Source organism: Vipera berus (assembly GCF_964194415.1).
Source record: "Vipera berus genome assembly, chromosome: 6".
NCBI classification, from domain to species: Eukaryota; Metazoa; Chordata; class Lepidosauria; order Squamata; family Viperidae; genus Vipera; species Vipera berus.
Genome location: NC_138208.1, coordinates 58,535,828 through 58,680,006, shown reverse-complemented (window position 1 = coordinate 58,680,006; position 144,179 = coordinate 58,535,828). Strand labels below are relative to the sequence as shown.

The 144,179-nt window shown below is 40.1% G+C and overlaps 4 protein-coding genes across 9 annotated transcripts; 2 read left to right on the top strand and 2 right to left on the bottom strand.

Moving 5' to 3' along the window:
• Positions 1-41,628: 41,628 nt before the first annotated feature.
• FAM234B (family with sequence similarity 234 member B) lies at positions 41,629-71,457 on the bottom strand. Its single transcript, XM_081330429.1, has 13 exons — positions 71,139-71,457; positions 62,035-62,427; positions 59,913-60,011; positions 58,202-58,390; positions 55,668-55,798; positions 55,101-55,248; positions 53,119-53,260; positions 50,702-50,845; positions 48,521-48,602; positions 47,813-47,968; positions 45,449-45,551; positions 44,624-44,847; positions 41,629-43,498 (listed from the first exon to the last, which is right to left on the bottom strand). Exons 1-13 carry the CDS (start codon positions 71,173-71,175, stop codon positions 43,493-43,495), a joined length of 1,854 nt encoding a protein of 617 aa, XP_081186555.1. The 5' UTR covers positions 71,176-71,457; the 3' UTR covers positions 41,629-43,492.
• Positions 71,458-81,026: 9,569 nt separating this feature from the next.
• Positions 81,027-96,651, bottom strand: LOC308669636 (uncharacterized protein). Of its 6 annotated transcripts, none has more exons than XR_014026808.1 (5): positions 96,309-96,651; positions 85,865-86,515; positions 83,455-83,532; positions 81,488-81,547; positions 81,027-81,384 (listed from the first exon to the last, which is right to left on the bottom strand). XR_014026808.1 is itself a non-coding variant. In XM_081330450.1 (5 exons), exons 1-5 carry the CDS (start codon positions 96,317-96,319, stop codon positions 81,367-81,369), a joined length of 276 nt encoding a protein of 91 aa, XP_081186576.1. In that variant the 5' UTR covers positions 96,320-96,641; the 3' UTR covers positions 81,027-81,366. The 6 variants fall into 6 exon arrangements, 2 of the variants coding, with proteins under 2 accessions (XP_081186576.1, XP_081186575.1); XR_014026809.1 differs by having other exon boundaries at positions 81,488-81,838; positions 85,865-85,973; XR_014026810.1 differs by having other exon boundaries at positions 85,865-86,020; positions 96,309-96,641.
• LOC308669633 (uncharacterized protein) lies at positions 81,429-100,849 on the top strand. Its single transcript, XM_081330446.1, has 4 exons — positions 81,429-81,560; positions 94,466-94,595; positions 96,853-96,982; positions 100,246-100,849. The coding sequence occupies exons 2-4, from the start codon at positions 94,469-94,471 to the stop codon at positions 100,460-100,462; spliced, it is 474 nt and encodes a 157-aa protein (XP_081186572.1). The 5' UTR covers positions 81,429-81,560; positions 94,466-94,468; the 3' UTR covers positions 100,463-100,849.
• A 3,831-nt stretch (positions 100,850-104,680) lies between these two features.
• On the top strand, positions 104,681-112,593 carry HEBP1 (heme binding protein 1). The gene is made up of 4 exons (XM_081330444.1): positions 104,681-104,822; positions 108,632-108,770; positions 108,905-109,085; positions 112,069-112,593. The coding sequence occupies exons 1-4, from the start codon at positions 104,745-104,747 to the stop codon at positions 112,238-112,240; spliced, it is 570 nt and encodes a 189-aa protein (XP_081186570.1). The 5' UTR covers positions 104,681-104,744; the 3' UTR covers positions 112,241-112,593.
• The last annotated feature ends 31,586 nt before the right edge of the window (positions 112,594-144,179 follow it).

Sequence of the window (144,179 nt, the reverse complement as noted above, 5' to 3'; positions counted from 1 at the left end):
TCAGCGGACCCGGAAGAGAAAAGGAGTAGGGGGGGGAGAGCAGAGGATATAAAAGGAGGGGGAAGGGGGAGAGCAGAGGATATAAAAGGAGGGGGAAGGGGGAGAGCAGAGGATATAAAAGGAGGGGGAAGGAGGAGAGCAGAGGATATAAAAGGAGGTGGGGGAGAGAAAAGAGACTATAAAAGGAGGAGTAAAAGCAGTACTTTTTTCCTTTTTTACGGTTTGCAAGATTTTATTAGATTATAGAATAAAATATAAAAATACAAAAGCAAATAGTAGGACACAGTGGGGAGGAAAAAGAGAAAGAAAAGGGAGGGGCAGAAGGGAAAAAGACAAGACAAGACATTGACTTCCGACTTCCTCTGTTGCAGTAGAATGAAGCATTAACATCCAACCTCAACTTTTTACTTTTCCATAATAGTATAAACTAGCCATTTCTATAACAACAAATCAATCTAATCAGTGCTGTGTGCCTTGAATGCCTCAGATGTGAATCAAAGTTATAGCGCGAAAGAAAACAACTTCAATATGGGATAATTTTTTGCTTTCTTGCTTTGCTCATTTTCCAGTCAAATGATTGAATTGGCAGGATTTTTGTTGAAAAGGAACTATAGTGCCTGAAAAGTAACTAAATCATCAATTTTCAAACTGGAAATTGTTGGGAAGGAAAGAGAAAGGACAGGTGAAAAAGGAGAGGAGAGGAGAAAGTGAAGGATTTGCCCAGAGCAATGATAATCCAAAGGTAAAAAGGCATTCCTCACATCAGTAAATTTCACCAAGAAGAAATGTAACTTTTTTTTTTCATTTCATTCATTAAGTGGTTGGAAATGTAATGCATTTTCCATTGCTAAGCCTTCTGAGTTATCCTATTACTCTTTCATCATTTTCTTAAAAAAATAACCATAAAGGAAAAATCCATTACCTCACATATGTGACTTGATTAAATAAATACATTAAACAGAAAACAACAGAATGGTTGCAAAGTGTCTTTTTGCACAGTTGTACTAGAAGCCATTTGCCTAAAAATACCCAAAGATCAAGGTATTTCTTCTGCTGTGTGGTCTGAATACCATTTGGGGGTGGAAGTAGTGAAATCTACTATATCAACCATCAGTATTCTCGGGTCTGACATTAAATTCCTATAATTCTCAGTTGCCAATATTGTTGGCTGGGTTAACCGTGAATTCTGAGGTACCCAATGGAATGGAAAGGCCAAGTATAAATTGGACAAACAAATAAATAAGTCAACACATTTTAGTGTATTCTATTGACTAAGTCTGCCATACATTCTTTGGAATAAAGGCCTATTAAAATAAAGGGTTTGGGACAAATGATTTCCATATCATATCACACAGGTAGATACTGCTAGAGACATACAGGAGTGTCCCATATCACATTTAGACAAATACTAGTTATATGAGACTGAAACTCCACCCTTCTTGAGACTGCACCCATTGCCTGCAGCTTACTGTACCTTGCCAGCATGGGTATGATAAATTGTAAACTAGTAATTTATATTTCTGCACTTTTGTTGCAAGTTATCTGAACTTTAAACAAGAAAAGTATTCTTACAGATAAACTTGGGTGGAAGAACCAAAGTTCCTTTGCTTGGTGGAGATAAGATTATCTTGGTTTCCATTTTCAAACAAAAGCTGTAATCTGCAAGAGTCAAGTTAAATTTCAGTGCTTGAGAAATGTACTTGGCATAAATATTTCTTGTAAATCTTTTCAATGTCAGAGAAAATCAATAAAATCAGGATAGACAGAGACCCTCAAGCAATCACATGAATAACTGTTAAGAAATAAACCATAGAAAACTTCAGGATGGCAAGATCAGGATGGTAGAGTGGGGTCTAAAAACCTTTGCACCTGTGGTATTCCCAGATTGAATCTGGGAGCCATTCAAGGAAGGGAAGGTTACCTTATTATTTTCATTTTCATGTTGTGAGTAGCCCAGAACTGATTGGAGTCAGACGGTGTCTTAAGTTGAATAAATAAATAAATAAATACATCTTCAGATGAAAATGAATGATAAATACCAAGCAGGCCTCCCTCTAATTTTGAACAGAAATCCAGTTGGGGTTGGGAGAAACACTAAAACCTGATATGAAGTGGACCTTCATGTCACTTATGTATTTTTTTTAAAAAAATATGCAATTTCTCTTTTCATGACTGCCACTGCCCTTATTCCCGACACAAGGAAGTAAGTGTAACTCTGTGAGCTTACTATTTTATATGATAAGAATATTGACTTTGTAATTCACTGAACTGGTAGAGGACAGGAAGGCCTGGAGGAACATTGTCCATAGGGTCGCGATGGGTCGGACACGACTTTGCAGCTAACAACAACAATTCACTGTACTGGAACAAAAGTGCTTCACAAAACTAATGCCTTGATGCTATAATAGGGTTGTCTGAGAAAGAGGAGGACAAGAAAGTCTATGGCAAATACATGGACCTGTTTTGAGATTCTGCCTGGAGTTGAGGGTGCCATACTGTACCACTAAAATGAATTCTATATTCTGGTGTTTAAGGAATATGAATTACAATTATGTTGACTGGTTTGGAACTTTGCATTAAAAAAACTTTTGGAAGTTACTTATGGAAAGATAGGAAGGCAGTGTTGTGATGCTGGTACAGAACAGGCAGTTTTCTTAAGAGTAAGGAAAATACCTTAGAAATAGTCCCCTCAGAACATAAGAAAACAGTATCCAAGATTGAAAGCCTGTTCATTTAGTCAGCAGTGCCCACACTGCGCTATAATGCAGAGTCTTCGAAAAGGCCATATGACCTTCTGAGGCTATCACTATTTTTGTAATATTTTATTAATTTTCTAATTTTACATTTAAGTATTTAAAAAGCAACGTGGCAGCTGGGTTAATCAATAATTCAATAACATACAAAAATCTTTAGTACAAATCTCAGACTACCACTTCAAATATTTCCTGTCCTTTTCCCTTAATATCTGCTGTCTCATATTTAAACTAATACAATTCTTATTATATCTATTAAGTAAGGATAGCGTTGTTACATTTATCAATAAATGTTTAACTTATACTTACCCTAGTTACTTTAACATCCAATACAGTCAATGTCCTGTAGTTAGTTTTTCCCAATTTTTAGTTTCCCATCAATATTTATATTTAATGTTTGATATTTATAATTTCCAAATTTTTGGTAACCAAAGTTTCCTTTATCACAATTCTTAACAAGTCTATTATTCAAAATACACATCTTATCTATTTGAGTATATTCTATTTCCCACCATCTTATACCATCTAACTAATAATACAATATAACATTTCTTATTTTCAACTAGTTTCCAAATGTCTTAAATTTAATGACAAAAATTTCCCCTATTTCAACATCAAATATTTCCTCTCTTTTTCTCTTGGTATCTACTATCTCATATTTCAGCTAATACAGTTCTTATTATCTCAATTAAATAAAAACATATTTATTACATTTATCAATAAATTTTTAGCTTATTACATATCTTAATTACTTTTACATTCAATCTTTATAAACAATCAATATCCTATTTATTTGTTTTCCCCAATTTTTAATTTCCCATCAATATTCATATTCAACTTTTAGTATTTATACTTCCAAGTTTTAAATGACCAAAGTTTTCTTTATCTCAATTCATAACAAAATCTGGTATTCAAAGTACACATCTTGTCTATTTAAGTATATTCTATTTTAATTAGTAATATAAAATCCTCGCTGATAAATCAAAACCCCAATTTTCTTCAGCCTTATTCTAGCTTTTTTCCTTTGCCATCTCACCCTCCATGTTAATGCTTTTAGGTCATCAAATAGATCTCCCTCTGTTATTATATATATTATTTGAAATAAAAGAGACCATCCAGTTACCATTTTTTGGAAGGGCTAATAAGTCGTCTCTCTATTATTCCAGTTCCCCATAATTGTCCTGATATGTTTATCTTCCCTTTGGTTTGTTCTTCTTCTTGCTCCTCAAGTTTCTTCTGGTTTATATAGAAAGTCTTTTCCATTTTCAATGTTGTCAGTCCCTTTTCTGGACTTTCCATTGACTGTATTTGTTGGTCAGTTGAATCTCTGTCATAGTATTTAATTGTTCCACTTCTTCTGTTATGTTTTGTGTAGTTGATTCTTTAGTTGTAGTCAAAATTTGAGTTCATATACCTAGGCTGACATCTTGTTCTTTTCTGTAGTATCTTATTTCATCACAAGCTGAAAGAATGGTTTCATGTATTGCTTTTAACATAAGGAGAATCTGTTCCTGAATTTCATCCATATTCTCTTAGTAGTGTTTTAAATTAAGAGCTTTAAAGTCAGAGAATAAAAATAATTTTATAACTGAGTATAGAACACAGCTGAGCTTCTCACAGCTAATAATTGTCAAGGTTGAAAAAGTTTTATCTGTAGTCTGGGCTTCCAACAAAGTCTCCTTTAGACAATAACGATTTGTAATATCAAACCTAGCCACAGGATGTCACCAATGCCATTTAAGGTTTTTTAAGTCCAAAATTTTTATAATCTTTTTTCCAATTTTATTTTGTTTTTGTAAATAAAAACCAAGATCTTCAATAAGGATAAGAAATCTTTTGGTCCCCAAATTCTAGAAGCATATAAATCCAGTTACATTAAGGTTATTCTTTCAGTGTTTTAACTCCCCTGGATAGTCAGTCATCGCTATTCTTAGAGGGTGGGATAAAAGTTCCCTTCCCTCTCTCCTCATAGGGGGGAAGATACTTTGGGCAGATTTTGCAGGAGAAAAAGATTTGGGGGGGATTAAAGAGAGGTTCAGATCTCACCCAGTCTCGTCCGCACTGCTTTGGAGTGCCTGGTGGTAAGTTTGACTTCTGTTGTCTGCAGCCTAGTGACGAGTCATATTTCTATGGCCGGTCTTTCATCTGCCGGTTTGGAGGGCTGCCCCAGATCGAGCAGAAGGGCTACCACCCTCCCATGATAAAATGGTGATCCCCTCCTTGCTGGTTGCCCCTACAGGACAACTTTTGGCCCTTTCCAGGGTCCCCCAGCAGTGTAAAATTGAATGCTGAAGACAAAGCTCGCCTTCCAGCAGCCACGGTGGCCGCAATGGCAAACCGGAAGTCTGGGGCTATCACTTATTATTCACAATGTCACAATAATAGCTGAATCAAGATTGTGAACATCCAGTGGAACTCTAGTTATATTGTTGTGCATGTGCACTTGAAAGAATGTTTTACAAAATCTTATATCTGAACTTTTTAAAAAAGCCTTTCTCAGTCTTTTTATATAGAGAAGACTGAAATTCTCAACTTGGAAAGTGAATGAATTTCTTTTCTTAAATCTAAAATAGACAAAAGAGTTATTGTTTGACTAGTTGGAATGAGATCCACCTTTTCCATTTCCTTTTCTGTTGTCCCAATTCCTCATAAGCCTAGAGGGAGAATATAACAGAATAACAGAGTAACAGAGTTGGAAGGGACCTTGTAGGTCTTCTAACCCAACCCCTTGCTTAAGCAGGCTACCCTATAACATTTTACACAAATGACTGTCCAGTCTCTTCTTAAAAGCCTTCAGTGATGGAGCACCCCAAGTTCTGAAGGCAAGCCATTCCACTGGTTGGTTGTTCTCACTGTTAGGAAATTTCTCCTTAGTTCTAGGTTGTTTCTCTCCTTTGTTAGCTTCCATCCATTGCTTCTTGTTTTGCCTGCTGGTGATTTGGAAAATAGGTTTATTTATTAATAACACATCTGCTAGGATGTTAAAACTTGTACTGTTATTAGAACTTCTTGGGACTTGCTCTTTCTATCTGCCTTTATGCATTAATTTGTTCTTTGCTTCCAGTTTATTCCCACCACACTCCTGAGTAGGAATAGAAATTACTGTCGTTATTTCACTGTTCATTCTCTTTGATTTTTATTTTTTTTTCCCTAGAGGATATCTGTGGAGGCTCAGAGAAGAAGATGCAAAAGACAAGAAGAGGGAGCTTCTGAGGTAAAAAAAAAAAAAGGTCCTCTCCTTAAACAGGCTTGGCAGTGTCCAGTGTTGCCAGTCCTTGCCTCCTACTTTAATCTTCATCTGTTTTATGATGTAAAAGCTATGTTATGTCATTCAAAGATGCACTATTTTTCAGTCTTCCTTTTGAATGCCTACTCTTATAAAGTCTTTCCTATTGTTAGAAATCCTGGTGCTGTTTTCACTTCAGATTTCAATAGCTTATGTTGAGCGACCTTCAACTTCAGCATTCACTACTTTGCACTTTCCACACCACGTAAAGAAAGAGTTGTATGTTCCTCTGAGGATTACATGCATGATTGCCACTTCATGGCTGCTATTAATCTACTTTGGCATTCCTCACTTGCTCCAGGGGTCACCAGGGTGTGTTTCTGTTGAGACTAATAAAGAGGAAACTCTGGGTAGGGCAGAGGTAAATACCTGGCTCCTTGCACAAGAGAATAATATATTTTAGCAACTTTAATCCTGCTTTGGATCTTCCTACCTGCTACGTTCAGAATGAAAGAACAATCCTAACTGTTCCATAGATAAATGGTGGCATAGTAAATTCCAGGGTTTCTGTTCTAGATTTAAATCTATGGAATGTATCATATTTTAATACTTTAGCTTGATGCTCACCAATGGAAATGATTCCCTTAGTTAACAGGTACAACTTTGTGCTGTTTTAAGAGGATAATGGAATACTTGGCTGTGAATCAAGGGCAGCTATATCATCAAGAAACAATGTAATGCAGATGCATTAGAAATATTCTGAATAGTTGCCATGTTCTATCTCCCATATTTTTATTTTTATTTTTATTTTTATTCCATTTATATCCCGCCCTTCTCCGAAGACTCAGAGCGGCTTACAAGCTTAGCAGTAGCCTTCATTCTATGTATATGCCTGCTTATTAGGGCTTTCACACACACCCCAAGTGGCATTATTACAAAGTCAGCTTAATTGCCCCCAACAATCTGGGTCCTCATTTTACCTACCTTGGAAGGATGGAAGGCTGAGTCCAGGCAGCTGGTGTTACTTAAGGAGGCATTAGCCCACTGCTCCACCAAGGCTCTCTAAGTAGAAAAGAGAGGGCAATAGCTTCACGCTTGAATGAAGTACAATTCTGATATTTTGTTTTGAGATGTACTTAGTACTTAGAATAACAGAGTTGGAAGGGACCATGGAGGTCTTCTAGTCCAACCTCCTGCTCAGGGAGGAAACCCTAAACCAGGGCTTTTCAACCTTTCTCATAGTATTTAATTGTTCCACTTCTTCTGTTATGTTTTGTTAGTTGATTCTTTAGTTGTAGTCAAAAATTGAGTTCATATACCTAGGCTGACATCTTGTTCTTTACTGTACTGTAGTATCTTATTTCATAACAAGCTGAAAGAATGGTTTCATGTATTGCTTTTAACATAAGGAGAATCTGTTCCTGATTTTCATCCATATTCTCTTAGTAGTGTGTTAAATTAAGAGCTTTAAAGTCAGAGAATAAAAATAATTTTATAACTGAGTATAGAACAGGGCTTTTCAACCTTTTCACCCATTGTACCACTTTTAGGATACACCATCACTTTTTTCCTTTTTTTTTTTTTGGTCATCTGAGTACCACTAGTTGCCTAGCAAGGAGTCAAAAACTTGATGACCAAAAAAAAAAGGAAACAAGTGATGGTGTACAGGTAGTCCTCGACTTACAACAGTTCGATTAGTGACTGTTTGAAGTTACAATGCCACTGAAAAAAGTGCCCCATAAGCCACAGCCGAGTAAGACAACTACCTGCCCGCCCGGCGGCGCTCTTCCTCCTGTCTGAGGTTTTCATTGTTGTGAACATTTCTGTTGAGGATTGGTAGCAGGGGTGGGGGGGGTGTTTGGTTTTTATTTCCCCCCCCAACATCTCTGCTGGGTGGTTGCAGCAGGTTTTGGTCATTTCACATGACTGTGGGACACTGTGACTATCATAAATATGAATCAGTTGCCAAGCATCTGAATGTAAATCAGAAGACCCTGGAGATGCTGCAACATTCCAGCTGATCGCCACTTCTTTTGGGTTCAGCAGAAGCACCAGGATCAGTGCTGAGCTCCAACTGGAGCCTGGTGCTGATCCTGGCACTTCTGCTGAGCCCTGACAACCCTGCAGCTCCAGCCATCTCTTCGCTCAAGCTTGTGCAGTACTGCCACCGGTTCAGCTCATTCCCCTCCCCCACTACCACTTTTCTAGGATGGTCGCCTACCACCTGCTAGGTGCCAATGTACCACTGGTGGTATCCGTACCACTGGTTGAAAAGCCCTGCCCTAAAGCATTTGAGAGAAATGGTCATCCAAGCTCATCTTAAAAACTTCCAGTGTTGGAGCATTCACAGCTTCTGGAGGCAAGTTGTTCTACTAGATCTAACTGCCAGGAAAATTCTCCTTAGTTCTAGGTTGCTTCTCTCTTTGATTAGTTTCCATCCATTGCTTCTTATTCTGCCTTCAGGTGCTTTGGAGTATAGCTTGAATCCCTCTTCTTTGTGGCAACCCCTGAGAATTGGAACACTGCTCTCATGTCACTCCTAGTCCTTCTTTTCCTTAAACTAGACATACCCAATTCCAGCAACCATTCTTTATATGTTTTAGCCTCCAGTCCCCTAATCATCTTTGTTGCTCTTCTCTGTACTCTTTCTAGAGTCTCAGCATCTGTCTTACATTGTGGTGACCAAAACTGAATACACTATTCCAAGTGTGGCCTTACCAAGGCATTCTAAAGTGATATTAACACTTCACATGATCTTAATATGCAAACTTACTCTCCAGAGCCAATCTTAGTACACTGTTTAAATAACTTTAGCACAGGCTTCAAATTTCTGCAAACAATTTTTGCAGATGTGCAATTGGGATATATGTGCCAAAGTAGGAAACTATCATTCACAAATTATTTTAGTCGTTCAGGTGGGTGGACTTTCATCCCTCAGCACTGACCATATTAAGACTGAGAATTAAGAATTAAATCATTATATTTTTAATATTTTATATTGTTGCTTTTTACTTGGTTGTAAGCCACTTAGGATTGCCTCTTGGAAAGATAGCCAGCATATAAATTTAATCAATTGATTAATCTCCATGTCTATTTGGATAATGATTGGAAGAACAATCTAGACCAGGGGTATCAAACTGCCAGCCCACAGGCCGGATGTGTCATGTCGAAAGCGCACCCACCCCAGCTCCAGCAATGGGGAAAAAGTTGCAATACATTGTGACATGTCACATGACGTGGTGAGTTTGATACCCCTGATCTAGACCATGTCATGTGAATATTTGATATTAATTGTGAACAATTTCTCTATAAAGTCAGCAACTGTGACACTTTTAAGGACACTACTATTAATTTTGGAAACTTCAAAGTCAAACTGAAAACTTGAGAACCTCATATGATTTTAAGCCAAGAAGTGTCTATTGGATTCTCAGCCACTATGCCCTTGTTTTCCTTCCAATGTACTTCTAAGAATACTCTCTTTGCAAATGATATGAATGTATAAAACTACTAGTTCCCCAATTCCTTCAGCCTTTGGAGCTCTTGAGAATGTACTCTACTAATCATAATGATAAGTAAAATATTGTGCTAATGAGCTGTTTGTCAGAAAGGGTGCATTCCATGTCAGGTCTTTACTGTCCTGTTCAGGAATATCTAATACAAGTAGTCCTCAGCTTACAACAGTTCATTTAATGACCATTCAAAGTTACAATGGCACTGGGAAACGTGACTTATAACCATTTTTCACATGATCATTGCAGCATCCTCATGGTCACATGACCAAAATTCAGACGCTTGGCAACTGACTTATATTTATGACAGTTGCAGTATCCCAGGGACATATTATCCCCTTCTGTGTCCTCTTACCAAGCAAAGTCAATGGGGAAGCCAGATTCACTTAACAACTGTGTTACTAAGTTAATAACTGCAGTGATTCATTTTATAACTGTAGCAAGAAAGGTTGTAAATTGTGGTAAAATTCACTTAACAAATGTCTCATTTAGCAACAGAGATTTGGACTACCTGTATTACCTCTTATTTGCCATATACGTTTTATTACCTTTGTTTAGCACCTGGCTGTGATTGCTAAATTTGGGGTTTCTAGCAGTGATCAAAGTAGATCTCACCCTTTCATTCCTCATAGAAAATGTAGACATTAAGATATGGAACATCTCCAAGATTTTGTCCTTCATCTTTACAAAAATGCAGCCTTTGCTCCTGGAGGACATGGGAACTTCAGGGAGCTAAAGAAACAGTTTCAGCTGGCGTGGAAGAAATTAAAGGAAGAATTTTCTGCCATTGTAAAGAGTTCTCCTTTGTGGCCCATTTTAGTAATACTGAATACAGGGAGAAGTGTTTGCAATTGCTTTTTAGGCAAATATGAACTATGCACAATAATTCCCAGAAGTCTGTTCCCTTTTTCTCTGGTGCTCCTAACTCAAAAATGACATGGGCCTGGAACAGCAAAGAAAGAAGGCATTTCCTTTTGGAAACTTTCTTGTGGCAAGGAAATGCAAAGAAATAATAACTGCATCAGGAACATTGTGTTACATGGCAAGCTTGGAGTTTGACATAGATACAAAGAAAGAACCATTGATTAATGTGCACAGAGACATGTGAGTGCATGGGAATCTCTTCAAATTGGATATGTTAGTTCAAGGTAAGAGGGGTAGAGAGCACTTGAAATGAAGTGGCAATTATCACATGATGTGGTGAAGAGATATCAGTGCAGTTTCAGATTGCAGCTTGAGAAAAAGTGCTTTTTTCAGGTTTACAAATCAGCTCAGAGGGCTGGCTTGTTTTAACAAATGAAGCCATGAAATCTGATGAATACAAGCTTGGTTGCAAATATTCCTGCTTTCTTAGACGATTGTTCTCAAAGACCTAAGCAGAAATCTATTTTCAGGCTACTCAGCTGCAGCCATCGTGGTAATAGTGTGCTTTGTTATTTCCCTACTTTTCACAACTAAATTTGTGCTCTGTGAGAACATGGCAGTGATTTAGTGTTAGAAAAAACACATCATTTCATATCATGATCTGTTAATGGTACCCCAGTTCTAGGAGAACAGAGGGGGGCAGGCCTCACAGAAAATGTTTTTCACTTTATGAAACTCTTTCCCTCTGGAAGTTAGGCTGTCACCCTCATTGTTACTCTTCCCAAAGTCCTTCACTCTGTCTTGGAACAACTTGGCCCATCTTGCCTGCTGGCTGCACATGGCAGGGCAGGAAAAGGCTGTACATAGCCATGTTCATGGGTGGAATTCCTCAGATTGCCAGAATCTGATCACTGCAGGGGGAGGAACAGCTAGCAATCATTATTATCTTCAGAATGTAAAAGAAGCCAAGGGTTCATCTTTTCCAGTATCCTGCTTCCCACAGCAGCCAGTCAGTTGCTTTAGGGACTCTCACACCACAAACAAGTCAAAAGTTTAATACCTCCTCCCACACATAATCGATAGCAACAGATACTCATGCTTCCTTTAAGCTGGAGATACTTCATACACATTATGATTAGTAGCCATTGGTCCGCTAGCCAAATGTAATTTCTGATGCTCTGATGTTGTCATAATTTTCAAACCAAGTGCCCTTAAAGCGTGCCAGGGTCCTTCTTTTGCCAATAATAGAAACCCTGAGACACCTGTCATCTCAGAAGCATGATAGCTTATGGTCTCCTAATGACTAGAATCATGGAATCCATTAAGAAAGCAAGAAAAAATGACTTTCTGAAGTGAAGCTGACATTTTAAAGCCCTTTTTCATTTCCAAACATGAGGAAATAGTTGGAAAGAAATAGGAGAAAATGAAATCATTTTCTCTAGATATAAGCATACAACTATGTGAGTCTTTGCTTTAGAGCAGGGCTTTTCAACCTTTTCACCCATTGTACCACTTTTAGGATATGGCAACATCCGAGTACCACCAGTCGCCTAGCAAGGTGTCAAGGTTTTCATTGTTATGAGCATTTCTGTTGAGGATTGGCAGCGGAGGTGGGGTGAAGGCTGTTTGGTTTTTATTCCCCCCGTCTGCTGGGTGGTTGCAGCAGGTTTTGGGCACATCACATGACCCTGGGACACTGTGACCACCATAAATATGAATCAGTTGCCAAGCATGTGAATGTAAATCACAAGACCCTGGAGATGCTGCAACATTCCAGCTGATCAGCACTTCTTCTGGCCTCAGCAGAAGTGCCAGGATCAGCGCTGAGCTCCAGCTGGAGACTGGCACTGATCCTGGCACTTTGACTGAGCCCTGACAGCCCCGAAGAAGCACTGATCCTGGCGCTTCTGCTGAGCCCTGACAGCCCTGCAGCTCCAGACATCTCTCGTTCAGGCTTGTGCAGTGCTGCCACCGCTTCAGCTCATTCCCCTCCCCCGCTACCACTTTTCTAGGATGGTCACGTACCACCTGCCAGGTGCCAATGTACCACAGGTGGTACCCATACCACTGGTTGAAAAGCCCTGCTTTAGAGGAAATAGCATGTTTCAGTTATCCCCAATAGTATTACTGAGTGCATGAAACAGGACCTTGATCATGTAAATAAAATTCAGCTTTGCCGCTATTGCTACCAATGTATTCTGTAGTGCTTGACCAATGTCTATATGGTGCTGTGAAGTGCCCACTGGATTTATATTGTCAGTAACTTGCTGTAAAAAGCTAAAAAAGAGAACATAGAACATAGAATAACAGGGTTGGAAGGGATCTTGGAAGTCTTCTAGTCCAACCCCTTGTTTAAGCAGGAGACCCTGTATCATTTGGGATAAATGGTTATCCAATCTCTTCTTGAAAACTTCCAGTGAGGTAGCACCCAAAACCTCTGGAGGCAAGTCGTTCACTAATTATTTTTTCTACCTGACTGGAAATTTCTCCTTAACTCTAGGTTGGATCTCTCTTTGATGATCTTCCACCCATTACATCTTGTCTTGCCCTCCGGTGCTTTGGATAATAGGCTGACACCCCTCTTCTATATGATAGCCCCTTAATTATTGGAGGATTGCTATCCTGTCACCCCAGTTATTCCTTTTGTTAGACTAGGCATATCTAGTTCTTGCAACTGTTCATCATACAGTTTAGTCTCCAGACCCTTTATCATCTTTGTTATTCTTTATTGCACTCTTTTTAGAGTCTCAGCATCTTTTTGTATCATAAATAAGAGGAACAGAAGCAACACTCACTATTTGCAAAAGGTGACAAATGTACTTCAAACTGCTGAAGGTAGAACTAGATAAGGGTGACTTTGCCATTAACACATCAGATTTCTCAACAACAGGTAAGATCAGCTGAGAAGGCTAGCAATTATTGGAGTTGTATTAGACAAGCAGGAAGATTTTTTTCCCCTTCCTCACAGGTCATTGACAAGCACAACCAAAACCATCTCTAAGCTATACCTCAGTTTGAATCCTATAAAGGAAAGATTGGAGACTTGAACAAAAATTGTCCAGGTAGGCTGAACCTAAAGATGGCCTTCATGGCAAATAATCAATTTATAGAACTGCCACCTAGTTTCTGGTCATCTAAGTATTGAATGATATTCCGCAGTTTCTTCAACACTTGCATCTATCTGATAAGCCAGGTTTCACCCATAGAGTTTTTGGTTTTTCTCCACTATTTAAAGGGATAATACTCTTTTAGGGGGGGAAAGGAGTATAAAAACCTATCGAGATCTAGAAGAGTTCACTCTTGAACTTGGCTCTTTATGTTGAGCTGCCACAATTAATAGGTATTACTTCATATTCTGTGCTTCTTGGCTTTGTACTGTGCCATTCAAAATAAGCCATGATGACAACAAAATAATGACATATTGCCATGATATCATCATGCTTATTATACTATTGATTACTTACATCATGTCTGTCCAAACATATACAATTTATAAATAAATCTGATATAACTGTGTATATTGCATGGTGCCTACTGCATGATGTCTAGTACTTTGCAGAGATATTTAATTGGCCGTGGGAAACAAGATTCATTGCAAGTGAGATTTCATTTTATTAAAAAAAAAGTATTCAAAACAATTCCTTTTTTTCTCTTGCTGATCCTTGGTTATCCAAAGAGCCATCAAAGAAACAAAATGGGAGGGTGCATAAGCAGTTGACAGTTCTGTTCTGAACATATATGAGGCAAGGGTGGATCCTGCTGCTATTATCCCACTCTTTGCTCTTCAATGACTTATGTAGTATTTTCTTTTACATTATTAGTAAGTTTACAATCCATAGATACATGGACAAAGTTTTTATTTCTTTATTTTTATTAGAATTTTAGGCCACCTGATTCCCAAATGATTTTCAACTGGTTACAATTAAAAACCAACATATAAAAGAATACAACCAACCAGAAGAGAAGTGAATCAAAACAAAATTAAACAGACCAGATCAAAACAAAACAAAAAAGGGGCTATACAATCACTCTATCCCCTTGCCAAAGGGACAGAAATCCTGCAGCTTCTCCTTGTTTCCTCCCTTCCTTGCTATACTTACATCCCACTTTCATTCTCAACATTCTCATTAATAACAAGGAGTCTTATATTTTACTTCCAGCCCATCTAAGAGGGCACCAGATTTCATGGTCTGTGGTTCATTTCATCAGAAAGGTCTGATGGAGTCCAGTTTACTAAAATTTATACTACTGTGTCATAAAATGGTTCACTTTTAAGGGTACTACAAGACTCTATACATTGTGTCTTTGGTGTCTATTGCAACCTCCTAGCACTGTTGACCAGCTAAAAAGTGAGGACATGCATAATGAGCTGGATATACCTCCCAGCTCTCCCCACCCCTATGGATACAGTAAATGCATACTGTCCCTCAAGCGCCTGATTTATACCATCACAGAGATTTAATCTTTACAGAGCCACATTGTGTTGCATCACAGCTATCCCTCTTTAATATATTTCCTGACAGTCCCTTCTCAAAATATCTTGCTGCCACAGTTGCAATGCAAACCTCCATGAGGGAGAAATCGGGTTTTATCCTCTCTTAGCTGAAGATTTGTCTTCGTTTACTTAAGCAAATGAAACCAGAGTGTTTCATGGAAGATCTCTCAGGTCCATTGATATGGGCAGAAAAAAAGCAGAAAGTTTTAGGTGCAATTTTTTGCCAATATGATTCACCAACTCATTCTTATACTGTTCAACCATCATATTCTTAATTGTGTTGTGGAGAAAATGTCCACTTTAAATAAGGAATGAAAGCATTTAAACTCAGAAGCAACAAAATACTGTATCTTTTATTGGGACACACAATTTCAGTGATCACTCGGCTCCTGGACAAAAGAATGCTAAAGACCTCAGAATTAAGTAAGGTTGTGGATTATATACCCCGGAAATATTACATGGGAATGATACAGAAAGCATTGTAAATCCTACTGTGACATGTACAACCCAGAATGTAATGCCTGATGATACTGTAGGATTATTTTACTAGGCTAACCCCGCACCTCTACATTCCTCTCTGCTAACAGGACTCTGACCTACCCTAATGATAGATAGTGACACCATGTACCATAAACTATGGTATTTATTGTACCCAGTGGTGGGATTCAAATATGTGAACAACCAGTTCTCTGTGTGGATGCTGCTTCTGGAAGTCCATTCTGGACCTGGGCAACAAAAAAATAGCTACCGGTTCTGCCGAAGTGGTGCGAACTGGCTGAATCCCACCACTGATTGTACCCCTATACTGCCTCCCTTTACACCAAAGAAAAGGCAACAGTCTGGTTTCTGTAATCTGTCTCTTTTCTCTCCAGGCTCATCAGTTGGCCTGCTCCTTTGGATGTCTGCGCCTTTCCTCATTCTTTTCTCAGGCATTAGTCATCATTCATGATAACTTCCATAACTGTTACTGTTATAGACAGAGCTTTTCTTTGCAGCATCAAATATCTCTTTCAGAAGGCCAACAAGCATCAAGTATGCTGTATGTGCCTAAATTCATAGAAGCCCTGCCAAAAATTAAGTGGCAGGAATCATGTTTACGCTTCATAAAATAGATCAAAATGCACCCCTCTGCTTGAAACTGTGTAGGGTAGGTTAGGAGAACCATAAGTAATCATCTGGCAATTCTTAAAAACTACACACTTCTCTTCTTCCCTCACCCAAAATAACCACGGACGTTATATCCACACATGTCTGTTATCCAGAATTTTGAGGTCTGACTAAAGTCTTCTAATAACCCAGGAAATTAGCATCACTGTTATCTTTTCAATGTCTGTTGAGATTCAGACCTTCTATAGCAGGGGTGTCAAACTGCCGCCCTACAGGCTGGACTCATTATGCAAAAGCCGCGCCCACCCCATTACCGGCAATGCCAAAACCATCCCGATACATTGCACAAGGTCACATGATGTCGCGAGTTTGACATGTCTGTTCTATAGTATAAAGCAGCAGTCTTCAAACTTGTGGACACACTGGCACACTGGCTTAGGAATTCTGGGAGTTGAAGTCCACAACTCATAAAAGGGCCAAGTTTGAAGACCCTTGGTATAAAGCTTAATCCCAAACAAGTACGGGAGGAACTGTGTCCTCAAATTGATGCTTATTTTGAGTTATTTCCTTAGAAATTTACTGCCACCTAATGGCTAAAAAGGGGGAAAACCTGTTTCACTGATTTCCACATCATACAACCCTAGAAAAACAGAGAAAATGAACAAGCACCCATTTTGTTTCACCATATAAATAAATGCTCTATCAGATAAATCTTGAAAGAATAAGGGGCATTTTGAAAGCCAATAAAATTGTTCACAGAGTGAATCATACTCTAGCAGTTCGAAAGCATGTAAAAATGCAAGTAGAAAAATAGGGACCACTACGGTGGGAAGGTAACAGCATTCTGTGCGCCTTTGGTGTCTACTCATGCCGGCCACATGACCACGGAGATGTCCTCGGACAAGCGCTGGCTCTTCGGTTTTGAAATGGAGATGAGCACCGGCCCCTAGAGTTGGAAACGACTAGCACACACGTGCGGGGGAACCTTTACCTTTACCTTTAGAGAAAAATATTGAAATGTCTCTTTACTAAAGGCACAAGAACAGGCACAGCAAGTTATTTCTCTTGCCAATTAGCAATGTAATTCAGAAAATGTTTCTGAGTGTACTTTCTTAATTATTTTTTGAGAAATAGAAAATAGATAAGCAAATAAAAGAGTAATGCAGATATTAGTAAACAAGGGATTTTAAAATGTCAAGATGGTTATAGATTTCTGATATACCAATAATTAAGTATGATGAATGAGTTAATACATTTCTTTTAATGATTAAAAGCACTATTAAATGTTAAAGATAAATATGAAGAACCATGATTAATACATTATAAATTACAAAGTAAAATTATAAGCTACAATAGATTGCTTCGACTGAGATTCTGTTCTATTTTGAATAGCCCATATCATCTCTATACAAAGAATTTCAAATTTTGTACAAATCCATGAAATAAGCGATAGTCTAAAAATGGTTCCAATTTGAATTACTTTTTACGTCAAATTTAGTTTTAAGATACCAAATTGTTTTGGACATTGAAGCATTTGATTCCACTGTTTCTGAGATATCCATGGTCTCATATAAATAAGAAGCCACTTCATGGACAATGAATAAAACTTATTTATAATCACAAAGATTAAAAAAGAAGGCATAGATCATAATGCTTCTTAAATTAAAGTGGTGTTAAATATTGAAATGAGGAGAACATATGATCAAAATTCCTCAACCAGAATTTAAGTATGTTGTATGATTCTGTACATGCCAGTTGGATCACAGCATTCTGTAGAGCAGAGCTTTGGAAATCTGATTGTTTCTTGGAAATAATGTCCAATGTATCAGAAAGGCAACAATAATAAGCTGTAGTTCCTCAGTTTGAGGCTTCTGAGGGAAAGCTCTCAATCTGTCAATTGTAACACAATTTCTAAGCATCTTTTATTGTGCCATTTATATCCCACCTTGGCTTTTGGGAAGTCTCTTCTTTTTACTACAATAGCAACAACTCCAAGTGGAAGACTAAGTTGTGTTGAATAACTTCACCAGGTGAGTTCTTTGGCCAAGAAAGGATTTGAGCATTGGTCATTCTTAATGATTGCAACATATTTTACCGTGCTTCTTCGAGTAAGATTCAAGGTGCTGGTGATGACCTATAAAGCCCTAAATGGCATGGGCCTGGATTATCTTAGGGAGCACCTGCTGCCAGCATCAACTTCCCATCATCCTGTGCGCTCCCATAGAGAGGGCCTCCTTAGGGTGCCACCGGTCAGGGAGTGCCGGCAGGTGATCCCCAGAGGGAGGGCGTTCTCTGTGGGCGCGCCTGCCCTATGGAAGATCTGCCTGTGGAACTCCAGACCGCCCCCAAACTTCGTTCATTTCACCGGGACCTGAAAACCTGGTTCTTTGATTTATCTGGCCTGGACTGAGGGGTTTTAAGTTTTTAAACTTTGTTTTAATTTGTTGGGCTATTAATTAATTTAATTCATTTTAATTCTATTTTTACTTCAACTTTTATATTGTCTTTTAAATTTTGCCCTGTAAACTGCCCTGAGTCCTTCGGGAATAGGGCGGTATATAAAACTAAATAAATAAATAAATAAATAAATAAATAAATAAATAAATAAATAAATAAATAAATAAATAAATAAATAAATAAATGAGATATTCTCAAAAGGAACTATGATGGCCCAAGAATGCCAGTCACAGGAATAATCTTTCTGCAATTATCAATGTTTACAGAAAAATGCTCATTTTTATTTTAGCAATGGCTTACTATGATATCCTCCAATAATCATGGGAATTATAATTTGATGAATATTTATCCTGAAAGACTCTGGCATTCTCTCAAACCTTTTATTCCATAAAACCTCTTAAGAGCTACAGCTCCTAGACATTCTTTGGGAGAATATCTATTAAATGATTTTAACTCTGTGGGAACCTTAGAATCTGATTTGTCTCTTTGCTCAGACTAAAAGGTACCAATAAATGCACTCAAAACATTTAATAGTAGATAGAATGAATGTCATCATAATTCTGTTATGGTGAGAAATAATGTTATCTCATTTTTTATTACTGAGACATTAAGCACCATAGATCAACTCTAAACTGCAGTTTGTCATCCTTAAGAGGATTTAATTTGAACTGTCTGGATAGCCAACAATTACTATCAGCATTGTCCAGTCTGTGTGAACTTTATATACTCTACATGTACTGGATTTCAGTATCTGTAGCCTGGTCAGTATGGTCATAGTCCTTGATAACTGAAGGTTATATAGTCTAAAACAACCAAAAGAACACATTCACAATGAATGTTACTGAAATACAAGTCCAAGGAAATAGGAGTCTATTCTTGGTAAATTTCTGATTTAGACCCTATCTTCTGATTGTTCTTAAGCTATATCTTGCCCAGTGTGATGATGTGTGGGAATGACCTTAAGAGACAGGAGGAAGATCCATAGCCTATCTGATAAGAGGCAACTTAGTCCATGGACAGAGGAAAACTATGGGAAGCATTTTGGAATGGGACCCTCCCATTCTGTTTACCTTAAAATAAAGTTAGTGCTGATGCTCCCTGTTTTATTTCTTCTGGACTACCACAAAGAGCTAATGCATGTCACGTAAAATAATGAGCTTAGTAACACACCTATTTTTACCAAATAAAACTGCTAGACTATATTCTCTAGACAACCAGAATTGGCACCCCAGAATTGAAACTTTATCAGAACTGAGGCCAGAGATGTCCTCATTTTTTTCCAATAATTCCTTTGTCCCAATTATTCCTGAAACAGCTCCAGTTTGCTCCTGAGCATCAGCACTGATCCACCATTGCCACTTCCACTCCCCATCATCCTTTTGCAAGAATTACAAGAGGCACACACTTGGATTTTTTGGAGCAGACATGGAGCAGTGCCAGGACTTAAGAACCCCCAAAATCTGGAACAGAGAAAAGGTGAGGAGATGCTGATGATGGCAAATCAAGAGATTCAAGATTAGACAAGAGCACCTTGATCTGGCTTGATCATCCTGGATGATGCTCCGGAATGGGCTAAGATTGTTGATTCTGTGAATGCAAAAAGCATTGAAAGGGATCTTTGGCACCTTGAATCCCACACAGCCTAGTTAAGCAGTGTTTGACAAAAGCCACCAGTATCTACACAACATGGGGACAAGTGTGACACCACCCCACCTACCTCCAAAAGCTTCCAATCCACAGTTTTAGAACCTCTGGTCTAAGGAAAGAAAATGGGGAAAGGAAGGAACATTACATTCACTGAAGTCTATTAATTTGAGTTCAAATAAGTTTCTTTTGCCATGTGTAATGGGAAGCATATGACCCATTTCCCTACAACTGATTTCTTTGTTAACAACAATCATTTTACTCCCTACCCCCCACTCAAAAAAGAAGGAAAAACGTTTATTTCAAGAAAGGTATTTTTCTGTTAATAGCAGCCTGATGTATGTCAGTACAACCAAAGCAAACTTGTCTGATAAGGGAAGGCTAATTAAGTCTTTATCCTCCCTGTACTTTTAAGTTCCTGAGATCAAAAGTTCTTTTCAGCTAGCTAGATAACATCTTTCTGGTTTATCTAACATACTACATTGGAAGATGGTTTGACTGACAAATGAGCTAGCAAAATTGTTTGTTACAGTCCTCCTTCATTGCTGCATTCACCAGGTGGCTTAAGTAAGCCACAGATGCCCTCGTTGGGCTCTTATGTCCCACATTAAACACAGCACAGACATTCACCAGTAACTTTTTTCCCATCGTGCTGGTACTTTATCTCATCTCCTGCCTTTCCTTGAGGCAGCTTAGCATCAACTTATTGTTTCAGACTTACAAGTAATGCTTTCCTTTTCTTCTGTTACAGCGTGGATGTGTTATAGCATGTTTCTCCCAGCACTTGTTCAAGATTTGTTTCTTCCAGCAAAAAGCTTTGAGTGGCTGGGCGGGGGTGGGGGGTAGGGGGGTGTAGGGGGGTTTCTCTCTTTTCTTCTTCTTTTAATACCTCTGAGGATTCGTGCAAGAGCACTATAGCTATCACCCTGAATGGACACCAGTCTCATTCAGCTGCACTTTGATTGACATGAAAAGCAACATGGTTGCTAACAGCTTGATGTGCACCATTTTTCCCATTCCATTGTGGCTTTGGTTATATGATCTGCAATTGTGAGGACTGCTATATTAACATCTGCACCAATTACAATTACATAAATCTGGAATTACACCACATGGTCATCCAACAGCTACTTCCAGATGTCATTGGCTACAAGAGAAGAACAAAATACCTTACAACTCATCCTTAATTTATGATCACAACTGAGCCCCAAATTTCCATTGCTAAGCAAGACAGTTTTAAGTGAGTGTTGCCCCATTTTATGACCTTTCCTGCCACAATTGTTAAGTGAATCCCTGCAGTTGTTATGTTAGTAACACAACTGATAATTGAGTCTGGCTTCCCCATTGACTTTGCCAGTCAGAAGGTTGCAAAAGGTGATCACATGACCTAGGGACACTGCATCTGTCATAAATACATCCCAGGTGCTAAATATTCAAATTTTGATCACGTGACCGTGGGGGTGCTGCAATGGTTGTAAGTGTGAAAAATGTTCATAAGTCACTTTTTTCAGTGCAATTATAACTTGTAATTCAAATGGCCTATAAACCAGGGCTTTTCAACCAGTGATACGGGTACCACCTGTGGTACATTGGCACCTAGCAGGTGGTACGCAATCATCCTAGAAAAGTGGTAGCGGGGGAGGGGAATGAGCTGAACCTGTGGCAGCACTGCACAAGCCTGAGTGAGAGATGGCTGGAGCTGCAGGGCTGTCAGGGCTCAGCGGAAGTGCCAGGATCAGCGCCAGGCTCCAGTTGGAGCTCAGCACTGATCCTGGTGCTTCTGCTGAGCCCAAAAGAAGTGGTGATCAGCTGGAATGTTGCAGCATCTCCAAGGCCTTCTGATTTACATTCAGATGCTTGGCAACTGATTCATATTTATGACAGTCACAGTGTCCCAGGGTCATGTGAAGTGACCAAAACCTGCTGCAACCACCCAGCAGAGGGGGGGAAATAAAAACCAAACACCACCCCACCCCACCCCTGCTACCAATCCTCAACAGAAATGCTCACAACAATCAAAACCTCAGACAGGAGGAAGAGCACCGCCGGGCGGGCAGGCAGGTGTCTTGCTCTGCTGTGGCTTAGGGGGCACTTTTTTCAGTGGCATTGTAACTTCAAACAGTCACTAAGCGAACTGTTGTAAGTCGAGGACTACCTGTACTTCATCACTTTTTTCCTTTTTTTTTTTTGGTCATCAAGTTTTTGACTCCTTGCTAGGCGACTGGTGATACTCGGATGTTGCCATATCCTAAAAGTGGTACAGTGGGTGAAAAGGTTGAAAAGCCCTGCTCTAAACAAATGGTTGTAAGTTGAGGAGTACCTGTGGTCACTTCCTGCCAGACCAGCTTTCCTTTGCAATGCCACACAGGAAAGGAAGTTGCTCATTTTCGTTCACTCCTTTCTGCCTCCTGAAGCCTCCTTGTTCTGCTTACTTCTCAGCCAAGCTATTTTTCAACATGTTTAACAGATGCAGAGGAAGAGGAGTTGTGAGGGGCGTAGGGAGAGTTCCTGCTACTTCAGTACCTGGCCCTATTTAATGCCTCCTATCTGTGAGGCAACTGATGGATGGCTAAATCCAACATCCTGCCCATCCCAAGTTAGGGAGATTACTTTCTCGTTGGTAAGCAATCCCTTGTGTTGACATGGGCTATAATAGCTAAGTAAGGATCACACCAATTGCTGTCCTCACTGCTACAGTAGACTAAAACTTGGCAATGGAAGCAACATTCAGTCCTGCTCAAGAGCCTGTTAACTTGGCCACAATGAAGAGTCCATAGGTACTAAGTGCCAGATATTCTGGTAAGAAGCAAAGCTGCCAGATGTACCAGCCACACTCTGATGTCTGATTATGGAAGTCGAAATACATATGGAAAACACTATGTTGGGAACCTTCATACATTTGATATGCTTTGTCAGTTTATTTTAGATAGTCTTATATTTTTCCAGCAAATATAAATTACATGAAGTAGTAAAAACAAAATTTTGCAGCATGGAAAATACAGGATCTAACGGCTCATTCAGTTCAATTGAAACAGCTCCAGGAGTTATGTCCTGCTGCCATTAATTTCTCATAACCTGCATAAGCAAAAGTAGCAAGATTTTATTTTGTATTAATTCATTTTAAAATTCATTTCTAAATTGAGAATCATATTTAGCAAAAAGTGGAAAATCTGTCATTTTAGGCATAATTTTGAATGAATTCATTGGAGCATCTCAATAAATAATGATTAAGCTATGAAAAAAATCAAATATCTAAAGATTTGGAAACCACTGGCTTTCCTCTAAAGTTAAAGCTCTGAGTTAAACGCAAGAAATTTTTTAAAAACTGGATTCCACTTTAAAACTTGGAATTTCACATGATGCTGATCAGGGCTTTTTTTGTCATAGAACGCTCAGAATGGAGTTCCGGCACCTTTTTTGGATGGAACGTTGTAGGGTAGGCAAGGTGGGCTGTATGACATGTGTGAGTTCCGGCACCTTTTTCTTTTACAAAAAAAGCACTGATGCTGATAAATATGCATGGACCTGACTTTTCTTTCTTAATATAATTTAATCTGCATTGTTATGTTTCATCGATTTCATGCAATGTATTATATTAATATAAGTTTATTTTACTATACATTAATTTATTACTTAGAATTAAAATGTCACTTATAAGAGTCAGTAATACAATATGTATGATAAAAACATAGTCGTGTTTTAAAAAACTAAAACTCAATTTAATGTTTCTTCACACAAGAGAATACTGGTCTTTCCAGACACAGGGCTGCCTCTGCAATGGGAATCTCCCAATTAATTAAATCTTTGAGTGCTTCTAAATAGAAAGCTCTTAATATTACCCATCCAAAGGGATTGCGTTTCTTTACTGTTTTTCCTTCTTGGTGTTTTTGTTGAAAAAAATGACAGGTAATAGTTTTATTGTTGGATAAAACAGGGAGAATGAAATTACCTGAAACTTTTTTAAGATTCTTGAAACAAAGGAGGATGATTGTGCAAGAAAAGTAAAATCACTTTTCATGGCAGAATCTAATCTAATAATCTCTTATACAGCTATCATTTCAGAAATGTGTTTGAATCAACCAGAGAAATAATGTTTAACTGTCCCTCTTGATTCTGCACTTTGAATTTCGGGTTTTTAGTTCCTACTGAGTTATTTCCAAATTCAAAATCTCTAAAGTGGATGATGGCTCTCACAATCTGTAAAACCTAATTGTATTTTCCATTTAAAAAGGTAATTTCAAGCTAGAAATGCACAACTCAAGGTAATCACCTAAGCAGAATTAAAGAGTCAAAAATTACAGCCCAGGTGAAATTATTTTGCACTCAGGCCAAAAAGAGAAGGGGAAAATCCATCATTTATAGTCTATTGCTGGTTTGGGGGTTGGGCCTGTTTAGTATGCTGGTGGATGTTCTTTCTTCTAGATGTCAATAAATAAAAGGATTGGAGGGACAGAGAACTTCCTCTAAGGTATATTTAAGATATATTTAACCAAAGAGAGCCGTAGAAAAACCAAAGGATGGGGGCAACAGAGTAGTATTCTGAACTAACTTGTTTCCTCCCTTTTTCAAAGCTACTGAAGAATCCCCCTTGAGAAATTTTATCTACAGTACATCTGTGTGGAAAGCTGTATTGAAGCTGTGAAGAGTTGTGGCATCTTTGAGAGACACTAGTGGAGATCTGCTTTATTTCATGACTTGTGCCTTGGTTGCCTAGGACGAGAAATATTTCTTTAAGCCATTGCATTGTAGAGTTATCAGACCTGTAACTCCTACATTATTCTAGATCAGATTCTATGAGTTGGCCACCTCCTCCCAGCCCATACAGCAAATGAAATGATTGAGGGACCATTAGAGGGTCTCTCACGATTTGCAATGCCAGTTTCTAATTAAAAGCCCTCTCCCTCTCCTAGACTGAGAAAGTAATTGTGTAGTGCCAAAACATTTAGGAAATTGGGAATAATTGTTCAAAATGTAAAGCTTGGAGAATCAAAGAATTAGCTGTAGTAACAGCCACCTAAGCAGACATTTTAGATGCGATTAAAGGCAATGCAAACTCTGCTATTTGGTGTTACAGATACTTATACTGTAGTACTGTAAATATTTTTTTAGTATTATTTTCATTAATATCAAAAACTTCCAAGTTCAAATATTTATCTATTTAAGATCATGAGAACAGAAAGATCCCCATATGACTAGCAGACATGAAGTTTTAAAGTTCATAAGATATCACTATGCTTAAAAATATTTTTTTAAAAAAAAAAGTAGCCTTGGGATGTTAACCTTTTACTTTGCAATTTCATGCCCTATTTCTCATGTTAAAAAAATATCACAGTATATCCATTCTTTGCATTATTGTACATGAAAAGAGATAGTGTTTTGGATCTATATATACATATGTCAAGGGACCACTTTGGAAAGGATAAATTTCATAAACTGCAAAGCAACATAAGATGAAACTAAATGGAATTGGGTGAGGCAAGGTGTAGTCATCTGAAAAGAACTGGGGATTTTTGCCAAAAGAAAATTGAGAAAATCAAATAACATGAAGGTATTTGGGTGAAGCATAAACAGGTCGAACTGTATAAACCTGTTCCCTACAAACCCAATTTCCTAGATGCTTTAAAATTCTAGAATGACATACTAAGAAAATTCTATACTGGAGTGTCATGAACCAAAAACATTCAAAGAAAAAAATGATATGAGCAATTTTCCCCCCTTAAGTAAAATATGGAAAGAAATGTTAGGCCTACCTGAGAGAAAGATTTTCTAAACCAGGAGTGTAAGGGGTTTTCCCCCCCCCCTCCCTCCGTCCTTCATTCTCTTGTCAAAATAGATTGTGAGGAAAGATTAACCAAACAAGTCTAGGTGGGAATAATAATAACAACAACAACGGTAGTACCAATAGTAATAGGTGCCTTGGATGCAATCCCAAAACAACTGGAGCACCAGTTGAACACCATTGGCATTGACAAATTCACCATTAGTCAGTTGCAAAAAGCGGCCTTTCTAGGAACTGCTTCCATCCTGCGACGATATCTGTAATACCATCAAACATCCACATTTGCCTATCCCAGGTCCTTCGTAAAGACTCGATAGACAAAACTGCCAAATCCAGTCTGAATATCTGGCTGACTGTGGATGATCAATAATAATGATGATGATAATAAGTTGGAAGGGACCTTGGAGGTCATCTAGGCCAACCCCCTGCTCAGGCAGAAAACCTATACCATTTCAGACAAATGGATGTCCAATCTCTTCTTAAAAACTTCCAGTGTTGGAGCATTCACAGCTTCTGAAGAAAGGTTGTTCCACTGATTAATTGTTCTAACTGTCAAAAAATTTCTCCTTAGTTCTAGGCTGCTTCTCTCTTTGGTTAGTTTCCATCCATTGCTTCTTGTCCTGCCTTCAGGTGCTTTGGAGATTAGCTTGACTCCCTCTTCTTTGTGGCAACCCCTGAGATATTGGAACACTAATATCATGTCACCCCTCGTCCTTCTCTTCATTAAACTAGACATACCCAATTCCAGCAACTGTTCCTTACACGTTTTAGCCTCCAGTCCCCCAATCATCCTTATTGCTCTTCTCTGTACTCTTTCTAGAGTCTTGGCATCTTTTTTTTTACATCATGGTGACCAAAACTGGATGCAGTATTCCAAGCGTGGCCTTACCAAGGTATAATAAAGTGGTATTAACGTGATCTTGATTCTATCCCTCTGTTAATGCAGCCTAGCACTGTGTTCGCTTTTTTGGCAGCTGCAGCACACTGCTGGCTCATATTTAAGTGATTGTCCACTATGATGCCAAGATTTCTCTCACAGTTATTATTACTGAGCCAGGTACCATCGATACTGTACTTGTGCATCTAGTTTTTCTTGCCTAAATGTAGAATCTTTTTCACTGCTGAAATTCATTTTGTTAGTGCCCAATGTTCAAGTCTGTCAAGATCCTCCTGTATCTTAAGCCTATCTTCTGGAGTGTTGGCTATTCCTGCCAGCTTGGTGTTGTCCACAGATTTGATGAGCTCCCCATCTATCCCCTCATCCAAATCATTGATGAAGATGTGAAGCACTGGGCCCAGAACAGAGCTCTGGGGCACCCCACTACACACTTCCCTCCATGTAGTTGCAGTTCCATTGAGGACCATACGCAGGGTACGGCCAGTCAGCCAGCTACAAATACATCTGGTGGTGATGCTGTCTAACCCACATTTTTCTATCTTATCAAGTAGTAGATTGTGGTCTACTTTATCAAATGCCTTACTGAAGTCGAAGTAAATTATATCCACAGCATTCCTCTGATCCACTAATTTTGTCACCTGGTCAAAGAACACAATAAGATTTGTCTGGCATGATCTACTTTTGACAAACCCATGTTGGCTTTTGATAATTACTTTGTTTTCCTTTAGGAGGTGTTCACAGATTTGCTGCTTGATTATTTTTCCAGAATCTTCCCAGGTATTGAGGTCAGGCTGATAGGTTTGTAGTTTCCTGGATCCATTTTTATACAGCACCTATCACCATATACCAAACCCTATTGTTTCACCTTGTTTTCAGTGAAAGTACAGGAAGTTGGCCTGGGGAATCTTTCAACTTTAATTCTTCTACCTCTGAAAACAATTGTTAAAGGTGGGAGAAGTCAGTTCTAGGTTACTGTTTACATGTCTAAACTGGGCCACTCTGTGGAAAGGATGGCTTTTGATCTAAAAATTATATTCTGGAATGCATCTTTTCAAGTCCTTTTCTTATCTATCTCCAGCTGAGAAGCTGCAAAGAGCAGCTGTTGTCCTGCCAGGTTCTCAGAGAATGCAGCCACAATATTAGTAATATATCCTGATCCCCTTTAACAGGAAACATAAGGTGCTAGGATGCTAGGATTATCTACTCAAACCATTCTATCTTTTCTAGCATATCTGCTATAACCTATGGAGAAAATGAAATGAACAGAAATTATTTTTAAGCTTGGCAGAATATAGATGTTTACACAGAATATACGTGCATGTTTGCTTACAAATAGAAAAATGTAGATCACTGTAGAAATGTTTATACCTAAGTAGAAGGTTGACTTATAAAGTTGACAGAGCTTATGGAAATAGCAAATAGTTTGGTCAGGGGAAAAAATAAAGATGTTTTTAAAAAGCCGGAAACCCTAAATGGAATTTTTGTTGAAAGAAGAAAAGCTCCGAACTTATGATTTGTAGACTGAGGATTTAAAAGGGCCAAGGTAAAAGGGGAAATAATAAGATGGCAATTACTTGATAGAAAGAAGGGCGGAAGTTTTAATTCTGTGTTTTCTTTATTTTCTCAGTTCTTTTTTTCTAGATTCTTTTCTCTCTTTTTTCTTTTAATTTTTTATTGTGCTGAAAAATTCTAATAAAAACATTTTTGAAAAAACCAATGTTAAAAACTTTAAAATGTAGTATACCTACTTCTACATTGGCCAGGAGGCTTGGCACTTGTAACCTAACTTATTGCATGAGAACTGACATTTTCTTCCTGTTCTTTTAGGGACATTTGATCATTATGCTTTCTTCTACTCTAGATGAGAAATGTCATAGCCTCATTGAACATCCATCTCAGAGAGAGAGAGAGAGAGAGAGAGAGAGAGAGAGAGAGAGAGAGAGAGAGAGAGAGAGAGAGAGAGAGAGAGAGAGAGAGAGAGAGAGAGAGAGAGAGAGAGAGAGAGAGAAACATAAACATGTTGGACCTTTTCTCAATGCTGAGTTGAAATACTATCTACTATCCTTTGAGTTGGCAGAAAAATATCCTGGCATGAAATCTGTGGTCCCCATTGCCAATTCCTAACTTGCCTCTAGAGCCTCTGTTCTGGCTGGCAGCCACATGATGCAGGAATGATGGAGTGTCTGCAGGGTGTGTTAAACAAAGCCTTTGGTTGATCCCTTCTGGCTTTGCTACCCCTCCATGCTTCTCAACATTACCAACTGATAGGAAACATCTGCCATACAATAACACATGTGAAATCTGATTTCTTTGTACAATTTTACTGTGGTACCTTTTAAATCTTACTGCCTTTTAAATCTTACTGCAAACAAATCTGTTTAAGATGTTTGCTATAAAGGACCCACTGGCTGACAGTTAAAAGAATTGGAACAAATAGACTTTTCAGTCTCTCTGATGAATGCAAAAATTCTGGCAGATTGACTTGAATGATCTCCTTTGGTTGGTATTAATTATTGCTCATTTAGAGAGAGGCGTTGAACCCATAATAAATTGTCCCCTTCTCTCTCCCCCATTCCTCTCCTTGGTTTTAATTAACTAAAAAAGCCAAGTACTTAGGGAGTTGTGGAGGTTTGGCATTTTGAAAGCCTGGCATCTCTGCTAGTTCCCTGATCAGTTGTTCAGAGGCTTGTTGAGATTTAGGATTTTATAAAAATAGCACTCTCCTGAAAGCAGAAAAATGGGCCTTTTTCAAAAACTAAAAACTCCGTGGAATATCTGCACAGAATTGTAAAAAAAAAGTTAAAATGTCAGCCAGGATAATGAGATTAAAGCTCTGTCTATTTTTATGTATTGTATGTATGACACGCATTAAAATGAATAGAGCTTTGACCACTCCATCATGGCCACCATGTTGTCTTTATTGGCCACATAATCTGCACACTTCAGGCCCTTCAACTTTTTCTGTGATTGGGAGTCATGCATGCACCACCTCAAAGCATCCATAGGCCCTGGGCTAAGTCTGCCCCTACAGTCTTCTGACTTATCAACAATAGCATCAGCAATGTATGATTTGAAATATCATAAAAGTGTCCCTGGATGCTGTTACCTTAAGAAGAAAACAGTACAACAGAGCAGATAAGAATGATTTAAAGCTATCTTATACACAGGCTGAAGGGAACATCACTGAGACATGACAATGAAGTTTGTTCATACTGAGGTTAGATTAAATGGAGAATAGCCATTACTGATTTTAGAACAAGCAATCTTTGGGGATACGTGCAATTCTGCAGCAACATGGTGTATTATTTGGTCTTTTTCTATTGGAGATCTTCTAGTGATGTAGTATGCTGGATTACATTTTTATTATGGTATTTTGGGTTTCTTCTGTTCTCACTTTTAACAATTGCAAGTATCCTGTGCTAACTTAGTTTCAAATATACAACACTATATACATACATACATACATACATACATACATACACATACATGCATACATACATACACACACACACATACGGCTGAACATAAAACTTACAAGTCTGAAAATACAAGCCCTTTTGCCAAGGTCTTTCTCACATACCATTACAAAAAGTTACCCAGCCTTGTTTTGAACATCATAAAATGTACAAGCAGTGTCTGAGTAAGGAAATTTATTTATTTATTTATTTTATTGCATTTATATACCGCCCTTTCCCTGAGGACTCAGGGCGGTTTACAGGGAGTTAAAAATCAAACATACAAAAGTTAAAAACCAAGTTAAAAATATTAAATCAACCCTGTACTATTTAAAAACCCCAATTAAAATAATTTTCTCCTCAGCCTGGGCCCGAGAGCTCAAAGAGCCAGGTCTTCAGGCCCCGGCGGAATGATCGGAGGTCGGGGGCAGTCCTCAGCTCCACCGGCAGCTGGTTCCAGAGGGCAGGCGCTCCCACTGAGAAGGCCCTATCCCTGGGTGTCACCCGCCAGCAATCTCTTACCGGCGGAACCCTGAGCAGACCCTCCCTGTGGGAGCGCACTGGGCGAAGGGCGTTTGAAGCCGGCAGCAGGTGTTCCCTCAAATACCCCGGACCCAGGCCATGTAGGGCTTTATAGGTAATAACCAGCACCTTGAATTTCACCCGGAGGGCAACCGGAAGCCAATGCAGCTCGCGGAGTAGAGGTGTTACATGGGAGTATCGGGAAACCCCCATTACAACTCGCGCGGCCGCATTCTGCACCAGTTGAAGCCTCCGACTGGTCTTCAAGGGCAGCCCCATGTAGAGAGCGTTACAGTAGTCCAAACGGGAGGTCACAAGCGCATGAGTAACTGTACGTAGGGCGTCTCGGTCCAGATAGGGACGCAACTGGCGCACCAGGCGAACCTGTGCAAAAGCCCCCCTGGTCACAGCTCCTATGTGATCTTCAAAATTGAGCCGTGAATCCAGGAGGACGCCCAAGTTGCGAGCCCTATCAACGGGGGGTAACACCTCACCCCCCATCGTTAGAGGTGGAATAACTTGGTTAACCCGAGATGCCGATATGCACAGCCACTCAGTCTTGGCGGGATTGAGACGAAGCCTGTTTCTCCCCATCCAGACCTGAACCGCCTCCAGGCACCGGGACATCACGGAGAGGGCATCACTGGGTGGAAAGAAAAAGTTGGGTATCATCAGTTGGTGATACCCCACCCCGAAACCACAAATGATCTCGCCCAGCGGCTTCATATAGATGTTGAACAGGAGAGGCGAGAGAACCGACCCCTGAGGAACTCCACAAATGAGAGGCCTCGGGGCGGATCTCTGCCCTCCTGTCAACACCGACTGCGAGCGGCCCTGAAGGTAGGAGGAGAACCACCGTAGAACGGTGCCTCCCACTCCCAACCCCCTGAGACGCCGCAGCAGGATACCATGGTCGATGGTATCGAAAGCCGCTGAGAGATCTAATAGGACCAGGACAGAGGAGCAACCCCTGTCCCTTGCCCTCCAGAGATCATTCACCAGCGCGACCAATGCCGTCTCCGTGCTGTGTCCGGGCCTGAAACCCGATTGGTATGGGTCCAGATAATCAGTTTCCTCCAGGAACAGAGGGAGCTGATGCGCCACCACACTCTCAACAACCTTCGCCAAAAAGTGAAGGTTGGAGACTGGACGATAGTTGTTTAAAACAGCCGGGTCCAAAGCAGGCTTCTTGAGAAGGGGTCTCACCACCGCCTCCTTCAAGGCGGCAGGGAAGACACCCTCCTTCAAAGAAGCAGTTATTACTGCATGGAACCAGCCTCGTGTTCCCTCCCGAGCCGCATAAGCTAGCCAGGAGGGGCACGGATCCAACAAACAGGTGGTGGTGCTCAGTCTCCCCATGATCCTGTCCACATCATCAGGGGAAACAGGGTCGAACTCAGTCCAGATAACGTGCTCAAGACCGCCCGATTCCTCCACATCAGACTCTGCCCAGTCAGAGTCCAGGCCGGTCCGGATCTGAGCGATTTTGTCCGCCAGATGATGACTAAACTCCTTGGCTCGTCCCCGCAAGGGATCCTCTCTCACCTCCTGGTTAAGGAGGGAGCGAGTCACCCTAAACAGGGCGGCCGGGTGATTATCTGCGGACGCGATAAGGGCGGCAAAGTAGTTAGACTTCGCCGTCCTTATCGCCGCAAGATAAGACCTTATAAAGGTTTTTAACTGCAATCGGTCGGATTCGGATCGGCTGGATCTCCAACCACTCTCTAGACCTCGTCTCCGATGCTTCATCTCCCGGAGCTCCACAGAGAACCATGGGGCCCAACGGGATCTGCGCCGGGTCAGAGGTCGCATGGGTACAACGCAGTCAAGTGCCCTGGCGGCAGCCGTTTCCCAGGCCTCCACCAGAGCATCGACTGGGCTGTGGGTAAGGGTGATAGGTATAGGCCCAAGCGCCCTCTGGAACCGATCCGGGTCCATTAGGTGCCTGGGGCGTAACCACCTGGTCGGTTCCACCGCCCAGCGGCGGGGGGTGGCATAGCGGAAAACCAGCCTCAGGAGGTGGTGATCTGACCATGACAGAGGGGTGATGGACGGGGAACCCCCTCCCAGATCATCCAACCACTGTCCAGATAGGAACACCAGGTTGAGAGTATGATCCCCCACATGAGTCGGGCCCTCAATAACTTGGGTCAGGCCCATGGCCGTCATGGAGGCCATGAACTCTCGAGCTAACTCCGACGACCCTCCCAGTGACGGCAGGTTGAAGTCACCCAGGACTATAAGCCTGGGGAACTCCACCGCCAACCCTGAGAGGGTGTCAAGCAGCTCAGGCAGGGCTGTTGCCACACAGCTGGGCGCCAGGTATGTAAGCAACAAGCCCAACTGAACCCGAGGACCACATCTCAAGAGGAGGGATTCACTCCCGGCCATCTGGACAATGGTGGCCTCCTGGGGACACAAAGTCTCCCGAATAACCACTGCCACCCCACCACCCCTGCCCTGAGCCCGTGGTTGGTGCAGCACCCGGAAACCTGGCGGGCATAACTCGGTGAGAGGCACCCCTCCCTCCGAACCCAACCAAGTTTCCGTGATGCACGCTAGATCTGCACATTCCTCCTCGATCAGATCATGGATGAGGGGAGCTTTGTTAACTACGGATCTAGCATTAAAATAGACCAACCTGAGCTCAGGGGCCTGATCACCCTCATCCCCGGGTAAGAGGGTGCTAACCGGAGGGTCGGAGCGCGCCACCGCTCGGAGATAGCGGGGGCGCGATCCCAGATGTTGATATGGCCCTCCGCGCAAACACCTGCTGCCATTCCCTATCGCCGTGGGGATTTGAAGCCCCACCCCCACATTCCCAGAACCAGCAGCCACCTCCCCAGACCCCGTCCCATCAGGACCTCTAACAGGACCAGACTGAGTGCCGGTTAAAGATTCCCTCCCTACCCCCCCTCCCTCCCCCTCCCTAACCTTTTAAAATAACCGGCTAAAAATTTTATCAGGGGCCTCTTAGCACGTCTTTACTCGAGGCCCCTATCTAAGCCCAGCCACCTCTCGGAGTCCCAGAGCTTGGGCTCGTCATTAAGGGGAGTATGGAAACAGGCGACAGGTCGCGCCCATGAGGCAGAAACCCCCCTAAGGGCATACAAGTCCGCTTCGGAGTAACGATAAACCATACAGCGCTAGGATAGTCTCTTAGGGCAGATGTTGTAAATATGTCCAAAGGATCGCTCAATGATGGTGTATAGCTGGAAAAGGAAGTCCAGTAGGCATATCTCTTAGTCCGCAAGGCCATCTCAGCTCTCACCTGAGATGGTAATCCAAGGGACAACCTCAGTGTCCTCTCACTCCGGCTGAGGAGTCCAATCTGGAGCAGAGAGAGAAAGGGGGGTCCTGAGCCAGGCCCACCCCAACTGGTCTCTCACACCAGTGAGGTGGTCGCTGACCAGTCCAAAACCGTCCTCCCACCACGGTCAGGTCCCAGCCACACTGGACTGTCAATAGGGGGATCTTAATTCCCATCAGGCATGGAGCTAGCCATAATGCCTGCCTGTCAACAGAGAAAGTAAAGAACAGGCAGGCCAGGCCTCTGTCGATCCTCGCATCACCGGCCAACGCCGCCAGTCTGGGGGGGGGAGGACAGAAGCATTCTCTCCCCAACGCCCGTCCGCCAGTCCAAACGATCTTCCAGCGGCGGAGAGAGGCAGTCCCAGCAGCTGTATTGAGTCCGGGAATTCGCCAACATGTCCGCCGAGGCCGATGACCAGGCCCACAGTCCGCAACCACCATCCGGAAGGAGAAGAAGGCTCCGCGCCGCCGAAAACGGCGCCAGCCAGCTGATGGTCATAGAAAGGTCTCCGACCGGTGGGATCGTCACCGCTGCCCCTCCGACAAGCAGAGGGTATCCACGGCGAGCAGGCAGAAGAGGGAAGGCAGGGCAAGGCGTCCCGGGCTTCACGGCGCTGTAGCAGTGCTCGGCGTTGTAGCGAAGCACGGCAGGTCGGCAGGCCAGCAGTTCTCAAGCGCCGCTAGTTCAGGTCAGCAAGCCGCTAGTTCGGAGGGGGAGGGGCTCAGCGCCGCGAAAAACAGCGCCCAGCAGCTGTTTTTAAATCCCCCAACCCCCAAAGTCGCCTCGGCGAGCAAGCAAAAAAGGGAAGGCAAGGCAACGCGTCACGGCACTGTAGCAGCGCTCGGCGCCATAGCGGAGCTCGGCAGGTCGACAGGGCCGGCAGTTCTCAAGCGCAGCTAGTTCGGAGGGGGGGGCTCAGCGCCGCAAAAAACAGCGCCCAGCAGCTGTTTTTAAATCCCCCACCCCCAGAGTCGCCTCAGCATACCGTGGGCCTCCCTGAGCAAGTTCCTTTGGAGCCCTCGAAGAGCGCCCGAAGCTTAGGTTGCGGCCGTCGCCATCTTGGGCAAAAAAAAAATGTTAACCCAAATCCTTATGAAACTTCCAGGAGTCTTCTTGAGGACGTATATTTTATTTATTTCTTTATTTGAAAGTTTGTGTATTCTGGACTGAACAATTGAGTTAGATACAATAGCCACAGATGTACGTGTTGAATAGAGGGGTACATTTAGTTGTCTTGCTGATACATCGTGGAGTTTCCTTCCACATCTATCCAAATAACCCAGGTAAGTTTGTTTACTGCAATTTATACATCACTCAAACCAAAAAGGGCTGAAGCAGCTTGTAACAAACAAACAAAAAGCATTATAAGGCGAATAGAAACAAAACAACGACACCCTGCAGGACAGTCACAACAACCAATCCAGAGCTAGAGGGTCCCCCTTATCACCAATCTAACCCCAGCCTTTCCAAAACTGACATATTTCCATTTCTAGAAGAGCCACTGCATTCTGGCAAACTGAAGGTCTCAGGTGGTCTTCTTGCAATAGACTAAATGAGAGGTAACTAAGGCTTGGTGAATGTGAGAAGGGGGCTCCAGTCCAGAATAGTCAATGGCAATGTTAAATTTTGTTGCTCCTTTTATTGGAAAAGCCTGGGAACATGACTTCCCCCCTCCTACTATCATTGACTAGAACCTACATTTTAGGAAGGCGAAAATCCACTCCAAACCAGTTTTTTCTATTCCCATTCGAAGGTGGTTCAGTAAGATACCATGATCAATAAATAGTATTAACAGCTACAAAAATGTTTAGCCAGATCAGTTGTAGTTCCACAATCCTGAGTCTTGCTACAGATTATTCACAACAGTGATATGTTCTTTGTACAGTACCCAGGATCTAGATAATGTTTTTTTTCCAAGTGTCCAGGTATTTCAAGGACATGGCAGGTCTGGTGCTCATCCATTCCCTTCTATATGCATTTAAGACGCTGATGCTTGAACTAATCCAGGCTTTTTAAAAAAAAACCTAATTATATTTCAGCTCTTTGAAGAATATATTCAGATATGTTGTTCTTTACAGTCCTTTGTATTGCTGAAGGTGTGATTTGTTTTTTTCAATTCAGAATTTGATATCAATAATTTGTCAATTCTTAGTAATGTCAGGGAATCTATCAATTGCTAGAAATTTACTGAATTACAGGTCCTAGTAATGACAGCCAATATGTCCAGTGATAAATGATATCAAGAATTGTAGCTCAGAAACATCAGGCAAGTAACAAGGATGTGTCCATATATTATCCTTGTTACTTAGGACAAGGATGAGTGTCATTTCCAGTCCTAAAAACTGTATCTGGTACTCAGCAGTCACATGCCTGGGGACCCGGATCCCCTGGCTTCTCTCTTTCTACAGATATGTTGCAATTACTTCTCAATTGTCATTAGAAGTCTTTAAAATGCTTGGCAGGAAGAGAAAAATGTTCTCTTTTTTCCAATAATCTGTGCAGTGTCACTAGTAGGGGATCCTTTGTTCCCCCCCCCTTTTTAAAAAAATATCTGCAATACAGCACCAGTCTTTAGTAGGATCCAAGGAGAGAGAATTTTCAAATGATTCTGTTCCAGACTGCTGCCAGTATGAATGGGAATTTGTGTTTCCCATTCTTCAGATTGATCTATTTGGTGTCAGAGAAACATAAGCAGGCCGTGGAGGCTTTTCAGACCTTAGAGAGAATAACCAATAGCCACATTTAGCTCCTGTGTTGCATTTCTGTGGTGGCACAGTGGTTAGAATGCTGTATTGCAGGCTAATTCTGCTGACTGCCAGCAGTTTGATTCTTACCAGCTCAAAGTTGACCCAGCCTTCCATCTTGGTTGGTAAAATGAGGACCCAGATTGTTGAGGGCAATATGCTCACTCTGTAAACTGCTTAGAGAGAGCTGTAAAACACTATGAAATGATATATAAGTTTAAGTGCTATTGCTGTTGCTATTTCTATGGATAATAGCCACATTTCCTTTGTTTCCTTGCAATTGCCCATCATCCACTGTTGCCTAGGGATATATGAGAATGCTTACCAGTTCCTAGAACTGTACTGTGATGCCTAGGACAACCACACCTTTTATTTCATATGTGACTGGCTACTAGTGCTTGCGAAACTAGTTAAGTTGCCTGCTGAGTCTGCCAAAATCAGATCAATAACCAAACAGCCGCCAGACGGCCAAGCATGATTGATGTAGCTGCTTTAGTTTTGGTTAGTTGCAAGTATGCCTTTATTAATGCTTTATTTAGCAAAGATAAAAGGACACATGAAACCTCTGTTCATTTATCATTTGATTTGTTTCTTCCAGTTATCCCAAATATGTATCATTTGGTTTTACATGAATCATTTTAAAAGCTATTATTTCTACATTACTGTGCTAATTACCATTACTATAACAATTACTATTCTCTATCAAACTACAGACCACGGAGACGTCCTCGGATAAGCGCTGGCTCTTCGGCTTTGAAACGCAGATGAGCACCGGCCCCTAGAGTTGGAAACAACTAGCACGCATGTGTGGGGGAACCTTTACCTTTACCTTATCAATTATTATTACAATATTTCCTTTATACTATAGTATATAGTATAACTTATTATTACAACATTTCCTCTTTACTGTTACCACTACAGTAGTATTACTAGCTGTGCTTTCTTCTTACAAACCCTGCTTTCTGCCTTAATTACTCTCTCTTTGGGAGTTCTTCTGCTTTATTCTTCACTGTTAACCGTAATGATCAGCATGTATTTGCACCTTTCCACATTGTGCTTTGACTTGCCTATAATGCCTATACTTCTTTTTCTTCTGGATCATCTACTCCCTTTGAAGGAAAAAAGGCATTCTTTTATTTGGCTGCTTTTCTCTGTTCACTGGTGGTTACAGAGCTCCCAAAACACACTTCTCCTCCCAAATCTGTTTCAAGGTAGAGCTTTATTGGCAACTCCTCTGTGCTGACGCTGGAGAAAAGGTTCAAATGGGAGGGAAGGAAGACAGCACAGGTCCCTACAATTTTTTTTTAAGTAGCCTACTCTCCCACAGAAGCGCAGAGCAGCAGCTTGAAGTTGCAGAGGAAACATCGATATTTTCCATGAGAAGAAATCATTATTTCCATCTCACTGAACTTTTAAAAAATCAGTATATGATTGCTAATCCCGAGAGAAAGACACACTCCCCTTTCTAGCAGGAGAGTCCTCCCACTTCCCCATTATTGTTGTTGTTGTTGTTGTTGTTGTTATTTGGTGAGAGAGTCTTAACTCATGGAACTGTTCTTCCAATCCAGGCTTGGAAGAGAGAAGTTAGAGAAAGCAGCATGGCCAAGGAAGAGTGAGTCTATTTACTCTTAGGAATTTCCTTAAATCACTCTTTGGGTGGGTAGCCTTCTTATCAGGATAACTATTTTCTGTTACTTCTTGTTCTTCATTTACTTCTGGGGGGCCTGAAACAGGAGATCCCACCATAGACCAGTTCCTCCCAGACCCCATCCAGAGCATTATCAAGCTCTTTTATGAATATACAGTGAATAATAAAAGGGCAAACCAACCCTGCCCCACCACACCTTCATGAGGGTGGGCATTGGTTGATTCTTCTCACCAGTGGCTGAAACTGAATGGGGAGAAGGATTAGCAGGGAATCCATTACAGGTAGTCCTTGACTTATGACTACAATTGAACCCAAAATTTATGTTGTTAAGTGAGACATTTGTTAAGTAATTTTTTGTCCCATTTTATCACCTTTCTTGCCACAGTTGCTAAGAGACTCACTGCAGCTGTTAAGTTAGTAACACAGTTGTTAAATGAATCTGACTTCCCCACTGACTTGGCTTGTCAGGTGGTCGCAAAAGGGGATCACATGACCCCAGGAATCGGCAATCGTCATAAATACATGCCAATTGCCAAGTGTTCAGATTTTGATCATGTGTCCACAGGGCTGCTGCAACAGTTGTGAGTGTGAAAAAGAGTTATAAGTCACTTTTTTCAGTGCCGGTCACTAAATGAACTGTTGTAAGTCAAGGACTACTTGTATTTACTGCCTTTGAAACCACTCCATGTCCTTTTGTGTGATGGCAGCAACTGTACCTGCAGTACAGTCAAGGTAGAGTGTGGGAAGCAGCACAACCTAGGTTGACCTGTTTTCTTCAAGTATGGGAGGAAAGCACATTAAACGTAGCTGAGAGGGAGTGCCCCGACAACCTTCATTACTGTCGAGGTCCATCGGCTGCCAGCACAGATAGCAGCAGAGTCAGACGGGGAGGGGGAGAGGGAGCCTGGGTCAACCTCCGAGCCTTCGGAAGGCTCTGATGAGGAAGCAGAAGCAGAGGCAGAGCTGGGGCCCGTCTGTCTGCGCTTAGGTGGAAAGGCAGCTGTCTTCAGGGCCTGAGTGAGGGGGAGGAACAGATGGGGCCTGTCCAAGATGGGCATATGCATAGAGAGGAGAGCAACGGGAGGCAATAAACCCAATAAGCCAGCTCTCAGGGAAAAGAAGACATAGAGTCTAGACCCTAGCCAGCCCCACCCTGTCTGTGAAATGAATAGTAGGGGTTTGGGAGTGGCCTGTTGTCACAGACAACCTTTAGTTTTCCAGGGTACATCAATCAAGTCGGATTCCTTTGCCAGAACCAGGTTTGTTGAGATTACAGGATCTGTATTTGAGGTGCCAGTCTCTCTGCTGGAAACTTAATAGGTAGTGAATTTGCAGCCAATGTGAACAGGGACTGTTTCTGCTTGGCTTAATCCTTGAAAGACTTTTTATTTGGAGGTCTCCGGTGAATAGACTGTTCTTGCCCTGTGTCAGAAGGGGAAATGACTTTTCTTTGTGACCACTTCTTTTTGGTTTCATCTACCCAGTGTGAACAAAGATGGTTTCTGCCCTGTGTTTTGGTTTTACTCACAAGTAAGCGGTCATTACACGCAAAGGCTGGGTCAGAACAATTACAGATTTGTCTAGAAATGCCATGAATTAGCATCATTCCAGTGTCATTGCCATTAAATCAGGAATGTGGTGTAAGCATTAACTAACATTCATGGAAAACAAATTAACCTACTCCCAGTTTGCCTAGGAATACTGTCTCAGCCTTCCACGTCCCAAGGGTTCTGCTTTTAGCATTCATAGTATTATCACATTTTCAGCTAAGATAAGAAACAGCTTGACTTTGGGGCTGTTTTTATTGTTGTGGCTTTTTGTTAAAAAAAGGACCTTTGGACACCAAAGTAAAACAGCTCAAGCAATAATACTTTCCCATGATCTTGCCCCCCAGAAGGAAGAAATAACCAAGAATCTCATTCAGGCAGGTGTAAGCATACATATACTGTGTATTTCCAAGCTGCAAGGTTTTTTTCTTCAACTGACAGCCAAAGGAGGCAAGGCAATGCTCCAGAGACAGTAGGGCCTGAAATTTAGACCAACTAGTAAGGAGCACTTTGACGTATGGGAACATTTGGCTTGGGAAAGTTAGACTATGCTGGCTGGCCACAGCTTCTCACTGATTATAGATATTGGCTGCTATATTCAGTTAGAATTGGGAGAAATATGAATATCTAAAGTCTAAGTTCCCATCTTGTGTTATTTACTTAATGGTGGGAGAATCAGCATTTATAAAATCAGCATTTATAAAATCCAAGTGTGAATTATTAAATAATATAAAGGTAAAGGTAAAGGTTCCCCCGCACATGCGTGCTAGTCGTTTCCAACTCTAGGGGCCGGTGCTCATCTCCGTTTCAAAGCCGAAGATCCAGGGCTTGTCCGAGGACTTCTCCGTGGTCATGTGACCGGCATGACTAGACGCCAAAGGCGCACGGAACGCTGTTACCTTCCCACCATAGTGGTTCCTATTTTTCTACTTGCATTTTTACATGCTTTCGAACTGCTAGGTTGGCAGAAGCTGGGACGAGTAACAGGCGCTCACTCTGTTACGCGGCACTCGGGATTCGACCCGCCAAACTGCTGACCTTCTGATCAACAAGCTCAGCGTCTTAAACCACTGAGCCACCGCGTCCCTTCATTATAATATACTGGCCTATAAACGTGTTTCCATTTCATTCTATAGCAAAGGAGCCTCGGGACTTGCTAACAGCATGAAATAACATGAACTTGGTGAGACTCATATATACTGGTTGGCACTGACACTTTAACCCATAAGCTGCATAGTGACTGAACAATATGGATTTATTTTACTGAATGAAAGGTTTGGCTTCTCCTTGTCTTCACTCCATATGTCCTGCATTTTGTCAAACTTTGTTGGAATTTAAAGAATGTGTGTCCATGGATATAAACTTTAGACTTAATAGAAGAATAGCTTTGTGATTAACTGAATGGCCAATTAACATTGCATCATGACTAAACTATCAATATTGCATAAATCTGATTTCGTCCTAGAGGGGAAAAAAAGGATTTCTATAAGCTCTGTTCTAGGCAGAAGGCTGTATATGATCACAGCTGATATATGGATATTCCCACAGCAGCTTCTCATGACGCTTTTAACTGTCGACAGCCTACAGACTCTAATTTTATTTTTTTCAAGACCCACTTTCAATTGCCATAGAGAAGCCAGAAAACTCAATTGACACAGAGGTATGCTGTACACATTTATTTCTTCTGGTAAGGTTTATAGCTCAGAACAACATACAGACAAGTCTTTTCTTTAAAGTGCATAGGGAATACAGGGAGAGAGAAAAACAATCACAGAAAGCTCAGAAGCACCAAGTGGCATAAATCAAATCTGAACTGAAGGGAGAAACTCAGGTCGCATGTCATCATTTAAAGTAGTTTTCAAAATTTGCCAACAGGATGAGCAACACAGATTTTTCCTTGTTACAGAAACTCTAGAAGCAACGTGGATACTGCTTTCTCCAGTTGGGTGCCTTTCAGATACATCAAAACTGCCTTGAGAAGCAGCTATTTGGAAACACACTCAAAACCTTTATGACATACATATGATTGTATTAGATTGTTACTGCTATGCACCAGGGCCTTAAACTGTTAAGGGAGTTGCAGTACATCATAGCTGAAGGACACCAAATTAGGGAAGACTATCTTACATATTTAAGTTATCTGAAAAACCAGAACAAGCCCAGGAGGTGGCAGTGAGGAAGACAAGTGCTATAAATTGTGCTAACATTTAACAAAGCTCCTCTGCAACATATACAAATAAAAATAAAGCAGTAGAGTGAGGCACTGCCTCAGAATTACTGTGAATCGGATAAAAAGCTGATAAAGAAACACATTTGAAAGGGGTTATGTATAGATCCAATCCAGTATGGCAATTCCCCTTAACACTGTCAAGGGAGTAGTCCTGATCCATACCTGATCCAGGAATAAATTGACGTTTATCATAAAGGAGGAATGTAAGCAGTGGAGTCACCAAGATGTGTATTGGAAACAGGTGTTGGGGAACAGGAGCAGGAAATGGCTAGCAATTTTTGTAAAGGCATATGTTCAGCCAGAATAGGATGCTAGAATAAACAGATCTTTGGTCTTATTCATTAGGGCTCTCATGTTTTTATGAAAAAGCTCCAATTGTATCTTTTTTCAGAATTGGGTTTTTTTAATATTTTAAATCAAAACTGAGAACATCTTATGAGAAGATGGTAGAATCATCATCACGTTGTTTAATGATACACAAGTTCTATTTTAGGAAGTAATACCAAAGCTTGTGTAATACTAACATCAAAAGCATCTATCATGCTATTTCCTTGAGAATGCCTAATCATAATTCATATGGTCAATATACCAGAGCATTACAACAAACATCTTATATAAAACTCCCCTATAAATTGAATAGATTCTAGATTCATTTGGGAGATCTGATGGTCACTAGACTAACTTTCAGTAGCTAATTCAATCTGAATGAATGAATGAATGAATTAATTAATTAATTAATTCATGCATGCAGTCAAGAGACACTAGGACACATAATATCATTCACTGTGTATTATGGATTTGGATATGGAAGATAGGAATAACTAAATGGAAAAAAAGAATAATCCTAAAATAAATAGAGGCAAAAAAAATATGAAGGAACTCAAAGAGTGAAGGATGCCAATCAAGGGAATAGTGGCAAAAGGCAGAGTACACTGAAATACCTGTACAATATAAATAGGAGCTTAAATACTTCTACAATATAAACAGGAACTTTTTAATATATTTCATAAATTAAGGTAGCAATATGTTTATACACACATACCCCAATATCCCTGTTTAAATACACACATTCAAACCACCTGGAAAGGAGTCTGCAGACATGTAAATGGCAAACAAAGGGACGAGCAGCTTTCCTTCAAGTCAGGATACTTAAGGATGAACAGTTCAGCTTTCCCAGTCCTAAAACATCTGGGCATAGCCCCCATTCTTCATTAACTGAAGTTTTCATAAAGTCTGACTGACGAGCCTGGTTCTAGACATTGAGCTCCATATTTGTCACTCAGAACACCTGAGATATATGTCTAGAACTGAGTTAGGGAAAAGGAGGAGAAAAAAAGGTGTCAGATATGCCAAGTTTGTCTTCTGAATTAATATTTATACAAGGCAAAATTAACAGTTAACAGCATGTTGGGAGAAGGAAAGATGAAACATCAACCTTATCAAGTCAGCCAGAGAGTAGTCAGAACCAAGATTTTAGTTAAGCATGGTTCGTTGAATAATTTATAATTAGCTAAGTTCTCACATCAAGTTAATCTGTAAACCATAATACACAAATTGTAATTTGAATTCACACATTTTGTTAACCAAACACATAATGGCTTACAACAGTATGTGAACTATATAAATCTCTTTGAACCTATTTAGGATACATGCAGCTCTCCTGCACCAAAGATCACAACAGATTAGAAAAATGAGCCTGCTCTTGCCAGAGAATACCACTAACTGTATTTGAAAGTTCAATCTGAATTAAGAAAACAATTTCCAATTTATCTACTGGAGTTTTATCCATTTTCTTCTTCTACTTTTTTTAAAGAAAAAGACTCCCTTTTCAGAGATTCTACAATCTTCTAATATATGGAAATACTCTGCAGAAGTGCAGAAAAAGGCAATTGGTCAGGAAATCTCAACCACATTTCCACATAGCAGCTCTGAAAATTGATCTTTTTTATGTACTTGAGGAATTGGTCAGTTCATCCATGGATACAGAATTCATTCTTCTCTTAAAGGTCTCACTGTCCAATCTGAATCTTATTTTCACTTTTTGACCCCAAAAGCACAATACAAATTGTAGGAAAGGAAATAAAAACATAAAAATGCACATTGTCTACATTTAGCTACTATACCACATTTCTGAGTCATGCAAGTTAACTTCTGTATTGGGGAAAACGAATTAAAACATTAAACTTTAATCCGCAATTGTTTACTTGAGGCCTCACTTAACCATTTTCCAGATAAATGAGCCACTGTAAAATCGGAGCATGACAAAGGCCAATTCTTCCCACATCAAAACAGAGAAATCATATAGCTTAGCAGTTGCTCAACATTTTTTATTCTGTAATTTACCAGAACATCATTTTGCTTCCTCTTCAATAGAACAATCAAGTTACTTCTCCACCCTCGTACATGCATGTTTAAAACCCAAGGAATCTTACCTTCTGAGCAAGATCAATAAATTTGATCCTAGAAAGAATCCGCCTCAGTTCCCCATGATTGATTTTGGGATCTGTGTCTTTCAGAGGTACATCCCGGCTCTGTGTCATCAAGGCCCACCGCAGGCGGAGCTTCCTAACTGACAGAACCCCTGGCTGGTGTTCAGAAGTGGGACTTCTTGTCACAGTAATATAAAAGGCATCTTTTTGAAGATCATTTATTCCAACTAACAGATGAGAAGGGGAACCAAAACAACCAGTGACTAGTGAACAATAACTCACATTCAGATTCATAAAGCTAATATTTATTAGCTGCTCTTAAATGAATTCAGGTTTGGCTTCTAGTTACAGCTAACAGCTAGGCACGGTGATCAGCGGTCTGAAATTGCTATGAATATAAATGGCTCTGCAGAACAGATACAAGGTCACAATCACGTAGCATTTTTGACTGCACAATTACAAACAAGCAAAAACAATCTGAATTCTTAGCACGTTTACAACAGCAGAAATTATAATTGCAGCAAAACATTTAACACCCATAAATGCAACCAATTTCATTAGAAGAATATAAGGTGCCAAGAAAAACACACCTTCGGTATTTTAGATCCTTGACAGCCTAGGCCAGTTTAATGAAATATGCAAATAATGAACTGAATGCATTGTGAATTCAAAGGAGAGATCAATATTTAACTAAGAGGCTTAAGTACTACAAACAACCCAGCAAAAAAGAGAATTGAGCCATTATTAGCCATCACAAACTAGGACAGCTTTCAGCATTTACTTAAGCATACTTGGCTTTTCCTTTCCTATTTTTCCTGGCATACTCACTAGATGAAGCAATTACTGGGTCTGTCGTATTACTCAGGTCCAAAAGGACTGAAGGGAAAGTAGGATGAAGAAGATAAAGATGGTGAATCCTTGGCCTGGGTTCCTAAAACAGCAGCAACAACAGCAGCAGTCATAAAGGGCCCCTGTTTAATTCATCCCACTCATTGCAACAGAATTAAAGTAGACCTTTTACACCAGGGGTGTCAAACTCACAACGTCACGTGACATGTCACAACTTTTTTCCCATTGCCGGCAATGGGATGGGCACGATTTCGCTATGATGCATCTTGCCCATGGGCCGGCAGTTTGACACCCCTGTTGTAGACCAATTTCATAGCCCCAGCCAGCATGACTAGGGGTAAAGGGTGATGACAGCTATACTGCAAAACACAAGATTACACAGTGTAATAAAAAGAATCTAAAGCAACTTGGAACAGAGATGAAAAAAGCTTCTAATGTTCAAACAGTAATCAGTACATGGATGTTTCCAGTTATTACCTTCTTCAAATTCCCATAAAAATCAGTCTATGTATGCATGTCAATTATCACTATTTCATCTTGCTGCCTCCTCTACTAACCTCAATATTGATAAGTTAAATTACCAGAGTTTACAATAACTGCCAGCGTTCCTTGAAAAAAGTGTTGAGTCAGATTTTATTTTATTTTATTTTTATTTTTATTCATTTTATTATTTATTTTATTCCAAGAGAAGGGGGGAAGGCAGTGATTTGCCCAAATCCATAAGTTAAGGAAGAATCAAGACTGCACTTTATATGTTTGTTAGTATCGCCTAAGTTAATAACGATAGCAACAGTGATATGAAAGAAACTAAAATGAAAACAAGAATTTAAAAAGTTTGCTTTTTAACCTTCTAATGTTTTCTTCTCATAGGTATTCCGATGATCATGTGTTATCAATGGAGGAAAAGCACAGATAGGGTGAGGAAAAGTTATTAGAAAGAACAGAAACACAACAATAACATATGAGTACCAGATTTCTCTCTTACTATCCTAGCCCTTATTTATTAAAAGTATTTTCTTCAACTCCTTACATACGTAATGGCTGTGTAGATTTATCAGACTTAACATTAAGCATTTGGTCAATTACTGTGTGTAGCGATATAGCTTGGTTGAGATGAATAAAGACTGTTTATGCAAGCATGGCATGAAGATTATCTCAAGGTGGTCAAAGCTGCATTGCAGTAATAAATATTACTACTGCTTACTGACAGAGTAATAAGCTCCTTTATTAAGACAGATGAAAGCATGAATACTGATATTTTCAAAGACATGCACACTCTTGTAGTTGCTAAATAGTTCTCCTAAAATGTAAGGTGAGTTCCCTATCTTGGATTTATATCTAGGGCAGCAGTAATTTCATAGCATGCCAGGTTAAATACAGGTTCAAAGTAAACATGGTTACATCGTCCAACATATATGATGTGACAAACGTGTCCAACTCACTATGATTAAAAAGTTTAATGAAACTGGCAAGCATTTGAAAAATAACCAGCATTCCAGATATGGAAAAATATTTACCCTTTCTAAGGTAGCTAGTATGAAATTTCAGAGGAAAACACAATTTAATATTTTCAGATGATTTGGTCTGTAGCTTCCATAATTTGCCAATGGCAATTAGGATACATGGGAATAAAAAGCTCACCTATTCAGAACTGGAATTTGCTTCCAAATCCAGTTTAATATTCTTACAATCTCATAATCGGAGATCAACATATTTAAGCATTCCCTGTATTTATATTACTCTGGCCCTACTTGTCAATCTACTATAAAGACTGCTCAGTCAGTCAGGTACAAGAGAAATGGAAGCCTCATGTGGAATTCCTTTCCTAGGAAGAAATGTGGGTGCAAACATTTATTGGCTTTTAAAAGCTTATTTCTTATCTCTTATCATTTATATGCTTTAAAATGCATAATGCCTGGATTTTGCAGCTATTATACTGCAGTACGCCAATGCTTTTTGCCAAAGGACATATGTAAATATGAGGGGGTTGGGGGGAGAGAGAAAGAAATGTAATCTTTACTACAATAGGAGAAGAGAGACCCAAGGATTTAGTCTTCCTATAGGCATTGAAACTTTCAGGGAAGAATCCTTTGATTCAAAGCTGATGACAGATGTGTATGTGTTTAAATAAAAAAAAATGGGCCAGGAAGATATTCACAGAAATATATTTCCCCCCAAAAATATTGTTTCAAAGTCCCAGAAACACATAAAATCAAAAAAAGAAGATAAAATGGGCAAAATATTTTTCATGCCCTTATATAACTGCAGCTTGTTTTCAACAATAATTAGATAGTGTGGTTTCAGGGCAAATGCCTCCTCCAAACTCAAGAACTCTGCACTCACCAAGCTTTTGAAGAGAGATTGCTTCTCATTAGCCCAGAAAAGAAAGACAGATTTTTTGTCCGACGTCAGCACTGACAGTGCATCTGACTTTCTCATGTGATACGGCAGCTCATAACTCCAAACTGGCTGTCCTGATTTACCATTCACAACCAGAATCTGAAAACAAAGAAACCCAGAATTAGCAAGATAAAACTTCAGGGGAGAAGAGGGGAAAAGTGGAAGAGAAGTGAAAAGGGGATTAAACACAAACTTCTGTTGTGTTCCCTTTAATTACCATTCTTAAAAGATACACATTAAATGCCAAGATGCCATTAATGTCTAGTTTGGTCCTTAATCCTCAGAAATGAATGATCATATGATAAGCATAATCAAATGCTTGTGGTCACTGTTTAGAAAAAAGCTATATGAACAGACACATTTAAATGGCTTGGACATTGTGCTGCCATTAACCACAACTTGTAGGAATTAAAATCCAAAACACCAGGGGAAGGGAATTAGAACTCAAGTAATACTCCTTGTCACAATGGATCAACTGTAAAGTGCACATTGGGCAGATATGCAAATCTTTCTCAATCTGGTGCTTTTCAAATGCAAAATTTCCAACCAGCATTGGGTTGAGAAAAAATGCAATAAACATTTACTTTGGAGCTACCTGCCTTGAATAATTAGATTGCACAGGATTGTACTGTAAGAAAGCAGTGACTGCACCTTTCTAGAGACATTTCCATGCCGTGCCTGAAGCATGAAGTCCAAAGTTTGATCATCATTGAAGAACCCTGGGCAAGGCTGGCTGCAAAAACGAAGAAAGCAGTCAGACTGAAAAGTGGACAAAGCAAACATCCTACGTCCATGCCTGGAGAGAAGTAACTTTTCCTTCATTGGAGGAAGTAACTTCATTGAAGTAACTTTTCCTTCATTCCTTCTGCATTCCAGACTTTGTCAGAAGTCCAGACTTTGTCAGAAGATACCAGACTGCTTGTCCACTGAATCTGCTCTCCTAACCAATAATTGTCATGAGGGGGTCCTTGGTGCTCTCTGAGCTTGCTTGTTTTCTTGCAAACATTTCATTACCCTAACTAGGTAACATCATCAGTGCTAGTAGGGACTGCTGTTTGCTGTCAGTTTATATTCTGGGGTCTTGCTTGTCTGGGTTGGTGGGGACGGTCTTAAGGATTCTTGTTGGGCTCTTTGGCAGTTTCTTGATTGGGGTATTGCTTACTTGACTGTTGGTCTGAAGTTGACCTTGGAGTTAATCTATGCTGATCTGAGTGCTGATTACTGGTGGAGAGGTGCTGGAGTCTTTTTCTCTTTGGGGCTAGTTGATTGTCTCTTTTGCATAGTCTATAAAGGTAAAAAGTAAAGGTTCCCCCGCACATGCGTGCTAGTCGTTTCCGACTCTAGGGGCTGGTGCTCATCTCCGTTTCAAAGCCGAAGAGCCAGCGTTTGTCCGAGGACGTCTCCGTGGTCATGTGGCCGGCATGACTAGACGCCAAAGGCGCAAGGAACGCTGTTACCTTCCCACCGTAGTGGTCCCTATTTTTCTACTTGCATTTTTACGTGCTTTCGAACTGCTAGGTTGGCAGAAGCTGGGACGAGTAACAGGCGCTCACTCTGTTACGCGGCACTCGGGATTTGACCCGCCAAACTGCTGACCTTCTGATCGACAAGCTCAGTGTCCTAACCCACTGAGCCACTGCGTCCCTTAGAGCCACCGCGTCCCTTAGTCTATAGATGCTGTTAATGCCTATGTGTCTACTGATGGCTGATTTGTCAGAGTGCCAGGCTTCTAGAAATTCCCTGGCATTTTTGGATTTGGCCTGGTCTAGGATTGTCACATTTTCCCAATTAAAACTATGGTTAAATCTGTCTACGTGTTGTGAAATTAAAGAATTTTCATCATGCCTTTTGACTACCAGTTAGTGTTCATGGATGCATTCTAACATCCTAAGCAAACCAAAAGATCCAGCTACCCGAGAAGAAAAAACAGGAGTCATTTATTCTACAACATACAGTGTAAGATTTGCAACAGCCACTATGTAGGACAAACTGGCAGAAGACTGGCAGAATGCATCCATGAACATCCATGGCATAAACTAAAGACGTACTTGTTTATCTAACACCAAAGGAATAAATGAGCCAAACAACTACAAAGGGGAAATATTGCTACAAATTGCTCACTTGAAGCCGAGAAAGGCCAGTCAGATTCATGAAAGGAGAACTTTCCATTAATAATAAGGGTTACTAGCAAGAAAGTGGCAGGTAAGTGAATAACTGTCTAGCCAAAAATAGAATGAGTTCCCTGCTTCCATAATGATAAATGCTGATGTTGATTTCAGTAATTATTTTCCTCTACATTTTAACTTATTTTCATGTCTAAGAATCATTTTAAGACACATTACAGACATGTTATATTAATGGAATAATTAAAAAACTCCAGCCATCAAAGGTTCAGATGAATATATCCAGTGCTTTTTTTGGTAAAATAAAAAGGTGCCGGAACTCACACATGTCATACAACCCGCCTTGCCTACCCTACAAGGTTCCAACCAAAAAAGGTGCCGGAACTCCGTTCTGAGCGTTCTATGAGGAAAAAAAGCCCTGAATATATCTGCTTTCAGTTGCTTAGAGCTGTTCTCCAGTGGCTCTTCACAAACAGATGAACTTGACCCAACTTGATGATTCACTAGATGCCGCTGAATGCCAACTCCCCCAAACCCTAGCCAGTTTAACCAAGTTTAAGGAAAGCTGATTTAAGAGAAAAACAAAGCTGAGAGGAAACACCTATAAATTAACACTAACAAGAGTTGTTCCCCATTAATCTGCCATTACATATAAGCTTGACAGCAGAAGCAGAAAAAGTCACAGTCCCCCCCCCCCGAATCTAGTAACCTGTCAATATCCGGCTGCTCTAGAGTCCAACGCTGTTCCAAATCCTGACCTTGCAGTAAAGTCAAACCATGTTCAGTGGTGATCAAAAGGTCACTGCAATTGCTGTCAGGAGACTTCACTGCCTGTAGAAACAGAACACCTCCACTGCAAGATGCAGAGAGCAAACATAAGTAATGAGTAAATTACAGTAATGTCAATCATTTTTCCAATATAGTCAATTCCTACTGCTTTTCTGGTCACGGACTCATGGCATCAGTGTTGTAGAGAAAAGGTTTCCCATTTTTTCTTCTAATGTCTTTTTTTTTTAAATTTCCAATCTATTGTATCAGCCTAGAGCTTTCTGATGGCCTCTGCTTCAAGTATTAACCAGGTCTGTACCTTCTTTTTTATTTTTCTGTTATTATTATCAAAGCAATAAAAATTTATCTTAAAAAATAATTCTGACTCAGTTTAGCCTTTCTAGATTAGCCAATGCTGGGTAATTACTACCATTCATTCAGCAGGATGTTATTGTGGTTTCTGTCCTTGGAGTCTTCTAATTTTAATCTCACAACAATTGTGCTGGGTATTTGAGGCTCAGAGAAAGCACTTGGGCCAAGACATTTATCCTATCCCTTATAGCTTTTTTTAATAGAAAAAGAGTGAAGGAGAACTGTTAGTGTCCAAGCATTCTTATAAGAAAGGGTTACCAAATGCAGGTAGATGCTGAGACAAACTCTCAATCAAACCATAGTTAAATTCCCATGAAGGAGAAAGTTCTGTAAATAGTCTGGAGCAACATCTAAACCAGGGCTTTTCAACCAGTGGTACGGGTACCACCTGTAGTACATTGGCAGCTAGCAGGTGGTACGCGACCATCCTAGAAAAGTGGTAGCTGGGGAACAGAATGAGCTGAATCAGTGGCAGTACTGCACAAGCCTGAGCGAGAGATGGATGGAGCTGCAGGGCTGTCAGGGCTCAGTGGAAGCACCAGGATCAGCACCAGGCTACAGCTGGAAAGCAGCACTGATCCTGGTGCTTCTGCTGAGCCCAGAAGAAGCGCCGATCAGCTGGAATGTTGCAGCATCTCCAGGGTCTTGTGATTTACATTCAGATGCTTGGCAGCTGATTCATATTTATGACAGTCACAGTGTCCCAGGGTCATGTGAAGTGACCAAAACCTGCTGCAACCACCCAGCTGAGCGGGGGGAATAAAAACCAAACACCCCCCACCCCCACCCCTGCTACCAATCCTCAACAGAAATGCTCACAACAATGAAAACCTCAGACAGGAGGAAGAGCACCACCGGGCGGCCAGGCAGGTGTCTTGCTTGGCTGTGGCTTGGGGGGGCACTTTTTTCAGTGGCATCGTAACTTCGAACAGTCACTAAGCGAACTTTTTTTCCTTTTTTTTTTTGATCATCAAGTTTTTGACACCTTGCTAGGCGACTGGTGGTACTCAGATGTTGCCATATCCTAAAAGTGGTACAATGGGTGAAAAGGTTGAAAAGCCCTGATCTAAACAACTTGTGTATTGCTGGAAGTATGTGACAGACACTTCAGACTTTTACTTTTTAAGCCCACCAGAAATATTGCAGAATAATTTGAACAGAATATTAAAAATTAATTTCAGTATAAAATGTTTGTGTTAGGGTTAAGGCAATTGTCCTGCACTTTGCTAAGGAATAAATAGAGTATATAGGTAGTCCTTGACTTAGGACCACAATTGGGGCTAAAATTTCTGTTAAGCAAGGCAACTGGAAATTTTTACCACCTTTTTGCCACGGTTGTAAAGTGAAGTGAATTACTGCAGTTCTTAAGTGAATCATGTGGTTGTTAAGCAAATCTAGCTTCCCCCATTGACTCTGCTTGTTGGAATCCAGCTGGGAAGGTCTCAAATGGCAATCACACAGTGCTGGGATGCTGCAGTCTTTATAAATACATGCAGGTTGTCAAGTGCCTAAATTTTGATTACTTTTTATTTATATGGCTGCCCAACTCACTCTCAATGACCCTGGGTGGTTTACAAGGATAAAATCCTAATGCATGACTTCCCTCGGGAGTCATGGCTCAAAAATTGTTGTTCATTATTTCATCCAATTAAAGGTCATGACAAAAAGAGTTTTTTGTAATACATACATATTACCAGTGCATGACGCATTGCTCTTGCCCAATTGCAATTTTAGTTTAATCTTAGTTTTACAGTATATGTATATTGGACTTGGATCAACAACAATAAAAATAATCAGACAGTCAACTTCAATGGTCTACATAATGAAACACTCCTTTAAGCAGTTGCAACCATTTAAAAAAAAGAAAACCTATATCATCACACTCATTTCTTTAAATCTTTAGCCAGCTGAAGTTTCATGCCTTTCACACTGAATTAGGACTGGGTGATTCACAAATTTCACTGTAGAGAAAAGATAGTGTCCCACCTGTAAATATCAATGAACTCTAACATATTGACTGATCTGTGTTTCTCCCACTCTGGTTCTTCGTGCTGCAGCACTGGAGGGAAATTATCATGATTTCTGGCCTGAGCAAAGATATCTCGTAAAGCAACTGCATAGACCGGACCTAGGTAGAAAGGAAATTCAAAGTCTAAAATTCTCTTGTCTTTGATAAAGCAGGTATGAAATCAGTCAGAAGCTGGAAAGCTAAAAACATTCAGGTTGTAGTAGTGACATCCCATCATTATGAGAGCCTTTATATGTATACAGATAAAAAAAATAGCCATTCTACTATGATCATATTTTAGTTCAGTAGATCTTGGAGACTTAATGGTGGATCTGTGGATTTTTCTATCAGAACCATTTACATTTAGTCTTCAGGCTTTATCAGACAAGACATGGCAAACCCTGGACTCACTTAGTGAAACACATGAACTACTTCTGCACTACAGGCCAATACATGTTTCAAGACTCATTTATAGCATTTATAAAATTCTCCTACAAGACTCTTTGCGTTTGCACTAATGTGACAAATTATTATTGTGGTTGATCGCATAGTCAGCCAGATGTTTAGGGTGGATTGGGCATTTTTACCTACCTATCAAGTCCTTTCCAAGTCCTGGGAAAGGCAGATGTTGTTTGATGATGTTAAAAGTATTGCTGCAGCATGTAAGTTTTTCCAAATAAAGCTGTCTTTTGCAATTGGCTGATGTTGGTTTTGTCAATGCTGATGGTGTTCAAGTGGTGCTCCAGATGTTTTTGGATTGCACCTAAGGTGCATATTAATATTGATACTATCTTTGCTTTCTTTTGCCATAATCATTCTACTTCTCTTTGCATGCCTTTGTATTCAGTGCTGTTGTAACTTTGAATGCTCACAAAACAAACTGTTGTAAGTCGAGGACTGCCTGTACTCTCTTCACGTGTTCAATTCTAATTTCTTAACTTTAGTGTGCTTGATGTTGTCAACTTGAAGGATATCCAGGTATCTGTAATGATCTTCTTCAGACTCTTGATGTTATTTCGAATAGGGCATCTAGATTCCTTCCATTTCCACTATTTTCCCCTGTTGATGGTAAGGGTGATACATTTGTCCAGTCCAAATTCCATTGCAATATCTTAGCCGTATTTACGGTCGGTATTGAGCAGTGATTCTATTTCAGATGGTGCTTTTCCATACAGCTTCAGTTTCCCCATGTAAAGGAAGTGGGATAGCCTGGCAGATGCTTTTGATGTTTGATAGCCATGGCCTGACTTTTTCTGTTTTGTTGACAGAGGAATCAGTGCAATGACAAACAGTAGTGGTGATAGTGAGACTCCTTGAAAGATTCCACTCTTGCTAATAATCTCTCCCAGTCTATCACCATTGACCAGCAACTATGCCTCCCACTATGCCATTGCACAAAGAGCCTAATATTTCTATTGACTCCTTCCAGGCACTTGATTATCCAGTTATGTGGCAAGGAGTTGAATGCCTTCTTTTACATTCAAGTTGATGTTCCTTCTCTTGCAGTTTTCCAAAATCATTTTGTTCATTAGAAGCTGCTCTTTTGTTCTTCTGCTGTTTGGGCCATTTCCTTTCAGCTCAGGTATCGTTATATTTTTAGCTTTTTTATATGACAGAAATTGGTACTTTTCTAAGTGATATAGTGCCGGTTATATGTATATACGAAATAAAAGCTTTTTAAAAGATACCAAATATGGTTGGGTTTTACAGAAAAGTAATGCCCATAGTGATTTTATTTCCCCACCATGCCAATTAGATATTCTTTAGGAATGTAAATTGCTATGGTTGATATGATTTTGGCATTTATAAATTAAAAAAATAAATATCCTGAAGGTGAAGCCCATGAAATGCTTGTCGTCAGAACCAAAGTGATGCTGCCAGGGTTTATGGGTGAAACTCTTTCTGTGTTAATTTCAATGTGATTTAGAAATAAGAATAAGAAAGCAACTGGACATTTTACCAAAGCCAAACAGGATGTAGACTGCTCCATGGCTGGTGATATAAGTCTGTGGACCAATCAGTTTTCCTCTTCTGTTGATATTGTATTTCACAGGTCCTCCCACAGGGTCTCCAGTTTTACCCGATATCAGGATAAAGCTTAATTCTGGCTACATAAGAAAAAAAAAAGGTAGAAGGAATGTGAAGATGGAAATCCAATCTCACTCTATCTAATGCACATCCAAGAAAGACTGACTTTTAAAAAAAAATTTCTAGCAGCATCCTGTTAATCTTATCAGATCCTTATTTAGCGAATCTATCTGAGGGTCAGATGCTGTGGGGAAAGTTGAGCATAGCATATTACAGCAGTTTTCAAATTAACAAAAATCTATAATGTTTTTCTGCTTTGAAAAAGAAGGCTGGCACATTCTGGAAGACTATTCATTAAGCAATTATTCTAGCCTTGCCTAATATGTTACTCTCTAAATATCTTGGACACCCTGTTGGAAAAGGCTGGAAGAAAACTATAAGGAAATAGTGTTTTCAGATCTTCTTCCCTCCTGCCCCAGGTTTGGGAAATGCACCCTACCTGTGTTTTACCAATGGTCAAGACCATCAAATCGCTGACTCGATCTCCATCCACATCAGGTATAACAACAGCTGGAGCAGCCAAAATTCCATTAGGAAAGTGGGAGGAATCAAAGGTCCAAACTGGCTTCCCTAAAGGATGATATATAATAAAAATTTGTATCAGCCAAGAAGCATCTTACAAACTGGCTAGGCTTTACAGGTAGGGTGTGCTCGATTGGTGAGGGCATAGGGTAGGTGGCAATTGAACAAACTTCAACCAAAAGCTGGCCACATCTATCAAGCGCTCAACTTAACACTTTCCAGGTATGTTAGGATTGCAACTCCAATAATTTATTTTCTAAAGAACATTGGAAATACAAGTAATTAAGTCAGATCCAAGGTTCCCAACCCTGCACTGCATTTTCCCAGGGCTGCCCCAGCAAACCCACAGGATTGTCAGTTATTACTTAATAAACAGAACTTTTATTGCTGATGAGCAGAGTTTGGGAACCACTAGGGGCACCATGAACTCAACATATTTGGAAACCTTTATCTTCGGGGGGTTTTTTCCATATTTGATGACAATGTCCTAGATTTATAGGTAGTTCTTGACTTATGACAACAACTGAGATCAGAATTTTGCTCATAAGCCATTGCAGTCTAAAGTCGAGTCACATGAGACCGGACTTGATTTTATGATTATTTTCCAATATTTGTTAAGTGAATCACCATAGTTGTTAAGCAAGTCACATGGTCATAAGTCTAAATCCAGCTTATCCAATAGGTGTTCTTTGCTGTAAAACATTTTAAAAAATCACAAAATGCAATCACATGACCACAGGATGCTGCAACCTGTCATAAATACAAGCCAGTTACCAAACATCCAAAATGTAATCACATGATTGCAGACTGAACAGAAACTGTTACACCTCCTTCACTTGAGACAAAGTGCTATAGAGTATTGAATACCAAGACAGCTAGACAGAGGAACAGTTTTTCCCTCATGCCATCACTCTGCTGAACATCTAATTCTCACAGTTCTGTCTAATGTGTATGCATACCTACCCACAGAGTGAGGGTATTATTATTGCTATAATTAATAATAATAAACCTTTATTGTCAAAGTACAACATGTGTACTTTGAGATTAGCTGAGCCTCCCCCCGTGCTCTCTCCCCCCAACACACTGACAACAAACCCTCCATCCCACCACACTATGTGAACCAACTACACCACACACCGGCCTCCCAAGTCAATTCTGCATAAGATTATGTCCCATTTAAAAGCCTAACAGCCCACGGATAAAAGCTATTTTTCAGCCTGTTGGTACGGCTGGCTATATTCCTATATCTCCTCCTCCTAATATTATTATTAGTTATTAGTAAATATATTACCCAAACGTACACTGAGTTAATTATGTGTGTCCCAGGGCACTCTGTGCATTCATTGGAAATAATATAAGGTAAAGGTAAAGGTTCCCCCGCACATGCGTGCTAGTCGTTTCCAACTCTAGGGGCCAGTGCTCATCTCCGTTTCAAAGCCGAAGAGCCAGCGCTTGTCCGAGGACGTCTCCGTGGTCATATGGCCGGCATGACTAGACGCCAAAGGCGCACGGAACGCTGTTACCTTCCCACCGTAGTGGTCCCTATTTTTCTACTTGCATTTTTTTTTACGTGCTTTCGAACTGCTAGGTTGGCAGAAGCTGGGACGAGTAACAGGCACTCACTCTGTTATATGGCACTCGGGATTCGACCTGCCAAACTGCCGACCTTCTGATAGACAAGCTCAGCGTCCTAACCCACTGAGCCACCGCGTCCCTTGGAAATAATATACAATTCCCCTATATAAAAATGGCAAGTCAAGCTATGGAAGTATGCATAAATGTCAAAAATAATCTAGTAACTGAAAAATAAATATAAATTTAACTTAAGCTGGAAACCATTAATAGATTATAATTCTACATATGAATATGTACAATCAACATAATACATTAGTTTTTTCTTGATTCATGAAGCAATTTTTAGATGAGACAGAATTTTTTATTAGTTTTCTGTTCTCACATAAAATTCCTATTATACTGGCTATACAACCAGATTGCATGTGGGTGTGGTTAATCTGATCCACCTTCAGTTCTTGCTCTTCATGTTTTTCATAGTTATTGAGAAATAGTGATCTAGAGAGAGCTGGGTGGGGGCACGAAGGTGACAGAAGGAGAATAAAATATAGTTTGACCTGCAAAATATTTGCCACTTTACAAATCTGTGCATGTTTCCAAAACTGTGTCTTACAGTGAAATTATTGAGCCTTTTTGCATCCATTATTGAAGATTACATCATTTTAAAAGTAATCCATACAGTTAATCCTGAAGAATGAAGGTTGACAGTTCAATGGCACTTAGATTGACACTTCTCATCTAAAAGATCAAGTGTTGGAAGAAGAAAAAAAAACGGTCCAATAAGGTATCATTATTCCTTCTATTAAACCTGTGAGTCAGAAAAGGGGCTACAAAACTCCTCATTTTCAACAGTGTGAATTATTAGCTGCACCAACTTACCTGATGAGGCACTCAGAAGACTGAGGAATGTAGAGGTCCCAGTAACAAGGCAGACAGGCTCTACAGAGAATGCAGAATCCAAATTCTTACACTGCACACCCAGAATCTCTTCTTTAACATGACTGGACCATAAGATGCTGCCGTTCATACCCGAAAGTGCCATTATTGTTACCCATGGTGTGGAGACACCTGAGGACACAGGTACAAGAGGTAAATTGATCTTTCTATAATGAAAAGGAGAAACTGCTGTGGAGTGTTCTGCTGCTTTCAGATTTTTCCAAGGCTACTAGGAAAGTAAAGTATACATTGCAACATATCCCAGGAAGTGAATTAATTCAACTGATTAATTCAACCCTAATGTGCCTTTAACACCCTAATCCTAAACTATTTCCTCAGAAATTAGTCCTGCAATGAGATTTGCCTCCTGGATATATTCCCAAAGGATCACAGTTTGAAACTGCTATCCTAAGCCCAGCGACTCTGTTTTAACTATACACAAGATGGAACTGAGCATTTCCAGCTTTTTTCAATAGACAGCAGTTTAATAACTCAAGTTTGTTTTCCCAAGTCATATAAATCATGTTTTGCAATTTAGTGCAAGGGTCTACAACTTGAGGTCAAAAGACTTTTGTGTAACTATCAGAGATCTTCAAAGTTGTTATCAAATGGAATTTTTAATGTGCCCAAGGAAGAAAATTACTAAGAGGAAATACATTACTGGAGGGTACTAGTATTAATTACAATTAATTTTATCTAAATACAGATGAAATGAAATCAAACTGGGGGTTTTTTCCCCTAGCACTGGCCAAGTTCAATGGCCCAAAAAGGCTCTTTATAAAAAGAATAAGCATGTCTATATTTTAGTACAATATGCAAATCCAGCCAACTGTAGCTTAATACAACATATGGTGGCAAAGGTAAAATCAGTCATTTTCTGCAGCAGCCTTTCCTAACCTGATGCCTCCAATTACCAGCCTCTAGAAATGCAATTATACACACATTTCAGTTCTTTCTCTTTGGCTATAGTGTTGTAGTTGTTATCCCTTCCATTTGATATTTCATATATCCAAAGAACGCATGAAGAAAGAGATGGGTCAAATGTTCAGAATCTGCTCCCAAAACACTAGCAGGTGCACCCACAACACACTGACAATAAGATCTGGAGTGAGAAGTTTCAACTAAATATTATATACAACCTCCTTTCAAAGATATGCATCTAGAATAGATCAGTGATTTTCAACCTTGGTAACTTTAATAAGTGTGGACTTCAACTCCCAGAATACCCCAGCCAGCAATCTCCATTACCATCTCCAGTTATTCTACCTTCCTTTATGCAGTATATAGCAAAAAGTGGCAGAGGTTCAGGAGAACAGGCAGCCATACTAAATTTTGGGGGGCGACGTGCAGCTTTTGTCTGTTCGTTTCTTAGGAACAAGAGAGAGAAATTGTACTGTACTCTGGACAATGACATACCGGCCAATATATATATGTTGCTTTTTCCTCCTCCTTTTTAAAAGCAAGTGTTGTTCAGTAAGAAATCAAAGACACTAAATATTTTGTTTAAAACTATCGCCCAGATATGGAGAAATTGGCTCCATGTCCCTTTCAGGCAAGAGAGCTAGAGAGAAGGCTGGCTTGGTGGGCTGCCAGCTTGCTACGATTTCATTATGCTCTCAATTCTGAACTTACTTGGTAGGATTTGCAGACTTACCCAGTACACTAGCATTTTTCAAAGCTGTGAAGGAGAGTAAGACATCAGGGATACCATCATTATTTACATCAAAAAGTTCTGGTGGAAACAGAACTCCATCTGAAAAATAAGGTGTAATAATTACTTTTTTAGACTGTAAAAAAGGTAAAGGTAAAGGTTCCCCCGCACATGCGTGCTAGTCGTTTCCGACTCTAGGAGCCAGTGCTCATCTCCGTTTCAAAGCCAAAGAGCCAGCGCTTGTCCAAGGATGTCTCCGTGGTCATGTGGCCGGCATGACTAGACACCAAAGGTGCACGGAACGCTGTTACCTTCCCACCGTAGTGGTCCCTATTTTTCTACTTGCATTTTTATGTGCTTTCAAACTGCTAGGTTGGCAGAAGCTGGGACGAGTAACAGGCACTCACTCTGTTACGCGGCACTCGGGATTCGACCTGCCAAACTGCCGACTTCTGATCAACAAGCTCAGCGTCCTAACCCACTGAGCCATCCCATCTATTCTAAACAACGTGAAGGCTATTGATACAGCAATCATAAAAATCTTGTAGTAAATGTAATTTCACTCATTTCTGCAGCATAACCCACTCAGACATATTTCTTGACCATTTAATTAATTCACTTGAGCTAACATCTCACAAAACTACATTCTTGAGAAGATTTTGACCCCTCATCCTGAAACTCAATGTCACTACGATTGCTACAAATGTAAGGGAGAGTTCAGATCACCTAAAATCCAAGTACACTGTGTACCTGACGTGAGTTCTACAACATTTCGATATGAGTAAAAGAGAATTGAACAAAATTGATGTCAGGACTGGCCCAAAGCAACAAACTGGAATCTATGAAACAGGAAAGATAAGTTAATGATGTAAAGCTATTTTGAGGATGACTTCCTATCATGGTGTGATTTTTAGAAACTACAAATCCTGCTCTTCACTCTCAACCTAATAGCTCTTGCACAGACTAAATATCTTGTATTGCACTAAATATCAAAGTAGTTATACCATTTCCATATAATTCTGAAGTGAGAAACATGGAGATCCAAAGATATCAAAAAGAGCATTTAAAATGGCATTTCTAGCTTCAGAATAACAAATTAAGCAAATTAAGAAATAAAAGATAATTGTTTTGTTTCCAGGAATAGTAAATTAGCTTAAATTTAAGCCCTCAGTTTTATTTCTCTGTCCAAAGGTCAAATTTAGTTAACATTCCTATGTATGACTCAAAAGATTTACATATGCACATTAATTAAATGTTCAACTGGATAGAGCATTTAGTTCAATGTATGTGTAATCGCTATATTCAGAATCAAAGAAAATAAATCTTTGAACAGAATAACTGCCTCAGAATTAAATATATTTATGTAACTGGTTTAAAAATAAGCTTTGTTTTGTTTATGGAATTTGAAATAATTTGGAACAAATGCTTTAAATGGACATAACCTGATAGCTTTTACTAAATTGAAAAAAAACTTTCAATACAGTACAAGTAAAATATACTTACCGGTAGATGTAATATTTTATATCAGGGAGTTATGGTTTTGGGGAGATATGGATTTTATAGCTATTTGTGTATATGCATGTTTGGAAGACTGATACTTACATTTTGATCCAATCACTTTTCATAGACTTTTGTATACAATTATTTGTTTTGAAAGATTAGCCAGTTTCTCATGACATTATTCATTTCCCTTCAAGCATTTATTTTTGGTAGAACTCACCTTTGAAAGTTTTAATGTCTACAAGACATTAAAGTCTTGGATTAAGGCTATTTGCTGCCTTTCTTCCAAGTACTTCATGCCTTATCCCTGCACTTATCCTTTCAACTATCACAAGTAGTATTTTCAAACTGAACCATCTTAGATGAAATTGCCTCATATTGGCTGTCTAGTATGGCTTTGTACATTAGTGGGGGGAAATGCAGAAAGTTCTACTTCATCTACCGTTCCAAAATTTTGCTTCTCCATCTTCTCACTGTTGATTGATATGCCAATCTATACACATCTTCTATTATCAATAACAGAAAAATATTAACTTAAAGCTATCTATAAATTCCCCCAAACTCTTAGTATCTTTCTGGGTAGGGTATACATTTCATAATCTGTGTATTTCCAGATATTTCTTACCTGCCACTTGACCTAGGTTGTGAATCCAAGTATTATGTAAATCTCTTGGTGGACAAGGAATGAGGAAAGCACACACCAGCACAAGGATCATGGAGATAACCATAGTGAGTAAAAAGATGGCAGTGCGCAAATAAGGCATCAAGGACCCGTTTGTCTTCTGCTCCAAACCATTGTTCATTTCACTTGGGTACTCTTCTGTCATACCCTCCGAGAGATGCTGCTTGGCTATACCAGCTTCCACATCCGAATCCACATCCTGGATTTCCCCAAGGGGACTTTTCCCATTTTTAACTCCACCATTCTTCTGCACATTGAGGACCAAGTCATCTTCGCTCTCATCACTGTCAGCCTGAGTGAGAGGGTCATATTCTCCAAGATCTGGACTCTTCTTACCTGAGAAGGTAGATGGAAAATGAGATACATGATAAAAGAACCTGTGGGATTTTTAGGATCACTAAAAATAATAGTAATAGTAATAGTAATAGTAATAGTAATAGCAATAGCAATAGCAATAGCAATAGCAGTAGCAGTAGCAGTAGCAGTAGCAGTAACAGTAAGAAGAAGAAGAAGAAGAAGAAGAAGAAGAAGAAGAAGAAGAAGAAGAAGAAGAAGAAGAAGAAGAAGAAGAAGAAGAAGAAGAAGAAGAAGAAGAAGAAGAAGAAGAAGAAGAAGAAGAAGAAGAAGTTGGAAGGGACCTTGGAGGTCATCTAGTCCAACCCCTTGCTCAGGCAGAAAACCCTATACCATTTCAGACAAATGGCTGGCCAGTTTCTTCTTAAAAACTTCTAGTGTTGGAGCATTCGCCACTTCTGGAGGCAGGTTGTTCCACTGGTTAATTGTTCTAACTGTCAGGAAGTTTCTCCTTAGTTCTAGGTTGCTTCTCTCCTTGACTAGTTTCCACCCATTGCTTCTTGTCCTGCTTTCAGGTGCTTTGGAGAATAGCTTGACTCCCTCTTCTTTGTGGCAGCCCCTGAGATATTGGAACACTGCTATCATGTCACCCCTCACCCTTCTCTTCATTAAACTACACATACCCAATTCCAGCAACCGTTCCCTATATGCCTCCAGTCCCCCAATCATCTTTGTTGCTCTTCTCTGTACTCTTTCTAGAGTCTCAACATCTTTTTTACATCATGGTGACCAAAACTGGATGCAGTATTCCAGGTGTGGCCTTACCAAGGCATTGTAAAGTGGTATTAGTACTTCACGTGATCTTGATTCTATCCCTCTGTTAATGCAGCCTAGCACTGTGTTGGCTTTTTTGGCAGCTGAAGCACACTGCTGGCTCATATTTAAGTGATTGTCCACTAGGACTCCGAGATCCCTCTCACAGTTACTACTATTGAGCAAGGTACCACCTATACTGTACCTGTGCATTTGATTTTTCCTACCTAAATGTAGAACCTTACTTTTTTCACCATTGAATTTCATTCTGTTACATAGCGCCCAGTGTTCAAGTCTGTCAAGATACTCCTGTATCTTAAGCCTATCTTCTGGAGTATTGGCTATTCCTGCCAGCTTGGTGTCGTCTGCAAATTTGATGAGTTCCCCATCTATCCCCTCATCCAAATCGTTGATGAAGATGTTGAAGAGCACTGGGCCCAGAACAGAGCCCTGGGGCACCCCACTACACACTTCCTTCCATGTAGATGCAGTTCCATTGAGGACCACACGCTGAGTACGGCCTGTCAGCCAGCTACGAATCCATCTGGTGGTGATGCTATCTAACCCACATTTTTCTATCTTATCAAGTAGTAGGTTGTGATCTACTTTATCAAATACCTTACTGAAGTCCAAGTAAATTATATCTACAGCATTCCTCTGGACCACTAGTTTTGTCACTTGGTCAAAGAATGCAATAAGATTTGTCTGGCATGATCTGTTTTTGACAAACCCATGTTGGCTTTTAGTGATAACTTTGTTTGCATCAAGGTGTTTGCTGATTTGTTGTTTGATTATCTTTTCCAGAATCTCCCCAGGTATTGAGGTCAGGCTGTTAGGTCTATAGTTTCCTGGATCTATTTTTTTCCCTTTTTTGAATATGGGAACTACATCAGCTCTCTTCCAGTCCTCTGGTAGTTCCCCAGTGCTCCAGGATCTTTGAAAAATATAGTTCAGTGGTTCTGAGATCACGTCTGCCAGTTCTTTGAGAACCTTGGGATGTAATCCATCTGGTCCTGGTGATTTGAACTCGTCTAGGCTGGACAGGTGCTCACTTACCATTTTCTTGCCTATCTTAACTTGCGTTTCTATTCTGTTTTTTAATGGCACTGGTTTTGGTAGGTTGGACTGTTTTTTCCCTTTGTGTAAAGACAGATGCAAAAAAACAAGTTAAATAGTTCTGCTTTCTCCCTGTTGCTTGTCACCTTCTTGCCACTTTCCCCCACTAATGGACCAATCATTTCCTTAACTTTATTCTTTTTTCTTATATGTTGAAAGCAGCTTTTTTTGTTATTATAAGGTCTCTCTAAGTTTATTGAAATTAGCTCTTTTAAATTCCAAGACTCTAGTTTGGCTGTGTTCTATTGCTTGTGCTTCCATAATGTTGAATTCCAGTATTGCATGATCACTTCCCCCCAAGGTTCCTGTGGCTTCGACACTTTCTATCATTTCATCTCTGTTAGTGAGAATTAAATCCAATATGGCTAATCCCCTAGTTCCCTTCTCTACTTTTTGGGAGAGAAAGTTGTCTGCTAGGTTTGTCAGGAATCTGTTAGATCTTCCACTTGGTGCAGAATTTGTCTCCCAGTTGATATCAGGGTAATTAAAGTCCCCCATTACTATTGTGATGCACTTCCTACATACCTTAGTTAACTGACTAGCAAAAAGTTCATCTATTTACTCTGCTTGGTTGGGCGGCCTATAGTATACACCTATGGCAACGTCATTTTCCCCCCCTTTTATATTGACCCAAATGCATTCAAGTTTACAGTTTTCATCACTGTTGCGCTCTATTTCTGTAGAGATAAAGTTATTTCTTATATATAGAGCAACTCCACCTCCTCTTTTGTTTAGTCTGTTTCTTTTAAATAATTTAAATCCCTGTAGCTGTGTGTTCCATTTGTGGGTTTCGTCCCATGTTTCCGTAATGGCAACAATATCATATCCGCCCTCATTTACCTGAATTTCTAGTTCACCCTGTTTACTGTTCATACTCTGCGCATTGGTGTATAGACATTTGAGTCCTTTATGACTGACCCTGTGTTTACTTGCTACATAACTTGTGTGGTGCCTGAGTTCCCCTATTTTCTTAGATTGCTGGGGACAGTGATGTTCTGTATCAATTAACTCACTGTCCCCGTTGTTTAATTTAAATATTCCTCCAGAACAGCTGTGAATTTATTGCCAACTAACTCAGTCCCTTTCTTAGATGGATGCAGACCATCTCTTTTATACATTTTTTCATTGGACTAGCTACAGACATTGTGACTAATATAACCAAAGGCTTCTCCTTTACACCACTCCTTTAGCCACATATTAAATTCTGCTATATGCTGGCCTTTTCCATTTTGCTCCTTATACACTGGTAAGACCTCTGAAAAAGTGAGCCTACAGCCTATTCTGCTGAGTTCCTGCCCCAAGCTATGGAAATCATTCTGCACAGAGAATACATCATTTTGGGATAGATCGTTAGTGCCAAGATGTACAATAGCATCCACATCACAGTCTTTGCTGCCATTGTTGACTATTTTGAAAATATGCTTCTTGTCCCTACTGGCAGTAGCACCTGGAAGACACCTGACCTCTTTTGAAACCTCTGTATCCTTTCCTAAATTTACATCCCTTATAATTGAGTCACCAGCCAGAAGGTGGCTTCTCTTTTGGGGTACCTTTCTTTTCTTGCATGACTGATGTGTAATACCTGATTCGCACTTCTCCCTGTCAAAAACAAGTTCATCTCGGACCTGCTTATTTGAGTTATCATCACAATTTCCTTGACCTGTTTCCTTAATGTCCCTGTTAAGGTCAGCAAGGGCACTGTATCTTTTATGCAGGGACACAGCTAAAGCTTTGGGTTTATGGTTCACAGCTCTCACCCTGCCAGATCCCACGGTTGTCCACACTGCCCTTCTCCTGCAGGATCTTTGCGGTAGAGGGGGCTGATAGCGTGGAGGCTCAGTAGAGTAGGAGGGCTGAACTGAACACCTGATTTCTGCCTGAAGAGCACAAATTACAGAACCTAGATGAATAATCTGTCCTTGTAGACTAGTGATTTGTGTACAGATAGGACAGTTTCCCAGTTTGAAAAGAGTGCTGCGAAAGACAGCTGCAAAACAAGTGTTGCACTCAACTAAGCCATACACGCTGAGATGAAAGGAATCTCAGATGCACTTGCCCTGAATGTACCACCACTATTTTTTATTTTGTTATATGATTTGTGCGCCGTTAGGCACATGGGCCGCTACTGTGCTCCTCCACCCACCTTCTCCTTAACTCACAGTATTGCAACTTTTCCCAGCAGCCTCTGGCGGTTTAAAAGCAAAGAGGGTCCAATCAGCAAGGACTTAGCTACTGTGCTCCTCCACCCACCTTCTCCTTAACTCACAGTATTGTAGCTTTTCCCAGTAGCCTTTGGCAGTTTAAAAGCAAAGAGGGTCCAGTCAGCAAGGACTTAGCTACTATGCTCCTCCACCCACCTTCTCCTTGATCTAAAAGAAAGGAAGGTAATTTATTAGATAACGTAATGGGCATGCTTGCTGCATGGAGATGACACTATAGGACAGAAGACAAAGTCTGCCTATATTTCAAAAATTATATTGAATTATATTATTTTATTTTTATTTATCAAATTTATTAGTCACCCATTTCAATATAGGCAGAGCTTTTCTAAGAAAAAAAGGGAATGGATTATCTAATTGTTAATGCCTTCATTTCTATAATAGAAAATAATTATCTGTGAAGCTATTACGTTGTTCCTTTATGATTAACCTATATATGTTCTGTCCCCTTAACCATCTTTTTGGTGAGGCAGTTAAAAAATTTCTCTCACCTTGGAACCTTCACACCAAAAGGCAGAAAGAAGAAAGTCCCAGAAAGAGAGAGCGCAGGGCGAGGGAGAGCAGTCTTTTCTGAGGAAGGAAAAGCCAGGACGGGGGCAGGGCTGGTGCACATCTTGCCTTAGGCACCACTCTTCAATCAAGCCTGTTCTGCGCGTGCGCGTGCGTGCACGCATGTGCGCACACATTTTGCGACTCCCAGTTTTGTGTGTGTGTGATGGAACTGTTTCCGAGTGTCTCTTTTGCTGTTTCAGGTTGCCGACCCCTGTACTAGGTGTACTGGATGTGCTTCAACAACAGTTCCACATATATTTCTTTCCTATGTGCAGCACAACCAATAGGTACTGAAAGTTGTATGTTGCCATTGTGTAAAAACAGATGGTTTCTATAAAACGATATGTGATACTTTAAATTGCAAGTTATTTTCATGATTAATAGCCAAAAATCTATAAATGTGTTCAGGAAGCAAAATATTTGTTTAGTGTTATCACAGCAACACTTTTCACAGTATTCCAAGAACGTTCAAAATACAAAAGGGGTTAACAAATCATTTTGACTTTATAGCTCAAATAGAAAGGAATTTTAAACTATTATCAATGCATACTTACCTGAAAGTAAGCATGTATAACAGTAGAATTTATTTCCCATAAATATGCTTGAGATCACACTTTAAGGTTCCATGAACCATAACTAACATGGTTTACTATTGCAAGAAACAGGCCTTCAATTACTATACTTTTTGAAAAGAATCTCACACACGCTCAATCATATCAATTTTACCAAAAGACTAAATTGTCAATTTCTTCTGCCTGCTTTGGATAGGCAAAGCAAATAATTGACAAGTTAAAAAAAAGAGTACCTGTGGATTACTCAACTAGTTGTTGCTGACTATAGAGGGGGTGGTACTCATCTCCGTTTCAAGGCCATTGAACCAGTGTTCTCCAAAGAGATTTCCGTGGTCATGTGGCCAGCATGACATCACAGGGCACTGTTACCTTCTCACCAAAATAATACCTATTTATCTACTTGCATTTGTATGCTTTTGAACTGCTAAGAACTGGGGCAAGGATGGGAGCTCTCCCCATTGCGTCACAGTCAGGTCTCAAACCTGGGCTGCAGGCTTTCCACTCAACAAGCCCAGCATTTTAATCACTAAGCCACCACTCACATAACCCACATAAACCCATATAAAAATAATTTATAAATCCTGGATCCTAAAATCAGCACCTACATGTGCCGATGGGCTCCATGACACTCGCTGGCCTACCAGGCTCATCATCTGAAATTGTGCTTAAATATCCTTTTAATTACAACAAAATTAAGTGAAAAGTTAGCCTAATGCAAAACAAATATCCCTCTTTGGGCATCCTCTTTATTACCAAGAAAGATTAAGTTAACTTGAGAACTAAGATATTGTGGCAGAAGGAGCCTCACTACTTTGCTTTGATTCATGAATATTTTGAAACTCATGTGGCAGCTATGGAACTGTCACATTTCCACTGCTTTGAAAAATGTTATGGACACTGTGTGTTTTCAATTTTATCCCATTTATCTACTACCTCATTTCCCACAAATTCTTTACTTTTTTGCAGTAAGATTTAAAATACATTTTTAAATGTCGGTAACAAAATCTGTGCTAATCAAATCTCAAGTGAAAAGTAAAACATACTAAAAAGGTAAAGGTTCCCCCGCACATGCGTGCTAGTTGTTTCCAACTCTAGGGGACGGTGCTCATCTCCGTTTCAAAGCCGAAGAGCCAGCGCTTGTCCGAGGATGTCTCCGTGATCATGTGGCCAGCATGACTAGATGCCAAAGGCTCATGGAACACTGTTACCTTCCCACTGTAGTGGTCCCTATTTTTCTACTTGCATTTTTACGTGCTTTCGAACTGCTAGGTTGGCAGAAGCTGGGACGAGTAACAGGCGCTCACTCTGCTACACAGCACTCAGGATTCGACCCGCCAAACTGCCAACCTTCTGATCGACAAGCTCAGCGCCCTAACCCACTGAGCCACCGCGTCCCTTTTAAACATACTACACAAACCCAATTGGAGCTAAATATTCTCAGTGCCTGGAGAAAAAAGGGAAAATATGGGATAGACACTACATGACTGCATTCTAAAAAGAATAATAATAATTACAGAGAAAAGGCTGTATTTGATAAAAAGGAGAAAAAAATGCTTTAAAAAGGGATTACTTTTCTAATGACCAAGGCAGCTGAGAGAATTCCCAATCAGAAGTGCATTACCTCAATTCTCCAGGATTTTCTCTTCCTGGGAATTTGCAGATCTATGCCAGAGTAAATAAGATAAAGGAAATGCAGAATCTGCAGCCCACCATTATTAATCCAATTCCAGCATAAAAGAGGACAAGGTTTACTCAACTTTTTTTTTTTGCCATTAAGTCAACCTTAATTCCTCGCACCTGCTCAGACAGGTTCCTGGAGTTTCCTTGATTTAAGAAGAGATTGCTATTGTCTCCTTCCCAGTTGTTTGTGTGTGTATGTGTGTGTGTGTGTGTGTTTTCTGTGTGTGGCAGAAAGGTCATCCAGCTGGCTTCATGCCTAAAGCAGGACTAGAATTTGGTCTCTCAGTTTCTATCCTGCTTTTAATTATGACATCAAACTTGTTCTCTTTACATTGATGTAAGATAGTTGATTTAGTTATGCTAGTTATAACAAGAAGTTAAATGAATATTCCAATTTTTTACCTAATAGCAAGATGTTAACTATCAAAAGAAAAAGCTTCTTAGATGTACTTTCTCATTTCTGTCCGAATTTTTCCAGCTCTTAACTCACCAAATCAAATTATGTGCCATAACACACTCATTCAATCTGCATTTAACTGGAATTTTTCCAATTAATTTTCCAGAATTTCCCAATTCACTGAAGAGAGCACAGCTCACAGTTCTCACTGTTCAATTCTCTCTAAATATGTTTCTCTGCATCTTTACACAAGGTTACAGCCTTTAAACCTATTAAAATGTAAAAAAACCAACCAAACATGTTTTTTCATCATATTCCTGTAACATCCATCTCCCTTAAATGACTTAACTCTTAAGGTTAAGAGTAGCCCAATAGAAGATAAGCCAAGCTGTACAAGAAAGTTATTATTCATTGACCTTGGTACACAGATTGATGTGCAACCTCACTCAACCATGAAATCTTTAAAATAAGACTTTAAACTTCAAGAGATATAACTATAATTAAAGAGATGACAAAAACCCAGTTAACTTAACCACAACCTTCCCAGCACTTTCACCTAACAGCTGGGCAGATTACAAATGGACAGCTGCTACCACATCCAATAAACAAGAATTGTATTATTTATTCTCCCCTTTTCTGCTAAGAAACAAAACAAAGTATTCCAAACCCAAAAGCGTTAAACCCCCTGAAAATTCCATGAATGAAGCTGAAGATGACTGCAACATAGTATAATAGCCAAAAAGTATCTCGCTCCCATTATCACCATCTGTGGAGTTCTCAAATAATTTCTTAACTTCCAAAACAAGTTATTCCTAGTGAAATGTAAATATTTGCAAAAATGCTGGCTAGCAATACATTGATCCAAACTGCTCTTAGGAACAAAGACTGCACAAACAGGCAGACCTATTTTCCATCTCTGTTGCAACAGTAAAACAATGCCTGTTCATTCCTCTATCTCAAAGCTTCACCCCATCACTTTTCCTGGGACCAGCACTGCCTCAGTTTCTCTTGCCATGAAGGTCAGCAACGTTTAACCCTTCCTCCCCACAAAAGAACTGGGTCGTCTGTGCACCTGTATTGTGCATCCACAAACGCTTAACAAAGATAGCCAAGATTTATCTCATTCGTCTCTCTACTCCTATAATAATTATCCTTATTCTTTCAACCCATTCATCTTTCTTTTTCTCTATCATAGTCAGAGATAAAGGGCATCTGCTGGGACCCGGATATAAGCGGGGAGGAGGTTGGTGGGACTATTCTCCAGATGGGACCCGGATGCTCTCTGAAACTGAGAAATTTGAGTCTAAAACGCCCCGGCCCTGTATACTCCAGAGTTGTCATCCTCATCCTGCCCACTCCCCGTTTCCCACCAGCGTTTGGCGCGCTGCAAGTCAAGACCCCTACCTGGCAGCTTCAGCGCCCGTGACAGCACCGTAGCCATGCTGGCGACAGGAGACGCGCATGCGCCCGACTCTTCTGCCTCCTGGGAAGTGTAGTTTTGCAGACAGAAGCATTAAGGTGTTAATGATCTTTAGCGTACTTGCACGAAAATTACGTAGGTGAGGAGAAAAGCCGACAGTTTGCGTTTGTAATTAGCTTTGCAACTGTATATATTTCACAGCTGAGAGCGCCTTAAGTGATCAGAGTAAGACATTTTGTTTTTCTAACTGGCTGGATCATATGACAGAATGCAAGTGATCCACTTCAGGTTTCCCTAAACTGCTGGGTACCAATTCTTTATAGTATCCTTTCCGGCTAGGACACTAAAGAGATAAGCCAAACTTTGCTAATATTGGAACTGCGACTTCTGGGAGATAATTAATATTCAGTTGGCGCATAGTTTGGCGGCAGGACTTCTCCTCCTTCCCCCCCCTGCCCAGCTCTAATACCGTAAATCAAAAGTTTCAGTCAAAGGATTTCAGTTTGTAAGTTCCTTTTCTTCGAAAGAGACAGCTTTGAGGCACTGGAAGGGACGAGAGTCGACAAGTGTTTTGCTGTTTTTTTTCTCCACGATCTAATTATTTTATTTTGCTTTCCGACAGAAAGAAACCAGACCAAACAGAATGCTTCTCTCCTTGATATACTGGGACTACAGTTCCCATTTGGGAAGCTGAGGAGAGTTGTATTTTAATCGCGGGGAGGGGGGGCGGAATTGGCTGGAAAGGTTACTTGTGTTTCAGTCGTGGGAGGGAGGGGCATTAGCGGGCGTCTTCAGAGGAAGCGCCTTTCAAGTTGCTTTGGTCCCTAGCCAACAGCCCAAGGATCGGAGAATGAAAACGAGCTTTGCAATCAGGATACACAGAGTTTCCGCTTATATTCAGGATCAGGATGTTTTTCTATGACTGGAATGCGTTGCTTGTCTTTTCTCTAAAGAAATTATGGTGCACCTCTTCGATTTTCGATTCTGCAGATAGAGCACTGTCAATATTTGTAGTCCCAGATATATAAACATTAATGCCTCAATATTCAACACAATTTTGATTTGCAACCAAAATGAACTTTGGCTCCAGCTAAGAACCGCTGCAGCCTACAGAAGGCTGACAGTGATCTGAAACAAGCCAGTGTGCTCACACAGAGAGGGCTTCCTCAGGGTGCTGTTGGCTAGACAATGTCGGCTGGCGACCCCCAAGGGGAGGGCCTTCTCTGTGGGAGCGCCAGCCCTATGGAACCAACTTCCCCTTGAGCTTCAGATGGCCCCGGATCTCCCGTCCTTTCGCTGCGGCCTCAAAACACTCCTTTTCCATCAGGCTGACCAGGACTGACAGGGATTTTAATTATGTTTTTAATTTTTAACTTAATTTTAATTTTAATTTATTCTACTGGGGCTATTAATTTAATTTCTTTTTAACTTTTGTATTATTGTATTTTATTGTTGTTAGCCGCCCTGAGTCCTTCAGGAGATAGGGTGGCATATAAGTCCCAAAAATAAATAAATAAATGAATGAATGAATGAATGAATGAATGAATGAATGAATGAATGAATGAATGAATGTGTGATGCCACAGTCTTTTTGACCTGGATCACAAATACCTTTTCAAATGGAATGACACTAATGCCATTGAAAAAAAAACTGTAGTGCAAATATAATGATAATGGTAACTTTATTGTCACTTTGAATGTACACCAATCAGCATACATCAAAATGAAATTTCATTGCATACAGCTCTCAAAGGGTCACCACCTCCGATATATACTCCTTGTTCGTGGCCCACTCAAATTTCACATTGTCCATTTTAGTCTCTAGGGAGACTAAAACAACTCATTTTATATATGAATATATAAACATAAAATCATAGGGCTGAAGGGACCTTGGAGGTCTCCTAGTCCAACACCCTGCTCAAGGCAGGAAACCTTATATCATTCCTGTCAAATGATTGTCCAATCTCTTTTTGAAAACCTCCAGAGATGGAGCACTCTGGGAGGCAAACTATTCCATTGATTGTTCTCACTGTCAGAAAATGTATCCTTATTTCTAGGTTAGATCTCTCTACCCATTACTTCTTGGATGGAAATGTTGCATTTTTGTAAATAAAATCTATATTAACCCCTTGGCTGTCCTTGCAAATTCTTGTTCAGATTTTTTTAGCTCCCTGGAAAAATAGTACAGCAATGATCTGACCTGCTCAAAAGGAACTTTCTTTTTCATAACAGGATAATAATAATAATAATAATAATAAGAAGAAGAAGAAGAAGAAGAAGAAGAAGAAGAAGAAGAAGAAGAAGAAGAAGAAGAAGAAGAAGAAGAAGAAGAAGAAGAAGAAGAAGAAGAAGAAGAAGAAGAAGTAGAAGTTGGAAGGGACCTTGGAGGTCATCTAGTCCAACCCCCTGCTCAGGCAGGAAACCCTATACCACTTCAGACAAATGGCTGTCCAGTCTCTTCTTAAAAACTTCCAGTGTTGGAGCATTCACCACTTCTGGAGGCAGGTTGTTCCACTGGTTAATTGTTCTAACTGTCAGGAAGTTTCTCCTTAGTTCTAGGTTGCTTCTCTCCTTGATTAATTTCCATCAGTTCCTTCTTGTCCTGCCTTCAGGTGCTTTGGAGAATAGCTTGACTTCCTCTTTGTGGCAACCCCTGAGATATTAGAACACTGCTCTCGTATTCTTCTCGTCCTTCTCTTCATTAAATTAGACATACCCAATTCCAGCAGCCATTCCTTATATGTTTTAGCCTCCAATCCCCTAATCATCTTTGTTGCTCTTCTCTGTACATTTTCTAGAGTCTCAACATCTTTTTTACATCGTGGTGACCAAAACTGGATGCAGTATTCCAGGTGTGGCCTTACCAAGGCATTATAAAGTGGTATTAATACTTCACGTGATCTTGATTCTATCCCTCTGTTAATGCAGCCTAGCACTGTGTTGGCTTTTTTGGCAGCTGCAGCACACTGCTGGCTCATATTTAAGTGATTGTCCACTAGGACTCCGAGATCCCTCTCACAGTTACTACTATTGAGCAACATACCACCTATACTATACCTGTGCATTTGATTTTTCCTGCCTAAATGTAGAACCTTACTTTTTTCACCATCGAATTTCATTTAAAATAGAGATAATGTCAGCCTAAGGGAGTTAGATAAGATAAGATAATCTTTATTGTCATTTTTTTACTGTGGACATAATGGCACACATCAAAAATGAAATTTAGTTGCCCGCTCTCAAAGTGAAACATGACACACACCTAAAACATACTACATACAACATATGTATAGACCCACACCCTTACATATACATACAATAAAATATTAAATACTGTCCATCTTGAATATATAATGGAAGGAAGAAGCCTGAGAGTTCACAAGGTTAATGCTGTATGGAATGAAACTATGGTTGAATCTGGATGTTCTGCTATGGATACCACGAAGCCTCCCCCCAGAAAGTAACAAGGAAAACAGTTTGTGGCTGAAGCATGTTGTAGGAGCAGTCTAGTCACTTGTGTAGGTATAGATGGTCTCAACCTCTGTTTGTACCACTGGCAGACATGGAGAGAGGCTCCAGCAGCTATTGGAGGGAACATTTGTTGCTCTGGCAGGACAGGGTTAATTTCTCTTTGTTGCAACTACTGCTTAGATAGCTTTCCATAGAGCCACAGTTATGGATTAGTGAGTCCAGGATAACAATATTGAGGGGTTCCAGAATGATTGGGCAGAATCAGATGCATCTGCAACCAAGAAAGGCACCAAGGCCAGACAAGATGGTGGGGATCAAACTGATTGAGAAACTGCTGGCATAGTAATAGCTCAACAACATAACCAATCAGTATGTAGTTCAGGAGAGTAGATGCTTAACACCATGGCTTTTTTTTCTCATAGAACGCTCAGAACGGAGTTCCGGCACCTTTTTTTGGATGGAACCTTGTAGGGTAGGCAAGGCGGGTTGTATGACAAAAAAAGCACTGCTTAACACTAAGTAGAGACTCCACCAATCATCTCATGGAGTTTAGCTGTATTTTGGCTGCAGTGGAGCCAGTGAAAATCTTTGATCTGGCTGCAGTGGCAATAATGACTTGGCTGCAACTGACATCTTTTAAGGACTGGGTAGCTGTGATGTCCTGCTCAGCTGCAGGAGTGGTGATGACCCAGGGAAGTGTTACAGAAGACCTGGGGACCCAGGTGCCAAATGTGAGTGGCAGCAGAAGAGCATTCAGACTGATAGTTCAGTTGGAGGCTGACCTGAGTTTTACAGCTGCCATGGAGCCAATCATTCTGAGCAGCAGCCATCTTGCCCCTGTGGCAAGGAGGACTGAAGGGGACAGGGTCATATACCATCTTTGCTATCTTATGTCAATGTGTGTCCAAAGACCTTTATGTAGCATCAAAAAACCCACAAAAACCTGGAACTAGATGGGGAAAGACTTTAGCTGTAGCTAGAGTGGATTATGTGGAATGGAGGGAAGCAAGCAGAAGCACCTAAGAGTAGAGAAGTGCAATGGTAACCTAGTCAGTGGTGAGAGCTATAGAGTTTGCTCCCTTGTTCACCCACAGTGAGAGTGTATGAGGATTTGGGGTTTAATAAGGTGAATGTGGTGATGGTAGATTGGCAGACATTAAGAACCCAGTGGTGATTGGTCACTGAAAAAGTCAAAACTATTGTATGCAAATGCTCTTGTTAAAATGTACAGAATATTCTAAATTCTAAGTATTTTATTTATTTATTTGACTTGTATGGTGCCCATCTCACCTAGAGGATGTTTATTTTTATAACAAAATGTTCCCAGATCTTTCCTTGTGCAGAAATGTCTCTACCAAAAACCATGTGTGGATTATTAAGATATCACAAGATTTATCATCTCTGCATTTTAAAGTCATTTTTAAAAGACATAGCAATGATTTCTTTAGTTTTTTAAACTTTGATTCCAAATTGAACCATTTTGCTTTTTGATAGTTTCCTGGAGTTTTTATTTTGTTGCAGCAAAGATGATATGTAACTGTTTTCTCTAGCTTCACTGCTTCAGTATACTGTAGTGATAACTCCCAAACAGAATCTAGAGTGTGGGAATATTATATATTATTCTTCATAAACTGTATCAATAAGTGAAGCATAGACAAATCTGATATCAAAGGACTTTCCAACTTTTTATTTCCGAAAGAGTAATTGTTTCCTATAGAAAACTCTATTAAAAATAATCTTCAAATCTCTATCCAATCTTGAGAAAGAACTTCTGCAATCTGAAAATTTTACAGGCTGGCTAATGATTTGGAGATTATGTCCCAAGACAAGATTCTTATGTTGTTTAATTTATGAACAGCTATGGGTTTCTAGTACATTGCCCAAGATACATTAGATAAAATGAGAGCATGAATATTGCAGTATCTCCCAAATATAATCATATTTGTTCACTAAAAAAACATACAGGTTAATGAAAAGCTATCTAAACATTGTTGCTAATTGTTCTTTTCCATGCTTTTAGTCATGCCTCTAGCCCAGGGGTCAGCAACCTGAAACCGTGAAAGAGCCACTCGGAACCGGTTCCCTCACAAAAGGAAAAAACTGGGAGCCGCAAAAAATGTGTGCACATGCGCGTACATGCGTGCATGCGCAGAACAGGGTTTGACTGAAGAGTGGAGCCAAGGCAAGATATGCACCTACCCTGCATATTTGAATTGATTGGTTGAACTTTTTTAGTCCCACTTTTTTTTGGGGGGGACTGCACATGGCAGAGGACCGGGAGCCGCAGGAGACAGCTGAAAGAGCCGCATGCGGCTCCGGAGCCGCGGGTTGCAGACCTGTGCTCTAGCCAGTGCTATTTCAAAATACATATTTCTTAACATGCTTTTCATAGGTAAATTTTAGAAGCATAGAAATTGCTGTTCAGTATGAAACCGTCTACCATCATAGCTTTATTAAGTGTTCCTTATCTTACTTGTTCAGGTTTTAAATATTTCCAGGAATTTTAGTTTGGGTGATGAAGAAAACTGCAATGTGTTTGCCCTTCTGAAATGAAACCCAGGTGATATAGATTATTGTTTGGACATCTTTTAAACTATTTGTTTTTCTTGTGTTTTGTTTTGGCACCAAGAATTGCTGTTTCCCATTAAGCAGGGGAACACATCTCGAGAATCATGGCTTTGGAAGCTCCTTTTAATACAAATCTGATATTATACACAATTTTTTTAATACTAGATCCTCTGGCTTAATACTTGTGGGTCTTGGAGACTGCTTAGGAAGCCCACCACAGGAGGTGTCCCTGTAACCTCATCCATCAATTCAGTTGTGAGCAATTGGAAAGATTGATTGCATTGGGAACAGTCTCCAGAAAAATGTGTACTTCCCAATAGCCAAACATGTCTACAAATGGCCGTGTGAACCTAGCTGTCTGAAGCAAGGTTGTTGAGAAACCCAGAGAAATCATGTGGTTTTCTTTTCAGAAATTTTAATCAAGGTTGTTTGGTTCTCATTCTGCTGGTAATGACCTATAAAGCCCTACATGGCACGGGTCCGGAGTACCTTAGGGAGCACCTGCGGCCGGCGTCAACTTCCCTCCACCCAGTGCGCTCCCACAGAGAGGGCCTCCTCGGGGTGCCACCGGTCAGAGAATGCCGACTGATGGCCCCCAGGGGGAGGGCGTTCTCTGTGGGTGCGCCTGACCTTTGGAACCGTTTACCGGTTGAGCTCCGGATGGCTCCCGACCTTCGCTCCTTCCGACGTGATCTAAAAACCTATTTGTTTGAACAAGCCAGCCTGGTCTGATGGGTTTGGGCTTTTAATTATTGTTTTTAAGTAATTTATTTATTGTATTTGGGCACTATGGTTTAATCTGTTTTTAATTTTTGTATTTTGGTATTTTTGGTATTTATTGCCCTGAGTCCTTCGGGAGAAGGGCGGTATACAAATTAAATTAAATAAATAAATAAATAAATTCTGCCAAATGGCAGCCAGGAGCCCAGAAATATAAAGCAGATTGTTAGAATGAAAAAGAAGGCCCTGAGCCTTCTCTGTTCTTCCAGCATTTCTGCTCAGAACACAAGGTTTGCATCTGGATACATATATTGAGCGGGTGTGATGTGTGTACTTGGATCCCCGTATCCCACTCAAAAGACAATATTCTATGACTATTCAGAAATTAGCTACTTTAAAATAATTTCTGTATCAGTCTGAAAAAATATTTTTCTTTCTTGCACCTGTACATTTTTTATTAAAAAGATTATTTTTCTATGAGAACTATTCATGATGGACTTCTAAACTCTGTGATTATTAGGGCTCATTAGCCACCATTTTTTGCTGGATCACCTCAGAAAGGATGCTGCCAAGTGCAAAAGATAAGGTCCACACATGAAGGCCCAGTTAAACTGATTTATTGCTAATCATGCCTATACACAAGAATCTTCTCAACTAACAGTTAATACCTGCTCGGGGTTAAATAAAGGTCAATGGAATTCAAGAGAGATTGGATGTAGTTTGCTTGTGGTTAGTAGGGATTCTATGTTGATCCCTCTTTTAACTCTGCTCCCGCATTCTGCCACTCCTTCTCATATAGATGCATTTTCATTAAAATGAAAGAGCTTACAAAGCCATTTGAATGAAAGGGGAACATGGATATTTATCAGCTTTCGACAGCTGAGGTAACAAATTTGAATGCATAGTAATGCCCTGTGGTGTACTTACCTGCCTGTCATATTCTCCAGATTCATGAGTGAATTGTTCTCTGATGTTTTGAACAATTATTTAGTAATTTATCTGAATTCGGGTTGTGTTTTTTCAGATATCCTTTCTTTATATTCAATTCATGTCAGGAATGTGATACAGCACCAGCATGAAAACTAACAGTACACCAAGTTGGGAAAAATGTTTTTTATCTTAGACTATTAGGGTTATCACAGTTATATAAATAATGAGCAGACAGATCCTATAAAAGTTCATTCCATACTTACATGCAGACACCTAGAAAGGTTAAAGATCTCCAGAATGTTCTGGATATTACCATTTTTTAGAAGCATCATCCCTGTTTAACAGTATATGCAAGCTTTAACTAGGAATACCAATTTAAATGTCTAATCAAGAGAAAAAGATACCCAGGACTTGAATATCTTTTCATCCAAGCCATTATTCAGACATCCAGATCTCCATTTTTGTGCAAACTGATAACAGTGAACTCTACTTTAGGACCTTTACTCCTCCAGGCTTCAATGGAAGGAGAAAAGGCCCTCTTATCTCAACTTACTTTCTCCCAGCTGAAGGGAATTATTGTATCTTCATGAAACATTTGCTGATAAATAAAGCAGCATGTCAACAATGAGATTAAGGATTTTTAACATGAGCCATCCATCTTGTGCAAGTGAGGACAGACCTCAAGAATCCAGAGCACTTGCAGAATGTATAGTCTCTGACTCAATATAAGGTCAGGTAGGTGCTATCTCTATCCTGCTTCAATTTTTACCTCACCTACTGTATACTCTTAACTCACAAAATAAATTGGCATGTGTGCCATCATGCAGACCTGAATTGACATTTCCTTTCCATTTCCCTCTATCATGATTTTGAATTCTAAAAATTTTGTCAGCCCTCTCCCCGTCGCCCTCAAAGAGCATTCTAAAGAAGCTAAAGACAAGGAGATCACCAATAGATAAATTAGATAATATTTGCTTATCACAACAGCAAACCCATAATTAAAGCTTGAAAGGATGACCTCTAAGGAAACCTATACACCGATTTGCCTCCTTCTTCTGTGACTGAAGGACAACTGTTTCACAAAAGTCATTTATATGTTCCTCTTCCTCTCAGAGAAAATATATTACAATGTTGCCAGAACACTGAAATAGGGTATCAGAGAATGTTCAGGTTGCATCTTTTGCTCAGAGAGTTCTGGTAGCCAATGGTGGGAGCAGTTGTCCCTCATATTCAGCACCTTCTCCTCCCTATCTAGTCTCACAGACAGGGAAGAGGAATACAAGATGGAGTATTTTTTTAAAAAAAATTCTGGATGCAAGAAGGGGAGGAGTGAGTATTTAATTCAATGGAAGGGCTATCCCTGACAAGTACCACATGCATCACAATTGGCCTAGCTATGCCATATGAAATATCCGTGCAAGCACCAACTCTGTGAACTATCTTAAGACTCACTGGACAATGAACACTTTGTTTCCTGCCACCTTAGTCTTTTGATTGATGTTGCTTGGTAATAGGGGGTGGGGGGGCATTCTGAATTAACCTAAATTTTCCACCTTGAACTTCCCCATCGGCCATGAGGAGCTGCTAAACCTGCCTCATGAGAGGGAAGAATAATTCTGATAGAGAAGGCAATGTGAAGATTGGTTTGACTAAGAGGTGTGAAGGGCAAAGACATTACAGAAAATAGATTTGAGTCCTGGGAAAGTAAAGCATGAAAAGAAATTCAAAACTACTCCAGTTTGATTGGGTTAGATATAGGTTGAAGTAGGGAGGATACTTGACAGTTTTTCAAGATTCTGTTACATACCTTAACTACATTAAAATACATTCCAAGACTCCTAATGACTCCTGTTTTCTAAATTGGTCTACCTTGAAGGAATGATCAATAAAGGCCTGATACATAGAACTTATTCTATGGAACCTCTTAATTGCCAGTTCACTTTTGAAAGATGAACAAGAACACTGAGGTTCAGGCACAAAAACTGCTTCTTATCATACCATATATGACTTAGGAAGTTCTTTCACTGCCATTTCACTGAATTCCATAATACTTAATCCTAAGTAAACATGTTTAGGATTGTGTGTTATGAAACTGTTGAGTAATTCTGGTTTTGTTTAGTTTGACAATCCAGGAACTTTGAGAATAAGGGAATGCATGACCAAAAAAAGAAAAAGCAAAAACAGAAACACCCTTCATTTCCTTATTTATTTTGACAAAAAAAAGGTTTTGGCATACTATATCCTGAATGAAGTAATCAACAAAGAATTAATTTTGACAAACAGCAGGATCATCCTGGAGAACAGAGTCACAGTTGGCTACAAATTTTGTGTTCTATAAAGGAGAAGAAACAGAGTAGTAGAAACTACTGTGGACAGCAAGCAGGGTTATATCATCATTGGGGCTGCCAAATAATTGTGGGGATATAACGGGAAGTAGAAGGATGAATCAGAAGATGCTGGACAATAGCTTTTAAAAAAGCCTGTTAGAGATGTTCTCTTCTATTCCCCTATACTGGGGAAGAGATGTTCAGCTTGAATGGATAAGCTAGGAGGCAGAGAAAGGAAAAATTAGAAGAAGCTCTAATCCCAGTTTGGGGAAACATGTGGAATAAGGAATACAATAGTACATAATAGAATACATCACTTACCAGCTGAGGATAGAAGAGTGTCTGTGATAGAGGAAACAGAGACTTCTTGAGAGCATTGTCCTGTGAAATCCAGGTAAATTTTACATTCAATATTATGCTTACTTGGTCAGAAATAATATAGATGTCCAACTTGCAAGAGGTATTGTCTGATGGGTGATATTTTTTATTAGTTCTCTAGATGAATATAGTTGCCCAAATGTGAAAATGTACCGGTATGTGCTTTTTTACAAATGTGGCAGTAGTTCAAGTGGTTGGAGAGAGGGAGAGAAAGAATCTTTGAATAGATCTTGTGTACATAAGTGTTTAGATTCTGGACGTAATATGGATTGAGATGCCTATGTTGAGATATGTCTGTAGGATAACAAAAGTTTAACTCATTGAAGTCACTTATTTATTCCTTCTAAAACAACATTGCTTAACAATATGTACTCAATAATATATAAGTTGTAGAAGCTATAAGCTGCCTGGATTTTAATGTTTCTTTTATTTACCAGAATTTATTTTATTTATTTAACTTTATTTAATTTTCCTCTCTGTTTTCTTCATTTCATATAAGAAGTTACATTTTTCAAAACCTAAAAATAAAAACATTTATAATAAAGGGAACTAACTATCAATTAACATTCACTTCTAGCTAAAATGTGCATAGGCCTGCAGCCTAAGAAACAATGAATATACAGTAGCAGGCAAACTAAAAGGCACTATTGTTGCATGGCTAGAGTAAAGCCTTTGGGATGTCTAGTTGCTGATGCTGCCAGGCACAAAAATAAAATTTGAAGCTGCAAAGACAGACTCACAGTAGGAACATGGAATGTACATGAAAAATCTCAACACAATGATCCATGAGATAAATCAACAAGAGACTGAAATTTCAAAATCAGTAACAATATAACAATAAGAAGGATAATGGACTAAATCTATAAAATTTATGCCAGTTTATAATTTAAAGAAAAATTGTTACCAAATGTTATATAGATGGTACACCACTCCATCAATGGTATTTAAAATTGACAAATCTTACAGTAATAAATGTTGGAAATGCCATGATATAGAAAGAACATTTTATCACATATAGTGGACATGTTAAAAAAAATTCAAAAATATTGTAAAGACATACATAGTATAATGCAGAAAATATTAGAATTTAAATTTGAAATGAAACCACAATTGTTTTTATTAGGCATTAATCTCAGAAAAAATAACAATTTAATGAGTTATATGTTCATAGCAGTGAGAATAAACTGCTCAACTCTAGAAGAAAAACACAATCCCAGCACAATCTGCCTGGGAATTTAATCTTGAAAAATATGCAGCAATGACAAACTAAGAGGACACATGTACAACAGAAGTCTAATTAAATTTAAGCAAGAATGGTTGCCATATACACAGGGCCTCATGCAGCATGATAAATATAATCACCTACAGTATGCCTTTTAAGAAGGCCTGAATGCTTACAAATATTGCAAATTGGCAAACGTATGAAAAAGGGGAAAACAGAAATTATTAAAACAGAAATTTTAACAATGATTATTACTTATTTTTTCTTCCTTCCCCCTCACCAGTTTAGACCTAGGAGCCTTTAATAGCATGATTATCCAACTAAATGAACAGCAGCCATAAATCACTTTTCTGCAATGACAAGTTGGCTGAAAATCCAGTGAAACATAGCACAACATTTGCACTCCCTTTGTCATCTTTGTGTTTGCTATTTTTTTTTCTTTTTATCTTGCTAACTGGAAACAGAACATAATTTTAGGGCAGTAAAAAAAATCTTATTGTCAGTGGTACAGACAAATATGAATTGATTTGGTTACTGGACAGGGTTTTTTTTAAAAAAAAGTTTGTAAAAGTATACCTGAAAAGCCTGTGTAACATTTATTTTGAAACAACTGAAATACAGAAAATTAACTCCATCCCATTTTCTGTATGTTCTCTATATAGTCAAGATCAACACATAGCATATTTACCTTGAACAGTTGCCCATCAATTTCTGATGGGTCCCTCATATTATCTCTAGAACTTCCACTCCTGGCCACTACAGGATCCTATAAGAGAAGAGAGCCCATTCAAATATCTTGCAAGTCACTAAGCCATGAACTTCAATTTTCAAGGGAACACCAACTACCACCTTTCTTCCCTGGCTCTTTAATTAACATTTTTAAATTATTCTATCATCAGGACTTGAAAAAGATGTCATCTGGGAGATCTGGACATCTGGACTTTGTAACCACAATAAATCTAGTAGTTTTATTTGAAAGGGAATGGCAAGTAAGGGTTGTTTTAAAATTTCTTAGTCATTCTAGTTCAGATGCTGATGGTAAGTTCAATAAGGAACTTTATTATATTACTTGGGGGGCAAAATTGCTTGGAATTTTGCTGGACAGCTCCCTTTCGGGTGGATTTCAGTATAACAGAATTGGAAGGGGCCTTGGAGAACTTCTAATCCAAATCCTTATTCAAGCAGCAAATCATATAACATTTCAGACAAATGATTGTCTCTTCTTTAAAACTTCCAGTGTTGGAGCATCCATAACTTCAGGAGGCAAGTCGTTCCATTGATCTAACTGTCAGAAAATTTCTCCTTAATTCTAGGTTGCTTCTCTCCTTGATTAGTTTCCATCCAATGCTTCTTGTTCTGCCTTCAGCTGCTGTGGAGAATAGGGTTTTTTTATTTTAATTCCATTTATATCCCGCCCTTCTCCGAAGACTCAGGGCGGCTTACAAGCTTAGCAGTAGCCTTCATTCTATGTATATGCCTGCTTATTAGGGCTTTCACAAACACCCCAAGCGGCATTATTACAAAGTCAGCTTAATTGCCCCCAACAATCTGGGTCCTCATTTTACCTACCTCGCAAGGATGGAAAGCTGAGTCAACCTTTGACCCTCTCTTCTTTGTGGCAGCCCCATAGATATTGGAACACTGCTACCTTGTCACCCCTAGTCCTTCTTTTCATTAAATTAGACATACCCAGTTCCTGCAACTGTTCTTTATATGTTTTAGCCTCCAGTCCTCTAATCATCTTTGTTGCTCTTCCCTGTACTCTTTCTAGAATCTCAATATCTTTTTTATATTGTAGTAACCCAAACTGGATGCAATATTCCAAGTGTGCTCTTACTAGGGCATTATAAAATGGTACTACTGTGTTTCCCCAAAAGTAAGGCCTACTCAAAAAATAAGCCCTAGCTTGATTTTGGGGGGGGGGGTGGGCCTAATATAAGCCCTACCCTAAAAATAAGCCCTAGTTTGGGGGCAAGGCACACACTTAAAATCAAGCTAGGGCACCTGCCAGCCCACTTCTTCTGCAGCATCTTCTGCAGCCAGGCCTACATTTCTCAGTCACAGGCCTTTCCAGAAGGCTTGTGCAGCCAAGAACTAAGCTATGGATTGACTCCATTGTTCGGTTCTGCAAGACCTTTGCAGCCAAGTACTGAGTATTCCACTGCATAGGCCTTCTGGAAAGGCCTGACTGCAAAATACAGGCCAGAATGCAGCTGCAGAATGAAGCTGCTCCTTTGGCCCTAGAAGAAGTGGACCTGCTGGGTGGAGCTGTCGGTGCCAGAGGCGAGTAAGATATCCCCTGAAAATAAGACCTGTGCCTCTTTTGGAGGCAAAAAAAAAATGAGACCCGGTCTTATTTTCAGGGAAACACGGTAACACTTCACATGATCTTGATTCTATACCTCTGTTAATGTAGCCTAGGACTATGTTGGATTTTTTGGCAACTGCAGCACATTGCTGATTCATATTTAAGTGGTTGTTCACTAGGACTCCAAGATCCCTTTTGCAGTAACCACTATTGAGCCACGTACCACCTATTCTATATCTGTGCATTTGGGTTTTCTTGCCTAAATATAGAATCATACTTTTCTCACCAATGAATTTCATTTAGGTAGGGCACAGTGTTCAAGTCTGTTGAGATCTTTTTGTATCTTGAGCCTATCGTCTGGAGTGTTGCCTATTCCTGCCATTGTGTGGTCTGCAAATTTGATGCAGTTTTTCTTCAATTCCCTTGTCTAAATTATCGATGAAAATATTTAAGAGTAAGACAGAGCCTAAGACAGAGCCTTGGGTGTCCCACTGCATACTTCCCTCTATGTGGATGTAGTTCCATTAAGGACTACGCATTGAGTTCGGTTGGTCAGCCAGTTATGAATCCATCTGGTGGTGATGCTGTCTAATCCACATTTTTCTACCATGTTTCCCCGAAAGTTAGACCCAACCCAATAGTAAGCCCTAGCTTGATTTTTGGGAATGGGCCTAATATAAGCTCTACTCCAAAACTAAGCCCTAGTTTGGGGGCAAGGTGCATCCCTAAAAATCAAGCTAAGAAGGGGGTAGGGGAGTGAAGCTGCCCCACATGCCCTGCACCCACTTACCTTACTGGTAGGACCACCACAGCCAGGCCTCCCACACCCCAACATCTGCCGCACCACTATTTGACTTCTACAGCCAGCCGCCATGTGGCGCATTGCACCATTGCCACTCCTTCCAGAAGATAGGAAGATAAGATAACCTTTACTGTCATTTTTTTACTGTGGGTACAACAACACACATCAAAAATGAAATTTAGTTGCCCGCTCTCAGAGTGAAACACATACATGACACACACCTAAACATACTATAAAAAACATATGTATAGACCCACGCCCCTACATATACATACCAAATATTAAATACTGTCCATCTTGAATATATAACAGAAGCAGGAAGCTTGAGAGTTCATAAGGTTAATGCTGAATGGAATAAAACTATGGCTGAATCTGGATGTTCTGCTACGGATACCACGAAGCCTCCTCCCAGAAGGTAACAAGGAAAACAGGTCGTGAAGAGGATGTGTAGTATCCCAGATAATCTTACGGACCCTGCTCAAGCAATGCTTCTGTACTATGTCCTAGATGGGAGGGAGGGAACTGCCAATGATCTTTTCAGCCATCCTCACCACTCTCTGCACTGCCTTCCTGTCTGAAGCAGTGATGCTTCCAAACCAGACTGTGATGCTGTATGACAGAATACTCTCGATCGTCCCCCTGTAGAAAGTGGTAAGGATAGGAGAAGGAAGATGTGCTTTTCTCATGCAACGCATAAAATGTAGGTTCTGCTGTGCCTGCTTCACCAGTGTCTCACTGTTGAGTGACCAAGCCAAACTACTTGTTAGCTGCGCACCCAGGAATTTGATGCTGGTAACCATCTCCATAGGTAAATCATTAATACACAGAGAAGTGTGGCTGTGCCTGCCTTTTCTGAAATCGACAATGATCTCTTTGGGTTTTTTGGTATTTAAAACTAGGCTGTTTTCCTTATACCAGTTCACGAACCCCTCAACCTCTTTGTGATAAGCTTCCACATTGTATCATCTGCGAACTTCACAATATGGTTGGTGGCAAACCTAGCACAACAGCCATGGGTCAACAGGGTGAACAGCAGTGGACTTAGGACGCAGCCCTGAGGGGAACCTGTGCTCAAGAAAATGGTATTAGAAGTATTAGACTTCACCGAACTGAAGTCAACAACAAATGCACATGAGTATTTCTTTCCTCTAAGTGTTTCAAGCTCAGATGGAGAATGGAAGAAATAGCATCCTTCGTAGAGTGATTTGGTCAGTAGCCAAACTGAAGCGGATCTAATGCTGGCAGGATGCTAGATACAATAATGTTCTTCATCAGCTTCTCAAAGCATTTCATAATGGTGGATGTCAGTGCAACCGGACAGTAATCATTGAGGACTGTAATTGTGGACTATTTTGGCACTGGCAAGATGATGGCCATCTTAAAACATGATGGGACCACTGCCTGCTGCAATGAGAGATTGAAAATATCTGTGAGAACACAAGCCACCTCATCTGCACATTCCCTAAGGACACATCCAGGGATGTTAACTGGGCCTGCTGCTTTCTGAATGTTAATTTTCTGCAGTGTTTTCTGGACAGAGGTGACATCAAAGCTTAGCACTTGCTCATCAGGATGGGGCACAGCTTTCCTAGCAGGAGTGCTATTTGGACTTCAAATAGAAATCCACCACATAGCACTTTGGGCTGCTTCCATTGCTCATGCGCTTTGGGCCACTTCCGTTGCTCGTGCACTTCGGGTTGCTTCTGTTGCTCGTGGCAGGAGACCATGTGGCACTTCAGGCTGTTTCTGCTGCGGAAACGGCCCAAAGACCCACAGAGCATGCTGCCACGAGCAGCAGAAATGGCACAAAGCACCAAGCAGCATCCTGTTAGGAGGAGTGGCAACTGCACAATGTGCCACATGGCGTCCAGCCACAAGTGGCGGCAAGCAGCCTCAGAAGTCAAGAAGTGGCACGACAGGGGTGTGGGAGGCCTGGCTGTGGTAGTCCTAAGGTAAGACATTCTCCAAAATTAAGACCTAGTGCCTCTTTTGGAGGCAAAAAAATATATAAGACCAGGTCTTAATTTTGGGGAAACAAAATCTACTTATCAAGTAGAAGGTTGCAGTCTACTTTATCAAATGCCTTACTGAAGTCCAAGTAAATTATATCCACAGCATTTCTCTGGTCACATTGTAATTTTGTCACATTGTCAAAGAATGCAATAAGATTTGTCTGGCATGATCTGTGTTTGACAAACCTATGTTGGCTTCATTTCCATGCACTAACTACTATGTCTCTCTTTGTGATGTAAACTATCTGGAGAAGACTATAAAATAAGAAGACACTCTGAACAATAGTAGATTGATTGTACCAACACCTGCAGTCTGAAAGACAAATACATTTTTTTAAAGTCTTCAATTTTAAATTTTGAATAGTAAAGAAGGAAAACCGCATAATAATCCAAATGCAGCTACCTAACCAGGTATGATGGCATATTATAATCAATAGAAATTGAAAGTGTATTGTTATAAAGAGATTGGGGAGGAAAATTGGTCTCACAAGACCCTGAAAATTTTGTTTGAAAGTTTACCACTTACCTTTTATACAATCTACAGTCAAGAAGATATTTTTCTCCAGATATGAAACACATTATTTCTGTCTTTTATATCCTCAATGGAGAAAGATTTTATCTCATAGGACTGAGTCAGTAAAGGGATGGGAGCTGTTAAATTGCCTCCACTTTCATTTATTTGACCTACAAGATTTGTGCTACAATTTCAGCCTTTTGATATAATAAACTTTGATCTGTCTCTGCTGGGAGAAAATGATCAGGCATTTCCATTACCAATTTAATATAAAAAGGAATAGCAGTTTATTTAGAAAGAAGAATTTTCAATTATTAATAAGAACTGGCAGAGAAAGTCACTAAAGATATAATACTAGTGAAATATAGCACTGTACAACAAATAGATTAATAAAAATCTTCAATAGCTTGTAGAAAATCAGTGTCCCTAAAGAAACAATGATAAAATGGGTGAAAAAATTTGGATATAATATAGAATTAGAAAAATGGCAAAATTTATAGGAAAGAAATTACAAACTGACAATGTCAACTTCCTACAAAGAAAAATTACATAAAATGTTCTATAGATGGCACTTGCCACCAGCAAGACTAGCAAAACTGTTTAAAAACATGTCAGATAGATGTTGAAAATATAAACATAAGTCAGGCACTTATTATGATGTTTGGTGGACATGTGACAAAGTAAAGAGTTATTGGAAAAAGATACATACCTGGCTAGAAAAGATGTTGGGAGAACATGTACTGTAGATTTTAAACCTGAACTTTTTAAATTAGGTATAATGCCAGAAAAGACAGGGGACGTGGTGGCTCAGTGGGTTAGGACGCTGAGCTTGTCGATCAGAAGGTTGGCAGTTTGGCAGATCGAATCCCGAGTGCCACGTAACACGAGTGAGCGCCTGTTACTCGTCCCAGCTTCTGCCAACCTAGCAGTTCGAAAGCACGTAAAAATGCAAGTAGAAAAATAGGGACCACTACGGTGGGAAGGTAACAGCGTTCCGTGCGCCTTTGGCATCTAGTCATGCCGGCCACATGACCACAGAGACATCCTCGGACAAGCGCTGGCTCTTCGGCTTTGAAATGGAGATCAGCACCAGCCCCTAGAGTTGGAAATGACTAGCACGCATGTGCTGGGGAACCTTTACCTTTACCTTTACCAGAAAAGACTAACTAAGAAAGATTATATCTGATTTTGCATGTCACAGCAGTGGCAAGAATTATATTCGCGCAATATTGGAAAAAATGAAGGAATACCATCAGATGAAGAAATAATTTAAAAAATACTAGAATGCACAGAGATGGATAGACTGACTATGAGACTGAAAGAAAAAGAAGAAACGGAATATTATCAAACTTGGGACTTACCGTATATACTTGAGTATAAGCCGACTCGAGTATAAGCCGAGACCCCTAATTTTACCCCCCAAAACTGGAAAAAGTTATTGACTCGAGTATAAGCCGAGTATAAGTATAAGCTTGGCCCCTTCTTAGCAACATATCTATATTCTGTGCCACGACGAGCTGCTCGTTGACTCCACCGGCAGCTGTTTCTTGCCGCCTCTCAGCTGATGGAGCTGCGCGACCACCGGCAGCCGTCTCCAGCCTTCTCCCAGCCATCCCTGCCGGCACGTGTGCTCTGTGGCCGTTCATGGCCGCCCCCGTTCGCCCCCGACCGTGGGTGCGGCCGCGGGTCCGGCGTTCGCCCACCGACCAGCTGATGGGTGCGGGCGTGGCCGGGCTGTCCCCAGAGCTGGGCGGGTTCCACCGGCGTTGGCCCGCCGAACAGCTGATGGGCGTGGGCGTGGCCGGGCTCTCTCCGGAGCCGGGCGAGTTCCACCGGCGTTCGGCGTTCGCCCGCCGAACAGCTGATGGGCGCGGGCGTGGCCGGGCTGTCCCCAGAGCCGGGCCGGTTCCACCGTCGTTCGGCGTTCGCCCGGCGAACAGCTGATGGGCGTGGGCGTGGCCGGGCTGTCCCCAGAGCTGGGCGGGTTCCACCGGCGTTCGGCGTTCGCCCGCCGAACAGCTGATGGGCGCGGGCGTGGCCGGGCTGTCCCCAGAGCCGGCCCGGTTCCACCAGTGTTCGGCGTTCGCCCGCCGAACAGCTGATGGGCGCGGGCGTGGCCGGGCTGTCCCCAGAGCCGGGCGGATTCCACCGGTGTTCGGCGTTCGCCCGCTGAACAGCTGATGGGCGCGGGCGTGGCCGGGCTGTCTCTGGAGCCGGGCGGGTTCCACCGGCTGGGCTCCCCACGGCTGCCTCAGCAGTTGGCGCGGCCGCGGGTCCGGCGTTCGCCCGCCGAACAGCTGATGGGCGTGGGCACAGCTTGGCCTTCTCTGATGCTGGGTAGTTGCCACCGGTCGTGCTCCCCCGATTCCCACTGTGTTGTCGAGCCCGTAGGGCTTGACACCTGGCAGCAGATCCCGCAGGGAAGGTCTGCTAGGGAGGCGGCAGTCAAGCGTTGTTTCCCTCCTCGTGCGTGTGTGTGTGTGTGTGTGTCAGACCCACGGGAATGGCTGGCAAGGAAGCGGCGTCCCCCCCCCTCCTGTGTGTCGGGCCCACGGGGCTTGACACACAGAGAAACGCAAATGCCGGACTGCCGCCACCTTTACTAGCCATTCCTGCGGGTCTGACACACACACACACACACACACACACACACACGCACGAGGGGGAGAAACAACGCTGGACTGCCGCCACCTCTGCCAGCCCTGCAAGCCTCTGCCGGGGCGGAGGGCGACGGCGGCCGCAGCGACCGGAGAAGGGAGCCTGAGGACCATCAGCTGTTCGGCGGGCGAACACCGGACCCGCGGGCGCGCCAACTGCTGAGGCAGCCGTGGGGAGCCCAGCCGGTGGAACCCGCCCGGCTCCGGAGACAGCCCGGCCACGCCCACGCCCATCAGCTGTTCAGCGGGCGAACGCCGGACCCGCGGGCACGCCAACTGCTGAGGCAGCCGTGGGGAGCCCAGCCGGTGGAACCCGCCCGGCTCCGGAGACAGCCCGGCCACGCCCGCGCCCATCAGCTGTTCGGCGGGCAGACGCCGAATGCCGGTGGAATCCGCCCGGCTCTGGGGACAGCCCGGCCATGCCCGCGCCCATCAGCTGTTCGGCGGGCGAACGCTGAACGCCGGTAGAACCCGCCCGGCTCTGGGGACAGCCCGGCCACACCTGCGCCCATCAGCTGTTGGCGGGCGAACGCCGGACCCGCGGCCGTGCCAACTGCTGAGGCAGCCGTGCGGAGCCCAGCCCTCCCTTCTCTCAGCAGCCTGTTCCGAACGAAGGGACAGTTCTTTTTTTTTTGTTGACTGGAGTATAAGCCGAAGTGGATTTTTTCAGCCCAAAAAGTGGGCTGAAAAATTCGGCTTATACTCAAGTATATACGGTATTTTATCGATGACTAGAGGAAAGAATAAAGGATTAGGAATTAAATATGTGAATGTAAACTCAGACAGCACATTTGTTGAAAAATTATTACTGAATGTATGGGGGGAAAAACCAATAAAAACTTTTACAAAAAAGAAAAAAGAGAGAAAGAAAATCAGTGATCCTGCCCATATTTCACATGAGATGTTCACAAACCTTGCTGTGGAAATAATGTTGCACAGTCCTTCTGTATAATTTAACCACCAACATTTTGGGGGCAACTTATAAGCCACTATGCAATTTTTATTTCAGAGATCGCGGTACCTGCTTTCACTTAAACTGCCTAAAAGTCAGACATTAGGATCAAAGCTACATTGCATACTTAAGCATTTGTTAATAATCAAACTTCCAAAACTTTTTTAACTCACTTCTTTCCTGTAATTATTTAATGTAAATTTGAGGCATGAATATATATGCTAAAGGCTGGGGAGAAGGAGATGCGAGTGTTGATGGAAAAAAGTCATAATATCAGAAAGGTGTAATATAATTAATCTAAAAACTGTGAAACCTTCACCATGCACTTGTGGGATGGGAAAGCATGAAATAAATTTTAATGTTCCAATGAGCATTAAATCTTCTTAAACCATAACTGCACTCCCCAATTTGGAAAAGTGCTCATCTTTATTCATATTTGAGTCAATTCCCAATAATTCCTAAGAATATTCAGAAGAGAGACTATCATGATTTCTAGATCATTAAGTAATGAAAATCATACTTAATTGGAAGGATAATTTAAGTTTTTCAAAGTTTACCATAAGTAATTCACATATGAATTCTACATGAAATATCTACTTTTTTCATTTCTCATTTGAGAACTTAGTATATAATGATATAAACCTTGTAAATTATTACCAGTAACCCTGAGAGTACTGGGGTTTCCTTTAATCCTCTGCAATTTAACAGAAGTAACAGAACTAGCACAACTGCTTACTGACTGCTAGAAGCCCTCATTATAGCAATCATCAAATATCCATAATAATTGCAAAATCAGCCACAGTTCAACCCATGGAACCTACATAAATACATATAGCTATCCAGCTGTTTTGGCACCAATGCAGAAGTAGTTTGCCATTGTCTCAGATGATTTCCCAACTTTCCAGAATAGCCTAAAGTCTGGGAAATTCTTCATAGTTCTTAGTTAATTATAATCAGTTGCTCAGCTTTTTCAAGATGGCTAAGGTTGGCTGCCCACCAGTTGTGATCAACTGTACTGTACACCCAACTCAACAGAAGTCAAATGTGAGATATAATAATGATCAGTAACCATTTTCACAGCCACAATTATGCTAATCCATTGGAGGAAAAACAGGAAAGGATCATCTGATATTTAGTGTTACAATATAGTTCAGTACTTAAGAACATCCTGATCTTGAAGAGAATTGGCTTCTTCCACAGCATAAGATACTATTTCATGATGCAAGCTCCATGTTTACATGCTTGTGTACATCATTGAGACTTCAGTACAAAACGTCTATCCCAGACTGTACCCCTCAGTCTTTCTGTTGTGCTTGGTGACCTGAAAATGAGCAGTTTTGGTGTAGATATAACTGTCATATAACCGTCAGCTCTAACCTGAGAATGCTGGCTTTTGGCTTACTTCTCTCAGAGTCTAGTCCTTGACTCACTGCAGTGAACCAGACAAGCAGGATAGGTTTAGAGATGGAGTGGCACTTTGCTTTCTAATCCAATAATTGTGCCAACCGAGAAGAAATAGGGAAGGATTAACCTTCCTTTGCAATTGTATTATATTTATATATTTATATATATATATATTATTAGTTCTTTATTAGGGCACATATTGTTATATTGGCTCCAAGGAAGTTAAGGAATGGGAAGACTACTAAGATTCGCAACAAAATGTTGCTTCCCTTCCTTTCATTCAAGCTCTTTCTCCCAAAATTATTCCTTATGCCAATCTAGCGAACATTGGATTGTTTCTAGTCTTGTCATTTTCGAAATGTATCTTACTCTCCTTACATAAGTCAGTAAGTCACTGAGAATGTCAGTGAAATTATCAAATCTAGTGTGTAGTATGCTTACCTTTTTCAGTTATGGGGAGGGTGTGGGATATATCTAAATGTCTTGTCTTTCAATCTACAACTATCTTTCCAGGAATCCACAGCTTCCCTAGCTTCCTTAAGTCTTAAGGGATTTTTAAAAATAGGCGATGATGATGATGATGATGATATGGAAAGATGTATAAATGGAAAATAATTATTTTAAAAACCATCCACACCAACAACCTGTCTCCAACAATAAAAAAATACATAATTCTTTAAAGCCATGTTTGTGAAAGTTACCAGAACAATGGGCTCACTATGCTACTGATATGTCAATCATCTAATGACTTTATCCAGTAAGATCAAATTTCACTAAAGTGGGCAAAATTATGGGGCTGTGGAAATGATATCTGGCATCATGTAGCAGATTTTAAGGGAGTTTCATTCATTCTCTCTTTAGTGATGTCTACAACTTACTATTTTTTCAAAGCTAAAAAGATATCCAAAAATATAATTCCACATGTGTTGAATATCACTGTATAGCCTAGCAAGCACTAATATAGTGTTATTTCTGCTTCTTTGAATTAGCTTTCTTTTCTCTTTCATTTTAAAAGAAAACTTAGAATTGGCTTATATTTTCTTGACCTAGAAGATGAAAGTTCTGACCAAGCCCATCCTACGTGCTCTCCCATTTCTTCTCTTGTTCCACTCCCTACCCAACAGCCTTTGTAAGAAGGAGTTTCTGGATCAGATTCAGGAGTGGGACTACAGAGACGGAGGTAAGTGGTGCAAACAAGCAAGAAAACAGCAGTTGTGGAACACTCGATGAGTCACATTCTTGAGGGTGGAAAGCTATCTATGTTTGCCTGTTTAACCACTAAAGAATTCATGAGCACAGATGGCTTTGTATTAATACAAATATGAATGTTTTTGGAACATACTGAATGAGTCCTTTATTTTTATAATCTGAGTACAGGACACTAAACTACAAACAAATGCAGGATGAAAATTTACCCATATACGTCTGGTGTTGTAACAATATAATATAACTTCCAAATTCAATCAGTTTTCCAAATCACATAATCAGGCCAGATAAAACAGATGAATCAATTTGAATTTATCTGCCAAATTAATGACCTTTTCTCCTATACAGAAAGGCTTTTCCCAGATCAGATCTTTTCAGAATGGATCAACTCAATTCAATGATCCAATTCAGAAATCCATCATTCAAGTGAGATTTAACCTGATTTGCATGACTCCAGAATGTAATATAGAGGCTGAGAGAGGAGCACATACATACCTTTTAAAATTCTCCACCAAAGTTTCCCAAAGTTCTCCATGGGAAATAATAAAACTCTAAAATTTCTCAATGGTATATCTCATGCTTATTAGATCACAATGAAAAAATAATTTCATTATATTGTCTCTTAGAAATAAAGGGGAGTTGACTACAGATTCAGGAAAAACAATTGTGCAATAAATGGAGGGGTATTTTATCTCCAGGCCCCTTATAAAATAAGTGCAAAAAAGCTACATCAGCAATCAACATTTCTCCAAAATGCTCCTTTGAAATAATCTGTGAATTAAGTTTTATCAAATTGAAATAGATGGGGGAGGGGAATCCACATAATAGTTCTTCTCAGCACTATTTTCATGCTGTGTTGAATAATTGTAACAGTTAAACCACTGCCCCTGCATTTTTTTTCCTGAAATATCACATATCCTCAGTATCTTGCAACTGAACAAACAAATGTATTATTCCAGTTTGTATTGTTGGTGAATTATTACTGGGATGTATTTTAGGCAAAATCTATCACATTAATGTAAACCCCACTGAATAGTTACGTCTGATTAAAATGCTGGATAAGTTTGGAAAGTTGGAGGTTCAGACATTCCTAGCTGTGCTTATGTAATACTATCTATTCGGGACTTTCCTTCTTTTCCCTTTTTTAATCTTTGAAATGGGTAAACACCTCATCTCCAGCAACGAAGCACGGAAAATTTCTCTATCTTCCTAAAAGCTTAAATCCAAGAAGAGTTGTCTCCATGGAAACCCTATCTCATTGGGCCAGCTCTTTCCAACTTTTATGCAGACATTGAGATAGGAGTGCTAGAACATATTGGTGCACTAAAGATAAAAACCTAAGTGTTGGGAGAAGGCTAAAAAGAAACACCCATTTTTCTGTAGCTTATGATTACCTTAACTTACCCTATCTCTACATGCATTCATAATTCCCATCTTTCCAAAAACCAGACTAACAAAAATAAGTATAGAAAATTAGCGCCATCTATCCAAATACCATTCAAGCATAACATTACACTAATTTTTAAACTGGAATTTAAAGTTAGCAAAAGAGAGTGCATATGAAGACAATATTTAAAAAAATAATGGTAATGACATTCCAGAAGTGGTCAAAGTGCATTATTGTAATAAAAATTAAACTCTAGTAGGTTCTAAATGATGACAATAAAGCCTCAATTGGGGGACTTACCGGTATTTCATGTGATTTGTGTGGGGTTTTGGTGGAGATGCATATATCTCCAAGGAAATCAAAGCCTAATGCAGATTTGCCATACTTGTTTCTTCTTGTTTCCTTCCAAAAATTGGCAGGAACTCTTGTTCCCAGAAGCCAGCAGTGCAAACTGGGCAATCTGCAGGAGTACAAAAGAGAAGCTGTGGACAATGGATCATTTGCAGTCTATCAGCCACCCACATTTCTAAAGACTCTAAAAAAAATTTTTAAAAAGCTAATCTCAGAAAACTGAAAGCAATCTTACACATATGAATGAAGAAAATAATATATGAGAGACACACTTGGTTAGTCTCAACTAGCATTCTCCTCTCTCTCCCTGCTTCCTCTCCCAGTATTGGCCATAAGCAGGACTTGAATAAAATACAGTATATTGCAGATTATTCTATTTAAAGCTGTTCTTTAATTCACAAAGGTAGCTGTGTATTGATAGTTGATAAGAAAACTGTTTTGTTTCAGAGTCTTTGTTTTAACCTGCACCATCATGTCAATTCTGGTTCTGTAGCTGACAAGGTCAATGTTCAAGGCACCAAGAGCATCACCTGCCTACTGGAGAAGTGGGGGAACCGCATCTTTTGGCAAATAAAATTCTCTTTGTTGAGTCACCCTGACACCCTGCTGCCAGAACTGTCTAGGTAAGAATAAGAGGGTGGCAGTTATCTTTCTATATAATTTGTCCTTCTGTAGGAAAGACTGGATTAACATTGATGTGGAGATTGTGGTTCACAACTATTGCTGCTGAACTGACTTTCTTGCCATTGGCCATCCAAGGCTCTAAGACAGGGCTTTTCAACCTTTTCACCTATTGTACCACTTTTAGGATATGGCAACATCTGAGTACCACCAGTTGCCTAGCAAGGTGTCAAAAACATGATGACCAAAAAAAAAAAGGAAAAAAGTGATGAAGTACAGGTAGTCCTCGACTTACAACAGTTTGCTTAGTGACTGTTGGAAGTTACAGTGCCACTGAAAAAAGTGACCCCCAAGCCACAGCCGAGCAAGACACCTGCCTGTCTGCCTGTCGGTGCTCTTCCTCCTGTCTGAGGTTTTCATTGTTGTATTTCTGTTGAGGATTGGCAGTGGGGGTGGGGTGGGAGGTGTTTTTATCCCCCCACCCCACCCGTCTGCTGGGTGGTTGCAGCAGAGTTTGGTCACTTCACATGACCCTGGGACACTGTGACTGTCATAAATACGAATCAGTTGTCAAGCATCTGAATGTAAATCACAAGATCCTGGAGATGCTGCAACATTCCAGCTGATCGGCGCTTCTTCTGGGCTCAACAGAAGTACCAGGATCAGTGCCGAGCTCCAGCTGGAGCCAGGCACTGATCCTGGCACTTTCGCTGAGCCCTGACAGGTCCGAAGAAGCGCTGATCCTGGCACTTTCACTGAGCCCTGACAGCCCTGCAGCTCCAGCCATCTCTCACTCAAGCTTGTGTGGTGCTGCCACTGGTTCAGTTCATTCTCTTCCCCCGCTACCACTTTTCTAGGATGGTTGCATACCACCTGCCAGGTGCCAATGTACCACAGATGATATCCGTACCACTGGTTGAAAAGCCATGCTCTAAGAGACTCCACAGTGTATGAGAAATTAGTTGGTTTTTTGTTTCACTTTCCATTTGCTTGAGACACATTTCACTTGTCAGTACCTCCATGAGGACAAAATGAGTTTAAGTCATCAATTATCATGTCTTCTGCTGGAACCACAATATTCTGAAGTTAGTATGTGAATTTATATGTGTGTGTGTGACCACGTGTGTTTCCTAGAAATAAAAACAGCAAATATAACGCTATTATAGAAATGTGTAATATATTTAGAATTATGCTGGCATCTATAAGATTTGCCTACAAGAGAATAGGCACAAGCCTGAGCAAGACTGAAGAAGCAAGACAGTTCTTTTGAACTCATCAACTGACTTCTGAGTAAATGCAGGAAGGATCAGGCTGCATCTCCTATAGATAAATCTAAACTGGCTTAGATAATGATGCTCCAGTTTAGCAAATGAGTTAGACTTGTAAAGATCAAGTGATAAGTGATCCACCAGAAAGCAAAAAAAATGTTGTTTGTAATTCAAAAGTAGCTGTACAAAACTGCTGAGAAAAATAGAAACAGAAAGTGGGGTGGGGTAGGTAGGATTGGATGCAGGTTATACAAGAGAGGAGGAGGGTTGGTTCCCATTGACAACAAATAAATTACTGCACTTACCTCTTTTTAAATAACAAGGATGGATATTTTTTTAGTTATAATAGATGAGTGCTATTTGCTTATATTCTGAAACATTCATGGTGTCAGTTGTAAGCATGAAATGCTCCCCTGTGTAGAATATGCTCTTAAAATAAATGCAAAGTGGTAGTTAAGCATACAGGAAGCATACAGGAGTCTCCAAAGGATTTTAAATGTCATACTAAATACATAATAAAAAAACTATCCTAATCCATTTTCCAAAGATTAAAGAAGTATTCAGCACAAGTCTTCCTCTCTCTCTCTCTTTCTTTTTCTCTCATACAGCCACGCACAGAGACACTGAATGTACCATTACCTGGGCTGACTGAAGTCAGTAGGCAGGCATTTACTTGAACACAAACAAAATATAGAGTAAAAAAATTCCTTTATCAAACATTACTTCAGACAGAGGAATTGAAGCAAATTATGATCCTTAGAAAAATATCAACATAATTGTTTCTTTTTGCTTGTTCTTTAAAATAAATATCAAATAATTAAAATACCATTAGTCTATGTAACAAATTGTAAGAGTTGCTGAAATAGCATAAATGAAACACTTTAACATTCAGATGATCCTCTGTCAGTTATTACTAGATGCAGTTCATGACATACCTCTGCAGTATTCAAATACTTTGCACTGTTGGTAGTTTAGACATCTTTGATGCTGAATTTGGATTGTAGGCTACTTTGTAAAATGTCCTGGTCAATGTAAAACATCAGGTGTCATGCATATCCATATAAACAATATTATTTAGGGATTTTATTTTCTGTCAGTGAATGTATCTTCTGCTTTGGTATCAAAACATTTTGCAGACTAGCATAAAATTGAATATTAATTATAATATTTTAAATATTTGCCTATATTATGCTTTTAACGTAAATTTAATGTACAATGTGCCTGCCTTTCAAAAGATTCTGTTGCTTCCTCAATGGTAAACATATCTAAATCTGGTACAAATCAAAAGACCCAGCCAGTGTAAGCTTTGGTGGGTCTAAGACAGGGGTGTCAAACTCAATTTCATTGAGGGCCACATCAGCATTGTGGTTGCCCTCAGGGGGCCGGGTGGGTATGGCCAGGGTGGGCGTGGCCTACTGGGTGGGCGTGGCTAGTGCATATGGCCTACTGGGTGGGCGTGGCCAGCTCTACATCGTTCGCATCAAGGGTGCCTATGGGGGCCTGGGCAGGAGTGGGACAGATCTGAGGGTCTCTGGCAGAAGGAGGGTCTCTGGGCCAGGGCCAAGGCAGTGTGGGCCGTTCCCTCACTGTTTCCAGGATGGCTTCGCGGGCCACATGAAACCACTTCACGGGCCATATCCGGCCCCCGGGCCTTGTGTTTGACATGTCTGGTCTAAGAGGAAGTCTGGTTAACCCAACTAGCAAAAAAGCTTAGATGTTTTTTCCTGTCAAAAGCTAACTAGTAACCCAGAGATGTTGGATTACATCTCCTTGTCTAAATTGTCAAAGTGCCATGCTGGCTAGGAATGGCAGAAATTGCAGTCTGCCATAATTCAAGAGTTCCAGGAAGGGAAAAGCTACCCTTACCTTGTGGATGTTTTATCAAAAACTGTGACATATGCTTTGTTGCGGTTTGTCATTGCTTGTCAACAGATTGCTATGGTTTCTGTTGAAAACCGATCTGTACACCACCTCATGACGCTTTTTTAAATCTGCAGCCTCCGGCCTGCTTCAGAAGCAATTGATAATCTCCTGAAACAAGTAGATTCAATAAAGTCAAGATTGGCAGAACTGAATGAGAGGCTTAGGATCATAGAAAGAGCTCCGTTTGTTATCCGCTACAAGGCCAGAAGGAGTCAAAAGCTTACTAACCTCCAGCTGCAAAGACTACCAGAGAAGAGGACACATGCATGGAGGCGAGCTCAGAGGGATTAATTTGTTTTTTTATGAAGGAAGAAGACTAGAAATTCCTGAGATTCTTAAGAAACCACACAATAAAAGCCTGGTTAAAAAGACATACAGTAGGTTTAATGCTAATTCACTGAAGATGCTTCTCCTCATGAGTGCTTTTTAAACATGTGACTTCTTGCTATTTGAAAAAATAATCCCTTCTTCCTCTTCAACTGTTGTTTTTAATCTTATTTCTAAATTCAGGGAAGCCCCATTTCTATAGAACCACAAACAAAAATCTCCAGTCTTCAGGCTGGTCCATGTAGCCCTTGAAGTCTCAAGAAGTCTCCTTTCCCACTGTGAGTTTCCAATACATGTAAATTGTGCGTTCAGATTTGAAATTTGGATGTATCCGCATTAAATTCAATTTTGTACTTCAAAATTATTGATTTGATCTTGATTTGCTTTGAGATTCAAGGTTAAAAAAACAATTCTAAAAATCAGCGTTCCTTAGAAAGAGAATAGACAGTTGCTGTGAGAAGCAAAAAAGGTCAGGAAAGTTTTGCAAGGAAATCAAATGGTTGTGAAACTGATCTGCTGAACCTTGGGGAAGAATGCTTGTGTGGGACTCTGTGATTTTCTGGTTGAAGGAGTATACTTTTCTTTGTTGAATGTATGTCGGAGGAGGAAGCTTATAATTGTAGCTGATTCAATGATCAGATGAGAGCAAGCCGTTAGAGCCACATTCCTCAGCTAGCAGCTCATTCTTAGCTAATACACTTTGGAAAATGTAACTAGGACTTTTCAACCACAAGAAGCAACAGAACTAACAAAAATAGGGGTGGGGGTGGACTGCAAGGGAGAAGGGAACAAACAAATCAGTCTTAGCATTTGCTGGAAAGATGAGTCTTAAGATAATAGTGAAGTTGACCACCAGGTTTGACTATTTAACTGAATATCATGCTAATTTCATATTTGCAAATGTAGGCATCTCTATTGCCAGAAGGTGTAAGTATGGGAAGCCTGCATTTCTTTTTTTAAGATTCATCGGAAATGGTGAAAATCACACAGATATTGCACAGAGAGCTTCCCATGAAAGCCAGAAGAAAGAACACAGGAGGAGGAGGACCTGAAGAGGAAAAAAAGGCACCATACTGGGAGCAATGAATATAAAGATACATGGCAATAAACAGTGAATGAACTAGAAGATGGTCCATGTCACTACAGTGAACCAAGTGAGTTGAATAGTCTTTTAAATCAAAATTATAAACAAGTCTGACAGCAAACAGACAAACTCAGAACTATTTATGCATAATTCCCTCCCTTTAGAGCAGACATGTCAAACACAAGGCCCGGGGCCCGGATCTGGCCCGCGCCCAGGCCCCCATAGGCACCCTTGATGCGAACGATGTAGAGCTGGCCATGCCCACCCAATAGGCCATACGCACTCTAGCCATGCCCACTCAGTAGGCCACACCCACCCTGGCCATACCCCCCCCCCCCGAGGGCAACCACAATGCTGATGCGGCCCTCAATGAAATTGAGTTTGACACCCCTGCTTTAGAGAATTTGATTTTGAAAGGTAGTTTGGTGTAGTGGTTAATGCATCAGGCTAGAACCAGAAAGACTGTGAATTCTAATGCCACCTTAGGCACAAAGCCAGCTGAATGACTTTGGGCCAGTCACACATACTCATCAGCACTAGGAAGGAGGCAATGGCAAACCACTTGGAAAACCTTGCCAAGGAAACTGCAGGGACATCCAGGCTGTTTGTGGAAATTAAAACAACTAAAAAGCTGCAATTGTCAGACACTTGCAAAGTAAGGGGGTGCATATGTCAGACAAATGAAGATATATATAAGATTTAGGGGAGGATTGAGGATCATAAAAGAAACAAGAAAAAAAACCCACAACAATCTTTCACTCCAAACAAATCTTCCTAAACAAATTCTAGCTAGGATATAAAGGTCAGAAGAAAACTATAATAATAAAAGCAAGTCCTGTCCTAAATATGCTTGGAAAAAGCAAGTCTGGCTAATCATATCAATTTTAGAGAATTGTCACAAAAATCAATTCTCCCTCCTTTAAACTTGGCCAGATATGGAAGTGATTATAGCACTATAGTAAATTCAGCCGAAACCAGAAGTGAACTAGAAGTGAAAATGTCTATCTAGCCAGCAAAGAAATTGAATGCATGGAGTCAAAATGGGCACCTTCAACATGCTTGAGTTATTTTAAGATTTGTGTGAATGATTAACACTTTATTGAATCAAGAAGCCCCACTATAGATCTGCTCTGACCTTTTTTCCCCACGGCTCTTTCAGGAGCCTGTGAATAAGTGTCTCCACCGGCTGGGCTGCTGTTTGAAGAATTTGTTTTACAGTCAGTCATCAGACACATAAAGCATATTTAAAACTTGAAAAGGAGTCTGCTTATTCTTTTCTCTGGAGATATCTTCAACAGGGCATTTAAATTTACTTGATTCAGAATACAGATGTGAAGGAAAGCAATCCCTATGGAAACTCTTTTTTGCACAGCTGCTTTAATTGTTGCTTGAGACTAATCATGAACTAGTCAAGTACTGATGAGCAGCTTCAAATAATTCAGGCAATCTTCTCTTTTCTACAAAAAAATCACATTTCTTAAAAATGATTAACTATTTACTTCAGAAATAAGTGTTCTGTATTGCCATACAAACAGACATTGTAGCTCTTTTGAATCCCTACAGGTGATATATTCCACACAGTGTTAAACTCGCAACATCACACGTTGCCATGTATCACCAACTTTTTCTCCATTGCCCGCAATGGGGTGGGCGTGGTTTCAGCATGAGACATCCAGCCCGCGGGCCAGCAGTTTGACACCCTGTGACCCACATATATTTGATTCCAGATTTTTTTAAAAGCATGCCACTTCCACTCCTTTGTCCCTAATGAGCCTTCATTTAGTGCATAACTATGAAAGTTTGTTCCACCCACTTTTTATTCATCACAACCTGTTTTTCAGTGCATGGCAACTGCCATCCTGTTATCAAATTTACAAAAGAAGGGCCTGTTAATTAAATACACCAATAGATACAAACATATAACAGAGCAGCAAAATGACCCAAAAGGCCTGGAAAACTGTAACATAAATGCAAAATACTTGCCCCCCAAATTGGTCAAATTTTATTTTAAAGTTCTTTGTCTCTTCGTTAAAAAAAAAGAGGCTTTAGAAGAAAATCTTGGTATCAGATTTGTCTTAAGGTCCAGGTTTTGATAGACTCGGTTAAATAAACAGTTAATTATTATAGCTACTTCCTTGACACTTTACCCATTATAAAATATCTTAAGTGACATGGAATAAGAAATGTAGGAAATCCACCCCTTGGCATCTCCAGCTTCTATCCAGCCTGACACACTGCCGAATCACAGCACAGACAAGTTTTCCTTAACCTTGTGCCCTTCAACTACATTTAAAGGGTCAGGATTAGCTGGTGTACATTGTATTAAGTTATCTGCCAGAGAAACCACTGTTTTGGATCAAAGTGCTGTTTATATTCTTAAGGAGAAACAATAACAATAAATTCTGATCTGTTTAGCTGTTCTGTTCCATAAAAGGAACAGAAATGAAGGAATCATCTGGAGCATTTTAAGCAATATAAACTAATTATTTTATCTATTTCATGCAATAGAAGTGACAGAACAAAACAGTGGAGTTAAGCCATGACAAAGAACATACATAGATAATAAGATCAGAAAAAGCCATTGACATTACAATGGTCTGGCTGCAACAATTTTTTTACACGACAGCAGCAGCAAAATAAATCGGTAGCTACTCATCCTCCCTCTGTCGCGTGTTGCGTGTTGCCATTTTCTAACTGCTTCTATTTCGCAAGCAACTTTTTTTTTTCAAAAATTGCTCCTGCTCTACTTCATTCAGGAAACTTCTACTACTTATTGGGAAAAGCTTCGGTCCCTTTAATTTCTACCCTTCGAACTGTTGGAGGCGGCGCGGGAGTAAAGCTTTTCTTTTCCTTCTCCTCTCAACAGCGACAAAAAAATCCTGCCAAACTAACTTCTTCCTCTTTTGTCTGGCACAACCGCCCAGTCTGGAGGCACAGCGAAATGGGCGACTGTGCTGTTCGTGCTCTGGTTCACGTCGGCTCACCCAGCCTCTGCGGCTCGCTTCCCTTCGTTCTTCGCCCTTCCCTCGCCGGGCCCAGCAGTTGCTGAGCGCTGGGAGGGCGGAGCAGAGCGCCGCGCCGCCTTTGCCTCTCTGCGCGAAGTCCAATCGGCCGGGAAGTGCTGCTTCTTGCGGAGCGGACCATCCGCCAGAGCCGTCCAACATGTTTGGAATGATCAGAAATTCCCTTTTTGGCACCGCGGAGGTTTGGCCCTGCCGAGTTCTGAGCAGGGGGGTGAAGGTAGGAAAGAGGGCGGGGTCTGCATAGGGCCACAGGAATCCTCTTGGTCGCCACTCGACTGGACAAGGAACTGGAGCCTCCCAGAAGGAACGACAGGAAGAAATGGGCACCCGGGGGCTTCATTCATTCACATTGTCGTGTGGTGTGTAGTGCAAACCGAGTCAATTTTGGCTTAACCAAAAGCGATTAAGCAAGAAATAGCTTAACAGACTGCATAAACCCTGTACAATCACCGGGTGACTGCTAGAACGGGTAATGTTTGCTATTGCTGCCCATTAAGGAGAAGATGTTCTGCTCTTTAATTCAGGCAAACTCAATCTGATGTGATCCAGATGTTTTGAAAAGAGCAATCTTCTCATTCGAGGTTAACATACTAATCTCAGCCCCCAAAGGACCAACTCTTAACAATTCAACAAGCCTGGACAATGGGCCCCTTGTCAGTCAGCAGGACTGTTGCTTTACCACCAGCTTATCAGGAACTTAGGAGCGGAAGACTTGGCAGCACAAGGAAACAGCAGCCAATGACTTAATAGCTGGCCATCAACACCCCAATTAACTAGTAAAAGCCACTCGCAACCAGGCACCACATAAATACTATGCATAGAATAGCCCAATTCACACATTCTGGTAAAAGAGAAGTTCCCTGAGAATGGGCTCCAGTACAAGTTGGAAAGCTTGGAAGACTAAACCTCTGGTCCCGGTGACTGACCCAGATTGGATCTTTTAACAATTTGTGAAAAAAAGTGAAAATACTCTTCTCATCTGAGGGACACTATTCCATAAAGAGAGGCCAACAGAGTATGTTGGTTCCAACCTGCCTTCTGTCATACCACACAGGGCAGTGTGTCTGTGCTTTTAACATGCATCCTCGGCCCACTGATCTTGAGCTGTTAGATTCTATTTGGAGTAGGTACTCCTGAAGAAAATCAGACCACAAGCTGCATAGGTTATAACCAGCAACCTCAATTGCATTTGGAAACAAACCAGCAACCGTGCATACTGCTGTACTACTATAACAGTAGCCTTGAATTCTTTCTATTAGCATGTGAGTAACTATATTCTGTAATTGAATTTTGGGACAGTCTTCAAAGGCAGATCCTTGTTGAGTGAGTTATAGTAGTCCAAATAGGATGTCACAAGTGACCATGGGTAGCAGCTCTAATTCCAAGAAAAACTGTTACATTCAAACTGGGGAATGCTTCCCTAGCTATGGCTTCCTTTAACAGGAGCTGAATGAGAACTCCAGATAGGTTCTTTCAGGGAGAGCACCACTCCTGCAAAGCTCAAGTTGATACCATCTTGGAATCCATTGTTTCCTGAATCAACAATTCTTTTGTCTTCACTTATATGAGCCTCAATATGATTCTCTTCATCTCGACCCTTATGGCCTCCAGACACAATTTCCAGCACGTATTCCATTTGGCCCAGGTTGAAGATGCAAAATTATCTGTAGTTGCAATTTTTTGAAGTATTTTACATGACTTAGCAAGCCACATATCTTAAATCCTTTATAGCTCCCAGTTGTAGGCTTATGACTGCAACTATTCCATCTATATAACGTGAACATTTTCTTTCTTGTATGAACTTAATTGCACACTGAGGAATAACACACGCACAGCCCAATCCTTGTTCTGTGATATGGAAAACCAACAGCCTAGATGCTAGTCAAATTTTACATTTTCTTTCTATGAAAGGCATAGAAGGCAAATTACTAGCTATTTCACAGCTGGTAGTGTTTTCTCCTACTACTCAGCATGAATGTTTGTGTTCCAAATCTATCATGTAGTTGCCATATTTGTATCCCACCTTCCCCTAAGGAATTTAGAATGGTTTACTTAGTGTTCAAATAAATGAGAATGAAATAGAACAGGAGTTCTATGTGTATATCGAAAATTTACTCTAATTGCATGGAGTTGTGTGCCTACAACTCCACTGATGACCCCAATGATGGGCTTAAAATAGCTCTTTCCAGTCCTACTTCTCCCAATGTCGTGCCAATGCCAACATGACCATGTTTTAGGAAGCAGCCTATATCAGGGCTGAGCAGTCTTTTCATAGCCAATTTAAATATGTGCATGTGTTTTGTTTAAGGATTCATGGGGACAGGACCAAAACTTTCACCCCTACTTAAGGTTTAGTACAATTATTTTTTCAGCCATGACACAGTTAAAAGAATGGCCCTAAATTCAGCTGCTGCTGAAAAACATGGTTGCAAAAGTCATGCAAGGAAAGCTTATATCCTTCTAGGGCTGCATGTAGGTTGCAGGTCCCTCATTGTGTTTCTTTTAAAATATATAATTGTATTGAACATTTTAAACACAATACAATTAATATAAACTAAAATATAGGAAAAGGGGAAAAACAAAGAAAAATCTAAAATTATTTGATTTAAACTAATAATGATAAGATATCATAGAAACAAAACTGACTTCTACTGAGTTAATCTATTGATTTGTGTAACTCATTGTTATCCACTGGATTCATTCAATGCACTAAGCTATGGTCTCTTTTAGTGACTATGTTGATCAAATTAGAATGACCAGATTTATACTTCATTTAGGTCTTAAGCCATGGTTTAGAACAGACATGTCAAACTCGTGACATCATGTGACATCACGCAACATATCGGAACGGTTTTGCCATTGCCGGCAATGGGGTGGGCGCGGCTTCTGCATGATGTGACCGGCTCGTGGGCCGGCAGTTTGGCACCCCTGGTTTAGAAGCACCCAAGCCTGACACATATGTTGTAAGCCATAAATAAATTGCATTATGGTTTATCATTTTATGTAAAGTCATTTGTGATAAGTAGAGGTGCATCATGATTTCATACGGGATTTTTTATATATATAGTGTGAGTCTGGACATGCCAGGGAGGAAATTGGGGCCATTCTTTTTCTGCATGACAGCCTGCCAGCCATGGCCTTGTCTCAGATGCTCAATTCTACATTTGTCCCATTTCTTATATATATTTTTCCTCAATTAAATACATCGTGGCAAGTAAGCAAGCCTGTACCTCATTGGCTTGTAATGGAGACAGTCAGTGCTTTTTTTGTAAAAGAAAAAGGTGCCGGAACTCACACATGTCATACAACCCGCCTTGCCTATCATACAAGGTTCCATCCAAAAAAGGTGCCGGAACTCCGTTCTGAGCATTCTATGACAAAAAAAGCCCTGGAGACAGTACTGCTGCAGATTTTCTTTTTAAACAGAAGATAGTTTTGCAAACTTATAAGTGTCCCTGCACAATTATATACGTAGTTTCCAACACTTAGTACCTGAATTCAGTCTTAGAGTGATTGAGGCCAGTTCTCTACTTCTTGGTGGATATTCTGTTGTGAAGAAGTAGTTTTTCTGTTTGCTTAATATTAGCATTTATTTATTGCATGTACTTTATATAATTCTTTAATTTGCTTACATGTAGTTGTATAAATATACTGCAATTATTACAGCACTTTATGTCATCCATTGGACAGTTGGTGGCAAAAACCTTAGACAGGAGATGGAAATCAGGCTAGAACAGGGTTCTTGGCTCATTATTGCCTCTCTGACAATAATTGTAGAGCATCACATGTAGAATGGTGTTATGGTTAGAATTGGGTTAAAGATTAAATGGGATTTATTTTTCAAAACTACACTTTGAATAGGAGACCTATGTGTAGATGATTCATTATCTCTCTCAAAGAGCTTTCTGGTTGTCAGGAAAGTAGCCAACCTATATATTACTTCTTGCAATGAGCTGCCCTTTTTGTATGAATATTTATCGCAATTGCATCAATTGGTCTTTTTTTAAAAATCTCTTGGAATACTAGGATGATGTAGCCTATGAGGAAAGGACATATGAAGGTGGGATGTTTGCCAGTGTTGAACTCTCTGGAAAGCCCTTTGACGAGGCTTTACGTGAAGGAGTGCTGAAGCTTCTTAAATATGTTGGAGGAAGCAATAATCAAGGTGAGGTTCCCTTTTCAAGATTTTCTTTATACTCAGTTGCTTAGCAGTATATTTGCAACACTTAAAAACCTATTTGTAGGTGAACATAATTTTGTTTCTCAATAAAGAAGAACCAATTATTCATTTACTATCAGGAGCTGGTATGGGGATGATGGCTCCAGTGTGTAGCACAGTCTTTCCTGCAGAGGACGGCTTATTGCAGCACAAAGTGAAAGTCCTGCTACGGATTCCAAGCCAGTTCCAGGACAACCCCCCTTCACCGAGTGATGAGAGCATCCGGGTTGAGAAAAGGGAAGAAATGGTTGTTTATTCTACGTAAGTTTCTTTAAACAAGTTTGACTGAAGGACTGGTAGATTTGTCCATGGCTGCAATTAACTTCCTTTAAATTGGTGCTTCCCAGATGTATTCAACCTGAAATCTTATCATCTTCTCTAACAAAGCTATTGACCTTGAACAACTGGGGAGCACAAGATTTTCTAGAAATACTTTTGGATTTTATTATCTTTCTTAATTTTTAATATTCAGCAAACTATAATCATAGTTAACTTTGGATCAGTGAGTTGTCTTAAGTGTTTATTTCATCAAGCAGTGGTACAAAGCATTTTTCTAATAGCACAGTATCAAGGCATGATTCTTCTAGATCAGACATGTCAAACACAAGGCCCAGGGGCCGGATCTGGCCCGCAAAGTGGTTTCATGTGGCCCGCGAAGCCATCCTGGAAACAGTGAGGGAACGGCCCCCACTGCCTTGGCCCTGGCCCAGAGACCCTCCTTCTGCCAAAGGCCCTCAGATCTGTCCCACTCCTGCCCAGGGTCCCATAGGCACCCTTGATGAGAACGATGTAGAGCTGGCCATGCCCACCCAGTAGGCCATATGCACTCTAGCCACGCCCACCCAGTAGGCCATGCCTACCCAGGCCACATGCACCCGGCCCCTTGAGGGCAACCGCAGTGCTGATGCGGCCCTCAATGAAATTGCGTTTGACACCCCTGTTCTAGATGCAAGGATCAAATGGGAATTATAGCTACCCTATTGAAACATTAGCTTTTAAGTTAATTGAAGCATTTTAAAATTTAGTTTAGTTAATATAATTATGTAAGATATTACATATGTTGACAATTCAACAAAATTAAGACCCAGTATTATGTGTATGCATTAGATCAAACTGGATCTTGAACTTGGCTACTTCAGATTCTGTGGCCCCATGAAGTGAAATGAAATAACTGTGAAACAACCCAAACAAAAGTCCTGAGAGTGGATAAGCTACTGCTCTGAAAGCAAGGATTTCTCTGAATCAGTTAAAACAATTGAATTAATTCTGTCTGCTACTTTTATTTAAGGAGAAGAGTTTGGTATTGAGACATACGTTATATGCATACCTACACATTACACTAATCCTTTGTGGGGTAAGGATTATTAAGAAAAATGCAGGATATGAGAAAGCAATAAGGTAAAGGTAAAGGTAAAGGTTCCCCCGCACATGCGTGCTAGTCGTTTCCGACTCTAGGGGCCAGTGCTCATCTCCGTTTCAAAGCCGAAGAGCCAGCGCTTGTCCGAGGACATCTCCGTAGTCATGTGGCCAGCATGACTAGATGCCAAAGGCGCACGGAACGCTGTTACCTTCCCACCGTAGTGGTCCCTATTTTTCTACTTGCATTTTTTAATGTGCTTTCGAACTGCTAGCTTGGCAGAAGCTGGGACGAGTAACAGGCGCTCACTCTGCTACCTGGCACTCTGGATTCGACCCACCAAACTGCCGACCTTCTGATCGACAAGCTCAGCATCCTAACCCACTGAGCCACCGCGTCCCTTGAGAAAGCAATAATAAGCCAAAAAAAGCACCAAATAAAGAAAAAGAAGAAATACATTGAAACATCAAGTTAACATTTAGCAGATTTTGGATGCAATGGAACACTTTCTTTCTGGATCCCTGTCCCAAATAACTGATATTAATTTTACTTTAATTTTACAATATTCACAATGTTTTATCTCATTTGTATAATGATGTCCTTACACAATTAACATGAATCACAACTCTGGCCTATTTTTCTATTAAGTGGACATTTTGGACTAAGGCATATCCCCTCCCCTCAAAAAGCCCTTTTAAATATGGTTTCACTGTATAACTAAATCTAGCCTACACCAAGCAACTTGCTATATATAAGTTTCTATCTTCATTGTTCCACTACATTCTGATTAATGCTTTGGATTTCTTTCTCTCTCTCTCTTTTTTTTTTTTGAACTTCTCACAGTTCTTTTTTTCAGAATCTCATCAACCTTATCCATCAACAGTATTCTTGGTGCTCCTCTCAATCCATTCACTCTTAGTTGGTGTGTTTGTTTTGTGATTCAATCCTTATTCATTCCATCTAATAATTATATCGCATACAAATACTTATTTTGTATTGATCATTCACAACCTACAAAATTCAACCTATATTTGGCACCCATTAACTCCTAATCTTATCTCTTGTTGTTATAAAGCATCCATTGCTTAAGTGCTCTATTTTTGCTTCAGTCGACTTGTTTGATCCTCCTGATATACCTTCCCTATAGCAAAGTGCCCAGAAGCATGCACTTATACACAACCATTTTTTGCTTCCTTCAAAAAATGTTCATTCCTTTCAAAAGCTACCTACTAACCACTATTTTTCTATCAGAATTTGTGCATTTTAACATTTTTCTGCCCACTTTTCCATCTTCAGTAAAAAAAATTTACTAAAGTACACAAATTAATCTGCTTGTTCTAATTTGTTTATATATAACTTTTATAATGCGGTGGCTCAGTGGGTTAGGACGTTGAGCTTGTCGATCAGAAGGTCGGCAGTTTGGCGGGTCGAATCCCGAGTGCCGCGTAACAGAGTGAGGGCCTGTTACTCGTCCCAGCTTCTGCCAACCTAGCAGCTCGAAAGCACGTCAAAATGCAAGTAGAAAAATAGGGACCACTACGGTGAGAAGGTAACAGCGTTCCGTGCGCCTTTGGCGTCTAGTCATGCCGGCCACATGACCACAGAGACGTCCTCGGACAAGCGCTGGCTCTTCGGCTTTGAAACGGAGATGAGCACTGGCCCCTAGAGTCGGAAACGACTAGCACACATGTGCGGGGGAACCTTTACCTTTACCTTTAACTTTTATTATATATAACTTTTAATCATTCACTCTTTTTCCTGTCAAATATAAATACTGTCATCTCTGATACATTCATTTTCAGATTCCTCTCCCTGGAATTCGTTCACACATGATTTGAGCTGATCACACATGATTTTTTTTTATTGTTGTTCTTTTTCCTCTCATAGGCAGTTTGGAGGCTACGCTAAAGAAGTAGACTATGTGAATTATGCAGCCAAGTTAACCTCTGCTTTAGGAAATGAGGCATCCTTCTGCAAGGACTTCTATTTTTGCAATGGTTACGATCCTCCCATGAAACCCTATGGACGGCGCAATGAAGTTTGGCTGTTGAAAAAGTGACCAAATAAAAAAGCTGTCCCAATTTCTTGAAGCAACTCTAGGAAAAAATCCACAAATGCCATGGAAAGCAATGAAAATGATAAAATGAAAACTAAGACAGCTTCTTTCTGAGATTCATTCAGCATTTCTTTTTATTTTTAATGAGCATATATTCATAAAATCCTTTTGAATTTGCCATTTATTTCATAAGGTATAAATTATATTTCTCAAGATGATTTTTCTCCTCCACAGAATAGGAAGAATAAAATGCCTTCTACAAAGAACAATATCTTTAAGCTGCACTAAGTGAGCCATAAGAAATAGTTTTTTTATTACACCAGAACAAATGAACAGACCAATTATTGAATTGTGGGAAGACCAAATATTAATTCAAATAAATCCAGGTTATCTCTTTTCTGTCAGTTCTTCTTAACCCAGATCTTAAAACACAGCCAGACTAAACTTTATTCCAATTTGTTTTCCTCCTTGGTTCATGTTATTACTACCAGTTATGGCAATATCTGTAACAAACCATAATGAAATAGTCACACAACTACATTCTTGCATCATGACATCTGATGACATCAATGTGCAAATATCCTCATTCATCCCATGAGATGCTGATGACAGATGTCTGTTAATAATAGCAATTGACTGGGAATTTCCAATCCTCCTAAATCAGTGCTCTTGAAACTTAAAATAGTCTTTTTCTGTTCAATAGTTCAATTTGGTCTGTGCTAACCTGAATAGGACTTGCTACAATCCTGACAATAGTTACCATCTCCAAGTGTAGCAGTCTTGGGAAGGATGGGCACTGGATACTATGGCAATGTATAGATGGCAAAGGAATAAAGTTCATCCTTTTAAAGTATTTATAAAGCAGGTATCTTCACTCTAAAGAAGGGAACATATTCTTGTTCCTGAGAGGCAACTTTTTAAGATGATGCAGAGTGTAAGGATTTGTCCAGGCAATCATCAGGAGTCAACACTAAAAAAAATGTAACTATGTCTCCCCTACATTTGGAAAGGCAGAAATAAATGAACAGAAAATTGGAAATTATTTCTTGAGCCCCCCAAACAGTGTTTTTTTAAAAAAAAAAAAAAGATATACTGAATAAGTGGTGGAGTTTTTGACATCTGTCCAAAAGTCGCATATTAAATCATACCCACAGGTAGCACAACCAGTACCTGCATGGCACAACATGCAGAATAACTGCTCTCAACAAGGCAAATATTCCTATTTCCCAGCCAACAAATTTACTTATGTGGTGATTTATAGCCTACTTTCTAATCCTCCTCTCAAAAAGAAGAAAAATTTAATACCAATGCCATCGCAATAAAGAGTAATTATTTTATCAAAATAAAGCCACATCCAATTGAAAAGGGTCTGCCCCAAAATAAAATTCTTGACAACTTTATTTATTTATTTATTTAATGGGATTTATATGCCGCCCTATCTACCAAAGGACTCAGGGCGGCTAACAACAATAAAATACAAGTAAAATACAAATATTAAAATTAAACTGTATCTATAGCCCCATCTACAACCAATAAAACCTTAAAACCATATTTAAAAAACCCTTATCAGTCCAGATCGGCCTGTTGGAAAAGAAATGTCTTAAGGTCACGACGAAAGGACCAGAGGTCTGGGGTCATCCGGAGCTCCAGGGGAAGCTGATTCCACAGGACAGGTGCCCCCACAGAGAAGGCCCTCCCCTTGGGGGTCGCCAGCCGACATTGGCTGATGGCACCCTGAGGAGGCCCTCTCTGTGTGAGCACACAGGGTGATGGGAAGTCGTTCCTGGGAACAGACGGTCCTGCAGGTATCCCGGGCCTAAGCCATGTAGGGCTTTAAAGGTAAGAACCAGCACCTTAAATCTCACCCGGAGGACAACCAGTAACCAATGCAGCTCACGCAGGAGGGGTGTAATATGGGAGTATCGGGATGCTCCCATCACAACCCGCATGGCCGCATTCTGCACCAGATGAAGTCTCCGGGTGGTCTTCAAGGGCAGCCCCATGTAGAGAGCATTGCAGTAATCAACACGGGAGGTAACGAGCACATGAGTGACCATACGTAAAGCATCTCGGTCCAGATAGGGGTGCAACTGGCGCACCAGGCGAACCTGGGCAAATGACCCCCTGGCCACGACTCCTATATGATCTTCTAAACTGAGTTGTGCATCCAGGAGGATGCCTAAGTTGCGCGTCCTATCAACAGGAGGTAACACCTCTCCCCCCCCCATAACCAAAAATGGAACATCCTGGACTACATGAGATGCTGGTACGTAAAGCCACTCGGTCTTGGCCCGGTTGAGTTGGAGCCTGTTCTTCCCCATCCAGATTCATACCACTTCGAGGCAATGGGACATCACGTCAAGGGCATCACTGGGTTGGTTTGGGGTAGAAATGAAAAGCTGGGTATCATCAGCATATTGATGATACCTTATCCCGAAACTGTGGATTATCTCACCCAGTGGCTTCATATACATGTTGAACAGAAGGGGAGAGAGGACAGACCCCTGGGGCACCCCACAATTGAGGGGCCTCGGGGTTGACCTCTGCCCTCCTGCCAACACCGTCTGCAAACGACCCGAGAAGTAGGAGGAGAACCACCGTAAAACGGTGCCTCCCACTCCCAACCCCCCGAGATGTCGCAGCAGGATACCATGGTCGATGGTATCAAAAGCCGCTGAGAGATCTAATAGGACCAGGACAGAGGAATAATCCCTATCCCAGGCCCACCAGAGATCATCCATCAGCACAACCAATGCCGTTTCCGTGCTGTACCCGGGCCTGAAACCCGATTGGTATGGATCCAGATACTCAGTTTCCTCCAGGACCAGCGGGAGCTGCCGTGCCACCACACTCTCAACAAGCTTCGCAAGAAAGCGAAGGTTGGAGACAGGATGAAAATTATTCAAAATAGCTGGGTCCAAGACAGGTTTCTTGAGGAGGGGCCTCACCACTGCCTCCTTCAAAGTGGCAGGGAAGCACCCCTCACTCAAAGAAGCATTAATCACTGCCTGGAGCCAGCCTCATGTGACTTCCCGAGCTGCATAAACCAGCCAGGAGGGACACGGATCCAACAAACACGTGGTGGCACTTAATCTACCCATGATCCTGTCCACTTCATCCGGAGTCACAGGGTCAAACTCCTCCCAAATAATGTTGGCCAGACCCGTCGTTTCCCCCTCATCAGATACTACCCAGTCAGAGTCCAGACTGGTCCGGATCTGGGCGATTTTGTCCAGCAGATGCTGACTAAACTCCTCGACCCGTCCTCGCAAGGGGTCCTCCCCTGTCCCCTGATTTAAAAGGGAACGGGTCACCCTAAACAGGGCGGCCGGTCGATTATCTGCGGATGCAATGAGGGTGGCGAAGTAGGCACGCTTCGCCACCTCCATTGCTACAAGGTAAGATCTGGTAAAAGATCTTAACTGTGTTTGGTCAGATTCGGACCGACTGGATCTCCAAATGCTCTCTAGGCCCCTCCTCCGGCGCTTCATCTCCCTTAGGTCCACGGAAAACCAAGGGGCCAACCGGGACCTAAAAAGGCAAATCACCCAAAGTATTGATAACTTAGCAGGGTAAGAAACACCAAGTCAAAAAGTGTTTCTTGATGAGGCCCTCTAGTGCAGGGGTCCTCAACCTTGGCAACTTTAAGACTTGTGGACTTCAATGCCCATTTCTCTCTCTCCTAATGAACGAGGGTTAGAGAATCTCAATATAAATCCCTCTTTCCTCAATTCATATCATATGTTAAAGAATATGAAGACATGCTATGCCTCCACTGGCAACAGTCTTCATTGGACAATGATGTTTTTTAAGGCTATCCAGACTCAGGTTCTCTGGATAGCGACCAACAAGTAGTTCAGATGTGGAGCCAATAGTCCAAATCTATCAAAAGCTGATCTTCCAGATTTGGGACAAGGCTTGATGCAGAGGTTTGACCAAAGCAATACTAATGCTCAAGGAACACAAGTGAAAGCAGGTTCAGGGCCAACAGAAAAGCACATCTGGTAGGTCACTTTCTATCCCTGATCCTACATCAATGGCCATTGGACTACTTCTGGAATACCCGTGGAATATGGATACATCTCTTTGCTTTATTCTTTAGTGGAATTCTGGGGACCGACACTCTCTTGGTTTATTTCTGCCCATGCTTCTTAGAATTGAAATCAAGAACACATATTTTTAATGCCGTTGCAGCAGAACAACAGAATATCACACAGGTGCATGAATTTTAAGCCATGAAGTACCCAGTGTCTTTTGCTAAGGCATGTCAGCATTTACATAATTATGCAATTATTTACCTAGATATGGATTTCATAACTGCTATTAAGTATCCTTTTTTAAAAAAAACCAGTTGTTACATTTCTAAGTGTGTAATTGTCTCCATCATAAGTATAAATTAGTTGAAAAGATTAATAATTTAGCTGCCAAAAATTATTAAAAGAAACAAAATATGAGGTTATACAATCACTTGTTCTATTTAAAAGTATGCTTGTGGTTGACAGGCTTACTGCTGCATGTTGCAGTGCTTATAATAGAAATAGGAGCATTATCCTAGATAGCAGATACATGGGTTTAGGGAAGCACAAAACATTTCACTCAAGCTCCAGGCTGGAAAAGCTAGATCATTCAAAAATAAAAGGAACTTTTCAGTTGAGAAAAAGGATGACAAAGACGGGACAGTTTGTAATGTCTTCTAGTAAACATCAAAGTTGCTATCTCATTACAGTTATAAAGAGAAAGCTGGATCAAATGGATCTTTGATTTGCTAATTATCCAAGTAATTCTGATTTATGGCACTGGATGCTTGATTCTTGCACACTGATTTGTATTCCACAACCTTGCTGAATTCTGGTGTACTTTCCATTTCTTGGGTGAGTGATGCAGTGTAAGACTGAAATGCCGGATGCTTGTATATTACCTTATTTTTCAAAGATAGCATTAGAAAATTTAAGTACCTTAGCAGAAAAAAATGGGTGAGTGCACTGAAAAGCAGAGTGGCCTCAACATCTGCTTGATTTTTTTTTTATGGTTGTTAACTTGCCTTAAACTTTTGACATAAATAATCTGAGTAACTTGTCTTCCTGAAGTCATGCTCATATTATTTAAATGCAAATTTCACTTATAACCTAAATTACAGTATGCACATTGGCAGCAGTCCTCCAGTTGAAAGAATTTTTGGCTCATGGTTTGGGGCTTAATTTGTCCTCCTTTTTTTAAAAAAATAATAAAGTTTACCATTTAATTATATTTTTAAAAATCAAGTTTAGTAGCACTGTTTCAACAAGTTAATTAGCATTTACCATGGATTTTCCTTGCAAAAATATATTTCTGGTGTATCTGATTTAAATAGATCTTTCCATCTTTTGAATGAATTCTATAGCCCAGAGAAGGGGAAATGTTTGGGTGCTAATATGACAAATGTAAATTGTATGTTATTTCATAATGATTATTTTAGAACTTGAAGTAATGTTAAGAAAGGTGTGTTAAGATGAGAGGAGACATAACTGTTGGGGAGCATTTCTAAGATTAACATGAATATTTGCCACAGTAACAGTTACAATTCTATATATAATTATTTAATGAAACACACTTATACAACTATCATACTTTTTGAACCTATTGTGTTTTGTATAAATGAACCCCATATTTCATTATATTTATCCACACAAAGTCTATGTGTATAGACAATCTGCTCATAAAAAGCAAATAAAATCAAGTCTTCAATCCATTGAGTAAATGGGGCCATACATATATCTTTCCAATGTTACAATATCAGTCTTTTAGCTATAGTAAGGGCATGAAAAATCCATTTACATTCCCCAGTTGTTAAATTCCATGTACTAGGTATGTAATTCAAGAGATTGTTATCCTCTGCAAATTTTAGCTTTTGTCATAGTCATATTTACATAAAGGAAAAGGTAAAGGTAAAGGTTTCCCCTGTTCAGTTGTGTCTGTCTCAAGGGGGTGGTGCTCATCTACATTTCTTAGCCAAGGAAGCCAGCATTGTCCAAAGACAGTTCCATGGCCAGCATGACTATATACAGAATGCTGTTCCCTTCCCATTGAAGTGGTACCTATTTATCTACTTGCATTTGCATGACTTCAAACTGCAGGTTGGCAGGCGCAGCACCTGGATCTTGAATCCAGGCTGTCAGCTTTCCAGCTGACAAGCTCAGTATCTTAAACTGCTGAGCCATCACACCCCCTTTATATACATTTATATAGCCCTATGCTTTCTTGCAAATTATATAAGTATAGGATATTGTAATAACACATTTTAAGGAAGCATTATCCTTCTTACATCTCCAGCCAAATGCTGTCTTAGACAATCCTTTTCTATACAGGCATAATGGAGTCCAATACATTCTATTTTTATTGTTCTGATAATTGTAATTTGAGACCCGTTGACATTCTTGCAATAGATGTTAAGACACACTCTCATTGCCTAGACATTATAGGAAGCTTTTTTCTGCTCATCACTTAATTTTTGCATATCAAACAATTACACTGATAACAAATATCTATAAAAATTAGTGGTAGGGGGCTTTTTTAGTCTTAAAAGATTTAACTAGTTGTTCTAGTATCTCAGGTGTGCCAGAAGCTGTAAATGCTGCTGGTCCAAGCACAGGTTAGGGGACTGGAGGCTAAAACATATAAAGAACGGTTGCTGGAATTGGGTATGTGTAGTTTAATGAAGAGAAGGATGAGGGGGGACACGATAGCAGTGTTCCAATATCTCAGGGGCTGCCACAAAGAAGAGGCAGTCAAGCTATTCTCCAAAGCACCTGAAAGTAGAACAAGAAGCAATGGATGGAAACTAATCAAAGAGAGAAGCAACCTAGAACTAATGAGAAACTTCCTGACAGTTAGAACAATTAACAATTAATCAGTGCAACAACTCCAGAAGTTTTGAATGCTGCAACTCTGGAAGTTTTTAAGAAGAGGTTGGACAACCATTTGTCTGAAATGGTATACTGCTTGAGCATGGGGCTGGACTAGAAGACCTCCAAGGTCCCTTCAAACACTATTATTCTATAATGTTGCCAAGAAATATTGTTGCTGAAAATGTTGTCACTGAGTTACATCTCACAGATGACATAGTCTCTCTTAAAAATTCATCCTCAGTATCTATCCTTTGGACCAATGCCAATAATTCCTGTTTTCATCCAATTTTCCCATATTTGAATTTTTCCCAATTTTTAATTTTGGATTTCCCCATAAAACCAATTTAGTATGAGAAAAAGGATCAAATCTGTTTTTATTAAACATTGCATTCCATTACATTCTTATATAATTGTTTTCAGAGATAGCTATTTTTTAGTATATAGTTAAATCTTAATATTATCTATCCAACCAAAGGTGCTACATTTTAAAGTTACCCAAATCAGAAAAATTAACATGCTGGCTTCCAGTATTTAATACTTGACAACAGATAGGCATGTACCTGTAGCAAACCCCATACTCCCTACAACTGTTGATATCATCTAGTTGGGTAGTGAAACATCTGCAAGCAAACAGCCAAGCTCAGAAAGCACCAAGGACTCTGCAGTTCAGCCCTGAGCTGCACATATTCTCTTTATTGGTAGAAAGAAGATGGCAAATATGGCAAAAAAAAAGAAATGAATATGTCTTGGGCTTATAAAATTCTGTGAATGTAATACATAATTGCACAATAAAAGTCATATTTGGAAACATCCAGGGAGCAGTAATAATATACATTATGAGAAACATTTAAAATCCCTCAGCGATCTGTACTGGAATCTCTGCTGTTTTAATTATTCATAAATGACTAAAGTTCAAGAAAGAACAATGAGAGGGCCAATTTGTGGACCAATTCTTAAGACTATTCAAATAAGGATTGAATACTCCAAAAATATCTTGGTGAACAGGTGACCAAGCAAATTATTTGTGTGTGTTTGTGTGTGTATATGTGTGGTCCGTGTGTGTGTGTGTGTGTGTGTGTGTGTGTGTGTATGAGAATAATGTTGTGAACAACTGAAATCAACCAGCTGGAAAACAATCCAGCTGGAAAATAACAGTTGCAATCATCCAGATGAGAAAAAAAATGCACAAAAGAACAGTTATAATGATTAGAAAGGAGGTGGAACATTTATATGAGTAGGAAAAGCTAAGCAAAGACTTTCTATTACAGAGCAAAACAGGAGAGAAATTTACAAATTATATGCATAGAGGATTTTTAAAAATGTACTTCTTTTCTCAACATTTTAATCATCAGAGTCATTACCCAAGTATATTTATTTTGAATAGATGTTGCAATAGAACCATCTGCTTGGGGGTGATCAATTGAAATGGCTGAAAAGCATTGCCATATTAATATAATAGTACCCTGTTAGACTAGGGACGCGGTGGCTCAGTGGGTTAGGATGCTGAGCTTGTCAATCAGAAGGTTTGGCGGGTCGAATCCCGAGTGCTGCGTACCAGAGTGAGCACCTGTTACTCGTCCCAGCTTCTGCCAACCTAGCAGTTCGAAAGCACGTTAAAATGCAAGTAGAAAAATAGGGACCACTACGGTGGGAAGGTAACAGCGTTCCGTGCGCCTTTGGCGTCTAGTCATGCCACCCACATGACCACGGAGACGTCCTCGGACAAGCGCTGGCTTTTCAGCTTTGAAACGGAGATGAGCACCGGCCCCTAGAGTTGGAAACAACTAGCACGCATGTGCGGGGGAACCTTTACCTTTACCTTACCCTGTTAGAAAAGAGGAAGTAACAGTTGTTATGCTCATTATATACTTGGTGGACTTTTATCAGGAAAAGAATATTGAACTAAACTAGTCTTTCCAAACCAGTGAGCTATACAGGTAGTCCTCAACAGACAACAGTTCATTTAGTGACTGTTCAAAGTTACAACGGCACTGAAAATAGTGATATATGACTGTTTTTCACACATGACCATTACAGTATCCCCATGGTCACATCGGCAACATTCAGATGCTGAGCAACTGGTTCATTTTTAGGGTGGTTGCCGTGTCCTGAGGTCATGTGATTGGCTTTTGCGACCTTCTGACAAGCAAAGTCAATGGGAAAGCCAGATTCACTTAACAACCATGTTACTAACTTAACAATTGCAATGATTCACTTAACAACAGTGACAAGAATAGTTGTAAAACAGGGTAAACTCATTTAACAAATGTTTCATTTAGCAACATAAAGTTTGGGATCAATTGTGGTCGTAAGTCGAGGTCCACCTGTAATTGTGTTCATATGTCAGTTCCCAGAATTGTCCTTCTAGAATGTCAATCCCGACATCAGGAAAATACCAGTTTAGAAGGGCTGAACCAAAAGATCCCTTGGGCTAGTCTAGCAGGATGCTTCCTACTTGACTAACTTCCTGATTAAGTCTAAATCTGCACAATCTTCTTTGCTAATTAGCACCTAATCACCTTGTTTTCTAATGCCTGTAGCCTCTTCTATTTGGAGAAAGGAGCTTATGTTAAATATCCACTTAATCTATAACTATTATTCCATTTTGTGTATACCAGTATTCAAACATTATAATGTAGTCTATTAAACTGAAATATAGCATAATATTGTATTTTACACTGTAATACAGACTAGTGCCATCTATTACAATGCAGTATAGTGTAATTAAATGTATTACACTGGGGAAATGTAATATATTTCATTTGATTCTATTTTAGTTCATTGCAGCCATTGTCCAGTCAACAAATACAAAAAAAAGATTTTTTTAAAAAAAGTATATTTATTTGAAATTAATATTGAAATTTGAAATTAATTTGAAATTAATGTTATTCTTACGTGCTCAAAAAGTGTCTGAATTTCTTTTGAATATTCTACTTAATGATTCAGAGTACTCCTCTCCATATTATTAGTCTGCAAATCTGCTTTCTTCTTACCTTGAATAGTATATCAGAATGCAGTTCTCAGGAATATCCTCATTTAAAACAAAATAACTTTAAGCTTAAGTGAAGAAGTTTAAATCCTCTTAGCAGCAATCTTGGGAGATGCTTTCTAACCATTCTATAGTAGACATTTGAAATCTCTTCACCAGAATGTAATGTTGTATAATAAAGGTATAAATAAATGCTCAGTAAAGCCTACAAAACTAGGTCAGTGCAGTTTCATAGAGAAAGAAAAGAAAATGTATCAAGCTTAGCTGTGAAAAGAATTGTGTGTAAGGCCATGAGGTATGCGTACAATGTGCACTCTCATCTTTCATTTTGTACCAGATGAGATGGAAAAACTCAGGTGTTGGGGAGGCAGGCTTGTATAAGAGCAAAGCAAAACAATTGGGGAGAATGTTAGAGTTCCTCTAGTCCATGAGGACCCATTCTTCTTCTCCAACCCAATTCAGCTTCTTGAACTGTATCCATCTCTTCTCTGCTTAATATCAAGTCCCAAATCAAGTCTACTTTAAAGAGATGTTCAAAGTCTATCTGTTGCCATGATAACCACACCTTGTGGTCTTGAAATATTTACTGTAAAGTACCAGTGATAAATAGAAAAGGGGAAGCAGGGTGTAGTTCTTTCAACACAAAAATTATCCACTTCCTTCTGGAAGATTCACATTATCACTGAAGTGCTTTCTATGGAAGCCCTTCCTTATGACACAGCTGCCTACCCCTTTATAGAACCCAATAATCATCCAGTGGGCTTTCAGATCACTATAGAAACATGTCATCTTGATGCTCCACCAGTTTACCAGTCCTCCCTCTACAACAATTCAGCAATCCCTCTTGCAGCTTCTTTGCTGCACCACTCACGCAAGGGGGATGTGCAGGCAGCCAAACCCCTTCCCCTGTGAGCAGCCTGCAGATGGAGATTAGGGGGTCTGGCAATTTTATTCTTGCAAGGAAGGGTTAGAATACCTGCATCCTTTTTTCTCTACCCCCTTCAGCTGCCACTTTAGCAAGAGAAGCAGGAGAAGGACCCAATTTCTTATTTCCCCTATTTCTCTTGCAATGGACACCAGGAAAAGCAGGGGGAGAAACCTTGAGTTTTCTGCTGGATCAAGGAATAGCTCATTTCTATTTAACGTGGCTATGAGGAAGAGCCTTACAGTAGATGGCTACTGTGAAAGCTTGAGAAGGGAACAAGGAGAAATAAATGATTCCTGTTAGTGATCCTTTAAGAAACAGAAGTGAAGATGGATAGATGTGATTCTGTCATTGTGACCTACAATGCTTGAGGCATCTTTGCCTAAAAACATTATGCTGTATTATCTGTGACAAGTGCAAATGTGTAAAATTGATGGAAGAAAAAGGAATGAAAAAGCAAATGGCTACATTTCATCTTGTAAGGGAAGATGATTTATTAGAGCAAATAAAGGCAGCACTATTCTCATATGGAGTATCATAAAAAGGTCCCTTCAGCTCTTATTTTTCTGATTAAAAATTGTTCTTTTTTAAGAAAATAAATCAGAATCAGTGCAGAGCTGGAAGTGACCTTTGAGGCCTTCTAAGCCAACCCCCTGCTCAAGCAGGAGACTCTACCATTTCCGACAAGTGACTGTCCAGACGTTTCTTAAAAACCTCCAGTGATGAAGCATCCACAACTTCTGATGGCAAGCTCTTCTAGTGGTTAATTGTTCTCACTCACAGGTTGCTTCTCTCCTTGATTAGTTTCCATCCACTGTTTCTTGTCCTGCTTTCTGGTGCTTTGGAAAATAAGCTGACTCCTTCCTCTTTGTGGCAATCTCTCATATACTGGAACATTGTTATGATACCCCACCCCAGTCCTTCTTTTCTTTAGACTAACCAAACCCAAATCCTGCAAGCATTCTTCATATTACCCCCCGTAGATAGGGCTCGCAACTTGGGCGTCCTCCTTGATTCACAGCTCAATTTTGAAGATCATATAGGAGCTGTGACCAGGGAGGCTTTTGCCCAGGTTCGCCTGGTGCTCCAGTTGCGGCCCTATTTGGACCGGGATGCCCTGTGCACAGTCACTCATGCGCTCGTGACCTCTCGGATAGACTACTGCAACACTCTCTACATGGGGCTACCCTTGAGTACCACTCGGAGGCTCCAGCTGGTGCAGAATGTGGCCGCGCGAGTTGTGAGGGGGGTCTCCTGATACTCCCATGTAACACCTCTGCTCCGTGAGCTGCATTGGCTTCCAGTTGTCTTCCGGGTGAGATTCAAGGTGCTGGTGATGACCTATAAAGCCCTAAATGGCATGGGTCCGGGTTAACCTCCCATCGTCCTGTGCGCTCCCACAGAGAGGGCCTCCTCAGGGTGCCGTCGGTCAGGGAATGTCGACTGGAGGCCCCCAGGGGGAGAGCATTTTCTGTGGACGCGCCTGCCCTCTGGAATCAGCTTCCGGTTGAGCTCTGGATGGCTCCTGACCTTTGCTCGTTTCGCCGCAACCTGAAGACCTGGCTATTTGAACTTGCCGGCCTGGACTGAGGGATTGGGGTTTTAGTTTTAATTTTAAATTTTTTTTAATTTTAAACTGTGTATTGTTTAGGGCTTTGATTTAATTCTGTTTTAATTTTTATACCTTATGTGTTATTTATAGTGTTTTAATTGCCCTGTACACCGCCCCGAGTCCCTTTGGAGAGGGACGGTATATAAATCCATATAATAATAATAATAATAATAATAATAATAATAATAATAATAATAATAATAATAATAATAATAATAATAATAATAATAATAATATATTGTCTCCAGGCCTTTAATCATCTTAGTTGCTCTTCTTTGCACTTTCTCCAAAGTCTCAACATCGTTTTTGTAATGTGGTGACCAAAACTGGATGCAGTATTCCAGGTGTGGCCTTACTAAAGCTTTATAAAGTGGTACTAACATTTCATGTGATTTTGATTCTATGCCTCTGTTTATACAAGGATTGTATTAGCTTTTTTGGCAGCGGCTGCACACTACTGGCTCATATTTAAGTGATCGTCCACTAGGACTCCAAGGTCACTCTCACAGTTACTGTTTTTGAGCCAGGTTTCACCTAATTTGTACTCGTACCTTTGGTTTTTCCTGCCTACATGTAAAACCTTGGTTTCTCCACATTAAATTTCATTTTGTTGGATAGGGCCCATTGTTCAAGTCCGTAAAGATCTTCTGGTATCCTGAGCTTGTCTTCTAGAGTGTTGACTATTCCTGCCAGCTTAGTGTCATCTACAAATTTGATGAATTTCCCTTCTGTTCCAACATCTAAGTCATTTATGAAAATATTGAAGTGTACTGGGCCTAAAACAGAACCTTTTGGTACCCAACTGCTAATGTCCCTCCATGTAGATGTAGTACCATTAAGGACAACTTCATCTGGTGGTAATACTGACTCACATTTTTCTAGCTCACCAAGAAGTAGGTTGTGGTCTATTTTGTTGAATGCCTTGCTGAAGTCTAAGCATATTATGTCCACAGCATTTCACTGGTCTCTTAATTTAGTTACTTTGTCAAAGAATGAAATAAGTTTGGTTTAGCATGATCTATTTTTTACAAACTCATGCTGGTTTTTAGTTATAACGTTTTGTTTATTTGCAGATCTGTTTTTTTATTATCTTTTCCAGTATTTTCCCAGTTATTGATGTTAGGCTGATTGGTCTGTAGTTTCCTGGGTCTGTTTTTTCTTTCTTCCTTTTTTGAAGATGGGAACCACATCAGCTCTTTTCCAAATGAAAACAAATGCAGTTCTACAACTTTTATTACTCAGTTCTGAACTAAAATCTTTATTCATACATACACACCCATACATGTCTCCCCACCCAATTTAAAGTCAAGTTGAGAAGAACTCAAATCTTTCATGGTATCTTATTCTGTGTGATATCTGTAAAGGATTATAAGTCTTATCCACCTTTACAAGTTCTGACAAGAATTGGCCAGTTCCAGCTTGGTTCTTAAGTGCTATTACCTGATTCACTTCATATGGAACCATCTCTGGCTCTGAGAACAGCTTCATATTTTGAGATTTGTCTCATATTTTGAGAACCATCCTTCTTGAGTCTTTTTATAAATCTCTTCATTCTGTCATTATTCCATTTGTTTCCTAAGTAGAAATTAACTGGAACAAAACCTTGTGTCTGAATTGCCTGTTTTGCTTGTGTGCTATGTATTACATCTTTCATCATGCCTTTTTTATATCTTCACACCAATAGATGACACAAAGTACAGTATATGAGATATATTTGAACTATAATACCATATAATCATTTCATTTTTAATGTGGGCCAGTGTGCTCACAGTAAAAAATGACAATAAAGGTTATCTTACCATCTTATCACTCTATAATACAGATAATATGATGGCAACTGTTCAAGGGAAGGGGCCAGAGGAGGTAATTCTCCATCAGAAAGAAACTCATAGAAACACATTCTGTGGATGAGAGAAACAAGATGTAGCTTTTGAATTAAGCCCAGTGGGGACTGAAGATTGAAACATAGAAATAAGAACTTTGATCAGAACTTGTGTACTTCAAGAATAAATGAGAGAATGAGAGCATAACTTACCTGGGGCCTATTAAATCACTTAGAGAAAAAAAATCAGAAAAATATTGTCTTATAAAATTAATGTCCCGTGTCTAGAAAGTGATGCTTGGAGTATGGAAAATAAAAGGAATTTTTATCACAGGAAAGCAATTTGGTTTATCTGTCACTCCGAGGCTTCTCCTTTCCTCTTTTCTTGAAAATAAGGATGCTTGCCCTCCTCTTGTTAGCTGGTTCTTCACCCATTCCCCAGGATTCCTCAGACTGAGAAACAGAGCCAGCTTCAGAAAAAAAACACCATCATATTCCCTCTATACACACAGTCTATCTGACATGAAGATCTGAATTTATTCTGAATCAGTCAGAATTTGCTGGTTATATTTCTACAACTCAACAGAGCATCTTGCTACATCAAACTATTTTTCCACATCTGTTTGGAAGAGCATATATGTTCTTCCTAGAGAAAACAGAGCCAAAGAGTTGTTTTGGCTTTGCTTCTTCTACCCTCTTTGGTATCTTTGGTAAGCAGCTTGTATGAAAGAAATCAGATAAGATAGCTAGATGACAAAAAAAATCAGAATGCTCTTGATTGATTAGAAAAGCAATCTGAAAGTAATATAATCCATGTAATATGGACAAATGCAGTTCACATAGGGAAAAGTCAAATACTTATATGTAAATAGGGGATACTTGGCTTAGCAACACACACATGAAAAATACTGAGCACATAATGCATGAAAAAATACTCAACCCATGCTGAGCCAGTAGTGTGGCATGACAGCTAAAAACACAAATATGATTCTAAACTGAATTAGCAGAACCAAAAGCTTCCAAATTCCACTGAAAGATAGTTTAGTACAGGGCTAGGCTATTGGACTACAACCGCAGAAATCCGGGCTTTGAATTTAGTCCTGAAAAATCATTGGATGATTTTGACCTAGTTAACTTTCTCTCAGCTCAATGTCATAATGATGTTGTGGTGGGGATGAATGAAAAGATTAAATGCAAGAGTGCTTTACCATTAGCCTTCTCCAATGCAGAATGAAACAATGCCTTTGCCATTGGCACTAAAATGATCTCCTGCTTTCAACATCTTCCTATGTCACTGCTTCAACTCTGAGAATTGAAAGGACATCTGCTTGGAAAGGTGAATTTACAATCAATTTTTTGATATAATTTCTTTTCTAACCTTTTTTTTTAAATTTAGGAGTGGGGGATAATTGTGAAGTCTTCAGTGAGCTTTGAATTCAAATGATGCCTCCTTATCCCTCAGACAAAGATAAGTTCAGAATACCAGCAAGATATGACAGCAAGCTAGGAAGCTCCATAGGTAGTCCTTGAATTATAACCATTCATTTAGGATTCTGAAGTTATCACAGCATTGAAAAAAGTGACTTATCACCTGATCCTTACATTTACAATCTTTGCAGTGTCCCCATGGTTACATGGTTGTAATCCGGGTGCTTGGCAACCAGTTCACATTTTTAAAAGTTGCAATGTCCCAGGGTTATGTGATCACCATTTCTGACCCTTACAGATGGCTTCCAAGAAGCAAACTGAAAGAAGGAAGCTGGCTGGGAAGGTTACAAATCATGACCACAGTGATTCATTTAAGCATCATGGGAAAAATGGTTGTAAAATTGGGTTTGGTCATGTGATGTCTTGCTTAACAACTACACTGTTTAACGAGGAATTTTCTGGTCCCGATTGTGGTTGTACATAGAGGATTACCAGTAGTAAGCAATTTTTCAATATGACTAAAATTTGGAAGAAGGGGGTTGAAAAATTGTTGCTGTTCTTTTTCTTGTCAGTTTTATCTGTTTGATCTCTGCATGTGGCATTCAGTTTTACTGTACCTTAAATTCATGTAGCATTTTTAAAATGAGAATGTATTAATATCTTCCAAACATTTTCCACTTTTTTCCTGTGATATTATTCTGGGTTTTCATCACCTAGTTGTGCAATTCTGATTCCAGATTTACCTGTTTGTTTCTATAAACTGAGTAACAATGCATGCGTCCTTAATTCTATCCTTTCATTTATGGTAGGCCCAAATATTGAAAGACTCCTAGAAAGACTTCCCCCCCACTACCATAGCCAGCTTTTGTTTTTCTCCTTTATCCTCTTTAAGAGCCTATATTTTAGAGGTAGTGGGGCAACTGAGGGCACCCTAACCCTATGATATTGAACCTTTTTACAACTCCACCTTATCATACTACAAGCATTTGGAAACATCTTTTGTTCTGCATATCCCCAGGATGCTGACTTCATCCCTTCACCAACCTATAAATGGCAAATCGTTAAGTACAGTGTTAAGTACAGTGTTAAAACAGAATTCCTGCCTTCTCTTGTTCTGATATTGTTCAAGAGCAGACTCAATGTGAGTGCATATAATATGTTCAGCTTTCCATCCACTATTAATATCAATATTTTCCATAGAACAGGAATTCTCATGATCAAAATTTTAATTTAAAACTTAACATATATATTACTTATTTGGGCCTGGTCTCCTTTTTCTTTTCTCTGAGGCCATTGCAGGGGATGAAATTACCTCAAAGACAAATTCCAGAGTTCTGCCACCAGAAGGTATCACCTAGTTCCCATTTTCAGAAGCAGTCTATTTCACTGCATCCATCATCAGAGCCCTATTAGAATTTTCCTTTTGCATTTTTGGTTACCACAGTAGTATCATGAGCATAGCACAGGATATTGAAGTTTCTTCCTCCAGTTTTATGAACCATGCTCATCTTCTTCCAGTCCCCCTTCCCTTAATGTAGTATATTCAGTATAAATTGAGTTCTAAAATCACCAAGTCATAGTCTATTAACTATTTGTAGTCATATGAATAAACAGTGAGTGTTCTTATATTTGAATCCTTATGGTATTTCACAATTTGTGCATAAATTACAAACATTTTCACAATATTTCCAGTCAAAACAACTTCATTATCTCTTGAAAACTTTTGTACAACACAATTTGTGGAAGACATAATGATACTGCAGAATATATACCAGACGTAGAATGCACTTTTCTACATTTCTAGAACATTTAGTTAATCTAAACAAATATATTAACTAGTACCAAAAAAATATCAAGACATTTGCCATAGAAGCTTAGGGCTTGAAAATAAGAAAACAAAAGACAAAATGGAAATTTTCTGATTGCTATTTGAGTTGTTCAAACAATAATAAATGAGTTTATAGTATTTATGTACTCATGATTAAGTGTCTTCCTATCAGTGTGACACTTAGCAATCACATATTTTCCATGAACCTACTTTTGAAATATCAAAACAATTCTTGTTAAAAATTTGCAATCAACATATAATTATCTTTTCAATTTCTCTATATTTAAAGTAATAATATAGAAATTGAGCTCATATTTATTTTATTTTAACAAAAATACTTTAATAATTGTTCCATGCTCACATGCTATATCAAATATAAAGCTATAAAGCTTTTCAAGCAAACTAGCATGTATCCAGATGGCAAAAATTGATATCATTCAATCCCTTATACTTTGCACTGCCAGAATTCAACACTATTAGCTTGCTGTTTTGCATTTCCCTGGTAGAAGAATAAAATGTAATCCCCAATGCTGCTAACCTTTCCAAATAGTCAAACATTTTCACCCCCTACCATTATGTCACTGAACACAACTCTTGTGGACCAAGAGTATGTGAAAAACGTGTTCCATTTCTAAGTCAGAACTCTTAATGTGATGCTCTTTACTGCATACACTATAAACTACTGAGCTATATCACGCTACCAGTTACTTGCAAATTGGAAAGAGAACGTTACAGACCTATGGATCATGTATGGATCATCATCCTTTAATATGAAGGATGATTGTGGTGACTGGGATGAAAAAGAATAAGTAGGGAGGGAAAGGATGAGAATGACTTATACACTCTCAGAATCCAGTCAGAACAATTGTTACGGCAATTCCAAAGAGGGTTGTGATGCAAGTGCGCCATCAAGTGGCCACTTGCTAACCTGCAAAAGAAGTAATGGCCCACAGAAACCTTTTGCTACCGACCATCTTTTTGCACCCCTCAGGAATTTATTTATTTATTCAGATATCACCTGTTCAATTATCAGGAGGTGGCAGGTTTAATAGGAGCCACCTGTTTTCATACAGAAACACTTATTGAGGGACTAAAAACATGCATGAGGGCAATGATAGCTCTCTCGGAGCCAGGTGTCATCAACTAAGAAATCAAATGAGCATTATCACTGCAGCACCTTGTGGGGACAGATGAAAATGATTAGATTAATATTTGACATGAATTTGAATTTAACAAATTCAGAACCAAACCAAAATGCAAACTTGGTGCAGCATTAAGAATGAAATGCAATTTAAAGCTCACAGTAGAAGTGCTACTGTACTTGATTCGTTGGTCTTTTGAAGTGGCAATTATTTTTTAATTTATGAAAGTAAGGAATGTAGTTCTTCTGGGGCAATTCCCCACTAATCTTTGCATCACTCTAGTCCTCACAGATCTCAGAACATCTTTTGGGTTTTACAGCCAAGTCACTTTATTTTGGATGTGACTTTGGTTTATCTGAAACCACAACTAATACCATTTGCTGCTTTGCATGGAGTATTGTAGAAAAAATGCCTGTTTTCAAAATTGCCATTTATTTCACTTTTCTAACTCACAGCATACAGATTCAGCATTCCTTTGTTTTTAACAGAAAACTTTGAAGGATTTACATTTTCTTTTCCTTTTCTTTTTTATATGTACTTTACTTTTCCTTATATAACTTCCCATCAAAGGAATTTTTTTCCTACCTTCCTTCCTGACAAATGCAACAATTGTATGCACTGAAAAATGTCACACCCATAGAATGGGGACTAACCATTTTGAGTGGAGTAAATCAGGGGTCTTCAAACTTGGCCCTTTTATGACTTGTGGACCTCATCTCCCAGAATTCTTCAGTCAGCATGTCTGGCTGAGGAATTCTGGGAGTTGAAGTCCACAAGTCATGAAAGGGACAAGTCTGAAGACCCTTGAGTAGAGGGTGAGAAAAAATTTATGTCTCGGTTGAAACTCACCTCAGGAAGCCACAGTGACTGGATTGTTGCCCCCCAGTAACCAATTGACTAGCTTTGTCCTCTTGAATCCTTCTATTTTGGGGTCAAAAGAAGTTAAAGTGCTTTGAAAATGATGTGGATAGTAACAGGGTCTCATGATGTCCAGGGTCTCAAATGGATATCTTACCCCTTCCTTCTGTGTGTGAATTCTTGGCTGAAACTGCTAGAGAATGGTACCAGAGTAACAGAGATAATCTGGGGCCTTGAATGTCTGCTCAGAGCCACCCAGACACTGAGCAAGGGCAGCAGTTGACAGCAGCAAAGAGGTTTAGACTCAGTTCTGGACTAATGTAAATTTACTGAGAAATGGGTCTGACGCTGGTCACACAATGCCTTTTTTACTATTATTTTAAGTTATATCAAAGACACCCATTTTGTGTGTGTGTTCATTCTACAATAAGCTCATGCTTGTTCTCTAGCAATGACTTCCCAACAAAGTACTGGCCTCAAAGTTATGAAATCCAGGCCATAGAATTACTTTTGACTTCCCAGGTCTGCAGGAAGGGTGGAGACAACAAATGTCCTGCCTCGCTTGTAAGACTCCAGTGTTATTCCACCTAATTTTTTTTAAAAAAAACTTTTGTAATGTATAGCTTTCCATTTTTATTTAATGCAGGGATTTCCCATGAAGCCTTTTGTAATAATATATCCTGTTTTATTATCCTGGGGTATTGTTATGTTTTCCCCTTCATGGATTACTGCCTTGTCGTGGCGAAGGGGCTTGCGTAATTCAATGAAGCTATGAGCTATGCCGTGCAGGGCCACCCAAGACGGACAGGTCATAGCAGAGAGTTCTGACAAAACGTGATCCACTGGAGAAGGAAATGGCAACCCACTCCAGTATCTTTGCCATGAAAACCCTATGGACAGTACCAAAAGGCAAAACGATATGACGCTGGAAGATGAGCCCCTCAGGTCGGAAGGCGTCCAATATGCTACTGGGGAAGAGCAGAGGGCTAGTACTAGTAGTGCCAGAAAGAATGAAGCGACTGGGCCAAAGCCGAAAGGACGCTCAGCTGTGGATATGTCTGGTGGTGAAAGGAAAGTCCGATGCTGTAAAGATTTTTTCTCCATAGGAACCTGGAATGTAAGATCCATGAATCAAGGCAAGCTGGACGTGGTCAAACAAGAGATGACAAGACTGAACATCGACATCTTAGGTATCAGCGAACTAAAATGGACAGGAATGGGTGAATTTAATTCAGGTGACCATCAGGTATACTACTGCGGGCAAGAATCCCTCAGAAGAAATGGAGTAGCCTTCATAGTCAATAAAAGAGTAGGAAAAGCAATACTGGGATACAATCCTCAAAATGACAGAATGATCTCAGTTCGAATCCAAGGCAAACCATTCAATATCACAGTAGTCCAAGTCTATGCTCCAACCACCGGTGCTGAAGAGGATGAAATTGACCGGTTCTATGAAGCCCTACAGCACCTTATAGAACTAACACCAAAAAATGATGTCCTTATCATCATGGGGGATTGGAATGCTAAAGTAGGAAGCCAAAAGATAACCGGAATAACAGGCAAGTTTGGCCTTGGAGTACAAAATGAAGCAGGGCACAGGCTGATAGAATTTTGTCAAGAGAATACGATGGTCATAGCAAACACTCTTTTCCAACAACCCAAGAGACGGCTCTACACATGGACATCACCAGACGGTCAACACAGAAATCAGATTGACTATATGCTCTGCAGCCAAAGATGGAGAAGCTCTATACAGTCAGTAAAAACAAGACCAGGAGCTGACTGTGGCTCAGACCATGAGCTTCTCGTTGCAAAGTTTAGGCTTAAACTGAAGAAAGTAGGGAAAAGCACCAGGCCAATCAGGTATGAATTAAATCATATCCCCATTGAATATACAGTAGAGGTGACAAATAGATTTAAGGAATTAGATCTGATAGACAGGATGCCTGAAGAACTATGGACAGAGGTTCGCAACATTGTACAAGAGGTAGCAACCAAAACCATCCCAAAGAAAAAGAAATGCAAGAAAGCAAAATGGCTGTCTGAGGAAGCTTTGCAAATAGCTGAGGAAAGGAGGGAAGCAAAAGGCAAGAGAGAAAAAGAAAGATACGCCCAATTGAATGCAGAATTCCAGAGAATAGCTAGAAGAGATAAGAATGCCTTCTTAAATGAACAGTGCAAAGAAATAGAAGAAAACAATAGAATAGGGAGGACCAGAGATCTTTTCAAGAAAATTGGGGAGATGAAGGGAACGTTCAATGCAAAAATGGGCATGATAAAGGACCAAAATGGCAGGGACCTAACAGAGGCAGAAGAGATTAAGAAGAGATGGCAAAATTACACAGAAGAACTATACAAGAATGAGCTTAATGTCCCTGATAATCACAATGAGGTGGTCACTGACCTCGAGCCAGACATCCTAGAATGTGAAGTGAAGTGGGCCTTAGAAAAGCTGAGCAACAACAAAGCTAGTGGAGGTGACAGTATTCCAGCTGAGCTATTCAAAATCTTAAAAGACGATGCAGTAAAAGTGCTACACTCAATTTGCCAGCAAATTTGGAAAACTCAACAGTGGCCACAGGATTGGAAAAGATCAGTTTACATTCCAATTCCAAAGAAAGGCAGTGCCAAAGAATGTTCAAACTATCGCACCATTGCACTCATTTCTCATGCTAGTAAAGTTATGCTTAAAATCCTACAAGCTAGACTCCAGCAGTATGTGGATAGAGAACTACCAGAAGTACAGGCAGGATTTCGAAGAGGCAGAGGAACTAGAGATCAAATAGCCAACATACGCTGGATCATGGAGAAAGCTAGAGAGTTCCAGAAAAACATCTACTTCTGCTTCATTGAATATGCTAAAGCCTTTGATTGTGTGGATCATAACAAACTGTGGCAAGTTCTTAAAGAGATGGGAGTACCAGAACATCTTATTTGTCTCTTGAGAAACCTATATGCGGGCCAAGAAGCAACAGTGAGAACTGGACACGGAACCACTGATTGGTTCAAAATTGGGAAAGGAGTCCGGCAAGGCTGTATACTGTCGCCTTGCCTATTTAACTTATATGCAGAGCACATCATGAGAAAGGCAGGGCTAGATGAATCAAAAGTTGGAATTAAGATTGCTGGAAGAAATATCAACAACCTAAGATATGCAGATGATACCACTCTAATGGCAGAAAGTGAAGAGGAACTGAAGAGTCTCTTGTTGCGAGTGAAGAAGGAGAGTGCAAAAGTTGGGTTGAAACTAAACATTAAGAAAACCAAGATCATGGCATCCGGCCCTCTCAATTCCTGGCAAATAGATGGGGAAGAAATGGAGGTAGTGACAGATTTTATTTTCCTGGGCTCCAAGATCACTGCAGATGGGGACTGTAGTCAAGAAATTAAAAGACGCTTGCTCCTCGGGAGGAAAGCCATGGCAAATCTAGATAGCACACTAAAAAGCAGAGACATCACCCTGTCAACAAAAGTGCGTATAGTCAAGGCTATGGTCTTCCCAGTTGCAATGTATGGCAGTGAAAGTTGGATCATAAGAAAGGCTGAGCGCAAAAGAATTGAGGCCTTTGAACTCTGGTGCTGGAGAAGACTCCTGCGAGTCCCTTGGACTGCAAGGCGATCAAACCGGTCAGTCCTAGAGGAGATCAACCCTGACTGCTCTTTAGAAGGCCAGATCCTGAAGCTAAAACTCAAATACTTTGGCCACCTAATGAGGAGGAAGGACTCACTGGAGAAGAGCCTAATGCTGGGAAAGATTGAGGGCAATAGAAGAAGGGGACGACAGAGAATGAGGTGGCTGGATGGAGTCACTGAAGCAGTAGGCGTGAGCTTAAATGGACTCCAGAAGATGGTAGAGGACAGGAAAGCCTGGAGGAACATTGTCCATAGGGTCGCGATGGGTCGGACACGACTTCGCAACTAACAACAACAAATTGTTATGTTTTGGGTTCAGTTGGCATTGATGAGGCAGAGCAGTGAAACAGCAAACAGTAACCACAGAAGCAGCACTAACTGCTGCTAAACTACTATTTATACGGATTGCCACTAGGCGGCAACCAATAGAATTAAAGCAGTAATTCCTGTGCAAAAACACAGTTAACAGCCCTGGAGACAAGCAGTCTGGATTTCAAACAAACAGAGCCGTTAAGCAATCATTCAACTGAATTCAGCAATTAAGGCTGTTAGGCATATGGTGTTAGCCTACAATGTTGGGTTGAAAATATATTAACCATAATGCTATGTCTTTAAGTTGTTAATTGGCCAATGGGTGTGTAAGTGTTCTCATGGCCATAAGAGGAAGCTAGGAACGTAGCTTCTCTCTCTCTCTGAATTCACTGATCTCTACTATTACTGTTTTTGCTCTGCTGTTGGTTTACTACTGTTGTAAGCTGAACTGTGTATTGACCTCTGGACCGGTAAGAAGACTTTGTATTTTGGATTGCTACTTGGACTGTTTATTTTTGACTGTGCATTTTTGTTTTTACACCACCTCAAAGTAAAATACTTTTTGCTTTTAGAACTCAGTGTATTTCTGTGTGACTTTTACTGCTCTCAGTGCCCTTCCTTGTCTGTGCAACTCTTTGGTAGCACAAGGAGACCTCTGCACAACAAATTCCTTAACACTGGTTATGGGCCCAGGCCTGTACTGAGAGTAAGTACACACAGTATTCCTAGCTGAGTTTGTATTTGGTGTAAAATGGCACAAGAACTGTTGTCAGGCAGCTCCTGGATAACCCGGTTGGATGGGACAAACTATGTTTCCTGGTCCACAAAATGCTGCTTGCTTTTGCGCAAGGAAGGACTATGGGCTGTTGTAAATAACCCACCAGATACTACTGCTTGGGATCCAGATGATGAAGAGGATGCAAAGAAGTTAGACAACTTTAAACGTAGCAATGAGAAAGCTCTTTGCATTATTGGACTAACACTGAATGACCAGCAGCTTGTCCATATTCGTGGTGAGGAGTCTGCTGCTAGGTGTTGGGGTGTTTTGCGAAGGCTTTATGTTCGTGACAGTGTGGGTGCACATATACACCTTACACGTAAGCTGTTTAGGGCTCGTTTGCAGAAGAATGGAGATATGCTGACCCATTTAAATTACATGAAGGCAACTTTTCAAGAGCTTCATGAAAAGGAGCTGATTTTTTCAGAGTTGCATCAGGTCTACATTAATCTGTCATCTTTGGATGAGAGTTATGATGAATATGTTTCTTCTTTGGAAGTCCTGACCAGAGAGGAACTGACATTGACTAACATTACTGGGAGACTGCTGGAAGAGTCCAGAAGGAGGCGTGACAGAGACCAGCTGAGAGAGACACAGCCACGAGAGAAGCAGCAATTCACCACTGCTTACAACGTCAAGAAATGTTATTCTTGTGGGGCTAGAGGGCATATAGCCAAATTCTGTAGAAAGGGTAAAAAACAGAATGTGAATAGCAGTGGGAAGGCTAAGAAGGGCATTGGTTTGGCTATTTCTGGTGAATCAACATCCAGAAATAATGAATTGTGGGTTGTTGATAGTGGGGCTTCACAATGCATTACTAAAGTGAAAAAGAGGTTTATTAATATGAAAAACAGCAACCAATATGTTTCACTAGCCAACGGTTGGAAGATGAAGGCCTCTGGTGAAGGTAATTCCTATTGTCCATGCATTGATGAACAGTTACCTATGTTATATATACCTAAACTAAGATTCAACCTGTTATCTGTAAGGGAATTGGTTAAAGTTGGGTTTGTGGTAACATTCAGAGGGGAGCAATGCACTATTGAGAGGAATGGAACCTGTGTAACTGCTAATTTGAAAAATGGTTTATTCGTTCTCACAAGTAACCAGGTTAGTACAGTTAAAGCTAACTCAATATGTGAGAACAAGAAGCCACATGATGAATGTATACATTTATTGCATAGGCGGTTAGGGCATGTAAACTTTAACTCACTACGTAAAACAGTTGAGTTAGTAGAGGGAGTTAAACTGAAGCCATGTAGTAAGTATTTGAATTGCAATGCCTGTAATCAGGAAAAGAGCAAGGTAACTCCTGCAAACAGGATAAACAGCTTCAAAACAACTGTACCTTTGGAAGTTGTGTTTGCTGATTTAATTGGACCCATGAAACCAAGTTTAGGAGGGTCATGTTATATTTTAAGTATATTGGACCACTACTCTCGTTATGGATTTTGTTATCTGCTTAAGTCAAAGGCAGACACTTTCCAACAATTTGCAAACTGGCTGAAGTTTGTGGAGAGGAAAACAAAGAGAAAGGTTCAGTGCATAATTACTGATAATGGTACTGAATTTACAAATAAGTGTTTTGTTGATATGCTAGAATCAGCTGGCATTGAGCATAAACGTTCAGCCCCATATAGGCCTCAACATAATGCTTTTGTTGAGAGACGTGGGCAAACGTTACAAGCCATGATTAGAACCATGTTAAGAGATTCTGGCTTAACAGATAGACTGTGGGGGGAGGCAGCAAAATGTGCAAACCATGTTCTGAATATAGTTGCTAATACTTCTACTGGTAAAATACCATATACAATATGGCATGGTAGAAGACCAAACCTTGATTACCTGCACACGTTTGGCACCCCAGCTTGGGTCCACATTCCTGCACAACTCAGGAGTAAAGGCCAACATAGGGCTAGGCAATTATACTTCGTAGGTTACGAAGCTAACCATAGATCATATCGTTTCTGGGAACGAGGCACAACTAATGTATATAACAGTGCTAGTGCAAAATTCCTTGAGCACGTTGGTTGGGATAGGTTAGAGCAAGAAACTGTTAATACTGATCCTCTAGTGTTTGAGGACTCCTCTGATAACGTAACTAGTAATGATAATACATCTCCTGTAAATATAAAAGATGAAGAGGAGATAGGGGAGATAAAAGAGGAATCAGAGGAAGGAAAGGAGTCTGAAATTCAAAGCCCTGTAATTCCTTGGCGTTCAATGCGTATCAGACATCCACCTGATCGCTATGAAGCTAGTATAGTATGTCAAGTTAGTGTAGAGCCTTCTAACTATGATGAGATCAGGATGTATCCTGAAAAAGAACAAGCATCATGGAAAGCTGCAATGAACAGGGAGTTGAAGTCTTTGCAGAATCTTAAGGTTTATCAGAAAACAAAACTGCCACCTGGTGAGCAAGCTATAGGTTGTAAATGGATATATAAAATAAAGAAGGGAGTAGATGGAACTATAACCCATAAGGCACGTTTGGTTGCACAAGGTTTTGCCCAAACTACTGAGGATTATGACGAAGTGTTTGCACCCAGTCTAAGGGCAACTACTTTAAGAGCAGCTTTAGTATGGGCGGCTAAAAACCAATATATGGTTAATCATGTAGATGTTGAAACTGCATATCTACATGCTCCATTGCAACATACTATTTATTTAAGAATACCACCAGGATTGACCAGTGATAGAGACCATGATTGTTGGGAGTTAAAGAAAAGCCTCTATGGATTGAAACAATCAGGCTATGAGTGTAATACATGTTTAGTTAATGAGTTAAGTGCAATAGGTTTTGTAGCCAGTAATGCTGATCCTTGTTTGTTTAGAAGAGAACACAACGGAGCATTATCTTTTCTCTTATTATTCACAGATGATATTGCAATAATAACAAAAACTGAGTTAGAAGCACAAACTATCATTTCAAGATTGCAAAATAAATTCACAATTAGAAATCTTGGAGAAATTAGCCACTATTTGGGGTTAGATATTGTGAAAACAAATAGGGGTTTTAAGGTGTCACAAGCCAGTAAAATATCTCAGTTATTAAAGAGATACAATATGGAAATGTGTAAACCAGCTAAAACTCCGATGGCTATGGATTTTAAGGACACTAATGTTGAGAGTCCTGTATTTGATAAGACTATGTACCAATCTTTGATAGGAAGTCTTATGTATCTGAGTAATTGGACTAGACCTGATATTTCTTACTGTGTAAATCAATTAGCTAGGTACAACAATAATCCAACTGTTAGACACTGGCAATCAGCTAAACGAGTATTAAGATATCTGAAGCAGACTATTCACTACTCGTTATATCTAGAGCCAAATCGTGAGTTAATCCTTACTGCATATGCAGATGCGAGTTTTGCCTCTGATTCAAACACTCGTAAATCTACCTCAGGGTTGGCTATAATGTTGGGTGATTCTTTAATTGGATGGAAGTCTATTAGACAAAAACACATAAGCTTATCTACAATGGAGGCTGAATTTTCATGTCTATCAGTGTTATGTACAGAACTGCTAGTGTACAAACAATTATTGTTAGATATGGGTTTAAATGTAAATGATCCATTCATTGTGTATGAGGACAATCAAGCTGCAATAAAGATGGCTAATAATGCTGCAGTAAGAACAAGATCTAAACATACTGATCTTCGTTATTTAAATGTCAGACAATGTGTCAAAGATAAATTAATACAGTTAGAGTATTGTCCATCTGATGTAAATATTGCAGACCATTTTACGAAGGTACAAAGTGCTGTGAAACACAATGCTAATTGTGAAAGAATGTGCATAAGATTGTAAGAGTTATATATTATTCTACCCAAAGGGGAGAATGTTAGGCATATGGTGTTAGCCTACAATGTTGGGTTGAAAATATATTAACCATAATGCTATGTCTTTAAGTTGTTAATTGGCCAATGGGTGTGTAAGTGTTCTCATGGCCATAAGAGGAAGCTAGGAACGTAGCTTCTCTCTCTCTCTGAATTCACTGATCTCTACTATTACTGTTTTTGCTCTGCTGTTGGTTTACTACTGTTGTAAGCTGAACTGTGTATTGACCTCTGGACCGGTAAGAAGACTTTGTATTTTGGATTGCTACTTGGACTGTTTATTTTTGACTGTGCATTTTTGTTTTTACACCACCTCAAAGTAAAATACTTTTTGCTTTTAGAACTCAGTGTATTTCTGTGTGACTTTTACTGCTCTCAGTGCCCTTCCTTGTCTGTGCAACTCTTTGGTAGCACAAGGAGACCTCTGCACAACAAATTCCTTAACAAAGGCCAATACATTACAGTTATATTCTGCCAAGGGGAAAGTGGTGCAGCATAACACAAATGGCTTGTAAAAAATCTAAAGGACTCTGGCAGTATCTTTTCTAACACATCTTATTTTTTTTTAAAAAAAGTCAAATCTTGTGTTTTGGCAGATTGGTTCCTGTTTACTATGCTGCACACATAAAAGAAACATACAAACACATAGAACTGTCGTTGAAGTACCTTCAGTACACCAAGTACATCTGGAATATCTGTGGAGATCTAAAAGTAGCAATTCTGCTGCTTGGAATGCAGCTTGGATATACCACGTACTGTTGTTACATATGCAAATGGAACATCCATGCAAGAGAGTTACATTATTTGCCTTCCGGGGTTCATTAATCAAAAATATGGGAAGAGAGTCAGGTAGCTTTTGAAACCCTGGGAAACAGTTGTAGCCATAAAAGACTGGTAGAAAAAGACCTCATTGTTGAGAAATGGGTCAGAAATGGAAAAACCAGCATTTGGGGATAGCTCCAGATAATACAGGCACCTCCAGATAATATACGTTCATTTTCTTTCTTTGTGTTTCTAAATGAAAGGTTTTGATACTTAGATTTCTTGTTATTTTATAATCTTTTAGATTTTAATTTGAGCGTTTTAATTCTAATATACCATTTTACAATTTGATGTTGTAGTGTGCCCTGCCCAGAGTCCCTCTTTGAGGGAGATGAGTGGTCCAGAAATACAAAATATAAACATGCGTATACATAGGCATACATATATATAGAATCACTTTGTAGAGTTGATGAGAACTGCCACAAAGAAGATCGCGTTGGCCTATTCTCCAAAGCACCTGAAGGCAGGACAAGAAGCAATGGATGGAAACTTATCAAGGAGAGAAGCAACCTAGAACTTAGGAGAAATTTCCTAACAGTGAGAAGTTGTGAGTGCTCCAACAATGGAAGTTTCTAAGAAGAGACTGGACAGCCATTTGTCTGGAATGTTATAGGGTCTCTTGCTTAAGCAGGGGGGTTAGACTAGAAGACCTCCAAGGTCCCTTCCAATTCTGTTATTCTGTTAATAAATAATACATTAAAAAGAAATGGTCACTTCAAAAGAATTTGGTTCCAGACAGAAAAACAAGATACATAAACCATATTTTTGCATCCACTTCACATCGAACTGCAACTAATGAAAAGTTTTGTGAGGGGGATGAACAAGGAAGGTGAAGGTTTTCATTATTTGAGACAGATGTTTCCAAGAATAACTGATTAAAGAAGGCATTTTTGTTGTCCACAGATCAGATACTGTCAAGGTAAAAATCACCTTTGTAGAGGGCGACGGACCGTGCTTCAGAGAATGCATGATATGCTTGCAGGAAGGCAAGAAAAACACGACGCATAATCTTACTAAATACCTTTTACTTAATATATAATATAAAAACTAAATATATATTATACAGAGCTAGCTCACTACATCCTAACGTAACAGTCAGTAACAGCAAAGAGAAAAAAACAATACAGATAACAACCCAGAACTTTCTCTAGACATGCGCAATAAACAGACTGAAACCATAACATAGCTAGTCATATGGGATTCACTATGGTTACCAGATAAGTTATCACAACAGGTGCAGAGAACAGGGGAAATGTACAGTTAGAAATGAACTTTCTGACGAACATAAAAAAACGTGCAGTGACATTCCCCTTCTTTCGTCAGCAAAGTGAAGACTCAAGTAAGGCACATCTTCTCACGCAGATACTCATGCTGGGCTGTAGGAAGTGGTTTGTTCAGCATGTCAGCAATTTGATCACGTGTAGGCACATACTGTAATGTCACAAAACCTTGTTTCACCAGTTGCCTTATGTTTTGATATCGGATGTCAATGTGTCTGGACCTTGAACCTGTAAAACGTGTTTCAGAAATATAAACCACAGATTCATTATCTTCCATCACTGTGATTGGTCGAATCGGATGTGTCCAGATATCTGTGATTAAAGCATCAAACCAGGTTAAAGAATTGCATGCATCAGACACACAAGCATACTCAGCTTCTGTAGAGGAACAAGAAACAAGATTCTGTTTACGCACATGCCAGTAAACAGGACATCCATTTAAAAACATCATGTAACCTGATGTACTTTTCCGTGACTTCTTATCACTCGCCCAATCTGAATCTGCAAAACAACATAACTCTGCATAGTCAGTATGTGTGGGTTCCAACAACAACTTCATGTCTTTGGTGTGTTTTAGATACCTCAATAACTTTTTAACACATGTCCAATGAAACTGTTTTGCCTTGCCTACGTGTCGTGATAAAAGATTAACACTAAGTGCAATGTCGGGTCTAGTCCAACTACTAATATACAGCAGCGACCCAATGACTGAGCGATATAGTGTTTGATCTTCGAACTCAGGACTTGGTTCATGTGCCAAAATGTGAAAGTCGGTTTGCATGGGTATACTCACAGGTTTAGCATCCTCCATGTTACAGTGATGTAACAGTTGTTCAATCTTCTCTTCTTGTGTGAGACTAAACCCCTTCTGAGTTTTGGCAATTTGAACACCTAAATAAGTGTTAATACATCCTAAACACTTCAATGTGAAAAACTTTTGTAAAGCTTTAGCAAAAACCTCACTCATCTGCTTATTTGGACCAATATAAACAATATCATCGACATAAACAAGAATTATCTCATACCTATTACCGGATCTTTTGGTAAACACGCATTCATCTGTTTCGGACTTAATAAAGCCCATTGAATTTAGTTTGTCAGAAAGACATAAGTACCACATTAAACCAGACTGTTTCAGACCATAAAGACTTTTGTGTAGAAACCAGGTATCCCCTTCTTGCTGTCGGAAACCTGGAGGACCTTTGACATAAATTTCTTCATCAAGATCAGCGTGTAGATAAGCCGTTTCAACGTCGAACTGGAAAACTTCCAGGCCAAGGATAGTTGCAGTGGCTAAAGCAATTTTCACACTTTCAGTCCGCACTGTGGGTGAGTATGTATTTGTATAGTCCTCAGGATAACGTTGAGCGAAACCCTGGGCTACGAGTCTGGCCTTGTACAACGACTCACCATTCGGCTTCTTTTTGATCCTGTAGACCCATCGAGTACCAATAACTTTCTTGTTTGCTGGAGGGCTTGCAGGCGTAAACACTTGACGTTTCTTTAGACTGTCCATTTCAGCCTGCATTGCCTCAAACCATTTATCTTGTTCTGATTCAGGAAGATGTTTGATCTGTGTGAACTTCTCAGGTGGAAGTGTAACATTACAAATCAAAGGTACAGGTGTTTTTGTTACTTGCCACGAATACCGTTTTGGAGGGATTCCCTTTGTGGACCTCTTGGAACGTCTTGGGCCAACCGTCCATTCTTCTTCCGTGTCGTCCTCGTCTTCATCATCGTCGCCAGCAGCAACATCGGCGGCTTGCGAAGACGGAACAGTAGGTTGA

Coding starts and splice junctions, on each gene's coding strand:
- FAM234B (XM_081330429.1), bottom strand. CDS start 71,175: ATGGCTACGGTGCTGTCACGGGCGCTGAAGCTGCCAG. Junction 60,012..62,034: donor CAACCTAGGTCAAGTGGCAG/GTAAGAAATATC, acceptor CTTATTTTTCAG/ATGGAGTTCTGTTTCCACCA. Junction 50,846..53,118: donor GAGTTCATTGATATTTACAG/GTGGGACACTAT, acceptor TGCATCTTGCAG/TGGAGGTGTTCTGTTTCTAC.
- LOC308669633 (XM_081330446.1), top strand. CDS start 94,469: ATGAAAGTTCTGACCAAGCCCATCCTACGTGCTCTCCCATTTCTTCTC. Junction 94,596..96,852: donor GTGGGACTACAGAGACGGAG/GTAAGTGGTGCA, acceptor CTGGTTCTGTAG/CTGACAAGGTCAATGTTCAA. Junction 96,983..100,245: donor CTGCTGCCAGAACTGTCTAG/GTAAGAATAAGA, acceptor TTAAATCTGCAG/CCTCCGGCCTGCTTCAGAAG.
- LOC308669636 (XM_081330449.1), bottom strand. Junction 83,533..85,864: donor GTGGTGGTCCTACCAGTAAG/GTAAGTGGGTGC, acceptor CTTCTCTTATAG/GATCCTGTAGTGGCCAGGAG. Junction 81,548..83,454: donor TTGATGGGCAACTGTTCAAG/GTAAATATGCTA, acceptor TGGATTTCACAG/GACAATGCTCTCAAGAAGTC.
- HEBP1 (XM_081330444.1), top strand. CDS start 104,745: ATGTTTGGAATGATCAGAAATTCCCTTTTTGGCACCGCGGAGGTTTGG. Junction 104,823..108,631: donor TTCTGAGCAGGGGGGTGAAG/GTAGGAAAGAGG, acceptor TTGGAATACTAG/GATGATGTAGCCTATGAGGA. Junction 109,086..112,068: donor GAAATGGTTGTTTATTCTAC/GTAAGTTTCTTT, acceptor TTCCTCTCATAG/GCAGTTTGGAGGCTACGCTA.